The sequence below is a fragment of the Eptesicus fuscus genome, chromosome 1, assembly GCF_027574615.1.
Source record: "Eptesicus fuscus isolate TK198812 chromosome 1, DD_ASM_mEF_20220401, whole genome shotgun sequence".
NCBI lineage: Eukaryota > Metazoa > Chordata > Mammalia > Chiroptera > Vespertilionidae > Eptesicus > Eptesicus fuscus.
The window spans coordinates 132,848,533-132,992,711 of NC_072473.1; the positions used below are offsets into that span (position 1 = coordinate 132,848,533).

Here is a 144,179-nt window from a genome sequence, read left to right on the forward strand (position 1 = left end):
TAGACACAAGCTTCTCAAATGCATAGGCTTTATTTGCTCAAATTGTCCCTTATTTGTCTCAGTTGAGTAGGAAAAGAATTACATTAGAGACTTCTGAAACATCTAATTCAACTGGTACAGGATACTTTCATCTAGACCAGTGGTCGGCAAACCGAGGCTTGCGAGCCACATGCGGCACTTTGGTCCCTTGAGTGTGGCTCTTCCACAAAATACCACGGCCTGGGCTAATCTATTTTGAAGAATTGGCGTTAGGAGAAGTTTAAGTTTTAAAAATGTGGCTCTCCAAAGAAATTTCAATCATTGTACTGTTGATATTTGACTCTGTTGACTAATGAGTTTGCCGACCACTGATCTAGGCCACTGATTCTCAACAGAAGGTGATTTCCCCCCTAGAGAGCATTTAGCAATGTCTGCAGATATTTTTGTTTTGTTTGTCACAAAAAATGGGGGTTGGGGGAGAGGTGTATTACTGGTATCCAGTGGGGTAGAAGTCTGGTGTATTAGGGTCCTCCAGAGAAACAGTAGGATGGATTTACACTGAGTGGCCAGATTACTATGATCTCTGAAGGCATAATAATCTGGACACTCTGTGTGTGTGTGTGTTATATCTATATCTATATCTATATCTATATCTATATCTATATCTATATCTATATCTATAAATATATAGATATATATATATATATATATATATATATATATATATATATATATTTTAGAGGCCCAGTGCATGAATTCGTTCATGGGTGGGGTCCAGCCAGCCTGGCCAGAGGGAGGGGACATGGGCAGTTGGCTGGCCTGCCTGCTGGTTGAACTCCTGGTCGAGGGGACAATTTACATATTAGCCTTTTATTATATAGGATATACACTGAGTGGCCAGATTATTATGCGTTCAGAGATCATAATAATCTGGCCACTCAGTGTACAGTAATTGGCTCACATGACTATGGAAGCTGAGACGTTCAATAATCTGCCATCTACAAGATGGAGACCCAGAAAAGCCAGTGGTATAATTCAGTCCAAATCAGAAAATCCGAGAAGCAGGGGAGCCAATGGCTTAAATTTGAGTGTGAGGGCTGGAGAAGATGAGATGTGCCAAGTCAAGCAAGCAGGCAAGAAGTAAAAGGGACAAATTCCCCCTTCCTCCACCTTTTGCTCTATCAGGCCCTCAACAAGTTGGCTGATGTCCACCTACATTGGGGAGGGCAATCTGTTTTAGTAAGTGCACTAATTCAAATGCTAATCTCACAGACACATATATCCAGAAATATGGGCAGTCATGTTCACACATAAAATTGACCATCACACCGGGAGTGCTGCTAAACATCCTTCAATGCATAAAGCAGCCCCCATAACAAAGATGTTTCCTGTCCAAATGTCAATTGTGCAGAAGTTGAGAAAACCTGACCCAGCCCAAAGTAATTCTAAAATTCAATCTTATTCCTTCTTGGTGTCAGATGATTTTGAGTTTTAAAAAAAGCATTTAAGCCCTAGCTGGTTTGGCTCAGTGGAGAGAGCATCAGCCTGTGGACTGAAGAGTCCCGGGTTTGATTCCTGTCAAAGGCATATACCTCAGTTGCAGGCACCTCCCAGCCTGGGCCCTGGTCAGGGCTCATGCACTGATTGATGTATTCATTTATTTGTTCATTCATTACACATGAGACTTTACTGAACATCTTTACTACTATGCTAACAGCTGAAGAAACCTGCAAAGATAGAGTTCTTTGAATAGCTCATTGTTGGAGGAATTTTGACATATGTTAGCACTTCCCTTTACCTGAGCCTCACAATTTAGTATTTGATCATATCCTGCTACTTATTATTCTCAAACTGACTTCTTTGTGTTGATTTCTCCACCTGAACCAGAACAAAATATCTTTGGACTAAGATTGCCAGGTAAAGCATAGAACATTTGGTTAAATTTAAATTTAAGATAAACAATGAATAGTTTTTAGTATGAATATATTGAAAATGTTGCATGAAACACATTGATATTACAAAATATAATTCATTGAAATTCAAATGTAACTGAGCATCCTGAATTTTTATTAGCTAAATCTTGAAATATTGTTTAGGGCAAGGATTCTCTAATATTTCCCCTCCATTTTCAAGGATATATGAGAAAGGCCTGGCTGTGAAGTGAGTACTCAAGCACTCAAAAAAGCAGTTGTCTTATTCCTTTGAGGTAGACAGAAAGTTAAAATAGTCTTCCTCCAAAGTTAGGGAAAATGAACTACTTGTTCTAGTTCATAGTCACTTCCTTAGTTAAAACAGTTGTGATCTAAAGAAATGATGGAGCTTAAGATGTAACTTCTGAAATGTTAAAATGAAGAGGAGATAATTTAAGCCCTAGGAATTTTTTTTCCAGGAGGATACAGTGGGTGAGAGTCTGTCATTTAGTCCTGTACAATCCAAACCTGAGTTACCCAGAGGGACTTTGTATACTGATAATGTAGGGAAACAACTTGTTTCAGTGTCAATTATTTGAATAATTAATCATGGAAATTTAACACCAAAAGTATTTGTTCCACCTAACACTTTGCTATCAATGAACATAATGCCACTTCTATAATGAACATTGTGACTGAAAATACCCAAAGCTGCTCCTGAAATCTCAGCATTGATTGAATGACTTGACTTCAATGCCAGAAAACAAATAACCATTGCCAAATAAATCCTTTCTCAGCCCAGCAGGTCAGAGTTTCCATTTACAGCACCAACTACCAGTATTGCTTTTTGGAGGCTGAGCATACCTTGCTATCTGGAGTTTGTTGGTAAATGTCATACATACAGCAAAGTATCATAAAAATAGGCACTACAATTACACAGAATGTCATGACAACTTCACAACACTTAAGCTTTATTATACTTGTATTTCATAGCCAGGAGTCCTGTGTTCTAATCTTGACTGTAGAAATGGTTGCTGTTGTTTTCAGCAGTTAGGGGTATCAGAGATGAGATTACTCCCTGTTTCTATTTAGAAACGTCTGGCTGTTCCATGTCTCATTGTTAGGGCCTGCCTGATGCTGACCTTGCTCCTTGTTCCCAAAGCTTTAGGTGTGTTGCTATAGGGAGGTGACAGCAGAGATATAGACCAAATAACTCCAAAGGTCTATTCAGTTCTATGGATCACATTATCTGTCATCTTAAGGTTGTAAGGTATTAACTTTTCACCTGCCTTTAGAAAACAGAAAGGTGTTTGTTTGTTTTTTGTATTGTTCTAGGTAATTCCAGGTGGAGAACAAAGAAATGGAATGACTTACTAAAATAGGAAATAAGAAAGCTGGAAAAACTTTATTTCTTTTGAATACAACAAATTCTTTATCACCCAATATAGTTGTATAATATTTTTCAAATTAAAACAAATTTATGAACCAATTATTGTCAAACCATTTAAACATAAAATATGCTTAATAAAATGATAGTCAACAGATTTAAAAATCTGTAATTCTGAAATTTTTTATAAATGCACACAGGTAGTCAGCATAGCACAATCTATTTCTCATGCACCTATTGCCCAGCTTCAACATCTATCCTCTATTTTGCCAGTCTTGTTATGACTTATGGAAATATTCTTAGTCTTGACATCAGTCATTGTAATCAAAATCACCTTGGACAGTTTGTTTAGCACTTAGGTTTCACCTGCAGTTTGTTTTTCTTCATCATGCTCTATAACATATCTAGGTTTGACATCTACCTTTCTGAGGCTTTATAGCTTAGTGACTTTGCCTGACTCATATGTTGTGGGGCCCACTCCTCTGTGTTGTACCCCTTTGTCCCTGTCCTGCTCATGCTATGGCAATTAGGTCATAGAAGAGAAAGCTATGCTCTGGGTCTTTGGCCAGGAAGAGTCATTTCTCTTCCATCTCAACTTTGTGCTTATAAGTCAGCTCAGTGCATTTGCATAGCTGTCAGCCTGTTAAGCTTGTTTCCTGTCAACTCAACTTTCATCCAGTTTCTGGCCCTGGGGCAGGTCTTTCCTTTGGTATCTTAAACCAGCTTAGAAACTTTTGAGTTAAATGGCCAATCTTTAGTCTAATGTCCCATGACGGGCTTTAACTCGGATTGAAGTCAGGTCTGCCCAACTCTTGGGCTGTTTGAGGATGTGATTCTCTTCAAGCAAGTCCTTGAGGCAAAAGCAAGTCCATGGCCACTGAAAGCCCCCCAACTGTCTTCCTGAGTATTTGGACACTCTCATATTAGGATCCAGCTGATGATGGATACTTCACTGGGCAGAATCAAAAACCCTACAATTTAAAATTTACAATTGTTAAATGGTTAAAATTCTGATTTGACATTGTTAAAGAGCTGTCCTGGCTGAAATGGCTGACCCTTTCATCATTTGATCCCCCAGTGTATGTTTAAAAAAAAATAGCATAGAAGTTGGGAAAAAGAAACTGGTAAGCTCTAAAGAATATATTATATTTTTTCAAAATTCCATTCCCTGTCAAGTTTCCAATACTAAAATGAAAAGAAAAAAAAATAAAATGTAAAACTTAGATAATATCAGGTGAACTCTGTTCTACACAGCTTGCCTCTTTATTGAAACCTCCTGTGGCTTCATAAGAAACTCACTGAAATATCTGTTAATGAAAAGCTGGATAGCAAGAAAGAAATAATAACGAGATTTTTATCTTTTTGGCAGTCTTTTAATAAAATAAAATGAAAGGAAAGTGAGTTCATTTTAATTAATGAAAGAAACATGGATTTCATCAAGTTGGAAAGGCAAATAAACATTGTTTGGGGCAAAGAGCATTCCTCTGTGCTTCTTGGTAAGAGCTGTTGAGCATTGCTCCATTGGAACATGAATTAGGTTTATTATAGTTGTCTTTTCAATATTTGTTTTCTTAGGATTACCAAAATCTCTTATTTATAAGAGCTTATTTCCAATAATAACCACAGTGCTTGACACAGTATTGGTGCTCAATAAAATGTTCTTGAGTGGATGAATAAGGATTCATCCTGAAGGATTTCATTATCTACTTGGGAAGAAAAGACACAAACACGCACAAAAATAAATTATGCTTCTTATTATTTTATGCATTGTTAAATTTTCACTATTATTATTCTTTTATCACTATTAGTTTTGTGGTGTCTGTACTAAGTCCTAAAGGTGGGCAGTCTCCATCTTGTTCACCTCTTCCACAGGGCCCAGCATAGCAGGTGTTCCACAAATGCTTGCATAATGAACACATACCTTGCCATTAGGATCATCTTGAGATAGGTAAGAGGTTCTGGAGAATGGAGCTATCTCTGGAACTGATGGGGAGCAGAGGGACTGCAACAGAAGAGAATGTGCTCAAGGTGTGTGGTCCATGGATCAGCAGCACTAGCATGACCTGGGGCTTGTTAGAAATGCAGCTTCAGCCCGGCTAGCATGGCTCAGTGGTTGAACTTCAACCTATGAACCAGGAAGTCACAGTTCGATTCCAGGTCAGGGCACAGGCCTGAATTGCGGGCTTGAAACCCAGTGTGGGGCATGCAGGAGGCAGCCGATCCATGATTCTCTTTCATCATTGATGTTTCTATCTCTCCTTCCCTCTCCCTTCCTCTCTGAAATCAATAAAAAGAAGAAAGGAACGAAATGCAGATGAGTGGATTAGAAAACTGTGGTACATCTACACAATGGAACACTACACTGCTGTAAAAAAGAAGGAAATCTTACCATTTGCAACAGCATGGATGGAACTGGAGAGCATTATGCTAAGTGAAATAAGCCAGTCAGAGAAAGATAAATATCACATGATCTCACTCATTTGTGGAATATAATGAACAACATAAACTGATGAACAAAAATAGATCCAGAGACAAAGAAGCATCAATCAGACTGTCACACCTCAGAGGGAAGGCAGGGGAGGATGGGGGTAACGGGGAGAGAGCAACCAAAGGACTTGTATGCTTGCGTATAAGCTTAACCAGTAGTCATGGGCAACAGGGGGTGGGGGCATGAGTGGGAGGTGGGGGAGCAATAAGGACACATATGCAATACCTTAATCAATAAAGAAAAAAAAATTTTTTTAAAGAAATGCAGCTTCACAGACGCCCGGACTTGGGTGACGCACATTCAAGTTTGAGAAGCACTGCTTTTAGAGGCCTCATCTGACCACATGATGCTGTGGGAGAAGATGGATCTTGGGAGCTACTCCACGTAGGAAACGTAGAATCCTGAACAGGCCTGGACAACTGCCTGGATGTAGATGTACCGCCACTTCCTTATCCACTCACCTATTGATGGGCACTGGGGTTGCTTCCATAGCTTGGCTATTGTAAATAATGCTGCAATGAACATAGGGGTGCCCGTATTCTTTCCAATTAGTAAACACCTGTAATCTTGTGGAATCACCCCTATGTTTGGCAATGCCAAGGTCCCCAGACCCATATTCCAGGGCCATAAAGAGCTCCCCTTGCTGTCCAAGGGCAGGGCTCTAAGTTCCACCCCGCCCATCCAAGTCCTTGCCCCTGCCACCACCACTTTATCTGGGTTCCTGACACAAGTTACCAGAACTGACATACCGATTTGCTCAAGGAACAGTTTGCTATTAGATCATTGTAAAAGTGAGGCAATTTAAGATTGTCTTTAAGTTCTGCATTTGCATACTAGGGAGGAGCCTTCCTGAGTTATTTGTGGGCATAAGGGCGGGAGGATGGGGCGGGGGCGGGGGGGAGAGGAGGGAGGAGGGAGAGAAGTGTCTATTTGATAGGAAGATGGGAGGTATGAGAATCCCACTCAAGTACATACCAAGATAATGACAATACTGTGTGGTGGGCCAAAGTGGGTTTCATAATCTTGTTGGCTTTTTTTTCCTTCTAGCTTTTTATCTAGCCTTCACCCCTCACTCACTACTTGATTTCACTTTCCTCATCTGTAAAATGGGTTGTAAGGTTTAACTGGAATCCTGCAATGTAAAGCGCTTAGTAAGGTGCCTGGTACCTGGAAAGAGCTGGATTACTATTTGCTATTATCTCTGCTGCTCCATTCAGCAAGTAACTGGGGTGCTGGAGGAAGACACCTCAATCTCCCATCCTCCTAACCCCCAAGCCCTGTCGTGCACTAGGGAAGCTGATGGGAAAATGCTGTGCAGAAGGCAAAGGGATGGTAGCTGCAGGGAAGGACTTTTGTAGGCCCCAGGCAACCTCTTCGCCCAGGAGCACCGCCCCCCCCCGCCCCCCAGGTTTCAGCAGCAGAGCAGCGGGCGGTGTCAGCGGCCACGGGGCTCCTCCCGGCCAGCGCCAGCGCGGGCCGCGGGCGGGGCTCCGCTCCCGGGTGTCCTGGGCGGCAATATAAAGCTCCGCAGAGGCTGTAGCGGGGGCAGCGGCAGCACAGCGGGCGGGGACCAAGACCCAGAGACCAGAGCAGCAGGCACCGAGGGGCCAGCACCATGAGCAGCAAATGCGACGTGGTCGTGGTGGGGGGCGGCATTTCAGGTCAGTTGCGACTGAGCGCCTTTCCAATCCCTGTCCAGTGCGGGGCGGCCGTGGGCGGGGGCTGTGCCCAGGAGCCCCTAGATTCTCTGAGCTCTGGCGAGGATCTAGGGAGTCCAGAGCGCCGCGTATAGAACCCTCCCTGAGGGATAAGGTTTGGTGAGCCCCTGGATTGAAGCCTGGGGCTGGAAGTCTGTTGAAGGTCTGGGCCGAGGCTTTGAATTTCTCCCTTGGAAGGTTGCCAAGCCTGTGCATGCAGTAATATTTGAAGCAAGGGCAGAGGGGGAGGGCAGGGGAGAGAGTCCTACTTCGGGTTAGCACAAAGGTCTGTCACTTGCCCCAAGCAAAGGTAAGTCATTTGTTCCAACCGGACCTGGACACTCCACACCCACATTTGGAGCAGGCATGCACCACAACGGATTGTTATCTTGACCCCCAGGAAAACGACCTTGAGCAGCTCCCATTCAGAAAAAAAGGGGGTTGGACTCTGGGGCAATCTATTGCCAAAGACCTTCCTGACCCCGATTCCCTGTGGTTCCATGGTTGTCACAGGCCTACTGTGGGCTGCAGGGGTTTCTTGGCAAGTGTCTCTTCTCCCCTCATCTTGCCCTCCACCCCCTCTTGCCCTCCCCCCCTTCCCCCAGTAGCTCAGGCCGCTGGTGAGGAAAAACTTGGCTCTCTGGCCCAGCTTGGCAGGGATGGGGACAAAGACTACCCTCTTAGAAAAAGGGGGTGGGGTGGGGGGCACCGTTCTCACAGGAGGAAAGATGGAGTCAGGAAGGGAGCGTCCCTCTGAGGAGGGTCAGTCGGGTTATATGGGGTGGGATCCGTGGGAATAAGCAATGCTTCCAGAACAGCCTGCTTAGCAGGGCCTCTTGGTGCTTGAGGAATAATTAGGCCACCCAAGGATGTATTGGTTAAGACTCTGACCACATCTCAGGAGCAGGGATTGGCCTGCTCCCTGTGAGGCTGGCAGGGCAAAGGTGCTCCGACTGTGCTGTGCCTGGTGAGGAAATCAAGGCATTGGATGTTGGGTGCTGCTCCTGGTACTGGGTAGTTTCCTCCATTTCAGCCTTACTCGGCTTCAAGTCAGACCTCAGGCTACCACTGCTGTTTGCCAGGCCCTCCCGAGCTCACCCATGCCAGACTTTGTGCCCAGTGCTGCAGGTCCATAGATGTGTAAACACAACAGCATGCTGAGGTGAGCCAAGGCTATATAGATTTCGTTTTCTTTCAGCAGTTTTGATATCTTCTCTCCTGGAAGAACTTGGACTTCAAAGTACATCTATCTAGGTGTTTTAGACGTATTACTAAGTGCCTCTTGATGCTGCCTTATAAAGCACCCCATCTTATGGAAGCTGAAGGGTCTCTTTCCAGGCCCCCAAAGTCTTTTTCTTGCCCAAAGTATGTCTAAAGGGTTCAGATTCTTCTACCCCCTTATTTGTCCCTTTCTGATTTGTATTCCAAACCTTCAAGCTCACGGAAGTTATGCTAAAGTCATATGGGAAGGATAGATAAGGGTTTAGCTATTTTTTTTCAAGCAGTGGTGAATCTCTACACTCACCCCCAAACTCTCAAAACAAGGACCTTCTGAGCAGATCTTCCTTTTCTCAAGAACATTACATGGAATAAGCATTGTTCTAAAAACCAAGAAAGCAGGGTTCCAAGGCTTTACTCAATTGCTCGATCTGCTACATGAGGATTACACCTATTTCTCATGGCTAGATCAATTTGTCATGGCTAAGGTCATTGTGAAGATCAAGTGAGTATGAAGATAGCTTTGCAATTTTGACATATGACACAATGTCCTACAAGTGTTTTGCTCACTTATTTAAATAGACATTAGGGTAGGCTGTGGTAAGGGATGCAAAAAATGAATTACATTGTTATTGCCATGGAGATTTGTCAATCCAGGAAGGGACTTGAGATACCCAAACAAGGCAATATAAAGTAGAAAGCAGTATGTGCCGCAAGAAGAGTCCGTTCATTGATTCATTCATTATTAATTCATTCAATGAACATTTACTTCCTATCCCACATCTTATCCCCAAGAGAATGAAAGATGAATTACACAGGCCTGTTGCTCCTGGGGTGCTCACAAGCTGATGTGGCAGACAGAGTCATGGAAAATTAATACTAATGACCTATGATGATAGATGCTTTAGTAGCACATACAAAAGTTCTAGAGAAGGTGATTAGAGAGAATGTCAAACTCTATCTGAGAAAATCTGGGCAGACTTCACAGAGGAGGTGACAGTTGAAGTAGGTCTTAAAGAATGAATATGAATTTACCCGAGGACTAGATGAAAAAAGCATTGTAAGCTAAGGAACAGCTTCAAAGGGGATGGGAGTGGAGAGATATGCAAAAAAGGTGAATGGGCCATGGCTGGTTAGAGTCTCATCCTGATGATATGCCAAGGTTGCCGATTTGATCCCCAGTCAGGGCATATATAAGAATCAACCAATGAATGCATAGATAAGTGAGACAACAAATCAATGTCTCTCTCTCTCTTATCAATAAATAAAAAATTTTAAAGGTGAATGAGATTAGGAGGACACATTTCCAGGTATAAAATAAATAAATCATGGGGATGTAATGTGTAGCATAAGGAATATAATCAATAATGCCATAATAACTTTGTACAGTAGCAGATGGTTCCTAGACTTATCGTGGTAATCACTTTGGAAGGTATATAAATGTCAATCCCTATGTTATATACCTGAAACTAAGATAATATTGTATGTCAGCTTTGACTTTAAAAAAATTAATTAATTTACAAAATCACAAATATGTGAAAGAACATGGTAGCATGCTCAGGAAACCTTGAGAACTTCAGTGTGGAAAGTTGGAGAGTCTGGTAGGGGTCCAAACTACAAAGGTAGTTTGGCATGAATTGTGGGGAGTCTTGTATGTCATCCTCAAAAGGGTTAGTACTTTCTGTGGTCATTGAATGGACACTGAGGATTTTTCATTCACCAAGTGGCATCTGTCAATGGACAGAATTAGCAAAAAGAGGGACATGAGGAAGAGGAGAGCAGGTTTGGGGGAAAGATGAGACATCTGGAATTGGAGGTGCTGGAAGGACACGCAGGGAGAGATGTCTAGCAGGTAAAACTGCAGGGAAGAAGTTGGATTTGCAGAGAAGTTTTAGTTGAAGCCGTTGAAGTAAATGAAATGATCCAAACCGAGAGTGTAGAGAGAAGAGAGAAGGACCAGGACAGGACTGAAAGAGAGGGTGCTTATCTTCACCACATGAAGGAAGATATTTCAGTCATTCTCCATAGTTTGATGAGAGAGATGAGGAAACTGAGAAACTGGAAAATACTTTGTTAATCTTAGCTGAAATGTCATTTCCCAGGGTGGCCTTCTTAAATCCCCCCAGATGGAATTAGATGCCTCTGTTTAACTCTCCACTTCCACATTGTTCTTTTCCATGAGTTTTTAATTGTTCATATATTAGTGTAATTACAGGCATACTTTGTTTTATTGCATTTGGCTTTTTTGTGCTTTGCAGATAATGTGTTTTTTACAAATTGAAGGTTTATAGCAAGCCTATGTTAAGCAAGTCTATTGGAAACATATTTACCAACAGGTTCAGATGAAGATGAGCATTTTTTAGCAATAAGGTATTTTTAATTAAGGTATGTTTGTTTTTAAAGATATAAAGCTATTGCACACTTAATAGACTACTGTATAGCGCAAACAGAAATTTTATATGCAGTGGGAAACCAAAAAAATTTGCTTGATTTGCTTTCTTGTTATATTCACTTTATTGTGGTAGTCTGAAACTGAACCCACAATATATCTGAGGTTGTCTTTATATTCAATATCTTTATTTTCCACTAGACTATAAGCTTCTGGATCCTGGAAAGGTATCTTTTTTCCTTCCCAGAGATCCCCCAACCCTCAGCCCCAGAGCTCTGCCTGGTCCAGTTAGCACTCAATGAATGTGTTGAATTACAGAACTTTACACCAAACAAAGTAGCAATTGATTTGATCTGAAATTCACATCCATTTACTACCAAGCCTTTTGCATTTCCTGCCAAATCATGTTAAGAATAGGAAACATGGTAAAATCGGAATTTTAGAATTAGTTAGGTGACTGACTCAATGATTTACATTTAAAAGTGTCTGATTTTAGTTCTGATTTTTAAACTTTGTTAATTATTAAACTTGGTACATTCTGATAATTCTCTGATAGTTTTTTTAAGCTGTCAGCAAATTTTAGTCACTCCCATTGAGATAAATAGAAGAGCACTGGGGGGTATTGCTGGTTAATATATAACTTCTTTTTTTCCTGTTTGAAAAATTCCAAGGCAGTTGTGAAACAGCTTTGTAGAAATCTATGTAGTATCTAGATACATACCTACTGATATGTCTCTCATCTAAGAAGCAAGTCATCTCTGAGTCTTGGCAAAGTAGCAGCATTTTCCAGGAACTGGACCATAGCAGATGGTTTCTGTCTCAAGGCTCAGTTTCAGTGTTTGGGCTGGTGGAACCATGGAAACTATCTTTGGCAATTCTGGGCGGGCTCTTGCTCAGTCCTCAAAATAAAAGCTGCTAAAAAAAAAAAAAAAAAAAAAAAGGAAAGTTGAAATAGAAAGAAGGAAGTTTCTGCCAGGCCTGAGAGAAGAGATTCAACCATCTGAGGGTGGCAGGCCCTTGGCTAAGATCCTCCAAGAATTGGAGCTAGCCTTCAAAATTGTAAGCAACACCTGGCAGGTGATCTGTGCACCCAGGAGAACATGGCTGCTGCAGGCTTCCAGGACTGGTCCGGGCAGGGAGTGTCAGAGATGGTCGACGAGGGATCATAAGCTGAGTGAGGGACATGGTAGACAGATATGACCTGTGTGTTAATAGCAAAACCACCTCCTCATCTTGGATGAAGAAAGATGAAGAACATCCCTGGGTTTCTATAACCTATGCGAATGTTTTAAAAACAATAATTGTGTAGAAGGGCTTGGTAATTTGGATGTCCCATTCAAAGAGACGGTATAGAGAGGCCATATGGCAAAGTTAAAAGAGCATATACTTCGGTGTCAAACAGATGCGTTGTCAATTCCATTTCTTGTACTTACCTATTGTATTGCCTTGAAAGTTCCATAACCTTCTTGTTCTTCAGCTGTCTCACCTTTAAGATGAGATTTCGAATGCTTTTGTGGCAGAGGATTAGAAAGGATGCACGTGATGGACTGTCCACTATGCTAGCATTAGATGAAATGTACATGAAGGATTTTTTTTGGAGAGGTGGGAGTATTCTTTTAATAATGTGAATTACAGAAACAGTACTTATTTTGAAAATCTGTAAATTAAAGAAAAGCACAAAAAGAAAATGAAAATTAACCATAATTGATCTTACAAAAAACTAACTACTGTTACTATTGCCACATATATTTTCTTTTTGCAAACCATCTATCATATTTGCCACATCATTGGTAGCCCTTTTAAAATAAGTAATAACATTATGAATGTTTAGTTATATCTTAAATGCTTTTCTTTTTTAAAATGTCTTTATTGATTAAGGTATCACATATTTGGCCTCATCCCCCCATTCCCATCGCACACCCCTCCCCACACATGCCCCCACCCCCCTGTTGTCCTTAACCGCTGGTTAGGCTCATATGCTTGCACACAAGTCCTTTGGTTGATCTCTCCCCTTTACTCCCACCCTCCCCTACCCTTCCTCTGAGGCCCGACAGTCTGATCCATGCCTCCTTGTTTCTGGGTCTGTTCTTGTTCATCCGTCTATGTTGTTCATTATTTCCCCTAGATGAGTGAGATCATGTGCTATTAGAAATACTTATAAGAACCGAAAATGAGACAAGCAATATTAAATGCTTTCCTTTTATATGATCTTGATAACTTTATCTTACTTCATATGATTATATTTAATTTATTTAACCAATCACCTCTGGCTGGCTGAACATCTGTATTTTTAAATTTCTGCTATTTTAAAGCTATTAGGAATATCCTTATACCTAAACCATTGTGCATAACTCTGATTATTTCTTTAGGAAATTCCTAGAAATAAATATTGGTAATCCTTTGAAAGCATTTAATAACTGTTGCAAAATTGTTATCCCAGGAAAGTTTTACTAATTTACTTTATGGTGGAATTTTAAAAATGGGCTTCTTAATTACTTCCATAGAAAAACCACCATTCCCCCTCCACAACAATATAGAGAAAAACATGGTTATCCACCAGTTTGCAGTTGTAATGTAATGAAGTTATAGGTCTAAAAATTATGTCTTTAGTTTTATAAAATTTCACTGGCGGCAAGTAAATTTTGCCTTCTACAATATGTTGGCAAACTGATTTTTGCAAGTACTATTTTATCCCTACCTTATTTCACTAGAAACATCTTTTTCCATACTACTTTAAAAGTTTTTGGATACCATTCATCCTGTGCTTCTAGAGGTGTGACATCACTAATTAGATAATTCTGTTGTCTTTCAGCATAGTAAAGAAAATAGCTCTGTAAAAAATAATGATCTATGATTAATTATTTTTACCCATCTAGATAAGACATGAATATAGTCTTTGTTCAAAGTCTATTGTAACAGCTGATCAAACAGCTGTTTCCTGTTTAAATTTAAATTTCCTCTCTAGTTTGCATTCAAATCCTATGTTAGATTTTAATTTATTTAGGAGTCCTGTAGGATACAGTTGACTTTCAGAATAGCCCTTTTATGCTCTGCCAGTTAGTCAAAATCAAACAGTCCTTGTTCAGCACTGATGATAAGCACACACAAAGGCATATGCTCAAATGAGTTATACTAGTTCATCAAATGTGTTTTCCTATCTTTTTTCTTCAGGGGAGGAAAATAAATCATGTTTGCTGATTTGTTGATTGATTGATTGATTCATTCATTTATTCAATATATCCTTATCAAGTGCCATATTTACCAAACATTGGGCTAGGTGTGGGAGAGGCACATCAAGCAGAGGGAGACACATACAGCTACATACAAGCAGATGCTGAGGGGTGGTGGGAAAGAATCCCAATAAAGATCATTTGGTTCTGATGACACAAGGAGAGGAGGATGGTAGCTTTATCAAAGGACCTGAAGGAAGATTTGATGATAGAAATTATTGGAAAGATAATCAGCCAATTTAAATATTCCTCCTTAAAATATAGCTTAAGTGGTTGAGATTCAAATATGTGCTCTAATATACACAGGGCATTGACATTTCAGTTTCACTCTTTTTAATGTTGGCCCTAAAATGGCAGTGTAGTGGATGCTGTAGTGAGCTACCCAGCCCTCTTCAGGATAGTTAGTCCTCCACCTACGGAAAGTGTTGGATGCTGCTGGTTCACAGGTGAGTCCCTCTCTGGAAATTGCCCTTCACTGAGAGGAGCTGACTCACCCAAGGGCATTCCTTTACCCTGGGGGTACTCTGCAACAGATATGTAGGTATAGAGGCCTGGCACGCTCCTTGCAGGATTGACCAAGGCCTCCATTGTGACTGTATTCAGTTCAACTCCTCCCTCTGCACAATCCTGTTTTCCTTACTGCTTTACACGTGTTTACCCCTGATGAAATTTCAACACACAAATTTCTCTCAGAGGCTTCGTACCAAGGACCCTAATACAGACAGACAATAATTGAACAGCATTTTTGTTATGCATGTCAAAAGTGTTCTAACCATAAAGCTTCAGTCAGTTGGAGGTGGAGGCCATTAAAATACTTGTGTGTTGGTGTGTTTTTTTTGTTTGTTTTTTTTAGGATAACAAAAAAGCCAGAAGGGCCTGGGAATGTGCCGAGTCAGAACATTTTGAATTGGCATGTGGAGAGATATGATCCTCTGTGTAATTCAACAAATGATTTCAGGGCCAGAAAATCTTTTTCTTTTTCTTTTTCAGTAATCTACTACTGGTAAAACAGTTGGGAAGAGGAGACAATTGTCCATTTAATGTAAATTTAGGATTACTGAGAAAGGCAGGAATCCTGTGCTCTGGGTCCTGAAGATTCTAAGCAGCCATTTCTGTTCAAATTGTAAGCACATCAGTGGGAGGGATAACCAGCCCCTCAACTGCTGACTTGCGTGATTGATGTACATCAGAATGGGGAGGGTACTCGAAGCAAGGTGCTTAGGATCCAGCAGTGCAGAGCAGCTGGGAGACAAAGACAGACTTTCCCTACCGGCTCATTTTCTTGAAGATGATTACAGAGCATAGAAAAAGACTATATATAATTCAGAATTATATAAAGTCCAGTGGTGACAACACTTTGTTTCATTCCAGAAAGAGAGAGAGAGAAACCCTGGCCTTCTCAGGCCTGTCAAACCAAACCTGGTAGAGCTAGAACTACTAGCATTGTGATGGCATTAACACTTGAGGATTCTGTTCTCTAACTGTAAAAGACAAAGCACAAATTATAGAAATGCTTGTAAAAGAAAATTGGGGGCTAGTTTTTAATCCTGTGATTCAGCCTCTTACATTTACTACCTACCCAAAATCTTTGCTGGCAGCATACCAATCTATCTGTGTGTCTTCTGCTAGTCTTTCATTTAGAAAACATCATGTGAGGGCTTCCTATGAGCTAGGTGTTAGGAATAAGAAATCAGTTCCAGCTTAACACATGCACACACACACAAATAATGACGTTAAATTATATTTCCTGTGCCTATTAATTGTTGGCTCATTTACAAAAAAAGTGTACTTTTTGAATGGAAGAAACATTTGTGTTTCTTCACCTTTGGAGTAAGAATGGATGGTAAAATAATTTTGGTTTTGGTTTCCAAGTGTGTCCTCTGCTAGCTTGTTTAGTCTCAGTCATAAATGGTGTGATATTCGTGGCTTTCTGAGGGGTAAGTAGAATTTCATACATGCGTTTTATGTTATCAGAAATCAGGTTGCATGCAGGAGGGGTTAACTCTGAAAGGAAATCACCTGGTCCTAATTGATAAAAGGCAGAACATCCAAAATACACTGCCTGTGATCTTCTTTTCTCCCTTTATTCCGTTTCCTCTGACTTAAAGGAGAATGTGTCCAAAGGGAAATTGAATTTTCTGTAAATAAATCAGTCTGCCAGTCCACAATATTGAACTTCCAGTGGACAGATCTGAGAAATGGGAAAAAGTACAAAGAGGTTGAGATGACTGTAAGTTAAGGGAGGCAAAAAACATTTTGTGTGCGAAAGAAAAATGATTTGGGGTTTATGCTTGTTTTATTTCTGGGTTTTACTTTGTGAACAGAAAAGTATGAGAAGCTGATGAAAATGAGAAAGCATTTTTCTCCTATTGTGTTCTTTTAAAGGTATAGTTAAGTAAACCAATGTCTTTTAAATCTGGCTTCCTTCCCTATAGATGAATTCCTTTGAAAGGAGTTTGTAGGTTTAAAGATTGAGAGGGTTGGGGGCTGATAAGAAGGCTGAAGGGATTAAGGAAAGAAAGACTCAGGGGCACAGACAACAGTATGGTGATTGCTGGAGGGAAGGGGGGTGGGGGAGGTAGTAGAGGGTAAAAGGGGGATAAATGGTGATGAAAGGAGACTTGACTTGGGGTGGTGAACACACAATATAGTATACAGATTATGTATTGTAGAATTGTACACCTAAAAGTTATATAATTTTATTAACCACTAGTCACCCCAATAAATAAAATACATTTTAAAAAGATTACTTGAAAATAAGTTTTAAAACAATCTTTAAAATTAAAAGTATTAGTGAATTTTAAATTTCCAATTAATATACAGTGTGTGTGTGTGTCTGTGTGTGTGTGTGTGTGTGTGTGTGTGTGTGTTAAGATGTTTTAATACCTTTTCTTAGAAAATAGGGATTAAAAAATAGTAGCATTTAGAATTTAAACCAGTCTTCAAATCATGAATTCTATATATGAATTGTTGGCATCGTTTTTCAATATTTTCCAAATACAGTGGATGAAGACTTCAATGACAATGAAAAATTATGTTTGTGAGTAATTTGTAAACTGAGAATTTATTCAGTCTTGCTTCTAAAAGACTGTGTGAAGAACAAATAAAATTCTTATGCAAAATAGAGTAACAATAATATCTGCCTCATATTTCAAGATCTTGGTTACATATGATTCTTGTACACACAAAAAAGGCAATATTAGGTTTTTATTTCTCAACAAATACATCCTTCCTATAAGGTGGTATGTGCAGTGCCTTGATTTGTATAATTTTACATTAAGTGAAAGGTCAGAAAAAGATTAAGAATGGGAACACAGGTTGAGGGCTTATATTACTCTCACACTATTATTTGTCTAGTTAAATATTGTTTCCTACATGTTTGGCCTCTGAGCCTTATGGTATAGGAAGTTTGGACCCTATAGACAGTTATATAACTAATATTATTTTCCAAAATAGTTTCCATGACCTAAGAAAAGATTTTCCAGCTTTTCATGCCATGTATTAACCAGGCACTTTAAAACATCCCAGGATCCCACAGTTTCCTGCTTCCCTTCTACATCTTTGGCTGCTCCTCCAGCCTTCTTTGCCTACTAGCTGCGCCTCCACTGTCCCCTTTTTTGGGAAACAAAACTGTCTTCAGACCAGTTTTCAAGATGAGGTTCTTGACATTTGTAGTAGATACCGTAGGAGTCCTACCATCTGCCCTTGGCACTCACTCATTCACATACACAGGGTTTTATGGCTTCTGATTTCTGCAACTATTTGCCTGAGGGCCTTCTATGGCCAATGGAGCCCTTCTTGCCTCCCATCCGGGACACACAAGCAGTGTGGTGTGGTTAATGCCAGGAATAGCAATTACTTAGGACTGACAGGATAAATAACCCAGATTCCTCACCTCTTTGTTGGAATCACTGAGGCATGTTCCACACCGTTTCAGAGTCTACTTTTAAATATTAGATAGGAAATACTTTCCAATTTTTTGAGGAACCTCTATATTGTTTTCCATAGTGGCTGCACTAATTTACAATCCCACCAGCAGTGTACAAGGGTCCTCTCTTCTCCACATTCTCCAGGTTCAAAATAGAGTTCTGACCTGTCCACCCCACTGTCTCCTTGATCTGGGGGTACTCACGTGGTCCACTGTAGTTCTCAAAGCCTGCTTGTTTACATTCCATCATTCAGTCCAGCCCTTCTCCAGTCCACTCTTCTTTTACTATGATAAAATATATAATAAAAATGTACCATTTGAATCATGTAAAGTGCATAATTCAGCAGCATTAACTGCATTCACATTGTTGTGCAACCACTGCCCACCATCCATCTCCAGAATTTTGACATCATCCTAAAGTAAAACTATGTGCCCATTAAACACTAACTCCTCATTTTTTGTATTTCTCAGCCTCAGGCAACCCCCATTCTATTTCCTGGCTCTATGAATTTGAGAACTTTCAGAACTTCATATAGGTGGAATCATACAGGATTTGTCCTCTTATGTCTGGCTTATTTCATTTAGCATAATATCTTCAGGATTCATCCACCCAATCTACTCTTACAATGAAGAAAGAATAATTTGTTTTCAATGGGAAAAAATTCACCTTTGATATTTTTAAGCTATACAAAAGTATTTATTGCTGACATGAAGCCAATGAAGTTGTTCAAAGATAAAGTTGATTATCCATTGGCCTCACCCCATCCTAACCCTCCTGGGGTGACCAGTGTTAACAGCCTGAGATGTATCATTCTAGACTTTTTTCCTGGTAGGGCAATCTTTCAAAAATATAAATCTCACGAGGTCACTCCTTTGCTTTAATCCCTTCAGTGGTCTTCCTTAAACCCCAGGATAAAGTCCGAAGTGATGTCTGTGGCCCTGACACACTGCAGACTGAGCCTGGCCTACCTCGGAAGCTTCATCCCCCATCATTTTCTTCCACTCACACTGTAGCTACAAGGGCCCATTTTGATGTCATTGAATAATATACCACAATTTCTGGCCTTTGCACTTGCCCTTCTCCATGTGGAATCTCTTCTTAGCTCATTTACTGCCCACTTATCACTTTGGTAAATCTTGATCATCTTCCAGAATTTATTTTAAAACTCACTTTTTTTGGGGGGGGGGTCTCCTTCTCTGATAGCCTTCTGCAAACTATACTTTTCCTCCCAGTTATACCTTTCTGGCACCTGTTTTTATACCTTTTCTGCCTTCTCTAAGTTCCTGGTTCAGTGCCTGCACCTAGTAGGTTCACAGTAAATATTGTTTGGTTCATTAAATATTTCTTTGATAACTAAATTTAGAACTTCAGGTTCAAAATTGCATTTGGGCCCTTCTGTGTTGTCCCTGTTTTCTGGATGACTTTATAATGTAGTTGTTATGATGCATTCATAATTATTATAGTACCTTGTTGGCTAGGAAAATTATATTTTTAATGAACAAATGTCTTCATTTTCGCTGAGTTTTCTCATCCCATTTTTGACATCCATATCCTCAGCAGTTACTTGACTGCGGCTATGGCTCTAATCTACCATAATATAGTATTTAAGTTTGTTTCTGAACTGATAGGTAACTAATATTAGAAACAATTTAACCAAGATGTTTAAATGCTCTCTCTTGGAGAATGATTATGCACTTGCTATGCATGTCATTTTTTGTGAGCCTTTCAACCATTTTCAGTGTGCAGATTTCACACTCAGATGTATGGCCAATAGCCATAGGATGATTGTGATACTGCAATTAAAATGGCCTAATCCAAACACTGACTTCCTGGAACATGTTTTTCTTGTGGTATTAGTCTATGTAAAATCTTCCCTAGATGGTGTGGTTCAGTGGATAGACCATTGGCCTGCAGACTGAAGAGTCCCAGGTTCAATTAAGGGCACATGCCTGGGTTGTGGGCTCGATTCCCAGTAGGGGGCATGCAGGAGGCAGCCGATCCCTGATTCTCTCTCATCATGGATGTTTCTATCTCTCTCTCCCTTGCCCTTCCTCTCTGAAACCAATAAAAATATATTTAAAAATTTGTATTGTGATTCTACTACTTTTGCAAACCACCAGGAGAACTCAGTGGTTTCAAAATTCACCTGCACTAAGATGACTGACAAATCTCTGTATATTTTCAACCAGATTAACAAGTGGGAAAATAAATAAATAAATATGGGTTTTATATTTGGATCAGTTAAGAGAGACCAAAGGAATTAGGGGAGTCTGGTATACAAATAGACATAGTAAGACACAGAGCTAAGAATGTACATGATACCCCATTCCCACAAAGACACACAGAGTAGGGAAGCCCCAGAAATAAAAACTCATGGAATCAAATAGAGATCCAGAGAGACAAAGGGGAACAGGAGAACATAACATCACAGCATAATTTTCCAGATTTAGAATTTGCTATTAAAGGATTTTAAATGTATTTTTATAACAATGCGGGTAAGTGATGATATTGACATTTTCAGTTTCATTTGTTCCTTCATCTAGAAAGTATTTGTGAAGGGTCACAGGATCCTCACGTCTGAATTACACCTCCTTTCAACAATGTGGAATTGACCTCCATCATTATAGGTGGCTTCATCTTTCAATTTGGAATTCTGATTGATATTACAGTTTGGGGCTATGCCCAAAGCTTGGGAGTACAGAGAGCTTGTTTAAGGTACTTAAAAATAAACAAACACAAAGACATAATATTTCAGTTAGAGCATAATGTTAAAACACATTAAAAATATAAGAAATTTCTGTAAGTAACTAACACAACATAAACCAGGTATCTTTCTCTTCTGTAATCCAATACTTCAAGCACAGAATTTAAATGCTCTATAGGAATTAAAAATTAACTAAGCCCTTATAATATCTCTAAAATATCAGATGCTGAAATGACTTTCAGCAGAGGAAGCTATTAATTAAAAGGAAGTCTATAAACATTAGATGTGAGGCAGACATGTTGTGGAGCTGACATTGTACTGTCAATATTTGGAGATCTCTTTGAATCCTTGCTCAGGTGGAAGACTCCATTTGTATATTAAAACATTTTTCCCTTGCAAAATTTTTGTATTAAATTTATATGAGAGACAATATTTGGAGAAAATTTGTGGTTGAAAATTTAATAGGCATTTGTGATCAAATGGCCACATTGACATTAAAATGAGTTTTGAGATACATCAGATTTTGAGAACTGCATTCTGATAAGCCCATCAGAGTAAGTTGTTTTGCAAACCAAACCCCTCTTCATCTTCCACAGCTGAATTAATGGACTTGTCTGATTTATTTTATGCCAGCAATAAATATTTTATTGAAGGTGTTCACATGCCAGATAGTCTCCCAAGTGTTGTGCATAAAGTAGGAAACAAAACAAGTAGGATCTCTTCTCTCACAGAGTTTATAATCTAGTGAAGAGGGACACACAATAAATAACCAATGAGTTAACCAAATAAATACCAACATACATACATACATACATACATACATACATACATACGAAGTATTGCCAATGGTAAGTAATCCATAAAAGATGGGGAGATGGAGCAGTCAGTAAATGCCTCTTCATTAGAGATTAAGTATAAGCTGAGATCTGAGATGTTGGACATGTAGATACCAAGGGAAAGAGTATTACAAGAGATGGGAACACAGTGCAAAGCTGTTGTGGTGGTAACAACTTTGATATGTTCAAGAAACAGAAAGAAAATCAATATGGCTAGAGCAGACTGAACAAAGGATAGTAAGGCAAGCTATGTAGGCAAGATTTTGCACCAAACTCAGTCTACTTTAATGCATGTATACTTTAAAAAATAATAATAATAAATAGCAGATATAACACAAAAGGAAGTAAGGGATGGGAAAAGGAAAGGAGAGAAGAGGGGTGGGGGAAGGAAGGAATCAAACTTGCCCAAACTGTGGAAATCTCTCTTTAATTATTCCTAAAAATATTTATAAGAATGGGTACCAGTTTATTTACTTATAATATCGAGTCATTAAAATAATTGAGTCTTCTAAAAAAGATAGCCACAAAATCTGCTTTTACTTTCTATTTGGTATGAACTAATAAAGTATGTCAGCCAATAAGTCCAATGTAAAATTTAAAATAAATCTTGTATTTAATAAAAATAATTTGTTGTACATTGTAAGTACAATAAAAGTAATTTTTAATAATAAAATATTTTAAAAGAAGTCATATAGGGCCCTGTAATTTAAGTAAAGGGGTGGGATCACTTATTTTCAATGTAATTCATTAGAGGATTTGAAACAGGGAAGTGTCACGATTTTAATTTTATTTGAAAAGATATTCTGGGCTGTGTAAATTGAAAATTTAGAGAAGCAAGAGCGGAAGTAGTTGCAAGGCTATTGCAAAAGCCCAAAGGAGAGATATCATCTTTGGCCATGGTGGTAGTAGTAAGGGTGTTGAGAAATGGTTGTATGCAGCCCAGGCTGGTGTGGCTCAGTTGGTTGAGCATTGACCCATGCACCAGGAGGTCGCCAGTTTGATGCCCAGTCAGGGCACATGTCTGAGTTGCGTGCTTGATCCCCAGCAGGGGGTGTGCAGTACAGGAGGCAGCCGATGGATATTTTTATCTCTCTCTCCCTCTCCCTCTTCTCTCTGAAATCAATAAAAACATATGTTTTTAAAAAGTTGGGGGGAAAAAAGCTTGTATGCAGGTAGAGTTGACTTACTGATGGAGGACAGAGTAATCAAGGAAAAAAGGATAGTTCCTGGATTTTGCCTGTAAAACTGGGCAAATTGTGGCACCATTACTGAGATTAAAAAAACTGGAGAAGAATTGGCTTAAGGGAGGGTCTCAAGAGCTCTGTTTGGCATATGTTAAGTTTGAGGTTATTATTAAATAGCTGAAGGCACAATTAATAGGTAGGCAATTTATATATCAAGCTTGAAAATTCATGGCTATGGGAATGGGTGAGACAACCTCAGAATGATTTTAAAAAGAGGTGCAATAACTGAGTCCTAGGGATCTTCAATATTTAGAGGTTGAGAAAAGAAGTATCCAGCAAAGGAATCTGAGGAGCAATGCATAAGAGAAGAAGAAACCCATGAAAGTGTGTCGCCCAGAAATAAAGTGAAAACAGTGGGTCAAGAAGAACGACAAGACCAAAAACTGCTAAGAGAACAAGCAATTTTAGGACAAAGAGTTGATCATTGCATTTGGCAATATAAAAATCACTGGTGTCCTCAGCAAGAGCAGTTCAGGTGGAATGGTAGGGATGAAAGCCTGACTGGAGTGAAGTACAGAAATAGAGGCAATATGTGTAGATAATTTCTTTAAAAAAAACGTTTTTATTCATTTCAGAGAGGAAGGGAGAGAGAGGGAGATAGAAACGTCTTGATGAGAGAGAATCATTGATCGGCTGCCTCCTGCACGCCAAAACCCAGGCATGTCCCTGACCCAGAATGGAACCGTGACTTTCCTGGCTCATAGATGGATGCTCAACCACGGAGCCATGCCCGCCAGGCTAGATAACTTTGTAAAAGTACCATGAAGGGACACAAAAGGAAGGGGCTGTATCTAAAAGGAGATGTTGGACCACAGTTAGGTTTTTTGGTGTTTTGTGTTTTGTTTTTTGAAGTTGGGTGATAGTAGAGGTTTGTGTGCTGATGAAGTGATCCAGGAGAGAAGGAGAAATTGATGATGCAGCCCTGACCGGTGTGGCTCAGTGGATAGAGCGTGGGCCTGCGGACTGAAGGGTCCCAGGTTCGATTCTGGTCAAGGGCATGTACCTTGGTTGCGGGCACATCCCCAGTAGGGGTTGTGCAGGAGGCAGCTGATCGATGTTTCTCTCTCATCGATGTTTCTAACTCTCTATCCCTCTCCCTTCCTCTCTGTAAGAAATTAATAAAATATATTTTTAAAAAAGAAATTGATGATGCAGGAGAGAAAGTATATGATTAGAGCATCCAAGCTCTTGGGGGAATAGGATCCAAAGAGAGTTGGAGAGGTTTGGCTTTGTTCAAAAAGTCACTTTGTGTAAAATCAGAGGAGATACAGGTATAGGTGAGGGTATATAGGTGGATTTATTTTGGAAAGTCAAATGAGTTCTTTCATTTCTCAAAAAAATGAAAGGGTGCCCTGGCTGGTTTGGCTCAGTGGATATAGTGTCAGCTGCAGACTGAAGGGTCCCAGGTTCGATTCTGGTCAGGGGCACATGCCTGGGTTGCAGGCTCAATCCCCAGTTGGGGGTGTGTGCAGGAGGCAGCCAATCAATCATTTCTCTCATCATTGATCTTTCTATCTCTCTCTCTCTCTCCCTCTCATTTCCTCTCTGAAATCAATAAAAATATTTTAAAAATGAAAGGGAGTCATCAGCTCAAGAAGGCTGGGAGGTTGTCATGTAGAACGTTTTAGAAGAAAAGGTATGAAAGAGCCATTTGAACATTGGGAAATCACACAATAAGGTTCCAAAGAGATATTCATTTAATTGCATGAAGGTATCTGTCAAATACAATGGTCTTCATTGTAGAAAAGAAATGTTAAAGTATTCTTTCTGATGATGATTAATCAAAAGATACTGCTTTGATTGTTCCAAGTCCATAAAAATTGTCGACAGAGAAAACATTACCCTTCTCTGATATGGTTGGTGGGCATTTGTGCAGACCACGATACAGTTTATCCAATTATTTTGTTATAGATTAAGAAGAAGGTAGTTTAATACCCAGTCATTTTTCTGATGCATAGCTTGAAGAAATATTAAATCCCAGGAAATTATGCCACTAGAACAAGACATGATCTGTAGGTAAATCACCTATGCTGAATCAAAGGATGATGAGAGATCCTGTAAAAATCCTTACGTTGTTAATAAGTATTTGTAGGGAGATGGACGTGAAGGAGACGCAAAGGCCTGATTAATTTCCAAGTCCAGCCTGCCTATCACCAGATAGCAACAGTGGGCCCAATATATGCAAATAATTTTGCGCACATAATCTTTGCATCAACTCTGCCTGAAAGGTACCCTGTTTTACAAACTGAAATCAGGAGTTCAGAAGTTACTTGCCCAGGAACCCAAAGTGCCTAAGAGACAAAATGGGGTTGGAACCTAACTCTTCCAATTTCAAAGACAAATACTTCGTAAGGTATTGGACTCGTTCATGGGACAGATATTTGTGGGGTATTTACTTTATAATGGGCAATATGCTCAGTAGCTTATATTTTGCCTCAATTCTTTCACAACTATTTGAGGACAACTGAATCCAGAGTCTCTCACTAAGATTTAAAATGATCCTTTTTAGAAAGTATAATTTTCCCTAAAAAGAATTGAATCTAATAAATATATAAGTAATTTCATCTGAATTCAATTTGAGACCTTGTCTTCACAAACATTGCCAGCTTGTTTTGGCTTTCTGTTAAATCTTTTATCAAACTACAAGCAGGATTTTGGCTAGACATGGTGAATTTTCAACCTATCTCCAATTTGTTGGTATGAAATAACAGGAAAAACTTCTTTCCAAAAATAATTTTAGCTAAAAGCTTAAAATTATGGATCTCCCAAAGGATTCTTGTGGATTTAAATACAAACTCTACCTTGGTAAAGTCCACACTTTATCCTCTCCTTCTTGAATCTCTAATTTATCATTTCATTTTTGGTAAAAGAAGATGTTTAAACAAAGAAATATTCAAAGTGTTCTACAGCCAGCCTCTGACCCTCTTCAGGCCATTTGTAACATCGGCTCTTTCAGAGACTAGGATCTAGGAATTGGGTGAGCCAAAGAGAGTGTGGTATCTCTCTGATTTTATATTCTACTTTAAAAGTGTTTGTGAGTCTGAAAAATCACGGTGCTAATCCATAGGAGGGCTACTATCATGACAATGAGATATTTCATCCTCAGATCATAGTCAAGGAAATTACCATGACAACATATGCTTATCTTCTATGCTTAAACAACAGTATTCTTAGAAGAGTATGGTTTTATTTATTTACATACATTCCATCAAATTCCCCAAAGGATTTGGACCAGGTGAATTAAAAGTTTAGTTCTGTGTAACAGTTTTTATTATTTTTATATATTTTATTGATTTTTTTTTTTTACAGAGAGGAAGGGAGAGGGATAGAGAGTTAGAAACATCAATGAGAGAGAAACATCGATCAGCTGCCTCCTGCACACCTCCTACTGGGGATGTGGCTGCAACCAAGGTAAATGCTCTTGACTGAAATCTAACCTGGGACCCTTTAGTCCGCAGGCCGACGCTCTATCCACTAAGCCAAACCAGCTAGGACTTGTGTAACAGTTTTTAAAATGAAGAATATAACACACAAACATGAAAAAGACAAACTGTAATTGCTGGGTTTGCATCCTATTTTTATGGGAGACCATATTGAGGTAAAGCAAAATAAATTTTGTTTACCACAATTACAATACACAGAAAATATCCCACTCTTTTCAAACAACAAAGGGTAAAGACAAAAAGCTTGGATACTGAACAAGACTCACTATGATTGCTGACTTTTTTGGAAAAATGCAATGGTTTGCATATAGAGCATGATGAAGAAACATTTTTTTTTTTTTGGCTTTAGATATATTCTGAAAGGTGTTGGAAGGCAATCTCATTCTCCTATCTCAAAGTGGCAGCATCTGCAGAAAGGTTTCTATGGCAACTCATGAAAGCTTGATGTTTTTTATCCTTTTTAAGATCATGTCATCCCATGGCCTGAGGCTTTGTTCAGTAAAGGTCTTTATTTTAGAAGCTATTGCCATTTAGTGTTGTGTTACATATTTTGACCGTCTTAGGGAAAACAGAGCAGAGCAAAGGGCTTCCAAGAAAATGTGGCATCTTTTTCATATTTGGGGGCAAGATACGAATAACATAATTCTTGACTTTGCTTCTCAAGAATAAAAATGATGGTACACATTGGTATGTTTGATTTATGCTATGTGTTGTTTTTATTTTCCAAAAAGTTATGATTGGTATGTTCTCAGGAAAGAGGAGTCAGTCTGTACTTAAGGAGGAAGAAACTGTTCAGCCAAAGCACCTCATGATGAGTAGTTCCAAATGATTGAAGATCTTCCTGCAGTGATTTGGTCTCAGGACTTTGAGAGCTGACAGGCTCCAGGTGGTTTTTGTAGATATATTTGGTCAAGAATGTTAATAAGGAAACATTCTAATTTTAAAAGTTGGCATGATTTGAGACTATTTTTTAACAACATACACCTTTGTATGTTATAGAAAATAATGTGAGTCTTGAAAAACACATAGGACACAGAAACAGAAATGGGTTTTAGCACTAACGGTGCCATCGCTAGCTGTATAATGCTCAGCAAGCCCTTGAATCTCTCTGAGTTTCCATTTCCTAATATGAAAAATAGGAGTGACAATGCCAGCCACATAGAATTTTTGTTAAGGACTGAATGTGTGTAGGAATATTGGAAACTGCAGTGTTGTACATTTGTAGGGTGGTTATTATTGGTTGGCTGTCTTTCATCCTATCTTCTTCCCCTGGAAAAAATCAGGAGTATCCTTTATCATTTCTGGTGTGATTGGAGAAAATCAATTTCAGTGTATATAAATATTTTTGTTTCTTATACTATAGTAGAGGCTTGGTGCACAGATTTGTGTGGCGGTGGGGTCCCTTGGCCTGGCCTGTGGGGATAGGGCTGAAACCGGCTATCTGACATCCTCCGAGGAGTCCTGGATTGCAAGAGGGTACAGGCCAGGCTGAGGGACTCCACCGGTGCATGATCGGGCCAGGGAGGGACTGCAGGAGGGCTCCAGGGTGTGTTCAGCCCATCTAGCCAGTCCCCATCGGCCAGACCCTAGCAACAAGCTAACCTACCCATTGGAGCATCTGCCCCCTGGTGGTCAGTGTGCGTTATAGTGACTGGTCAAACGGCCAAATGGTGGGACACTTAGCATATTAGGCTTTGATATATACAGATTAAATATAATATGTTTATATAGACACTATTGCAGCCATTTATTTGTTGATTGATTAAGTAATTAAATGTTATCTTTGTTGTTAAATGAATCCATTTAATAAAAATGTAAGTAGCATTGAGGAGTCACTAAATAGATTATTAAGCTATCATCATTCAGGAAATAAGTTTCTGAGTTTCAAGGCCACAACATAAGCTGTTTAGGCAGTATCCTGCACAAGGGTGCTTGGCTGATGAAGTGAAAGAGGGCATGGAACCCAGCCCACATTTTGCCAGCTAAGCCATTTGAACCAAGGTGAGTGACATTTGTCTGAAAGAAGGAGAGGTTTTTTTTGTTTTTTTTTTTTTAATTTACCTGCCAGGAGCATGCACCTTCTATAATTTACACAAAGGTATGGAATGTTTTAGTTATGGTCCTGCTGCTTGTATGGTCCATGATATTCCATGGAAGGCATTCAGTGTTTCAATGTTTAGTATGAGCAAGTCTGCTGGACATGCTTGTTATCTGGAGTCAGACTGCCTGGATTCGAATACTGGCTCTGCCACTTGTTAGCTATGTGACCTTGGGCACATGACTTGCCTCTCTGTGCCTCACATTCTAAATCTGACCACTTCCTAGAGTTGTTGGGAGAAGAAATAAATTCTTATATGAAAAACACTTAGAATAGAAGCTGGCACACAGTCAGTGCTCAAAATGTTAGCTGTTTTTAGTGACATCTTCACCTGCCTCTCTATTCTGTGTTGAAAGTTCAACAATTACTATCTGAATTCCACCTACAAATACCACTTTCCTTTAATGAATCACACTTAATTTGAAAATAGTTTTCTTTTTACCCAAGGCTTCTTTTGCATGTATTTGTGTTAAATAACTAAAAAGAATTTTCTTTAGAGACATCTGAGAATCCCAGCTCTTTGATCAGAAGGTCACTTGGTTGTTTTTAGAGTTACCTCATAAAACCATTGCTTTATCAGAAGTGACCAGAAGGTGATGAGGGCTGTTTATATATTGTGGCTCTTTTCTTTCGTGGGGGAATGCCTATACTGTTTACCAAGATTATAAGCTAGAGATGCTTTGAGGTACAGTGAATTTCATTGTCAATGTTAACATGATTTTTTTTTAATAATTGGGATGAAATCATTTATATAGCAGCAAAGTACAGATGTTTCATAATGTTTTCAAGACAATTAATTTTGCATTTTAAAACATTTTATTAAATGTCAGATTTTGATATGAAGGACATTCCACAGATTAACAAAGCAAAGAATGAGGCAGATGGTAATTTTGATTTTTTTCACTTCCCTCTAAATCTTAATTTCTCTACTGCTCTAAAGACACCTTGAAGAGGCACCTTTGTTACCTGCACTGTGTACTTTTCAGTCTCTTATGGCATCTAATGCTTGGGTTGTTTTTCATGGCATAAAACTGGAAGCATAGAAGGCTAAGAATGCTGCACACCACTGATTTCCAATCTTTAAACTAATTTGTATGTTTAACCCAAATTTAAGTCTCCAAATAATTGAGATAGTTATTACTTGGATAAATTTTCCCAAGTAAACTACTCAGGAAGGGGTAGGCGTTAATCTGCCATTATTCCTGTGTGCCATGCTATGATAATTCACCTAAAGGAGTCTCCTTGAGTTGAAATCCTATAAAGTTTGCACCATTTGGAAACAACAAATGAAATAGATAATCTTGTCAGAAGCCTGTCATGGGCACATATGGGGCTGCTTCTGAAAGTAGCAAATGATAATTTGTGAAATATTAATTGATCCTGCCTGTTAAACTGAAGTTTAACTACTTTTTTAAAAGTACAAAGTCATGAAAAGCTTGATCCTACATTGGTTGCAAAAGTTAAATATCCATTTAAGAGAAAATTCTTATATTTAGTTGGAGAGCAGAATGTTTTAAGGCACTTTACATCCATCAGTGTATTGAGTTACTGTATTTTTTAAATTTGGCTCTTTTCATTCAAGGTCATATTGTGCTTCTCCCTTATTATTATTACCGATCACAGAAATGGCACATAGATAGATGCTTGTCTGAGACTGTCCTGTCCCTGATGCTGCCTCTCCCGATTAACAGCTGCCTCTCTCCATACTGGCTGCCTCTTCACTGTATTTATTTTTCTTTTTGGTACCAGGTGGTGACTAAGAGATCAGCTTTGGGGCTGAACTCTGACCTTGCCATTTACTAATTGTATACTCTATGTCAGATCAATGAACGCCTCCAGTCCTCCATTTTTCTTTTTTTAAAACAAGGCTAATGATACCTCTCAGCATTGTGGTGAACACAGAAGCACTTTGTGTGTAAAACACATCACACAGAGTAAAGCAAGTACTCAATGCTTTCTGACAATGGCTGTTATTATTGTAGATATTTTCTTTAAAAAAAAACTGTTATTGCATTGAATCAGGAAATGATTGCTTTGCTTAAGTGTTTAAACAGTGCCAATTACATTGATTAGTGTTTTAGGGTAAATATACTTCTGCTACTTTATGATTTTTTTCTCAGTAATATTGCATTTTACTGGGTCAAATGGGAGTTCCATTTTTAACCAACCATTTGCAACAGCATGGATGGAACTTGAGAGCATTATGCTAAGCGAAATAAGCCAGTCGGAGAAAGATAAATATCACATGATCTCACTCATAGGTGGGATATATTGATCAACATAATTTGATGAACAAGAACAGATCTAGAGACAAATGGTAGGGGAGGTGGGTTAGAGAGCAACCAAAGTACTTGTATGCATGCATATTAGCATAACCCATGGACACAGACACTGGGGCGGTGGGGGCTTGCCCAGAGTAGGAATGGCTGGGGGGTGGGAGGGTCAATTGGGGAAAAAGGAGACGTATGTAAAACTTTAGACAATAAAAAATAAAAATAAAAATAAATCAAAAATACCTTCACAGAGAAAAATAATAATATTGCTTTTTAAAATTCCCAGACTTCGCAGAGAATGCACCATCTCTCATATTTTTGTTCTACGGCACAATGTGTTAAAAGTTCCAAACAGCCAACGTAGAAATGAACTCGGAAACAACCTTGCTGTAAATCAGGGTGGCTTTGTATAGTTTATGTTTGCTTATTCTTCCATCAGTCAAAGCATTAGCCCTTTCACCAGTCATTACCAAGGAATCCCTTGAGAGCTACTTCTTAATGTTAATCATCTCCTGAGCAGACTCAACTCCTCAGGTTCTCAGGTGTTCTAAAATCCCCTCTTCCTAAACTGCAGTGACTAAGCCACTGATACTTGGGCCAATTATTTTTTCAATCAGCTTTTGTCTATTGATATCAAACAAGAATTTTGAATAGGCCCCTATGAACATTAGTGTGACAAATTGTGAGATATTTACAACTTATTCTCAAATTGCTGTATTTAAAGATATTTTTGTCATTTTCTATGTATGACATTTTAAGGCACATGAGCATATAGAACTCTATTCAACTCTTTGGTAAGACCCCAGCCTGTTCTAATAACGGTTTATGTTTACTATCAGATACTATTGGGTAACTGTATTTACTAAAAGACAGCACCTTTTGTGGACTATACAATGGTTGTATATATGAGTGATGTTGTATTTCATTCTGAACCCTTTTGTTTAAGCTGCAGCGTGCACAGCAGATCCCTCTGAATTCCCTGATAAGAGCTGTTACCATGGTTGCATCTTATTTCATATTTTATTTGTTGAGCTGATGCTTGATAAGAGAAATGGCACTGAATTATCTGCAAGGTTGAATCTAAATAGAAATGTTTTCTCTTTTTTCCCCCTTATGGAGGTGAAATTAGGAAACTGGAGTTAGAAATCCAAACCCTGTATTCCTAAATAAGGGTTGTGCAATGCTCGTGCACACTGCATAGGGCCTGTGGACTTTGTAACCCTTACCCCACCACCAACTGAAAAGCTCTGGGCCTGCCCCTAAGGAGGGAGAGAGAGAGAAAAGATGGATTCACTCAAATAATGAAGTGTCAAATCTGCCTCTTTAAAAAATAGGTTTCTTTTTTTAGGTTAACCAATAGACAATGAATGAAATCTTGGTTTTTTATTATGGCTTTTATGGTGGGCTCATATCTTACATTTCACAGATTTTTATCAAACAAGATACAAGTGTTTTAAAAGCACGTTGATCCAAATAAAGTGAAAAATATCTTTGAAATGTAATTTCTCCCTGAAGCAAAAATAGAGAAATGCAATCTACAGAGAATATGGCCTGACTTTGACTGCTGGCTCCTTAAGTGACGTTGGACACCTCTTTGTCCTTCAATTTCTTCAGCAATAAGATGAGAATATAAATAGTACCTTTAATTATTGGGTTCCTGTGAGAATCCATTGAATCAATATATTAAAGACTTTAGAACAGCTTTTCACATGTGATGAGCCCTACATGGCTATTTCTATAGGAAGCTTTCTTTCCTTTAGCATTAGTGGGGTATAAAAGTCCCAGAACTATTATTTCTGAAAGAAAAGATTGAAACTATTTCATTTATTGGTAAGGCACAGTGTCTTAATCTTTCCTTGATTTTATTTGTCCTCATAAAAGCAAATGAGTAAGGTAATTGGAACTGAGCAAATTCAATTCATTATTCTGAGCATCACAGTGCTGTTGTCTGAGATTTAAAAAATACTACATCCTGGATGGACTTGTACTTTGTCAAAACATATTTGGTATATATGCACCACATCTTCTTAATCCACTTGTCTATTGATGGGAACTTAGGTTGCTTCCATATTTGGTCCTGAGTCTGCTAGGGTGTATATATTTCTCTTAAGTGAGGTGTTGTGTTTTTTGTTGTTTTGTTTTTTAATCCTCACCTGAGGATATGTTTTTCATTGATTTGAGAGAAAAAAGAAGTGAGAGGGAGAGAGAGAAAAACATTGATGTGAGAGAAAAACATCGATTGGTTGCCTCCCCATCTGGGCCTGTGATCAAACCTGCAACCTGGGTATGTGCACTGACTAGGAGTCAAACCTGAGACATTTACCTAAAAAATAATATCCCCCCCCTTTTTTTTCACAAATAACAATTGGTTTTCTGACTTGGAATGTGGGTCTCTGTTGAGAAACCTTAGCCACCTATAAGTTAAATATGGTATTAGTCAGTGTGTGAGCCACATGGACTTTTCTTGTTGGCTGTTAGCATGAAGAGCTTATCTGGAATCCTTATAAGGTGTTTGATTCTGATTTCTTATTATATTTTCTCTCAGGTATGGCAGCAGCCAAACTTCTGCATGATTCTGGCCTGAATGTAGTTGTTCTGGAAGCCCGGGACCGTGTGGGAGGCAGGACTTACACCATTCGGGTAAGACATTAAGGATGGAATGAAAAAATATGGTATCAAAACTGATTTTTTTTTTCATTTTACTCTCTCTAAGAGGTGAAAATTACTCTAAACATTTCCCACAGTCTCACTCCCAATTTTTTTCTTTTTCAACTCTTCCATACCTTTTCTCTTCTTACCTCATGACACTTGGCACTTGCCCAGTAAAGTATTGCCCTAATAAATAGGTGTTTGAAATAATACATCAGTGATTAAAACAAAGAATCCTGCTCTTAAGAAATATACTAGAGGCCCAGTGCATGGATTTGTACAGAGGTAGGGTCCTTTGACTTGGCCTGTGGGGATTAGGCCGAAACTGGCTCTCTGACATCCCCTGAGGGGTCCCGGATTGCAAGAGGGTGCAGTCCAGGCTGAGGGACCCCACTGGAGCATGAATCCATGCACCAGGCCTTTAGTATACATATAAGATCTTTGTTTAATATCTTCCCACCCTCTTCCTCCCCCTTACCTCTGAGATTCATCAGTCTACTCCATGTTTCCATACCTGTGGTTTCTGCTCCTGCATTGAGCATCTGCTCCCTGGTGGTCAGCGCGTGTCATAGATACTGGTCAGCCGGTTAGCCGGTTGGCTAGTCCACCGGTTGCTTAGGCTTTTATATATGTAGATATTCTTTTGGGGGGAGGAGAAAGCCAAATAATAGAAAACAAACAAAAACAGAAAAAAGGGCCTTCTCTGGTGTCACTGACTAGGAGGTACCCAGTTATGATTGGACACGTTCAAACACAGAGAACTTTTCTATTCACTTCTTGTTCAGAGTTTGATCCTTAGTCATTGGATGTGAAGCTAATTCAAAACCATATAGAAAACTTGCTATTGAACATAAGAGCAATTTCAAAGATTCAAATTATGACCAAACATTCCCTGATGCTATCTTTCAAACCACACAAGAAATGATTATTTTCTTTCTTGTTTTTCCTCTAGCATTAGCTGCCTCAAAATTAGCCTTAAGTACTAAGTATTAAGAATTCACCAACAATTCAGAGATTATAAACTCAAGGCACTGAAAACCAAACCATGTTGTGGAACATTGTGAATGATGGAGTTCAGCAATTTGTTGCCTATACAAAGTTCAATCAATTTTGCTTAAATTAAAAAATGATTTAATAACTGTTAAATTATATGAATGGAGTTGAGAACAGAACCCAATTTTTCATGGATATACAAGATATGTCTATAACCTATGAAATGCTAATTTTCTTAATTCAGGGCTCTCTTTTTCGTCTTAGTAATAACATTTTCACAACTAATTTTTTTTTCATGGGAAAACAGAACCAAATGGTTAAATATGTGGACCTTGGAGGATCCTATGTTGGGCCAACCCAGAATCGTATCTTAAGATTAGCCAAGGAGCTAGGATTAGAGACCTACAAAGTGAATGAAGTGGAGTGTCTGATCCACCACACAAAGGTAAGCCTGGGCCAGCCTTTGAAGGATTTGGAAGCTACTCTATGGTTATTTCTTGATACAAATTTAAGAACATTCTTTCAGAGAGACTTTTGCAATCCTGGATGTATGCAAAGGTATGTAGTTTATGAATGTATTTCAACCACTCAGAATTTTTCACTGTTATCGAAGTGGGAGTAAGTGAGAATTCTCAGCCTATTCAGGAAGGTAATTGACCAAGTAGTATTGCCCATTTGGTAAAAAGTTTAACAAAACTAATAGAGAAAAAGCACTTGTGGTTAATCTATTAAATACCTTGGGGGGTTTAATTGCAGAAACACAAATAGCTTAGAATTGAATATTAGACACTCTAACTCTAATTAGCTCTTGGACTTATGCCCACATTTCTCTGTAGGTGCTAGTCACCTACCATGTTTCTGGTCTCCTCACATCTCCCTGATCCTTGTTTTCTAGCATCATTGCTTTGCTCCAAAAAGTCACTGATGTTCTCTGACAAGCTGAGATTCACTTACTCTGGCACCGTCCCCTGATATCCCATGGAAGAACTAGCAGAGGTTTTGAATTTCAATATTTCCTCTCTTCCTCACTTGCCTCCACAAATGGAAGTAAACAGTATAGGCATATTCCTCACCGGTAAAAGTCATCCCCTTAGGAGACAGAAGAAGCTAGCCAGTCAGTTTGATTCATATAACAATGTTGATATGTTGACACAGTTATATTATTTGTGAGTGCTAATATCAAGAAGGGCAAATAACAAACTGTACACTATGAATCATTTAATAAAACTGGAAAGAAAAGTCTATCTATTTTGGCATAATGTGGGTAAAGTATTTCCTTAATTCATACATAAATGTTTTGGTAGAACTCAGATTTTGTTTTATAAGCCTTTTCACTTTGTTTCTACTAGTATATGTGTCTAGTAGAAAAAGAGACACATCATTTAAAAATGAAAATGTAGCTTGGTGACAGTGCAATTTTTGAACATCAATCAGCAGCACTTAGTAAACATCCTTCACTGGGTTCCTTGCTTTTAAATATAGATCACATTGACTGATTTCTTCTGTCTTCCTTGTCCTAACATGTAAGACTTACAGAGATATTTCTCAGAACACTGGGATCTCTTTTCATTTTCTCCAGACAACGTAGATGACTAGAGAGTATATTCACTCTTCTCTCTTTGTTTGTGCAGGGTTTCTTGGCAATCAGGAGCTATGCTCAGGATGTTTGGTGTTTTTTTGTTTTGTTTTGTTTTTTCTTTTTTGGTAATCTTATGGCTGATATTACCTTCCTTGTTTGAAAGAGATCGCTTACAGTCGTTAATTGTGGAAATACTCTTACACAATACTTTTACAGAGTGATGGCCATATGGGCTGCTTTCTTAGACTATATCAAATAATGTAGGTGCAGCTACAAAAACACAAGCAAGTGAGCAGTATCTCTGACTTGAAGCAAGGTAAATATATATGCTAACAGTGCTCTTTATAAATTTTAAAATAAATGTTATTTCTTTTTAATTATAATGAAAGTAAAGCATATTTATTGTAAAAATGTAATTAGAAAATGTGGGTAAAGGAAAACTAAAATGAAACCCTCTATAGTCCTACCTAGGGAAAATCACTCTAAAATATTCTCATGGTTCAGAGATGTCTCATATTCCTGTGTTGCTATTTTCTGACCTCTGCTGGAGGAAAGGAGGAATATCAATGCACTTTAAAATGTCCATAACCCATAGACACAGGCAATAATGTGGTGATGACCAGAGGGAAGGGGGGACAGGAGTTTGGTGGAGGTGGACAAAGGGGGAGAATGGGAACATATGCAATAGTATTAACAATAAAAATAAAGTTAAAATATTGTATACAGCCCTAGCTGGTTTGGTTCAGTGGATAGAGCATGGGCCTGTGGACTGAAGGGTCCTGGGTTCGATTCCGGTCAAGGGCACATGCCCAGGTTGTGGGCTCCATCCCCAGTTTGATTCCGGTCAAGGGCACATGCCCAGGTTGTGGGCTCCATCCTTGTTAGGAGGATGGAGCCCAGGTTGTGGGCTTCATCCTCCTAACAAGCTTTGCAGGAGGCAACCGATCAATGATTCTCTCTCATCATTGATGTTTCTATCTCTCTCTCCTTTCCCTTCAATAAAATATTTAAAAATATTGTATAAATATGCACATGCATATGTATACATGTTTGATATAGTAACTTATTGTAATGAATTCTTACTAATGAGATCATTGAAACATTAATGAGGATATGAAACAAATATTTCTTTTTCAATCTTGCTGGAGGTGCTAATTTGATCTCCTTATGGTCATATCCAGTGAAGAGTTACATGATAATAAGTACTGATAAAGTCCCTATAGCTAAGAAGTCCTCCTCAGACTAAATACTTATTCTCCACTATCACCGCCTCCATGTCTTTCTTTGCTCACTTATCATTGTTCTCTTTTTCAAAAAATATATTTTTTAATGATTTCAGAGAGGAAGGGAGAGGGAGATAGAAACATCAATGATGAGAGAATCATTGATCGGCTGCCTCCTGCCCGCCCCAAAACCGGGCCATGTGCCCTGACCTGGGATCAAATCATGACCTCCTGGTTCATAGGTCGACACTCAACCACTGAGCCACACCAGCTGGGCTCATTGTTCTCATTTTTAGCCTGTAAAAAGCATCTCAGATGGCCACATCCATTTATGGAATTTCTGACCAGAACTATGACATTCTATCTCCTACTACCTGGCAAAGAATGTAGTTCAGAAAGTTGTCTCCTCTGTCATGTAGGCAGTACTTTTGACATTTTGACATCGCTATAACAAGCTTTAATAACTACTGTGGTATATGCAAATATGTATTATATTTGTGCCTTATTTTTTCAACAGACCATCATGTATTTCTTAACCCAGAGCCTGAGAATATTTTAGATTTTTAAATGGAAGACAGAATTTTATGTGCAGCCTTAATAAAATTAGGATAAGGAACTTGGGTATGCTGGTAAGAATTGAAAGTAATGAAATGAAGTTACCCATAAAATGAAGAGGGTACAGCAAGGAGCTCACAGTATAGCTACACAAAGAAAGGGTGTCTATCTCAAGAAATGATGACTCTGGAATTTCCGGTTCCCTGGTATTTGTGTTCATGCCAGCGTCATAACAGGAACCTCCTGGTGCACTGTTATATGCAGTCTTTACTGTTTATTTCTTATTTGTTAAAAATGTTTATATCTACTGAGTGTCATTCATTTTCAGTGCTGCTGTAGCTCTATCTTATGTTCCTAAAATGTGGTTTTCCAAAGCCTTGTTGGTGAATAAAAGATGTGATACCAAGCTATATTGGGATTTAATTACCAGTGGGAAAAATTATAAGTTCAACTCAAATCTGCATAATTTAGAAGGTTTTTTTTTCCACTTCTAAAATAGTGGTGCAGCCATTTGTGCTTAATAGTTATTGTTAAGCATCTATTGAAGTTTTAAATCTGTTTTACAAATAGTTATGATAATTTCTGCTAGTATAGTTTAGAAGGCAGCTGTTTAAATGCCTTGCAAGTGACTTGTAAAACACTGTTCCTGTTTAGACACTCTATCATAATTAAAAGAAAAGGACAAAAACTAAAAAATTCTTATGAAACATTGTTATATGTGGACTTACACCTCTTCCTCTTTCATCTACTGTGTGTGTGTATGTGTGTGTTTGTGTATGTGCATATATGTGGTTGTTTTGTTGTTTGTTTTTTGCACTTTTGGGCTTTTACTTTAAAGAAGTTGGAGAAAATTCTGAAGTTTGGTGCAGTTTGGACTATCGGCAAATAAAGTTTCTGTGTCTCAGAAGCTTTTATCAGTCTGAAATTTGGAACTAAAGTCTAATCAAAGTTCGCACGAAACTGCTTTAGGCATGAAGGCTAAACTGTTAAGAGCCTGGTAATGTAAAGATGTATCATGACTTAATATTAAGAGTTAAACTTCATACTGATAATAATTTCTAAACTTCGGCTCTCTGGAGAAACTGAGAAAAAGATGCTCTGGTTTTAGTGTGCTTCCCAGTGGACTGAAGCCAAGCTTATTGTCAAAGACCCTTCCGTGTTGTACGCAGTCAGCCTCAATGAGTGAAGGAGGAGACATCTCTCAAATATATTGCCCACTTGTTGCTGCTATGACTGCTATTGCTCAGTTAATCAGAGGGAGGAGGCAGCATTTGACATATCTTCTCAGTTTTTTGAGAACTCTGAAATCCCATTGAAAATGCAAGTACACAAAAAACACATAAATTTAGAGAATGGTGGGAACTAGCTCTCTGTTGACAAGACTACTTCAGTGAATTTCCTGAAACTGTTTCTTGGTACTGAGGAACAGCAACAAAATTGGAGCCAAATATTGAGAAATAAAATATTCAGATTAGCATTACATTTGGCAAATGAAAAGTGTCTTGTCATACACGACCTTACTATGTCTCAGAAATCAGGAGGCCAGAACGTCCAGTATTTTTCAGGCTCTTAATATCTCCTTCTCCAATCCCATTAATCCAGTGAAGCCTGGATCAAAAAGTACAGGGTGCACTTGCTTCTCTCATGATGAGAGCGTCTCCAGGAACAGGTCAGACAAACGCTTGTATTTCACCCAGGAACAGCTGCCCATTTTACATGAACTTCCCACATGCCACACAGAGCTAACTGGCTCCAAGAGTCTGCCCTAGCTGAGATGAACTTCATGAACCTTCTCTTGAACTCCCACCCATTTCATTTCTTATTTGTTGGAAAAATATCTCTTATTATCTTGGGGGATTTTCCCCAAAAAAATGAGGAGAACAATAATTTCCTCTTTAGCAAGTGAAATCCCCTTGTCTAGTGAATATTCTGAAGCTTATGTCAAGTTATTCTGGAAACCAAAGTGCTCATTGTATTCTTTAGAAAATATAGGCAGATTTTTGGCATCTAATAAGTTCTGAAAATTATGCCTTCAATGGCTGGATATGGAGAAATATTTTGGAACATAAGATGAATTTATTCTAGGTCTCCAGAGTTTCCATTTGGAACTTAAAATATGATAAAATCAGTAAACATATTCTCTATACACACACACACACACACACACACACACACACACACACATCTGGATAAACTTAAAAGTGAACAAATTGGGTAACAGACATAATTTTAAATTATGCTGGAGGTGGAAGGTATAGAATTCAGTTACAAGAGTGAAATTCAGTAAAGGAACAGTCCTGGAGCTTGAAACTTGTGCAACTATTACAGTGTCTACACTGTGATCATGGGGTATGGCCAAGTAGTCCAAAGGAGATATGATGACAGGGGCCCAGGTCACCAAATAAGAGTGACTATTAAGGGAAAGAGCTTCAGCAGCTTGGAGTAGCAAGGGATTGGCAGGAAGTACAAAGTGGCCTAAAATGTATTAGCCTATCTTGCCACTCCCTAAGCAGCAGGAGCCCGTGGACAGGCTTAGACATGATTCTGTGTCTGTTGATCACAGAGCCACAGGCCTTTCTCTTGACTTCTGGTGCAAACAGAAAATAATAACAATGGTAACTATATTTTGGTATAGACATCTAGAACCTTCCAAGAGCTTTCACACACGTGGGGTAAGAGCATGAACTGAGATCTTTGGGTGCCTAGAATATACCAGAAAGAGCTCACTGTGCCTGGATGGGAGGCTTTCTGTGATTTCCTTCTGAGTACCAGCCTTCCTTCCTCCCTGCCAAATGTACACTCTTACATCTTGGAAAAGCCCAGTTCAAGATGCTCCTATCCTTAAAATGTTCTTCAAATGACTAGTTATACCACTGGCCCATGTATCCACATCACTTTCCTGATTACATTTTGTAAAAACCTGCTTAGAAGTAGGATGAATAATCTTCTGTTATTTGTACTTCAAGATTATACACATAGAAACATACATACATACATAGCTTATTTTCTTTATATTTAAAATTCTTGGATTCCTATTTTTATACTTTTGCATAAAGAAAGTTATTATGTCTGCTTTATACTTACGCAAAATATTTTCCAGTGTCATTAAAATTCTTTATTGATACCATTTTTAAATAGATACATAACATTATATTATAAGAAATCTGTAATATAGTGGATATTTTTCCAACCAGATACTATTAGTTAAACACCTATACCCTATTTAAATCATCCAACATTTATTGAGCATCTAATATAAGTTACTATATGCAAAGCACTGGGCTAGATCATTGAATTTGAGGCAATTTGGGGTATATTTGGTATTGGACTGTGGGATCAAAGATTTTCTTCTCAGTATAAAAGAAAATGAACAAAAATAGGGAAAATTATTGAATAAAATTAAATTTAAAAAGTAAAGATTCCCATGCCACAGTTAAACCAGAAAAACACAGCAGCTTTAGATAATAAAACTTAAAAATTGATGGCAAAGAAAACTTAAGGTTTCTAATCCTGGCTGCTCAATCCCAGAGTTATACCATTTTTGAAAGCAAACATAGTACAAGTAAAAGCCCACAGTCACTAACATTCCAACAATTTGTCTTAGAGCTTCAAGGTTGGTAAGTACTTGGTCTGCCAGGCAACAGTTTTGCCAGTGCTTTACCAATTTCTCTACCTTTTAATCATGTGACATCTCTTTTCTGGCCACCTGCATACTGTCCACTAAACTAATGGCACGCAGTTTAAAATTTTGTCATAGCAGTACTCCACATGAAGGCATTATCAAATGATGAGTCAAAATAACTAAAAAATAGATATGCTTTGGTGAAATTGATGTTAAACATTAAATGCATTTAAATAAAGATTTAACCATAAAGAACTCAAAGAATTATTATAATACATAATGTACTGCAGAATGTATTTTTTTTAATTTATATGTTGAAAAATTATATAATCTATAAAATCAGAATGCATGGAAGGTGAGAAGGGAAGAAGTATAAGAAAGGTAAGTGCTACTGAAATATTCCATTATGGCATGGGATCAGTCCATACCAAAGTTAAACTTGTAGCTAATTAAAAAACAAAGACTCAAATATATTAGTGTTTTTTATGATCTTTTGACTTTATGCTACAGGGCTCTTACAGGAACAAATATTTCTCTTTTTTTATTTTAAGTTTATCACTTCTTCACTTCAGCTTGTCTCTTCCATTAAATTAAGACATTCCTGGGTCATTGAAAATAACAAATATAATATGATTTGATTCTCATATATTTGTTTTCTCCTTCTTCCTTCCCTTCCTTCCTTCCTTCCTTCCTTCCTTCCTTCCTTCCTTCCTTCCTTCCTTCCTTCCTTCCTTCCTTCCTTCCTTCCTTCCTTCCTTCCTCCCTCCCTCCCTCCATCCCTCCCTCCCTCCCTCCCTCCCTCCCTCCCTCCCTTCCTTCTTTCGTTCCTGTTTCCTTTCTCTCTCTTTTAATCATCCATTTGTTCAATTGTCCATCCATATCAACCATCCATCCATCCATCTTTCTATCTTGTAGATGCATATAAAGAGGTCTGGAATGCCTGGCCGGAGTGGCTCAGAAGGTCACGGTTTGATTCCCAGTCAGGGCACATGCCTGGGTTGCGGGCTCAATCTGCAGTGTGGGGCGTGCAGGAGGCAGCTGATCCATAATTCTCTCTTGTCGTTGATGTTTCTATCTCTCTCTCCCTCTCTGAAATAAATAAAAATCTATTTTTTTAAAAAGAAGTCTGGAATGTCATGCACTAAATGTTACAGCTTTTTTTTTTTTAACTTGGACGGTGAAATAGGAGGCAATTTGTTGCCTTCTTTGTAGTTTTCAGTACTGCTCCAATTTTTTATAGAAAGCTTCTCTCATTTTTATTTTAAAAAATATAATTAGATACAGACTTCACTTTTGAGACCTTATGACGTATGCAAAGAAATTAGGCCTAGTGTTTCCAGCAGATCTGTGTGATTCTCACCTGTCTGAGCAGCAGGCTCCTGATTACAGATCTATTAAGGATAACCAAACTGCTTCCAGCCAGGCTTAGTGACTGAGCTTTGACCCTTTGAGTTTAGACAGCCTAGATCCCAAAGCAGCTGTTCAAATGCAGAACCTCAAAGGCTCTTATCCTGGCATCTCTGAGCTGCAAAAAATTTCCCGTCTGGCACACGCGCGTGCGCTTCATCCTTGACTTTTTGTACGACCTTGGCCATATCATTTATGCTTTTGTGCCTTGATTTCTTGCAAAAGAAGGATATTTGTACCTCTTCTGTTTGGTGCTTTGAATTTTTAAAGAGAAAAGTGATAATGGAAGACATTGATTAACATTATTCTTACCAACAAGGCTGCTATGATACATTGAAGATACTAAGAATTTTTTTATAGGAAGCTTAGTCTGTTTTCTTTGGGGGAAAAAACTATTTAATAGGCTCTGGGGATTCTTACTACCAAGTAAGAATTTAAATTGCAGGACATCAGATAAGATAAAGCTTTACAAATTCTTATCAAAGAGAACCAGGTTGATAAACTCACCCTAAAAATGTTTTCATAGGCTTCTTATACATTGAACTGTAACTCCTCCTGGTTCACAGGTGGATGCTCAACCCATCCAGTCTTTTCCTTTATTTTTTTCCTATATTATTAGTAGGTTAAGATACCAGGTTTTGGCTACAACTAAACTCACATGCCCAGACAAACAGGCTAAACAGATAATAGAAAAGAGAAAAGAAAAATAGCCGTTCTGGTTGTGTTACCTTCTAAGTTTCCTTCCACTCTACTCTGATGCCTTCAGCTCTTGCATATGGGACAGTGGTTATTATTTAGCTTTGTTGAGACCATTTCTTCCCTCTTACTAAATGGCAGTGCTGGCTCTCTAGTAGAGTTGTCAGGAGATAGTGGTTGTGTCAGAGTTTACTAATCTCAAAATGACCTAAGTTCAGAGAATCAAAATGCATTCATTTCCTCCCTTTTGACATATACATGAAATCTGGGAATACCCATTAAAATCTAAAACAGCACTGTCCAACAGAAATATAACATGTGCCACATTTGTAATTTAATTTTTCTAGTAACCGTATTGAAAAATAAAAAAGAAACAGGTGATTAATTTTAACAATATATTTTATGTAATCCAGAATATCTAAAATGTTATCATCTGAACATGTGGTCAATATAAAACATTATTAATGAGTTATTTATATACCTAAGATAGAATTGAAATTGACTGTATTTGATTTTATATTGCTTTCCACTTGTAGTAACAGACACAATCAAGAAATATGATAAAATGCAAAACAAAAAATGGGATAGAATATGTATTTTCTTAAAATTAAGTTAATTCAGATGTAGCAAGCATTCATATATTACTTTGCTTAAAATTTAAAAATTTTAATTTACACTCTCAACTCTAATGGATATATGAGTTGATTTTCAAATATATTTTGGAATTATTCCACTAACTACCACGTTACTGAAGTATGCAAAAAGTTTTGGCTGTCAAAATCTGTTAAAGTTCCCATGTCTACAAAGGGTTTGAACCAGATCTATTTAATCTCCCATATACATGAAAGCAATGTGTAATAAAACATATTTTCAGCCATATTTGAAAAAATAAACAATTACCAGAAAGTCCTTACTGCTATAGAAAATTGGGTGTGGGGGGGTGAAGGTATGAGAGAGTGGGATCCAAATTCAAATCGAGTAGTCAGGTAGGGCCTCACTAAATAGGTGTCATTTCACCAAAAAACTCTCATCTGCAGGATTTGCATGGTATAAATACTTCACCATGGTTCATGTCAACCTATCAACTTATCATTAATGAATACAGAGTTGAGAAGACAATTAATTGGTCTTGTATGCGTAATTCCCAGCACAACACTGGAAGGTCAGAGAGGGAACATCCAGTACTAGATGGCAGAGAGTCCTATAGACTTTTTGCTGGGTGTTATGGGAACCCATTGGAAGGTTTTAATAGAGAAGTAACATGATCTGACTTTTGTTTTAAAAGTAATATTCTACAGAAGTTTGCTCATGAGTAAATAAATACTTGTGTACATGTGCACACATGAATGCATGAGTATGTATATATTTCTTCTTTTTCATAGATGTCAATTCTCCACACACACCACTCTGTTCTTTCTTTTGGGCAGATACAGAAGAATACACATCTTTTTGTATTAAGGGCCAATCATTTTTCTTCATTCCTGCATTTAATCAAGAACCTGCTGAAATAAAAATGCCATATGTTATTATTTTTAAGAATATATAGTTCATTGAACCCTAGAGCTTCTCAGAAAAGTGAAATGTTGCACATGTTGTGAAGCCTTAAGTTGTTATCACAATTAGTTATATAACTTCATTTTATTAATTGTTGATAGCAGTATTCTTGCTACCCTTCTCTGTTCTCCAGCTCTGAAGTTCATAGCATTTTATGTACACTGATATATGTACATTTGGGAATTTAAAGCAATCATATGAAATAATATCGTTGACTGTAATTTTAAAATTGAAGCCATGCATAAGAATGGTGTTGGAGGTATATTAGGAACCTTCTAAGTTAATAGATTAATTTTAAATTAGTTTAAATGAAACAGATCAAAGAAAAAGAAAACACTTGTATAGTAACAGACTTCCTGGACATAAAATATAGACTTGAGGATGGCAAAGGTGAGACAGTTGAATATAATGCCAAGAAGGAAAAAGAGGTAAATGCTTATAAATTGAAGAGAAGCCATGACTTATTATACAATACATCTTAAAGACTGTCTCCCCTCACTATGAAAGAAATAGCCTTCGTCCCAATGGTATTTTGGTAATATCTTTCAGCAGCTGGAAAACTTGTTGCCATTATCATATTAAAGCTCCTCATACCTTTGAAAAATATGTTATCAAATGTATGTACAGGGGAAAGTCAAAAGATGAAACAACCGGTCCATCTTTAATAATATAGAGATTGGGATTATAGACTGAGAACCCAGAGGGCCTAGATTTGAATTTCCAACAACTTACGACTTACTAGCTGTGTTATTCAAAGCACAATTCTTAACCAAGGAGTGCCTTTATTTCTGAATATTAAAAATGAACATAATAGTAAAGCTTTCTCATACAGTTGTTGAGGAGGATGAATGAATTAAATCTGTAAAATCTTTGAAAAAGTCCCTGGTACAGAGCAAATGTTCAGAAAGTGTTAGCTATGATGAAGATGATGATATTGATGGTGATGGGGGAGGTGGTAGTGGTAATGTTGATGATGGTTAAATATGATGCTTGCCTATCACAATCTTTATTTCTCCTTTGAAATGGTGTCCTTAAAAAATTATAAGCAAAAGGGTATCAATCCAAAGTACCCCTTAAGTGAATTTTTTTGAAAACTCTTTCTTTCTAAAAATAGTTTCAAGTAAGCAGATGCCTCTGGGGTGTCCCTTTCATCTTAGTCCAGTTGGTAATATTTGAATTCTCTTAAAGTATCTCCAGGATATCTTACATGTAAAATTCACAAGTTGCTTCTTTGCCAGATTTGCCTTTTCCTTTATCTGGATCTCAATTCTGCTATGTCATTTATCTACTAGACCACAAAATGTCCTTCTAAATGGGATCTGCCCAGCACCGTTCTCACCACCTCAACAAGTTACTTTTCTTTAAATCAATACAATTTTACCACAAGGGATCAATGTTCATAATAGCAAAGCTTCCTTTGGGGCCAAGGAAACCTTTCTATTTATGCCTAAAGTCTCCTTTGATTTCTTTCAAAGTGAAGTTTTTATTTCAAAGCATTGAATTTCTTTGGGAGGCATTATCCAGCTCATCTAAGTGAATCATCATTTTTGTACCATTAGAGAAAGTAAACATTTTCTCCAAACAATTTTTGCAGCGAAAAGTTAGTATCTGTACCAGTACTAATCAGAGGCCAACTATGGAACTGGTTGAGTTATTTAATGAAGAGTAGAATACACGTTGTGTTGGATAAATTCAAGGATATAAATTGCCATTTCATGAGAGTCTCTCTGTAGAGAATGGCAGACTAACTCTGGAATCACAGGCCTCTGTTAACACTTTGGGCATTCAGTAAATTCACTATGGGACCTGGGCATGTCATTTGCTACTTTGTAGAAGCGTATGAACCCAGAGAGGCTATGGTTGGGCTAGAAAAACAGGGCAGTTGTTTGGGATTAGTTGAGTTGCTCTCTGAGGCTGGAGTTTAGGGTGCAGGTCTGCAGGCTCAGAGAGGGCTTGATAGAGAAGGTGGCTGGATGAGCACCTTCCCTGACAAGGAGATGCTGGGGTGAACAGTTGGAGAATACTTTTTCTGTTGGTAACTTCCAGCATGCTGAGTGATGTTGTGAGGGCAGAAAGCTTTGCACCTCTGCTTCCTTTAGAGGGCCCAGAGAGCCTCTTTTCATGGGGGGCTCCAGATGTGTTTGTAAAGGGGCATTGTGGTATTTATTAAAATAATAATAACATTCTTATAAGCATTCTCTCTCTATTATCTCACTTAATCCTCATCTCAGCCCTGTGCCTTTCCCCACATTTAACATGATGAAAGTGTCAGGGATGTAAAGTAATTTACCTAAGATCAAACATTAGTCTGTGTCTTGAGCCAATGCTCTCAACCTCTAGATTATGGTTGGCAATGCCTTTTGTGAAAAGAACAGTATATGTACAGTAATGATAATATTAGTGAGTATTTATATGTTTACTGTGTACACCACACTTCAGGCACATTGGTTCTTGTTCACCAACCTGGAAGCTCTCTGAACTCCCTTGTTTAGGGGTTTTTATGAAGGTTTCATTATGTAGGCATAATTGATGAAAATCCTTCTCCATTTGGTGATTAAATGAATCTCCAGCCCTCTCACCATTCCCTGTAGGTCCAGGGATGGGTTAGAAGTGCCAACCTTCTAATCACATAATTGGTTCCTCTGGCAATCCTGAAGCTATTTGGGGGTCCACAAAAAGTCGCCTCATTAGCATAAGCTCAGGAAGGGTTGAAAGAGGTTTGTTATAAGAAATAAAAGACACTCCTCTCAACCCTATCACTCAGGAATTCCAAATGTTTTGAAATTCCTGTGCCAGGAACTGGGACAAAAACCAATTATATATTATCACAATATTGTGCTTCTGTAGTAAATTTTTTAAACCATAGCATATCTATACAAGCATGCAATTTTGCATCCCTTTAATGGTGGGTATTTTAATAAGCATTTTATACTTGTGTGTATTTAAAACCACATTAGATATATTAATTAAACTGAATATTAGAGCTGGGAAAACTGTCTTTTGTGTAAATTATTTATGGAGAATTTTAATCTCTTTTAGTGAGATAAAGTGTTCTTTTCTCTAAATTAAGATTATATGTAAGCTAATTCAGCTGACAGAGCATGTTAAAATGATGGAAGAGAAGACTTCAATATTTAGACATATACAATTCATTGGAATTTGGAGATAATGTGGATTCTAAATCCAAGGTCCTTTCCTAAATAACTCAAAAAATATAATAAGAGATGTTTTGTTGTTGTTTTTAAGGTCCTTGGAGACATTTTAAAGATGGAAAATTCAGTCTTGCTCCTGGCACAAACTTTCATATGAACATTAATGGGATTTTAAAATTAACATCTATAATGTAAAAATGAGCTTTGCCTTGTGTGCTTTGCATTTGATTACAAAGTTTCTCCTCTTAATTGTCTCTTTTCAGTCTGAGTATGTTTGTAGCCATACAACTTTTGCTGTATTTTTCATTTTCACTAACAAGTCATTGGTGAGGTTCATGGAGGAAAAGATTGGGAATTCCTTGCTAATCCTCCCAAAAGAAAACATTCCTATCCTCATATGAGGTCCTATCCCCATCTTCCCCATTTTTGCCAACATGGACAATTCCGGGCCTTTCATGTACTTCAGTGCTGCTTGCAGGTTCCAAAAACATCGCCATGTTGTCTGCTCCTCCCTCCAGCTTCACCCATGTGATGGTACAACCAGAAGACAGTGTCAGTGCCAGTTCCAGGTGCTTTGAAATGTGAACACACGAACAGAATAAAGCCATTTGCCTAAGTAGAGCTTTCAGCACTCCCCATTCACCTCCTTCATGGGGAAGATTAAATTTCTTTTCTCCTAAATTAGAAATACAGATAAAAAGTAAAACTTCATGGCCCAAATGTAGTCTTTGCCAATAGTTGTAAAAATCATTGAGTTCTGGAGGGCTGCACAGCCTACTCCAGCTTCCCACAGTGAGAGAGGCAAGATTTCCAGGAACAGCAGAGGAAAAACTCCTTGGTAGGGAAAGGTTACTTACTACCAAGGAGCCAGATTTAAGAAGGGCCAGGCCATCTCTTTCTACTGGCAGAGACAGGGTCAGCTTCAAGAATAAGATGGCGAAGTGGCTACCCATAAGGGACAGAAATCGGGTGTAGGTTCTTTGCCTCCAGGGGAAAAGGGTCAAGAGAAAAGCAGGACATCTGGAGCATTGAAGTTGATATTAGTGAGATGCATGTCACCAAGCAAGGTTGTTTCTGAGAACTGTTCCCCCACTTTTGAGGTGGGGAATGCAGAAGGCAGATTCCAGATGTTTTTACTGAGCCCACCGAAGCTCACAGGCTACAAAATAAGACCATGTGATGATCAAGTTGATTGCTGTTTTCAGCAAGTCTGCTTTAAAAAGTCAAACATAAATCTTCATGGTAGGAATTCTGATTCTAGGAATGTATCCAAATGAAATTAATAAAAAATGTGGCCATGGATTTATGCATAAGTCGTGGCTCTATAAATGACAGGACACTCATCATGATCATAGAACCGTCAGCAACATCCATTTAGTTAGTGCATCCTGTTTGCCCTGTATAATCTCAGTTAATTTCTACAATATCCCTGTGAGATGGGTATCATTATTCAAAATCTAAAGATAAGGGACCAACAGATGTTGAGCAACTTGCCTATAGTCATACAACTATTAAGTTTCAGAGCCCATTTGAATCAGTTCTGTTGGCCTCTTGAAAGTCATCCTGCACTTCTTCTGTAGTTCTATTCCAGCACTTCTCAAACTTTTACATCCTTGAAAATTATTGAAAACCTCAAGTAGTTTTTCTTCATGTGACTCTATTTATATTTCCCACATTAGGAATTGAAACAGAATTTTTAACAATACCTATTAATTCTACTAAAATAATAACTCTATTACACGTTTAAATATTTTTATGAAAAAAGTTTCTTAAAAAAATCAAGTGAGTGGCATTGATTTACATTTTTATCTATCTCTTTCACATATGGCTCAAATTTATTTAGTGAACAGAATTTTATTTGAAATCTCTTTGATAAAATGTTAAGTAGAGTTCCAAGACCACAAGGAGTGTGTATCACATATTGATAACATGATTTTGCTTGCAGACATTCTACTTGGCAGATTTAAATACTTTTATATTGTAGTAAATGTTTCCTTTAAAAATATTTTATATCTCACAGGGAAAATCATACAAATTCAAGGGCCCATTCCCACCTGTGTGGAATCCAATTACCTACCTAGATCATAACAACCTTTGGCGGACAATTGATGACATGGGACAAGAGGTAAAGCTTTTCAAAGCTTCTGTGATTACATTTGTATTTTTCATAAGTTTAGTCCTTAAAAGAAAGGAGATGCAACATATCATCAATGCCTAGCACATTGTGTAGGTCATAGTCACTCTCAGTAAAGATTTTTGAAATCAATAACATGAACTTGTTTCTAACCTCTAAAAGAATGAGATACCCAACAGATTGCTATTTGTATATTACTTGTGAAAGGGGAGAAGATCATATATTACTCTCCCTTTCTGAGATGATGTTTCTAATCTAGAAAATCCTCAGGACATAACAAAACAAGACTTCCAGGTATTTGAGACACCACCCTGTTCAAACCAGTAACCCATAAGAAAATACACACAGATCTTGACCTGAAAGTCCAGTTTAGATGTGATTTGGTATGGCTGTCTAAGCCTTACTAAGGAGATGAACTTGTAAATGTTCTCCCTACATAAGTAACTTCCTAATTGCTATTTGGAAATAACCTGATTACAACATAGCCTTCATTTACTGTGCAGAAAGTATTATCATAAATTAAATATGGATCATGTGGTATATATCAATAATAGAAAAGCTACACAGGCAGGATTGAATTTGTAGCAAAAGTCACGATTGGGGGATTTGAAAAACTTATATTTTCCTTCTTTAAGTTAGAGTTTTTAATACTATTGAAATAATTAAAGTATAAAATTAAATCTCCCCCCCCCCCGAATCCTCATCTGAATGTAGATTCCCAGTGATGCCCCATGGAAGGCACCCCTTGCAGAAGAATGGGACCACATGACAATGAAGGAGCTGCTAGACAAACTCTGCTGGACTGAGTAAGACTTTCTGTTAGACACAGGAATTTATTGTGACCATCATTCAGGTTAATTTAGAATACTATTAAACAGGAATGGGACAAGTACTTAGTGTCTAAAACCATGCCATTTGGCCAGGAGGAATGCTGAGAAATATTGAAAATGGGTTCTGCCCTAAAGGTGTCAGAGTTTTGCACCACCAACCTGGTATTATCCCATAAAATACCCAGATCAGACCAGAATGTGCCACCTCCTTTGCTTAGAACAGCTTAAAGACCATTAGCTTAAATATTTATCAAGTTGTTGATGGTAGGAATACTTTTGTGCTTCTCACTTGTTGTCAAGTATAGAGATGTAGCATCTCTAATGACCATCTCTACACTTGTGTTTGAAACACCGTATGGGTGCAATTCTTCAAGGATTTGAAAAGAACTTCTAGAGAATGTCTGTATAGTTTACAACTGTAGAGGAAACATGTATTACTGGATTGACTGCTTTTATTAAATGAAAAGCATGTAGTGTTGAAAGCAACTATTCATGAGCCAAGCATTAAATTCTAGTTGGAAGTGCTGGGGACTATACCATATGAACTATGAAGTCTATCTATATAGACACCACTCACTGCTCTTGAACAGCAAGGAAAATGGAAAGGGTTGTGAGTTCCTGGGCCTGGTGAATTTGTGGCAAATAAAGTAGGAAAAATGGAAGCTAAGTTCAAGGAGACTGTCCTCCCATGCTTCTTGGAATTTAGCTTCAAGAAAGAGAGAGAAAAGAAGACAAAGAGAAAGGCATACAGGGAGGGATGAAGGGAGAGAAAGAGGGATTCAAATAATTATTTTTAAAAGATAAAATGTAAATGCCTAATAAAAGAAGATTGCTTAAATTAATTACGGACATCTAAAAATGTAATACTCTACAGTCTTTTTAAATTCTGTTGTAAAATAATATTTAATGGCTTGAAAAATATCATAATATTAAACATAGACAATCAGGCTGTCATTGAGTATGTACAATCCTAGTATATAAAAACCCAGGGTCCATAAGTTCCAAAATAAACCAAAGGCTCGACCGACCGGAATTATCTATTATCACCCTGTTGGGCATTTTGGTTACTTCTAGTTTTTAGTTATTATTATTATTAACATATAATTACCTGTGAAAAAAATCTCTGTGCTTCTCCTATGTCTTTAACCTTTGAAAGCAACCAATTCTGGAATAGTAAAAGCCTTTTATTGTCATGAAGTCAATGCCTATTATTAATTATAATCTTTGAAACACTTAGCTAATGTTATTTACCACCTTTTTGAGATTTTAATTTGTAATATAATTTATTTTGATTGTAATGAAATTGCAGAATTTATTTTCAATTATATACACTAGATTTTCAAAATATTAATATTAAACATAGAAAATCCGGTATTTAATTACCTGCATTCATTTTATAACTTATGTTATGAAAAGCTTTTAATAAATTCATTTAAGTCTTTTCTCCCCACAGAGCTTCAAAACTTTCTGAAGATCAGATTAATTATGTACCTTTGGGATCATAGAGATCTGACTTTTTCTTTTTTTTTTTTTTAATATATTTTATTGATTTTTTACAGAGAGGAAGAGAGAGGGATAGAGAGTCAGAAACGACGATGAGAGAGAATCATCGATCAGCTGCCTCCTGCACACCCCCCACTGGGGATATGCCCGCAACCAAGGTACATGCCCTTGACCGGAATCGAAACCGGGACCCTTGAGTCCGAAGGCCGACACTCTATCCACTGAGCCAAACCGGTTTCGGCATGAGATCTGACTTTTTCTATCATAGTCCTTGGCCTAGTCCTTCCCTTAGTGAAACTCTAGGTTGTTGGCTGGCTGACAAAATAAAGCAGGCCTAGATATTAGGGATATATGAACACAAGGTAATTTTCTAACTTTTCCTAAGCAAGATATAAAAGATAAATATTTTCTAGTTTTAAAAGCACAATCATATATTCAAAGACAAATGTTCATTATTAGAGTTACTATTTGTAAAATGATTTTTGGAAACTCATACTAAATTTGCAATATGGTCATCTATGTACATATCCTTTTCAAAACCTATAACTAAAAAAATGCATCAGACTGAGACTAGTGATTGTCTTTACGAAAGCAGAAATGTGGGAGATACTCATTCTCTTATTTTTTATTTTGTAAATTTTCCAAATTTTATATGTGCATACATTTTTCATGCAAAAAATATAATAACATTTATCTTTTAAAAAGTCAACAGGGCAAAGAATAAAAAATTATTGCACTAACTTCCTTGACCTTCTATCCCTCAAATATTGTTCTTCTCATTTCTTTTCTCACTAAAGCTTCCAGTGTAAATCAAATAAAGTATTAAAAATGGCCTGACCCTCCAGAAAGAATTGCTTTTAGATCTCTCTCCATTTCAAACCAGGACTATTTTTTCTTACCAAATTGTCAGCAATAACAACTGCAATCATAGCAATGTTTTTATGTTTAATATTGACTGTATAGGTAGGCCAATATTGTTTTAGTTATTTATTATTCCCTTTATCTTATGCCACCTCAATTCACCTATAAAACAAGGAATACAAGAAACATGACATCAGGAAACAGCAAAGGATGTTTTCACTTTAAACATTTTAAACCAATATTTGGATATTTGCTTTAGATTGATGCCACGAATTGCCTCTGCAAAGAAAGCACAAGTCAGCAATTTCCATGCCTCCAGTTATCATGGGGAATCTTACAAAACTAACTCTAAGTTACTTCAACATATGTATTATACTATTTGCTGACTAAATGATGGGGACTTCACAAAAGTTCTGTCAGATTATTATGGCTGCAAACATTGTCAGTAACTAGTATATGTGCCAGGTGTGATTCTACAAACCTCCAAAGTAAAGGTACACTAGAATAGAGCGGTGCCTCTTGGTGAGTCAACTTGACAGTTGACTAATTATAAAGCATTCTGAGGTATTAAAATAATGAGGTTTGAATCAGGTATGATGTGGTTTGATGTACCATTTTGTGAGTTGTGTACTACATATTACTAACCTCTCTGAGACTGTTTTGAACTTAGGAACTGGGGGGAAATAGTAAAAATTATTTTAAAATAACTATGTTATAGTATTACTAGAGGCCCGGTGCATGAAAATTCATGCACTGGAGCGGGGGTCCCTCAGCCCGGCCTGCCCCCTCTCACAGTCCGGGAACCCTCAGGGGCGGGAGGCGACCCAACAATCAGGGGAAGGTGACACCCCCATCACACCTCTGCTGCTGCCACTGTTGGCAGCGCAAGCCTCAGCTGGCCCTGGTTACCTGAGCCTCGGGCAGCCCTGGGGGGCTGGGCAGCTGCTATTCGAGGCTTGCCTGCAACTTGGGCTGGCCCTGGGCGGCTGGGGGACTGAGGGGACTGGGGGATTCTGGAGGCAGGTGCGCAGTGCGGCTGGACCTGCCTAGGGGTGGGCCTGGCTGTGCTGTGCACCTGCTGCCCCAGCGGGGCTGAGGGGACTGGGCACTGCCATCTTGTGGCTGTGGGCGCTGCCTTCTTTGTGAGGGCATGATGGTCAATTAGCATATTCCCTCTTTACTAGATAGGATGACAATATAATAAGACAATGAGTTTAAAAACCAAGGAGTGAAAGAGTTCAATAAATGGAACACAGTATTATTTATTCCACCCATAGTCAGCAGCACTATCAGGTGGCAAATTCTGAGTCAGACATAACCAGATTAGTAATACACAAAATTTATGTAAAAGTCAAAAGGATGACTGGTCCTTATTAAAGATCTCAAAATACACATAACTGGTGAATTTTCAAGTGCGTTAGATATAACTGAGTCATTAGAATCATATGAAACCATTCACTTTCTGGTATGCCTGCAGATAGGATATAACCTCTTGCCATTTACCTGACAATTACAAGCAAAAGTTCACCTATCTACATGCTATTCATTGATTTTCCCCTCATTAATTCTTTGAGCTTGTCTTCCATTAGGCAATATAATGAATGAATAGATAACTATGACTAATTCTGTGTTTGGTACATCAACTAATATATTCTTTGTGCATTATAGATAATTTAAAAATAAAGTTTAGTTGATATTTCTCATCAACCATTCATTCAGCCACCCAACAAGTAATTATTGAGAAGTTACTATGTTCCAGGTACTTTTATTAAAGGGGATACTATGGTGAACAAGAAAGTTAAGATCTATATTATCATTGGTAATATTCTAGAGGGGGAGATAGTAATAAAAATAATAAAATAACAATTAAGATAATTTAAGACAATGAAAAGAGTTCTAAAGATAACTAACTATACTATAGTAAAATGATAGAGGAGAGGATGCCAGAGTGCTGGGAATATGGAAGTTAATGCTCATTTTCATAGACACATAAGAGTTCTTCTTTCTGAGGAGACATTAGAATAAGTAGAGAGGCCACAGGAAAAGATATAGAAGGTAGGCATGGGCTATATCACTTAGGACTTTGGAAGCCACAGTAAAAGATCTGAATCTTATTCTGGTTTTGGTCAAATGCAACTAGAGGGTTATAATCAAGGTAATGTCATGACTTGACTTACACTTCAGAAAGAGCACTATGGATGGTAGGGAGGCATAAAGTGTCTGGCTTCAAGTGTAATGAGTAGATTGAGTGTAGATAATTGCAATTCTCCTGGCAAGAAATTATGCTAAATTGATTGTGAGGAAGGTGGAGTAATGTGGCGAAAGACAATAAGAATTTCAGATGGATTAGATGAGAGGATGCCGGGGTTCTTGTCCCAGCATTACAAAGGGCTCAGCATTCTGGAGATAGGGGCTGCGCGTAGATGATTAAGAAGGAGTCCAAGAACGAAGGATAGTTTTGAAAGGCATTGGGGGTCAGAGGAGCTTCCAGCTGAAGGAGCTAGAAGACTCTCCTTGTCTCAGGACCCTGTGCTTTTATTAAACACATTTCTCCCAAGGCAAGGTGGAAATATACATTTCAAAGGGTAAGGTGTCAAAGGGTAGAGTACAGAAGCATTGTCAGTTTGGGGAATATCCTACAGCTGTTCAGGTGTTTGGCCAACAGTAGGCAATAAAATCCTCTGAGCTGTCTAGCAGTTAACAATCCTATTCAGGTTTGGGGGAAGTGCCCTTTAGCCGTTTCCAACAGGTAAACTACATGTGACTCAACCCTGTTGAGCCCACAAGCTTCACCAACCTTTTGGTAAAACTCTTGTAATTATTACATGCTGGAATTGGTTCTCGGCAAGGGGAGAGTGATGGAAAGAGAGAAATTACGGTTGATTTCTAGAGTGTTGGATTTAGCAATTGGGTAAAAGGTGATGCCTTTTACTGAGATCGGGATCACTGGAAGCTTAGCAACTGTGTGAGGAGAAATCATGACAGCACAGAATATGGAATACAAGCTGATTCTGTATAAGGTATTTTGGTTAAGGGGAAAATAAATCTCATATTTCCCAAATGTCCAATGTTATATATATGTAACCATATATATGGTTAATATACAAATCGACCTGATGGAGGAACAACCAGTCGCTATGATGTGAACTGACCACCAGGGGGCAGACGCTCAATACAAGAGCTGTCCCCAGCCCTCAGGCCCCAATTGCCTGATTGGGGCCTGTTGGCCAACCTCTTGGTCCCTCCCCCACACCAGCAGGCTCCAATCACCTGATGGGGAATGGGGAACCTGGGGTGGGTGGCAGCAGATGTGGGCAGCACCAGGCCAAGGTGGGTGCAAGTGAGCAGGGCCCTAATATAAGGTGATCAGATTGTCCCACTTTTGGATTTTTTTTGAAAGAATCTTTCCAAAAATAGGGACTTTTTAAAACGCCGTGGGACGCGGGACAAATTGTTGAAAATTGGTTTTGTCCCACCAAAAGCAGGACAATCTGGTCACCTTACTCTAATAGCCCCACCAGTCACCCAACACACAGATGGTGACTGACAGTGGGGAGGCAGGGCCAGCAAGTGGGCGGGAACAGCCAACCTCTCCATCCCTCCCCCCAGCTGGCAGGCTCCAATTGCCCAATGGGGACTGGGGAACAGGGGGTGGGTAGTGGCAGACATGAGAGGCACCAGGCCAAGGCGGGTGCAAGCAAGCAGGGCCCCGATCACCCCACTGGTAACCCCACACATAGAGAGCCACCAGTGGCATTGATGGTGGGGGTTGGGACCAGCTACCAACAGCTGGAGAAGATTGTCTCTGATTGCAGGCCAGGCCTAGAGACCCTACCCATGCATGAATTCCATGCACTGGGCCTCTAGTATTTAATAATACAGGATTCTAGTGACAATTTTCTGTGACTTGCTAAGTTTTGCCAAACTTACCTAAATAAATTTATTGCTTGAATAATTTCCAGAGAATTAAGTTGATGCTCTTGCATTTGCTAATTTTTCTCTTATTTCTTCCTGAGTAGATCTGCAAAGAAGCTCGCTACTCTCTTTGTGAACCTGTGTGTCACTGCGGAGACGCATGAGGTCTCTGCTCTGTGGTTCCTATGGTATGTGAAGCAATGTGGAGGCACAACAAGGATAATCTCAACAACCAATGGAGGGCAGGTACCTATCCATACCTCCACCATTCCAGCAGAAAATCACCACTGCCAAAAATGAAAGATTGACATCATCCTTCATTCATGAATGGATGGGATGAATCAAGAGGCAGTCTTGTGGCTCTCAGAACTATATCATAGCAGCTCAAGGTGACTTTTGTGAGGGACAGTCTGTTTCGTAGGTACCCAATGTAAGAACCAAGCAGCCAATGTAATTTTAAGATTAGGCTTCTTAGCCTGGCTGGCATGGCTCAGTGGTTGAGCATCACCTATGAGCCAGGAGGTCACAGTTCAATTCCTGATCAGGGCACATTCCCAGGTTGCAGGCTCCATCTCCCATGTGGGGCATGCAGGAGGCAGCTGATTAATGATTCTCTCTCATCAATGATATTCCTATCTCTCTCTATTCCTCTCCCTTCTTCTCTGAAATCAATAAAATACATTTTTAAAAAGATTAAGCTTATCTCTTTTATATACTTACTAGAGGCCCAGTGCATGAAAATTCATGCACTGGAGGGGGTGTCCCTCAACCCGGCCTGTCCCCTCTCATAATCCAGGAGCTCTCAGGGGTGGGAGGTAACCCAGGCAATCAGGGAAAGGCGATGCCCCCATCACAGCTCTGCTGCTGCTACTGCCAGCAGCACAAGCTTCAGCCAGCCCTGGTTACCCGAGCCTTGGGTGGCCTTGGGTGGTGGCTGGGTAACTGCCATTCAATGCTTGCCTGTGCCTCGGGCAGCCCTGGGTAGCTGAGGAGCTGAGGGGACTGGGAGACTCTGGAGGCAGGCACAAGGAGCAGCCAGACCCACCTGGGGGCGAGCCCGAACATGCCGCATGCCTGCCACCCCAGTGGGGCTGAGGGGACTGAGCACTGCCATCTTGTGGCTGTGGGCGCTGCCATATTTGAGAGGGTGGCAGTCAATTAGCATATTCCCTTCTTATTGGCTGTGGGCACCACAATCTTTGTGAGGGTGTGATGGTCAATTAGCATATTCCCTTTTTATTAGATAGGCTAGGAGAACATCTGATGAACATGATTAGCACTTCTTGGTAAATTCAACAAGGAAAGTCAGAAATGCATTTAAACCTAAAACACACACATGTGGAATTCATTAATTCATTCATTGCCTATTTCTTGAGCCCCAGCATTGTATAAGGCACTGTGTTAGGTATAGTAAGAAGTGGTTTAGAGTTCTTATATAATCTGCTTGGTAGTCATTTTTCTTTTCTCTCCTTCTTTGTCCTCACCCTCTTCCTCTTCATTCCCCACTTCTTTCTCCTTTCCTCATTCTTTTCTTCCTAAGCTTATTTGAAACAGTCTTTTAAAAAATTAACTGAGTCCAGCTGATATGGCTCAGTGGTTGAGCATCAACCCATGAACCAGGAGGTCATGGTTCAATTCCCAGTCAGGTCACATGTCCGGATTGTGGGCTCGATCCCCAGTAGGGGGGTGTGCATGAGGCGCCTGGTCAATGATTCTCTCTCATTGATGTTTCTATCTCTCTCTCCCTCTCCCTTCCTCTATCTGAAGTCAACAAAAACAAATTAAAAGTTAATTGAACTGAAAATTTGGGAGGAGGCAGTCAGTTCAACTCTGTAGAACATTTGCAAGCTTTAGCAGGGCTCAGAAAAGATGGTGCAGTGGCCACAGAAGCAGCAGGCACCTGACCCAGAATGAGATGGGCAGCTTGAAACAGGGAGTAGGTTGGTCTGGGGATGAGTGGGCCAGGGAGGTTCTGAGCCTGAGTAATATGAATGGGAAAAAACAGGCTCATTCAAGTCATGGCCCAGCTGTAGGTATAGCTTCACCAGACCCAGCAACTCAATAAAAGGATGCAGATGATACACAGAGCAGGGATTGTGACCAGGCAGATAGGGCATAGGGTCAGGGTGAGATTGTCCAGCTGAGGTTGGAGCCTGGAAATCTGCAAAAGCATAGTCTGGAAGTTGACTGTTAGAAAAACCTGTGATTTTGTCAAAATCCAGCTATCACTAGTTAGACAGCAATGGTAAAAGACACTTCACAACAGCAAAATGAAAATTTACATATATATATAAACAAAAAGATATGTGAGAAAAAACTATCAATTTAATAATTTATACCCATTACTATATTTCCTGCCTATCTTTTTAATCTTTGTTTTCTTTCCAGGAGAGGAAATTTGTGGGTGGATCTGGTCAAGTGTGTGAGCGGATAATGAATCTCCTTGGGGATCAAGTGAAGCTGGAGAGGGCTGTGACTCACATTGACCAGACAGGAGAAAATATCCTTGTGGAGACCCTAAATCATGAGGTGTATGAGGTAACCAAGAGCCTTAAACTAAGGAAAAGAGGCCAGAATCCCATACATAACCAAAGCTTAAATAAAATCAAGAATGTTCCAGACTTTATAGACCATCCCTTTGCCAAAAGTGGAAAAACTAAGTCTATATGAAAGAAAGGAAGAGAGAACCAGAATATTTGGGAGGGGGGATATAAAAGCCTACTGGTATATTATCAACCCTCTGTATTGGGCTCCTACATAATTATAAAAACAAATAAAATATATATTTGATAAATATCAAGTGCCTTCTATGTGCCTGGCCATATTCTAGGAGTTGGGAGAAGAACATTGAACAAAACAGATAAAATTATTTGCCTTCATGTGGCTTACATTCTCATGAAGGAGAAAGTCCTTAGTTAAAATATACAAGCACTGTGGAAAAATCAAGCAGGGAAGCCGGGGAGAGTCTGCCATAAGGTGGGGGTGGGACAAATGGTCATGCAATTTTAAATAAGTCATCAAGGAAAGACTCATTCAGAAGTGATATTTGAGCAGAAAACCAAAAGAGATGATAGATTAAGTCATATAACTTTCTGAGGGAAGAGCATTCTAGGTAGACAGTACAGCCAGAGCAAAAGTCCTGAGGTAGAAACAAGCCTTGCATGATGAAGGAACTGCAAGGTGGTCAAAATGGCAGAATTGAGAATTGAGGGGAAGAATAACAGGAGGTGAGATCAGAGATGACTTGTATGGTCTTGGAAGTCTTGGAAGTGACTGTGAGGAACTTGGTTTTGACTCTAAGTGTGATGGGAAGTCATTGGAGATTTTGAACTAGGAAACAATAAAGGCTCATTTTGATTTTAACAAGATCCTTTTAGTTCTTCTGTTAAGAAGAGAATGAAGCCCTAGCCGGCATGGCTCGGTGGATAGAGCATCGGCCTGTGGACTGAAGGGTCCCAGGTTCAGTTCCGGTCAAGGGCATGTACCTTGGTTGCGGGCACATCCCAGTGAGGGGTGTGCAGGAGGCAGCTGATAGATGTTTCTCTCTCATCAATGTTTCTAACTCTCTCTCTCTCCCTTCCTCTCTGTAAAAAAAAAATCAATAAAATATATTTTTTTTAAAAGAGAATGAAGTGGGGAGAAGAGTTAATTGAGGGAGAAACATTAGGACAAAAGCACAACCCACCAACAATGTTTAACCACTTCCCCCTCCCTCTTCCAGGCTAAGTATGTGATTAGTGCTATTCCTCCTATTCTGGGCATGAAGATTCATTTCAATCCTCCTCTGCCAATGATGAGAAACCAGCTAATCACTCGTGTGCCTTTGGGTTCAGTCATCAAGTGTATCGTTTATTATAAAGAGCCCTTTTGGAGGAAAAAGAGTAAGTATTTTCCTTAAATAAAGACCTTGGGGAGAAGGTCAAAGAAACTTGGTGCAAAGACACACATTTGCGTGTACCTTTTTATTAGAATGCTGGGCATAAAACATTAGGTTTTAAGTACAATTAATTAATCCAGGTTCTAAGTACAATTCTATCAGATAAAATATATTGGCACAAACTCAAAATTATCTTCCATTAGAATATGACCAACTCTTTTTCTAATTCTATATAAAATGTATTTAATCCTCTCACAAGATCTTGTGAACATAGGTTATTATTATTTTCTAAAACAGATTTTTAAAGTAAGAGTTTCATGTACGGTGCCAGATGGGTACTTGAAATATTGGGAAGACCACTTTATAAAGTCTAACCACTATTCTGTATGCCTGAAATTAATACAAAATAATATTGAATGTAAACTGTAATTGAAATTTTAAAAAAGAATGAGTTTATAGAGGTATTCACAAAAGTGGGGATTCCGAACATTTCCAGGCAAGTTCTCATTTGTGTCAAGATTCTACTATATTAAATTAAATCAAATTTACTCATTCAGATATAGTCAGCAAGTGTGCTATGATACTGGGAAAAACATTACAGGGATGCTCACTAAAAGTGCTAGATTCTGGAATGATGGAAATGCGCTAGAACTGCTCTGTTCAATATGACAGCCACCTGCCATATGTAGATGTTGAACACTTGAAATGTAACTAATGAAACTAAGGAACCATATTTTTCTTTTTCTTTTAAAAAAAATATATTTTTATTGATTTCAGAGAGGAAGGGAGAGGGAGTGAGAGAGATAGAAACATCAATGATGAGAGAGAATCATTGATTGGCTGCCTCTTGCATGCCCTGCACAGAATGGAGCCCACAACTTGGGCATGTGCTCTGACCAGGAATCAAACCATAACCTCCTGGCTCATGGGTCAACGCTCAACCACTAAGCCACACTGGTTGGGCACATTTTTCTATTTTATTTTATTTTAATTGCTTTAAATTAAAATGTAACATGCCACATGCAGTTAGTAGCTACTATATTGGATAATAACAATGCTAGAATCTTATCACATTTACTCTTATCACATCTATTTTTCTTCTGAGAGAAGGCCATGTATGAACAGTCAGTACCTGGGACTGAGGGCAAAGAGAAGGATGAACTTAAATGAGGAACTAAACTGCAGAAAAGGTAGAGATTATGCTGGAGGCAAAGAAGTTTCAGTTTTACCTTAGGGTGGTTCTTCCTGTATATATCCTTTTCTAGCCACATTGTAGCCTCCTAATTCCCCCCCCCCCCACCACCAGGAGATCCTGTGTAGGGCTACTGTTAAATTAGTGCATTAGTTGAGCAAATAATCTACCCTTTGCAAAGGACAGTGTGTAGTGACCCACCGTGAAGAACATGCTGCTAAACCGATTCCTCTTGTGATTCAGGTCCCCTATTTTTTCCCTAAGAGTTCATTCCTGTTTGTGTGATTGTAGCTTGTTACTGCTTTTGTCATTGTTACTCTTGATAAAGAACCTCATTAAACTTTTCCGTTTTTCTCGGTGTTTTTCCTGCCTCAGCACACCTGAGTGGAATACAAACACCCCTCATCCCAGAGGCTGACGAGGACATTGATTCTCAGGAATGCACAGTGGGGAGGGGTGTGAGAGGAGAGAGAGAGAAAGAGAAGCAAGTGCAGGTTAAAGGTTTTACAGGTGTGTCTGCTCATATGCAGGTCAAGGCGGTGCACACCCTCAGAGTTCTTTCTCTCTCATTTTGAAACCCTCTCATTGGGTTTTCTATACATTTGTTCCAGAGTCTTCCACTATAATTTTGTTCAAAGAAACTCAATTTGCAAGTAAATGATGGGCCAGGAGGTAGGGTGCACTGTAGTAGGTTATTGTTATAACATTTTAGATTCTGTTTTGATGTTGTCACCATTTCATAGTCTTTTGTTGAAATTGCATATATTTTGTTCAGGAGGGGAATGAGCAAGCCCTTTGTGCAGAATGAGCTGAAATTGTTTCTCAAGTTGTTCTGGAGATCATGTTTGAAATGGTTTGGAGCTCTGTGTGCTCATTGTAACTGCTATGGGTATCCTGAGAGAGTGATGAATGTCTTCTTCCATTTTGCTGTCCTTCCAAGATTATTGTGGAACCATGATTATTGAAGGAGAGGAAGCTCCAATTGCCTACACGTTGGATGATACCAAACCTGATGGCAACTATGCTGCCATAATGGGGTAAGGCACAGTTATGGTGGTATGAATGCTATTTGATGTCGACAATGTATTACCATACTATTGATAATGTGTCCCAAACTTTTAAAAATAAATTTGTACCCAATAGCACTCTTCTCCCAATCCAGCATCAGAAAAATTCTTTTATAAATAATGTCTTCCAATGAATATTTAGAAAGAAATTATAACACCAGTAACATTTTAAAATTTGCTATATTAATTTTCTGCTTCATATTTAATGCCGTGACTTGATATATTTCCATAAGCTATCTTTTGTGAAAGCATGCTATGAAGACCTGATTTAGGGTTTTTATCAAGAGGGCTTCTTATGGAGACTTATGCGAACATCAATGTTATTTATGTGGAATGATGAGGTTTGCCAAGTCCCACTAGAGAAGAGCCCAGTCCTCATCTTGGCAGGGAACAGTCAAAATTAATATGAGCCCTAGAATATGTATGAGTTTATTTCAGAGAGAGTGTAGGGTCAGAGGAGGGAGATCAAAGACAGTTGCGAGGTGGAAAGCAATCATACAGCTACAAATGGAGGTAGATTCTACTAGTAGAAGGGTGGCCACTAGAGAGACACCATTGTGTAGATAGAACCAAAGGACAATGGGGTGGATGAAATTGGAAAGGCTTAGACATGACTTAGTTGGACATTTCTGTTAGCCACCAGCTACGTAGAGAGAAGTAGGTCAGTCATAGTATTACCCTAGGCAGAAATTATAGCTAGTCATCTATCTTTAGCATCTTGAATCCCCAAAACTGGAAGGTGCATTTCAGTGTCTGGAATGTAACATGTAAATAGTAAAACATTAAATAACTACTGTATAATTTGTTTCTTTGGCTTTACTTTTAACTTGTGCACTAGGCACATGTGTAGCTATAGAAATGAGGCCAAGATGAAAGCAGCAATTAATTTCCCCCTTTTTTTTGCTTGTTTGTATGTTTTAGATTTATCCTTTCCCACAAAACCCTAAAACTGGCACGTCTTACCAAAGAAGAAAGGTAAGAAAAAAAAAGTGCTTCTTTTTTCCCTCTTTTCCTTCCTTCCTTCCTTCCTTCCTTCCTTCCTTCCTTCCTTCCTTCCTTCCTTCCTTCCTTCCTTCCTCTGCCTCTCTCTTCCTTCCTCCCCCTCCCCTCCCTTTCACCTCCCTCCCTTCTTTTCTGTCTACTTGACTGCCTTTCAATTTTACTTAACTTTTTAACTTAAATACTGCCTAAAAATATGTGTTTCCAATGTTACATGTCTGTTGTGTTAATTATAAGGGTCTTGTATAAGGGCACAGTACTTATAACTTAAGAATCAAGTATTCAAATCAATATTTATTGAGCTGATTGTACATAAGAAACCATGAAAGAAGTTACAGAGAAGACATAATACACATATCACCTGAGAATACAAAAATGAATATAGCCCAGGAGCTAAAAATTTACATGGGGAGAATGCATTTCTAACAAGTTCCTGGGTGATGCCGCTGATGGGATCACACTGTTTTACATTATTAATGAAAAGATCATGTGAGTTTGTTGATAAAACTTAAATTCTGAGACCTTAAGTAACCTGCTGAAGACCTTACAGTTCATAAGAGACAGAAACAAAATGTAAAGCTTTTCTTGCTCCCTTCTCTTTCCGCTATGCCTATTGCTTTGCAGTGGAGTAGGAAAGGGGTGAGTAAGGATCATGTCTGCATCCTCCCAGAATGTCCAGTGCTTGGCAGATTGACACTTAAGAGGAACACAACATTTTTTTTAATGAAGGAACAAATTCCTGTATGCCCCCAGCGATTCAGGCCATGCCTCACTTTATTTTCTGCTTGTGACCTCTTTGATTTAAGACATTTGAAATAGAACCAAGTGCCTTGTTTTGAAAAATTCAAACGAAATATCAAGTGGAAGCAATGGCTCACAGCGTCTTTTTGAATGAGGGGATAGGTGCCTCTTTCATATTTTGTTCCACTTCCTTCGTTTTCACTTTTGTCCCCACTCCTCCTCTCATAGGTTGAACAAACTTTGTGAGCTCTATGCCAAAGTTCTGGGATCCCAAGAAGCTTTGCAGGTAAGGCTGCTTCTCAATCCTTTCCGTAAGAGAGAGAGATATCTTGCTTTGTCCTCAAGGGACTAGCAGGGATAGGCTCATCAGTAGGGCCCTAGAGCTCATGTTTTCCCTAATGCATTCTCAAAGGGGTCTGCACAGGGCTGATCAACACATAAGTTGTCCCAAAGAATATGGGCCCTGGCTGTGTTGGTGGCAGCTCAGGAAACTTGCAACACTACTGGAACGTTCGGGGTGCAGGGAAAGACAGACAAGCCCATTCAGCTGGGTTCCCTAGATATCTTTGGAAGTAGCCTGAGAAAACTGATCTTTAAGTTAAACTAGTAGTACTCTGCAGGTGGTCAAAGGAGGAATACGGTGGGGTAGGGAGGCCTTGTGGAAGGGTGTTTGTTGACAGTCAAAGGGTCCCATGTACTCATAACCAGTAGCCATAACCGCCTCCCACATCACTATTTAAAGAATGGATCGGTCTTCTCATTACATTTACCAGACTGCTGGCTTCTTTATGTTTTTACATGGATTAAATAATTTTTTGTAAGTGATTATTAAATCCAGTTATCCATGAAGCATTTGAAGGCAATGGAAACCAATGTACAAATGAGCAGTTAAAGTGTGAGGAATATCTAATGAAGGGGTTAAGAATGTTTAACTTGTTAAGCCTATTAAGTACAAATTTCTTCAATGCATGCCATGACCTGGTTGAGCAGCTACATGGCTTGTTATTATTATTCTAGCACTTATTTTATTCAACTTTGCAGTAACTTGCTTTCTCCTAGTCCAGTTGTTGTAGCTTTTGAGTTTGTCATTTTTGTTCATTCTTGTAAAGCAAGTTTTTTTTTTCCTGTACTTCATGTAGGTAAAATGTGTACTCTTAAGGATTTTTGGAGTTCTTTCTCAGCAAATGAACAAGAATAATTAATTGATGGTTTTAGATAGAAACATAATAATGGGGAGTGTGTTTTGTTTCATTTTCTGCTTTCATATACAATTTAGCAAGTTTAAATATAAGCATCAACTCTAGGCACAAAGGTAGTATGAGTAAAGTAGCAAAACCAAATATATATATATATATATATATATATATATATATATATATATATGTATATATATATATATATATATATATATATATATATATATGTTAAAATTACTGTTTTTTTCTATTTAAAAATACTGTTCGAGATTTTATCCTGATGGATATCCCAACTTTTTTGAAATTACATTCTGAGATTCTCTTAGGATGACACAATTTTAATTGAAATTATTCCACCAACCTGTAAGGTAGTTGTTTGTTGAATCTCAGTTGGAGAGGAAAGCAATTATTCTCAAATTCCCAAAAAAGTTGATCATTTTTAAGCTGGAAAAGTCTTTTTTCCTATTAAGAATGTGAATGATTAGTTGCTGCTGATAAAAATGGGGTGGTCTTGTCCTTGATTGCTCTTGGCATAGAGGGGGGCACTTGCTTTATGCTTGCTTTGTGGTCTATTGTGTGGAAGGAAGCAAGTCCTGGGAGCAAGGAAAGGTGAAAGATGAAGTCCACCCTTCCTTCTGATTGGCAGGAAACAGTCAGAGAAGAGTGCTGATGTGGTGCTTGTCACCCTCAGATGCAGAGAGGGCAGAGGGCTGGCCATCAGACATTTTTTAGACCAATATTTGTTTACAAGTACCACCAACAGAATTGCCTATATCCCATGAAAACATTAATTTGTCTGTCTAGTTTCCTTCAACAAAACTCAATAACACTACAGGTCTGGAGCAACTTATACCCCTCAGTCAGGGTCTAGTGCTTTGTAAATAGGATGCATTACAAATGACTACCCAAAGTTCTCTAAGTGACTGCAATTTATTTTTATTTCTGGAATTTTCCATTTTACCTTTTTTAATTTTTTTCTATTATGGTCTACATTCAATATTAGTTTGTATTTGGTTCAGATGCATAGCACAGTGGCCAGACAGCCATATACTTCACAAAGTACTCCACTTGACACCCAACTGGCACCATGCATAGTTATTACAACATTGTTGACAGGACTGCAATATTTTAAATAAAACATTTTACCAAAATTTATTTTAAAGGAACATTTTTCCTCTTAATACTTGCCATGTTGATTTTATCTTTTCAAAATCATGCTTAATAATAATGTGAATGTTTAGTTATTTTAATAAAGAGCTTGAGCTTTGTGAAATGTCATCTAATGTTTTGCCTGTTCATGGCAAAAACATATTTTTAGATGAATAGTTGTTTACAAGTATCATCAACAGAATTGCCTATATCCCATGAAAATATTAATTTGTCTATCTAGTTTCCTTCAACAAAGCTCAAAACATGAATCTAATCATCTTTTTTCCTTGACAGACATGTTTTTCTGTGTGTTTTTTTCTATTCCAACCACTCCAGAAGCAAAAATCCTTTTTAAAACTTGTCTTGAAACCATTAGGCACTAAAATTTATTAATAGTTAAGACCAATTTTTAAATGGAACTAAACAGTTGCAGCTTGTGAGCAGTACCTGAGACATGAATGAACCAACTGAGAAAACTTTCTGAAGTCAAAATTGCTTATTTTATTACCAAGGATATTTACCTGCCGAAAGACATATCTCTAAAAAACATCAGGATAATAAGGCTCTACTTCAAACATATGATGGTTCTTCAATATGAAGCTTGTTAGAATGTGTTTGTTTTATTCTGGAGTGGATTCCCTTGAGTCTTCTTTGAGCTTTTGTCACTCTGCCATGCAGCCGGTGCACTATGAAGAGAAGAACTGGTGTGAGGATCAGTACTCAGGAGGCTGCTACACAACCTACTTCCCCCCGGGGATCATGACTCAATATGGAAGGTAGAGTAAAAGCGTGCTAATTTTAATCCAAATTCTAAACAGGTTCATGTAGCTCTTCTGTTTCTTAGGAATGTTAAAAATCCATAATCTTGTTTGTGTATTGTAAATTTCATGAAAGAAGTCATCATTCTGCAGCATGGGGGTGCCTTTCACTCTAAGTCCTTTGAAGAAACAATCCCAATCAATATAACCAAAGAAGTTTGCAGCATCATAATAGGAACTTAGATAATCAGAAGGTTCACTTACATTGTAAGAAGAAGTACCTTTATACTGAGTTTACAGCTCAGTAAAATTTCCTCAAATGGAACTGTATAAGTGCCAACATGAGTACATTATAAAAGCAAAATGAGTTCAAGACTGAAAGTGAAGGGACTTGGGCTCCACTCCCAATTCTACCAGTAACTGACTTTTTCATCCTGGATAGGTCACCTCACCTCTTTGAACCTCACTTTTCTTATTGGGTGTATGAGAAAATACAAATAGCATATAATATACAATAATCAGTATATTGATAATCAGTTTTATTTTTAGCATCTTTATTGTGATATAATTCATATACCACACAATTTACCCAAACAAAATGCATAATTCAATGATTTTTAGCATTCATAGTGCTTTGTATCCAAGTATGACTCATTGGTGTTTAGTTCATTGTATTTGATGATAACAAGGTGTGAATTAATGATATAGCAGTAATTATTATGAATATGAGAGTAATATTAAACCAAGCAGTAATTTAATGCCGAGCTCATGCTAAACAAAATAGGAAATGTAGAGTAGTGAGTAAAAGGGTGTTGAAAGTGTATAATTAAAAGAGGGTGTGAATAAATGTAAATGACTAATCGATCTGTTCATTTAAACCAGTCAAAGAAATATTAAAATCTCTACCTGTGAGAAGGTATATAATGATTTTGGTTAGCACTTTCATCATCTTTCTGAAGATAACAAATATCATCTATGAGAATACCTGATTGGTTACTGGCTCAACAAGTTAATTTTTTGATATGGTGAGTGTAGAATGTGTCAATAGCAATAGCTCAATTCAGCATTTAGTGGCTAAGTGCCAACCATTTGCCAAGCCTTGTGCTAAAAACTTTGATACCAAGAAAAGCCCTCTCTGCTGTGAAGGAGCTGATGGTGTTGGGGGCTGGGGTGGGGCTGGGGATCTAAGAGAACATCAAACATTGCTCTAATGCTATGGTAATGACACTAATTACTATGGTAAGTACTCTAGTAGAGGGGTATACAAATACCATGGGTGCCTAGGGAGTGATAGTCTAGCCTTACCTAGAGAAATAAAAAAAGGCTTCAAAATACCCATCTCATTTGAGGATTATAGAAGGCAGAGAAAGGCTATTGGGAAATGCACTCTAGGCAGAAGGAACTGTATGAGCAAATGCTTGAAATCCTACAAGTTCATGGAATGTCTGGGGTGAGGGTGGGTTCTGCATGGCTGGGCTCTGGGTGATATTGCATTCCTGAATGTATTATATAAAGCCAGACTGTTTAGTTTTCTGATAAAAGGCCTGGTAGTATACAGTGTGTTATAATATGCACAATATATGAGTATATGTGTGTTAGCTTTGGACATACTAAGCAAAACATAGGGGATAAAAACAGAGACCTTGTCCAGCCGGGATGGCTCAGTGGTTGAGCATTGACCTATGAACCAAGAGGTCACAGTTCAATTCCCGGTCAGGGCACATGCCTGTGTTGTGGGCTTGATCCCCCCCAGTGTGGGGCATGCAGGAGGCAACCAATCAATGATTCTCTCTCATCATTGATGTTTCTATCTCTCTCTCCCTCTCCCTTACTTTCTGGAATCAATAAAAATATATATTTTTAAAAACAGCAAAGACAGACCTTGGTATCTATTAGGCTTAGTTAAAAGTATAGCTCTGCTATTTGCTAACAGTGTGACTCTTGACAAGTCATTACACATTTCTCCAATATTCAGTTTATTCATGTGTAAATGGGATAATGATAATAGTCACTATGTCATAGAGTTGACTGAAATGATTAAAGAAATAATTCAGTAAGGGAGGGAAGATAAACAAGTGGTTAAGATTGTGTGCTCTAGAGTCAGTTACCACCTCTCCCACTTACTAGCTGTGACCTAGAAAAAATTACTTTGTCTTTGTTGCTGGTTAGGAAGCAGACTCTGAAACAAAGAGCATACAGGATATGTGCTAGGGTCAGCATTTGGTATCAACACCTGTGACAGAGGAAGGAAACAGGAGTGGTCAGAGGGAGACCTTGGGCTGTGATACAGTTCCATTGAAGGCCTCAGCTGTCCCCACGGGGAGCTCTGGAGCTAGGGATGCCCCTTAAGAGTTGTTCCAAGAGTCTTTATAGCCCCATAATGATCAGTCATTGGATGCAACTGCTGCTGGAAGGAGGCATGACCTTGAGCAAGACAATTTTCTTCAGCTGAGGCAATCTCCAAAGAGGACTGCTATCAAAAGGTCATCTTCTGGCAATACTTCCAGCAGCTAAAAATAAGCCTTTCATTCTTGATAGGGGGTCTGGGCAGTGCATCACAATGCCCACCACAGTCTCTGTACCTCTACATTCTCATCTGCAAAATGGGGATGAAAATAGGACCAACCTCATAGGGTTGTGATAAGGACTAATGCACTTAGAAGAACATCCAAATTTGTTAACCTTTGTAATGTAAAGCGATAAAACTCAGTACTGGTAGAGGTAAGTGCTCATGAACGGTAGTTTTGGACTCACAGATTTGTTACATGTTACTGATGGAAAAGGTCTTAGAAATCATTGTAGTGTGTCCTTGAAGAGATGGGGAAGCCAGAGTGGTGATTTCCCAAGTTCATTGGTGAAATAGCCAGGTAAGGAACTGGCGCATGTGTCAGCTTATAAAGAGTTAGTGAGCCATAGAAGGAGCTACTCATGACTTCATGTAGGTGAAGCAAATGCATGCTCCATTGATGTTAGTCCCTTTACTTGTAAGCTCTTGGTACAGGAGTGGACTTGTCTGTGACAATAATCATTCAAGAGCTGGAGGAACCTGTGAGCATTTTGCCAAAATTCACAATGTAATACTTACTGATGTTTAGAATCTGAGGATACTAACTAGCCTTGGTCATTGTGAGAAGGTTCTTTGGTTCTCTGATACTGACCACGTTTACCTCTTTGCTTTTGTTTCAAGGGTACTCCGCCAGCCGGTGGGCAGGATTTATTTTGCAGGCACAGAGACTGCTACACACTGGAGTGGTTACATGGAGGGGGCAGTGGAGGCTGGAGAGAGAGCAGCCCGAGAGGTAGGGCCTGGAGTCATGGGCTGTGGGGAAGGAGGTAACTCATGGGCCTGATAAGTAGGTCAAAGATGTCTGAGATCTTGGAGGTCAACTTTCCAGTAGACATATGAAACACAATTTGAACAGTAGTCTCAGTTGAAGTGAACACTTTAACCCAAAAGTAACAATGGAAATATCTATCATGTCAGCCAAGATAAAAGGAATCCATTGGACAAAAGATCACTATGGCTCTCTTTGAGAAATAACCTAGGACTAATATTATAGCACCAAACGTGTTTCTATTAGGACTCAGAATTCATTTTTATATTTCCTAATAATTCCTGTGATCTCATGCCTCTTAAGTCATGTTCACAAATACAATTTATGATGAGCCTATTGATTGGAGCCTCTTATGCCATCAATGAAAGACTTTTTGGGACCTTTTAAAGGTTCAGTGGACTATGTTAGCTGTTACTCTGGTATTTTTTATAGATATCTCGAGACTCAGTCCTTTATTTAAACAGCAGATTTGAAGAAAGGTGGTGTTACTTTTGTTATTCACAAGGATATTCTTTCTTTCAGATCCTGCATGCCATGAGGAAGATTCCAGAGGATGAAATCTGGCAGTCTGAACCAGAGTCTGTGGTAGGTTATATTTTATTTAATGAATTCAAATCTTTGTCCTTTAAAACAATTATTTTAGCCCTAGCCTGTTTGGCTTAGTGGATAGAGCGTCAGCCTGTGGACTGAAGGGTCCCAGGTTTGATTCTGGTCAAGAGCACATGCCAGGGTGGTGGGCTCAGTCCCCAGTAGAGGGCATGCAGGAGGCAGCTGATCAATGATTCTCATCATTGATGTTTCTATCTCTCTCTCCCTCTTCCTTCCTCTCTGAAATCAATAAAAATAAATGTTTTAAAAATAAAAAAAATTATTTTCAAAAAGAATACACTTGTATATATATTCACATACCTTTCCCTAAGTGTTTCAACACATGAATGTTTAATGGCCTGGGCTAGGTCAAAGGTGATAGATTTAGAACTTTTGTAAATTTGTAGCTGTCACATTCATTACAGATTACTAGAAAAAATATTTTTTTGATCTGAGAGTTCTAGACATTAAGAACTGAACATATGCCTGTTGAATAAATCTCTAATCTGGTGATTCTCAACAGGAGGTAGAAAATGAAAGGAAGATATAGCAGCATCCCCTTGTCCAGGGGCAAAGGGATGAATGAAATGGAGCAGATTTAGATTGAAAAATGATTTTTTCTTATATACATTACTAGCGACCCGTTGCAGGAATATTCCTGCAAGACTTCCGGCGGGCTTCCCTCCCGCCACGGCCACCTGTCCCACCCCACCACCTCTCCTGCTGTGGCGGAGTGGATGGAACGCCCCCCGCCCGTCCCACCCACCCAACCCAGCTCATGGCCACCAAGGCCTCCGAGGCCGCGCGTGCTGCTCCCACCACAGGGTGACCCGCCGCACCCGCCTCCCCCGCTGCCTCCCGTCGCCGCCTCCACGGCCACGCGTGCTGCTGCTGTGCACCTTGCCCCGCCCACCGACCCGCTGCCTCCTGCTGCTGCCTCCGTGGCCACCACTGCGCACCTCGCCCCGCCCAGCAAGCACTGCTAGTGCTTTCCCTCCAGCAGCTGCAGCCGCCTTGCTTTACACTTTCCCTCTCTCTTCCTCTGTGTATGCAAATTAACTGCCATCTTTGTTGGGTTAATTTGCATACTCACTCTGATTGGCTGGTGGGCGTGGTTTTGTGGGTGTGGCTTGTGTAGTGGAGTGATGGTTAATTTGCATATTACTCTTTTATTAGATAGGGTTATTTTCATAATAAAACCCCAGGAAGTCTTCATGTTTGGAAGGAAGGACATATACAAGATAGAATGAAATGCATTGTAGAGGACAAGGGTCAGAAAGGTCAAAGGTATTCCTCTATTAAGTATGAAGTAAAAAAAGAATAGCCCTACCAGTCCAAGTTATTCGCTTAGTGCCTGTCACATATGGGATTGAGGGCTGAGTGGACCATAGATTTATTCAATTCAACAAATATTTATTGTGCGCCAACTCTGCACCAGCTGTTGTGAAAAGGATCAGCAGTGTTTTCATGAGCTCAACGTGTGGTTGAGAGAACAGATGATAACCAGAAAGTGCAATTGTTGATGAAGATGACATGCTGAGAATGTTGAAAGAGGGACCATCTTAGCCTGGGGGCACAGGAAGGGCTCCTTGGGGAAGTGAGGTATAAACTGAGACTTGGAGGATAAGTCAGAATTAGTTAAGGAAAGGGCCAAGTGGGGGATGGAGACGAGTGTTATGATCAGAGGGAATGTTATGTTCAACAGTCTAGAGGTTGGTAAGAGTGAAGTTATGTTCAGAGAACTGGAGGAAATGCAGACTTTCTGCAGTGAAGTGCACAAGCCTTGTACTAACACCAAATGTTCTCGGAACCCAGGATGTTCCTGTGCAGCCCATTAACACGACCTTCTTGGAGAGACATTTGCCCTCCGTGCCAGGCCTGCTGAGGCTGATTGGATTGACTACCATCTTTTCAGCAACTGCTGTTGGCTTCCTGGCCCACAAAAGGGGGCTACTTGTGCGGCTCTAAAGAGAAGGCATCTGTAACCATACCTTCTTCCTACTTTATTTGGTGTGTGTGTTTGGGGATGGGGTTGCAATAAAGTTTCATGAAGACATTCAGACTCTAGTGTGAGACAGGGAGCAAGAGAAGTCAGACTACTGACCATAGGAAACAGTATCTCTTTCTCTATTTGGTCCCTGCTTATTGTCCCCTGCTAGGCTTAGCACTCTGTCTTGCCCTTTTACAAATTTATTGCCCCCAGAAACGTCACAGTAGTTAACCAGTCTTGTTTAAGGTCCTTGCTGTCACACAACACACCTTGCCCATGCACAAAAAAAATATTAGCTTTTCCCTACCTCTATGGCTTTGTGCTTCTCCTTCCTCTTAAACTATAACATTCCTATCTTTCAAGTTCTCTGCATTTGTCCTTAGAATCCTGTATTGTTATAGGTGGTAGACCTAAGAGAACATCTATCCTCACTTTCTATTTTAGAGTTGAGCCAACTAAAGCTGAGGGAGGAATATAATTATACAAGGTCTGAAATAAGACCCTGATGTTTTCGAGACTAGAACACACCTTCTCCCTCTCCCTCTCCCTCTCCCTCTTCATTGTTTTTCCCACCTCCTTGGATGTATGCCTCAATAACCCTCCTCTACTCCCTGCCATGGTTGCTGATGACACCTTCTTGAATGGGTTTACTTTGTACTAACTTGTTATGTACCACTACTACTATACTACTCCTACTATTGTTATGCAATAAAGTTGATTCACCAGATATCTGTTGTTTTTTCTTCTTGAGTAATGACTTTTTTGCGGTTTTGACAGATTGAATCATAATATAATATTCAACATATAAGTGTGGCTTTAATGTATTTAGCCAAAATTTTCTTGAAGCCCAAATAATGAGATGCATTTTGATTGTGTGATCCATCATGGGTAGTATGTGTGTGAACACTTGGTTAATGATTTATAATGATATGACATGAATGCTAAACAACAGAGTTCCTTGCTTTCACCCTTGAAAAAAATAACTGTCAAAATAAATGACATATTAATAAGCAAGATGACTTAACTATTAAGGTAATTAGAATATTTCATTTGACCTTTCATATTACTTACCAGTGCAAAGCTTTTTACCAGGTACACTCATTAATTTAAAACTATAGTTTCACAGTCCATTAGATTCTATTTGAACTACTCTTCAAATGATATTATTTCAAAGGACTCATATCTCTTGATTCCCAAAGTCAGCTTTTATCAGGATGTATTTTAAATCCATAAGTGACCATTCTTTCACTATCCCTTAGAAAATGAAGCTTAGTAATCCTAGCATAAATGGAATTTAAGAAATGTCCTAGAATTAATCAATCATAGTATAGAGTTTCTGATTTTACAGTGACATTTACATTCAAGAATTTATAGGAACTTTAGAGACAAAAATGAGGAAATTAAAGAACCCACTAAGACTTTCTTTGTAAACTTAGTGTTTTGAATCTGTCTAAAAATATAATTAACGTGCCCTGACTCAGTGGTTGAGTGTTGCCCTATGAATCAGGAGGCCATGGTTCCATTCCCCATCAGAGCACATGCCCAGGTTGTGGGCTTAATCCCCAATAAGGGGCATTCAGGAGGTAGTCAATCAATCAATCTCTCTCTCTCTCTCTCTTTTCATTCCTCTCTGAAATCAATAAAAAATATTTTTAAATGTAATGAACTTGACATAAGGATGTCTTCTTGAGTATGCTACCCTCCAAAATAATTTCCTAAAGTAGTCACATTACTAACTCTAACACATTCATTAAATGAAAACCACAATGAGGTATCAAACCTTCAAGCTTAGGCAAGAAGGCCCCCCAGATAAGGAGCAGAGACTGGGCCTCTTCTGGAATTCCCAGTAGAATGCTGATGGCTACGGGGCACTGAGCCTTAGTCCTATCCCCCTCAAGCAGACCCATCTTTGTGAGAGGATGAGGTCTGAGATGCAGTCCATGGCTATTATTCTGCACTGGGCCCCTTAAATAACCTGTTCTCACTACATTTCCCTATATGGTAGGGATATAGTTGGAACCCAGGTGCTGTCAATCTCTTACCCTTTGCCCCCACAGCAACTAAATATGACTTTTCATACACCTGCCAAGGTCTAGGCCCCTGAATCTACTAGACTAGTCTCCATAGAACCTAGACTGAATCACCTGCCAACCTAACCTGGGATCCTGATGGTTTGGTTCACTCACCTATCTGGGTTACCCTACCAAGCCATGTATACTGTATGATTGGCACTGTGAGAATGGGTAGTATCCAAAAGATGGGAGAAAACAAATGCTGAAGAGGATATGGAGAAAAGGGAACATTTGTGCACTGTTGGGGGAAGGGGAAATGTAATTGGTGCAATCACTATGAAAAATGGTATGGAAGTTCCTCAAAAAATTAAAAATAGAACCACCATATAATTAAGCAATTCTCCTGAAAATATATCCAAAAGAAACAAAAGCACCATGTTGAAGAGATATCTGCACCCTCATGTTCAAGGCAGCATCTATATATAAAAGGCTAAAATGTAAAGTGTCCCCTCTGGAGTTCTACTGGGACACTGGGAGTTCGATTGCTCACTATGACGTGTACTGACCACCAGGGGGCAGCGTGGAACAAAGGAAGGCCCAGCTGGCAGCAGGCAGCCGGGGAAGGGAGGCCCCAGACAGCAGTCAGAAGGCCACAATCAGCCCTGATCACTGACCAGGCCTAGCAACACTACCCGTGCATGAATTTCGTGCACCAGGCCTCTAGTTATTTATAATAGCCAAGACCTGGGAACAATGTAAGTTTTCAAGGGGTTAATGGATAAAAGTTGTGGTGCGCGCGCACACACACACACATACACACACACACACACACACACACACACATACACACACACACACACACACACACACACACACATACACACACAGTAGAATATTCTAGAATGCTCTGGAGTCTAGGGGACTGTGTAGACAACTTTGTGTAATGTGGTCGTGGATTTGTTGTTGTGGTTTATTTCCTGTAAGTTTGATTTTTAGGTACTGAAGAAGACTCATCTAAGTTGAAAATTCTCCTGGAGAGTGATCTTACTGACATTTTATTCTGTGGATGCTAGAAGCTAAGCTCCTGTATTAGAAATAATTGATCTAATTAGACCCTAAACTTACCCTTGGCTGCTACTTTCTGATGTAATTGTTCTTGTCATTTCTGCTGAGACTACACAATGAGCAACTGACAAGTCATATACCATGACATTTTAGACTCTGGCCTCTACTTATGATCTCTTTGACTTCTTCTTTCAGCTTTCTTTACATATCAAGCATGAATCATTTCTTCCATAGGCATTCTGATTCAGTTTATTCTCCTTGAAAATCCATTTCCCTGGAAGGCAAAATGCTGAGTGGTACTGAACTTTTTGCTCTTTAGTTTGACATATCTGTCTCACCTCTAGGCCATTTTATTGTAATAAAATTTCTTTTTCCTAACCTGCTGTCAAAAGCTTTTCAATAGAAGAATCTTACCTAGGTTATAGAAAACCAAGGATGAAATTCTGCAGTTTTGTGGGAGCAGTTAGAAGAAGACCACCAGCTGTTTCAGGAGAGTTGGTACTGGCATGAGCCATAAACCCCTCATCCCCACGACCCGTACCTCTTCTCTGGTCCTTTGTTGTTCTCTACCTGCTCTTCTCTTCTCCTGCTCTACCTCCATTGTTACCAAATGCTCAGACACCCAGTCTATAGGTCAAGCATAGATATTGGCTTAATATAGCTCATTTTTAAGCCCAAGGTGGACTGTGGCCTGCTAACCTTCCTTTGGGATTTGTACCTGCAGGCAGTACTATTTCCTTGGCCTTGGGCATACTCTCCTGTTGCCAGCCTGGAGACTTCGTGCATTTGGTCATTAGCAACTCAGCCACAGAATTTCCTTCTTCAGGAAGCCAAGGAATGGAGAGTCAGCTGGGTCCAGTGAGGCTGTTCCCCCACCACAATCCATCTAGGCTCACAGTGCCAATCATACAGTATACATGGCTTGGTAGGGTAACCCAGATAGGTGAGTGAGCCAAACCATCAGGATCCCAGGTTAGGTTGGCAGGTGATTCAGTCAAGGTTCTATGGAGACTAGTCTAGTGGATTCAGGGACCTAGACCTTGGCAGGTGTATGAAAAGTCATATTTAGTTGCTGTGGGGGCAAAGGGTAAGAGATTGACAGCACCTGGGTTCCAACTATATCCCTACCATATAGGGAGATGTAGTGAGAACAGGTTAGTTAAGGGGCCCGGTGCAGAATAATAGCCATGGACTGCATCTCAGACCTCATCCTCTCACAAAGATGGGTCTGCTTGAGGGGGATAGGACTAAGGCTCAGTGCCCCGTAGCCATCAGCATTCTCCTGGGAATTCCAGAAGAGGCCCAGTCTCTGCTCCTTGTCTGGAGGGCCTTCTTGCCTAAGCTTGAAAGTGCCCTGGATCCATATGACCTGCTGTCACCCTTTGACATATTTTGAAAACACCCTGAAAACCCAGAATGAGGATGGCTGGACTCTTGCATGGCTAACCCAACTCTCCCCCTGAACACTCCCTGACCACCTAGGCTGTAGTTACCCTTTTCTCACCCTGGCTACCCCACTACATTGTGTTGCCTGTGCCTTAGGAGACAGAATTGGGCCAAGCATTGGCTCCTACTTTCTGTCTCAGAGGGACTGACCACACAGATCCAGTTTTCCTAGACATTGATTCATGAAGGATGTTATCTGCCAAGTGCTTGAAATCACCCATCTAATGCTAAACAACCTTCGTATTTTCCTAATACTGTCTTCTCTTTACATAACCTGCAATGTCTACTATGGACAGATTTATATGTGTGGCTGAGTGGGAGGGGTGCAGGGGATGGAGGAGAAAGTTGGCCCAACTTTGAGAAGCCAGGGGTGTCCTTCCTGGGTGTGCCCAGTGTCAGTCCTAGCCTTTCGAGTGAGCCAGGGTGAGACGGGATTTATTCCTTTCTGTGCTTGTTAATATTAATTTGTTAATTTTGTATTTCACCCTGATCTCCAGCTTCCCCTGGAGACTGGGCATGTCATAAATGATCGAGTGAAATAAATAATGAATAAATGCTTCTCCCTTGCATTCCAATTTAAATCCAAGGAGCCCTGGTGAGATCTGAGGACTGGTCCTGTCAATTACTTCTTCCAGACTGACCTCTGGTTACTAATTGGCTCATTTAAATTCCTTCTTTTGAGGACATGTTACAATGGAAGTAAAATAATTAAAGAGTAGCAAACCGGAATTTGTGGTTGGATACCTTTGAAGCTATGTCATTACCATTATGATACTGGGCACTGTATGAAATTGCTGTTCAGGGAAATGACAGTGGATTTTAATTTGTCTCCTACAAGTGATGTTTTATAGTAAGAGCGGAATATTAATAATGACCCTTGATCCTTGTTTGCTAATATTTCCATGTGTACTAAAAATACTGGCTTAAGGCAGTGATTCCCAAAAATTTTCACATCATATCACACAGGAAAAAAAGACATGATTTCATTTGTATGGCATAGAGGGTAAATGGATAAAGTTACTCCATGCCTGGAAGTGAGCAGCTTGGGGGATCCAGGCACCAAGGACTCTGTACCTTTATCCAGAGAGCTGATGGCCCCCAAATTTCCACACACATATAACCCATTTGTGGTGGGGCCTATCATTGAGGGAGAAAATAATAATGAAATATTATTTAAACACATATATATGGTATTAGTAGAGGAGAGAAGAAATTCAAGGAGTATTTTAGAAGTAGGAGTCATAGTAGACCACACACTGGTCTTGAATCTTTTTTAAGGCCAACATTTATTGTTACTAACAGCTTTGCCTACATTATCCTACTGACTGCTGAGAACAACTGCAGAGCTCCACTTAACAGTTGAGAAATCTTATGTTTAATACCAAGATTCAAACCCAGGTCTAACTGACTTCAGAAACCCGAGCTCTTAATATGTATGCTCTTTTAGAAAGGGAGTATGACAACAAAGAATCATCTGTTTCTAAAGAAAATTCTTAGAACTAATGTAAATGTGGATATAGCAATAATAAGTATTTTTAGTTCTGTGCTAAGCCTAAGAACGGAAACCATCATATATTTTCCTATCCCTGAGCTGAACAATAGGGGAACCAGTCAAAATAACTTGGCTACATGGTACCAGGAAATACTTGCTCCTGGAATATAAAACTCTGAACTGACAAAACATCATTATTTATCAAGACTAACTGCTTGCCCAAGATTCACTTCAAGACCCCGAGCTATTTATTATGTCATAGATTTTGCCAATCTCAACCAGTTTCTGCCTTGCAAAACTGACCTTAAAAACCACCCAGCCCAGTTTCATCCATGCTGTTGCAAATGGTAAGACCTCCTTTTTTACCGCAGCGTAGTATTGGAGAGCATTATGCTAAGTGAAATAAGCCAGTCAGAGAAAGATAAATATCACATGATCTCATTAATTTGTGGAATATAATGAACAACATAAACTGATGAACAAAAACAGATCCAGGGACAGAGTAGCATCGATCAAACTGTCAAACCTCAGAGGGAAGGTAGGGGAAGGTGGGGATAAGGGGGAGAGATCAACCAAAGGACTTGTATGCACGCATATAAGCCTAACCAGTGGACACAGACAACAGGAGGGTGAGGGTGAGGGCATGAGTGGAGGGGGTGGGGGGAAATGTGGGGATAAGGACACATATGTAATACCTTAATCAATAAATAAATTTTAAAAAAACACCTAGCCCAAGTTGAAACCTCATAAACCTATAAATCCTGTGCTAATTTCTCCTAATGTTTGAGACACTGTTAAGACTTTGTCCATGTGATGTTCCCTTTATTGCAGCAAGTCTATCATACTTAGCTTTCCTGGATCTTGTTTCCTGGTAGTCTTTTGGGAGGTCAGTGATTAAGCAGTGTGTGATAGAATACTTTGGGCGCTAAGAAGGCTCATATAAGAGCACAACATGCATGTACAGAGTGTCAAGGAATTTGGATTAGAGAATAGAAATTTCTGTTCTCTAGATGCAAATTTAGAGTCTCCCTTTTTGCTTATGCAAGACAAATACATTTGCTTCTGAGGATCAGATTTCAATCTTTTCGTATCTAGAAGACAAAACTTCAAAAGGCTCTATTAAGGCATGTGGTGGTAGAGAAGATGGGATTTATTGGTGGGAGCAGGGGAGAGCCCATAAGGTTTTAAATAATTAAACATTATACTTATTGCTCCAAATTTAGGTGCCTGGAATCACAGGAATTTGAGAACAGGCCGATACTGGCATTTAATTCTTGGTTTTCAAGAACATCAAGGCCTGTGTGATAAGCTGAATAATGGTCCTAACAAAGGCGCTCATGCCTTAACCCCTGAACCTATGAACATATTACTTTACATGACAAACAAGACTTTGCAGGATGATTAAGTTAAGGAATATAAAATAGGTAGATTATCCAGGATTATCCAAATGGTCCAACATAATCTCAAGTGTCATCATAAGAGTGAGGCAGAAGGGTCAAAGTGGTAGCAAGAGATTGGAATGATGTAGCTACACAAGCCAACAAATGCCAGAACTTCTAGAAGCTGGAAGAGGCAAGAAATGGATTCTCCCCTGGAGCCTCCAGAAGGAACTGGCTTTGTTGCCACCTTGATTTTTAGCGCTGTAAGGCTCATTTCAGACCTCCAGAAATAAAATATCAAAGTTTGAGTTGTTTTAAGCCCCTACGTTTGTGATCATCTGTTACAAGGAGCAATAGGAAGCTAATGGAGCCCATACATTAAAATGGCTTACATAGCAAAAGTGGTTGGGCTGCTTGTGAAAGAAACTGATCTGCCCTCACTCCCTGTGGCCTGTCTGAATGGTTTCCACCTGCCAGGAAACTTGCCTTTAGGACGCACATGCCAGCTCTGTACAGTCTAAATACAAGGCCCATCTAACACTGGCAGCCTCATTGGGCCCATCTAAGGGCCCTGCATTTGCATCTCCCATGTTCACCGGCTGATGCTGATAAAATGCTACCTTGCTGAAGACACATACTGGACAAGCAGACCTCCTTTGCTTATTTTCTGAAAATGAATCAATTCACTATCAGCCCTACTTAGTGTCTATCTGGTTTGGGGAGCATGGTTTCCCAGATTAGATGCTGGTCTTTTCAGGGCAGAGTTGCAGAGGTCTTTTCTGCTTCGGTCCACTGAGATCCCTCAACTAATTTTACAGGACTCTTAGGCAGCACTGAAGATGCCAGGAGCTATTAGCTATATATTTTCAGAATTTATACAGCCCAGGATAACCTAGGCTGTTTGGGGAACAGCTAGGGTGGTCCCAGTACAATATAGTGTCTAAAAGAAATACAATTTTGACGCCCAAAGCCTAGAGAGTAGTGTGGACCTTTATTGCACCACATGCTTCCTAGCCAAACTTCCCTAAAATCCTCCTAACTTGGTCTCCCTAGGGGCCTAGGCCAGTGGTCGGCAAACCGCGGCTCGGGAGCCACATGCGGCTCTTTGGCCCCTGGAGTGTGGGTCTTCCACAAAATACCACGACCTGGGTGAGTCTATTTTGAAGAAGTGGCGTTAGAAGAAGTTTAAAAAATTTGGCTCTCAAAAGAAATTTCAATCGTTGTACTGTTGATATTTGGCTCTGTTAACTAATGAGTTTGCCGACCACTGCCCTAGGCTGTCAAGACAGCTTTTGAAAAACCCCCTTCTTCCCTCCAGCTGCACTTCATAACTCCAAGTTGATTTTCTGAAAAATTATCCTCTTCTCCCCACCCTTTTTTTTTTTGCTTTTCCCAGATTAGTTCCCTGCCCTACAAAGCAATTCCACCTTTCTCCGTTCCCACAAATTTCCCCCCTCACCCATTACCCAGCTGGATGCAACAGAAGCTGAGGAACCAAGCAGTTCTAAGAACAACAAAAATCTTCCTGGGAGATTAGGGTAGAGGAAAAGCTGTGGATATGAGATATTAATGTTTTTATTTATGTTGCAACTGGAAAGTAGGAAGGACAGGCAAATGTGTTTGGAGGAAATTCTGGGTGGAGGTGATACCTCTTAGTTCCCTTTCCTCAAAAGGGACTTGAATGCTTTAGGATTTCCGTCAATAAGGAAACAACAGTGTTTGACCAGCAGATGGCGCTCTTTTACAACAAATTTAGGCGGCTCCTTGGCACAAGAGGCTGGGAGATAGTGCGTCTCAGTTGAGAAATCTCAGATTGCAGAGAAGGGCTAAATAGGAACAATAGAAGACTAAAGGGGTGAACAAAGGTCAATGGAGCAAATGGCATTTGACATTCAGAACTTACTGATGATGCTTGTGATTTTCGTTATCGTTTAGCCATGCCATCTGATATGATCTGAATGTTTGTGTCCCCCGCCACAATTGTATGTTGAAATTCTAACCCCAAAGTTGACGGTATTAAGAGGTGGGGCCTTTGAGGGGTGATTAGGGGATGAGGGTGGAGCCTTTGTGAATGGGATCCGTGCCCTTATAAAACAGACCCCACGGAGATCCCCCGCCCCTTCCATCCTGCGAGGATCAGCTAGAAGTCTCTGAACCAGAAAGTGGGCCCTTACTAGACACCAAATCTGCTGGAGTTTGTGGCATTTTGTTCATAGCAGCCCAAAGGGACCCAGACACCACCTCACTTTTTATTTCCTACCTCTGCCCTATGCAGTGTCCTTACCAACTTGCTACACAGTGACTTACAGAGGTCTGAGGACAGAGCCTAGAAACCGCCTCTTAAATCTCATGTCCTTCTAGAAACTTCCGCTGCATTCATAGTATTTTATACGTATGATAGCACTGGCCAGAGCCTAAACAAATTTCTTGCTTGGTATCTACAGTAGGTTATGTGCTCCATGAGGTAAATTCTGTCTTTTCATGGCTGAAGCTTAGTGGTACCTGCCAGTACATAGTAGGTGCTTAGTATTTGCTGAATGATTGTAAAAATACAGGGCAATAACTGCTCACAAAAATTTAAAAGTACCTTCTTTCTGCTTCTATTCTAAAAGGTCAATGAATAACAGCTAATGCTTGTTGTTCACTACAACCCAAATTACTTAATTTTCCCATCAACTATATAAGGGCAAGTTCAGGTGTGTCCTATTTATTTTGGTGATAGCAACCCATCAAATGTCTCATCATGTTGCTCTGAGGACATTTAAGCAACCCTCCTCCCCATCCATTCCCCTTCTCTTTTTTTGCTCCCAACTCACCACCCAAGCATACACCCACCACTACCCTGTGCCACAGTTTCCCCTATGGATCTTGGTGGTTCTTAGAAAATATCTGAGGCCCATTAAATAGACAAACATGGTTCCCATTGAGGTGTGGCTATAAAGGAGTATAAATAAATCTTGTATGAGTCATGTATGCATGGAGTGGAGTCTTGCTTGAGTGACCTGCTATATACCTTGAAGGAATTCCAAGTTCCCTCAAGCCAATTTTTTCACATGAGGCCCTTAAACTGCCTTTCCAAACCTGGATCCAGGCAAAGACAACTAGTTTACAGCAGCTGTTACTGAGACCTGCATTGTAATTCTGAAGAGCATGGCCTTGGTCAAGGAAGGAAACCAAGCCCTGGGCTCTGATAAAGGAAAGGGGGATTGTTACTATTACCCAATACCTTCATTTGTTTCCTTCCAGTTCCTCCAATGACTCTATGCTAAGGCACATGCTTTGCATTTTATCACCACCTCAGAGTAGTGGTCAGTATAGTTTTGAAAAATTTATTCATTCCATGTTGATGTCCTGCTTATTGGAATTATATTATAGTCAACAGAGATTCAACACTGACAAGAGAGTTGTGATTTCTACCTCACAGTGAGGGTGCAGTTTTTCCAACAAATTCTTGGCACTGCTCATCAATTCTGACATTGACATAGTAGGAGATAAGCATTGCCTTGGGATGGACTGGGCGACAGGTTATTTCTTGTGGGAGATTTCTGATCTAAGAGGGCTTTTTTCCTGTCTCTCCCCCACTTCTCTTTTTGTCCTTTACTGTGGGGAGCCGGCACGGCCATGGCATCCTCAGCCCCAGGGCGCCTTATGTGCCACGCCAGCTCAGCCAGGTTCAGTGACCCTGAGAGGGGGCGGTGAAGGATTAGAAAAGACAGACAAGAGAATGAAAGATGGGTCTCTGTGGGATGCTGCCTCTCTGATGGAGAGCTAGTGACATCGCCACAGCCGTATCTTTATTTCATAGCAGATGCCACGAGGCAAAGTAAGGGCGTGTCAAGATGTTTACAACATTCTCGTGGGTTTCCATCCTACTCAATTACATGCACCTGATCAAGCTTTGTTTTCTTGCAGCCTCTATCACTCAGGCACGTGGGGCCACGTGTTCGGACCATAGGTTCAAGCTCACAACTACAGCTGTTGGCTATCATTGTGCTGGGAGGGCTCTGCCCTCCAGGCTGGGACTTGCACGTGGCCACGAGAGGACTGTGCCCTCTCATCAGTCCGAGGCTTGAACCTGTCCAAACACTGTAGCTGCGCCCCACACTTTACCAGGCCTTTCTTACCTGCTCCAGGAAGTTTTACAAAATGATTGCTGGTCTTGCTGCTTGTTTCTCAGGAAATCGAAGACACCCGAAAAGACTTTATCATTCACGTGATGTAAAAACAAGCCTTGCATTTATTTATGAGACTTGAGAACAATTTGGACATGTGAGCAAAATCTCCAAATATATCTTGATTGGTTAGCAATCTTTGAAAGGAATTTGAATATAAATGATTTTCTGAGGGACAGACACTCTCCAGGTCAACCACAGTCCCCACTACTTCTTCATGCATCATGCCTGCTGCTCATTTTTGGCTGCCTAACTCCTGAAGATGTTAGGGGTTGGACTCCTGCTTATAAATGCATATTCTCCCCCCACCGCCCACTTTGATCTTTCTACTGATACATTGTAGAGGAGGGCTCCTTTATTGAGACAGAGTTTGAAATATTTCCCGAGTTCCTTTCAATTCGGAATTATTTTTTCTTTCACAGAAAGAATAGTGCAGAAATACAACCTTTTATTTATTTTTTTGCCATCCATTTATTTATTTAAATATTTATCTACACTCATTGAAGCCTCACAGTGAGGCAGAGGCCATGCTTTGCACATAGTACATGCTAAATACAGATCGGTGGCATGAACAGCTGAAGGTAGTGATTTCTCCATGGAGCAAGTTGCTTGTTCCCCTTCTAGTCCTCTGTCTCTCCAAACCTTCATCATCACTGGTTTGAGGGCCAGAGAAGAGGTTCAGGTTGGGCTGAAGACCACCAATTCATTGATGTGAGAAATCTGGGATTTTGGTGTGCTAAAGAATGCTAATTATACACCAATTGAAGCACTCTAGTCTGTTTTGACCCCCAAATGCCCTCAAAATGGGTCAGTGAGCAAGGGAGGCCTGAGGAAGGAGCATCTGCCCTTCCTCCTTGCCCAGAAGAGAATGTGAATTTGCTTCTGAGCAGGGCTGGAAGCTGCCGGTCCTTGCCATCAGCAGCTTGAAGGTTTGTGGGGCAATGGGGAAGGATTAGGAGGTGAGGGACAGACGACCAAATGATTGAAAAAGCAGGCTGTGTGGGGCAACCAGGCTGGCGGGGGGCCATGAGGGGTGACCAGGCCGGCAGAGGGGGGCAGTTGGGGGCAACCAGGCTGGCAGGGGGAGCAGTAAGGGGTGACCAGGTCAGCGGGGGGGGGCAGTTAGGAGCGACCAGGCCGGTAGGGAGGGGGCAGTTGGGGGCGACCTAGTCAGCAGCAGGGGGCAGTTAGGGGCGACCAGGCAAGCAGGCAGGTGAGCGATTAGGAGCCAGTGGTCCAGGATTGTGAGAGGGATGTCCGACTGCCGGTTTAGGCCCGATCCCAGGGCTCCCCCAAGTGAGGGAGAAACCACAACAGCAAACTGAACAAAGAGGCCAAGGCCTCAAGGAGAACCTGAAGGCAGAAGCTGCTTCCAGCGTCAGGCTCCAGGAGGCAGCTGCAGCTGTGGGCTCTGCTGACATTCTGCGTCCTGAGAAGTGAACTGGGTTCCTCCTTCCCAGCCAGGCCAGGTAGGAGCAAGGGAAGGGAGCAGCTCTGGGCAGCCGTCTGCACCTGCTCCACCAAGGCCTGGAGTGAGCCACTGCCCTAATTTGCTGAGCAGATGTTGATGGCGGTGGGTCCGGCTAGTCAGGGCTGTTCCTGGCATCACTGACTTCACCTCCCTGCACCAAGGTGAGTTCCTGCAGACCCTCAACCTGTGAGAGCAATGGCCTTGGGGCAACTGCAATTCCACCCCCATGGGCTGGGGCAGGCCTGGAGGTGAGGAAGGATTTTCTGCTCTCCACAGGCTCTTCTTGATTTGTATCCACTCAAAAGTTTGTAGTCTCAATAGGTCCCAGGAGGGGCATGAACTCGGCCATAGAGCTGAGGAGGGCGCCCCAGGGAAGTAGGAGTCAGGTGCAACCTTCCCCAAAGTGGAGGCTGAAGCAGCCATCTGGAGAGGGAACATGCAAGCGTCCAGGGCAAGGGGTCAGGCTGTCAGCCCTGGGACTGCCAGGGGACTGAGTGGGCACTAAGGAGGGAGTGTCCAGCGGGGCCTGCCCTGCTGGGGAACTGGAAGAAAAGGGCCCTGGGTCCTTGATGACATTTCTCACTTCCTTCAGTTTGTGTTGTCCGGGGTGTGTCCCAGCCCACAACATTCCCTCCCCCTTCTGGTGCGCACTCAGGGCTGGGATAAGGCGGGAGGGGGGAGGGGTGTCTGGCGAAGAGACCCCAGTAGACCCGTGCCACCACTCCCTCCTTCCTCTGCCCAGAGCCCCAGAAATACAACCTTTTAAAAACAATTACCTTACTGTAAAAAAGAAAGAACTCTTACTATTTGCAACAGTATGGATGGAGCTGGAGAGCATTATGCTAAGCGAAATGAGCCAGTCAGGGAAAGATAAATATCACATGATCTCACTCATTTGTGGAATATAATGAACAACATAAACTGATGAACAAAAACAGATCCAGAGACAGGAAAGCATCAAACAGTCAAACTTCAGAGGGAAGGCAGGGGATTGTGTGTGGGGGTGGGGGGGTGGGTCAGAGAAGAGATCAACCAAAGGACTCGTATGCTTGCATATAAGCATAACCAATGGACACAGACACTAGGGGGGGCGAGGGCCTGTGCTGGGGGGTGGGAACGGCAGGGTAGAGGTCAGTGGGGGGGGGAGGAGACATATGTAATACTTTCAACAATAAAGAATTTAAAGTTTAAAAAAATAAAAGCAATCACCTTATCTAACAGGGGCAATTCCACAGCGATAGCTCTATTCTATCTATAAAACCCAAAGCTTAAGTCCACAACATCCTTTACATGACAAAGGGCAACATACATTTTCGCAGCAAGTAAAGTGGATGCTGTGGGTGCCGCTCCCTGGATCCCCCAGCTGCTGGGAATACAAGCTGATGGCAGTTCACAGCTGCAGTTCCTCACCCAAAGAAGCACTTCCTCCCAGAGGATGGCTAATGAAGGGATGCAGAAGCCAGACCCCCTTGCCTCAGTGGGGGATAATTCTGAAGGGCCTTCCCAGGTCTTCCTTAGGATCTGCTGAGGCCTCAGTTGCAACTGTTTTGAAGGTCAACTCCTGTCTAATTCCGCCTTTCTCATCCCTGTACTTGGGAGTTATCCTCAATAAACTTTCTGCCCTGACTCTGCATCTCAGAGTCTATTTCCAGGAAACCTAACCTAAGGCAAAGGAGTGAACCAAGATACAGAAAGGCAGAGTGACTTGCACATAGTCTACTGTAGATACTGATAAGCAACAAATACATAAATCCCATAATGCTGCCATTAAAAGAATCCTTAGAAGCCATCAAGTACAACTCACCGTTTTCCAGATGGGGAAAGTTAGGCAGAGAACTAAAGTGAATTGTTGTAAGTTAATTAGGTGAGAAAGCTTCTACCAGACTACACTGACTGATTATAGCCCAGGCAGACAATATTCTAAAATTTAATCAGCCCCCAGGAAACCTTGATAATACATGAGAGAAAGCCAAACTATGCGAAGTTGGAATCAATACAAAGTGGCTTGTTAAACCCATCATCCACAAACAATGCCTCACTGGAACCTCCTGCCATAAGGAGCCATTTAATCTTGGGACTGTCCACTAAATAGGGAAGCCAGGTCTGAGTCAGGTGGCAGTGCACTTTATTAAGAAATGAAACAGTACCATACAGGCAAAAGCATATTTCAATTGCAAACAAGAACAAAAACACACATATGCATAGTCCCACAGGTAGCAATGGGGCACATTTCAGACAGAACATTAGGCATCAAGTTCACAATCAAACAAAATGTAGTTCATGACCTTACAATTTTTTTCTTCAGTGTTGTACAAATACTTAACGGTTATGACCAAAAAAAGGATAACTTTTACAATGGAATTCTTGATCTTACAATGGAGTAAGGCCAACTCAGTCTTCAGAACTGTGAAACAAGACGCCTTAACAGGGCAACCCACTATCAGCTGCTTGAACTAACTCGTTTCTCTGGATTGAAGAAAAGACCTATGGTATCTTGGTGTTGAACAATCTCTTATAAGGTGGGAGCTCTCAGCTCTGATTTCAAGTTTATGCACATTTGGACTGACATCCATTTTGATATTCTATCTGTAGCTTAATAGGACTTTTCTAAAAAGCTTGAGAAGAGGGTAATTGCATACTAAGGGGTTTTTTAACATTCAAGACTTGCATATCCTATCAACCTAATTACTTGTTAAATTTGCCAGTTAATTTTTCCCCATAAGGTGTGTCACGACTGAGTTAACCATTAACTGAACAAACAACTGAAATAGGTCAGGGATGTGACCTCTAAGCGGTTTGGTATACGTGGCACCTCCTTATGTAATAGAACATATGCAAGACATTGCCAAAACTCAATTAGCTAAAACACTTTTCAAATGCAAGGCAAAGAGCAGCATAAAAACCCTGCTCTTTGCTCTTAGGATAGGCAAAACAAATACCTTAAGTCCTCACACCAGGGCCATTACTTAATTTTGGACTTATGATAAGGTTAATTATGTAATAAACCTGGGTTGGTTTCCTATGGCAGTCTTTAATTCCCATTCGATAAAAAACAGATTAGGTTAAGGAGTGTAAGGAGATAACGAAGATATGGGGGGAAAACGCTGAATACAGGAGAAGACAGAAGAAGCAGTGGACAACAGCTATAAAACAAACGTGATACTTTGTGGAGGGGCAAACACAATGGTATCTATCACTCTATGATAAAACAACTGAGGCATATAACTGACCTGAGAGAAAAAATATTTTGAACCTAGCTTATTTAATGTGTGGATGTTCTTCGATATTTGTATTTAAATTTTTTGGCACATAAAAGAGTAAGTTTCAGCTATCATTCATTGATGATGCAGGATAGGGTGTGACTATATATCCACCACTTGTATACCTGAGTCCACTGAACCTTCTCAACTGCTTTATTTGATCACATGTGTGTTGATATTTCCCCCCAGATATTGATACTAAGAAAATATGTGTTTTGTGGCTAACACCTTTGGAAGAAGCTTTCAAATTCTGACAGTTTTTAAAATGGGAAAGACAAGAGGTAGGCACTGTTCTTGGCCCACATTACTCCTTAGAGAACTTAGTGTTCATATGTGAAATCACTCAATTTCATGTCTTTTAGAAAATTTAATAACTAAGGCAAGTGAATTTATAATACAGAGACCTAATTTCCTTTCTGTATCTGAGTCTCAACAAATAACAATAAGAAATGTTTAATGTCTACTTCCGTTATTTGAGAGAAATTATCATGCTAACATTTACTCTAAAGCTAACTATGTTAAAGACATATTTAAATTAACAGATCTGTAATCCTATTATGGTCATATGAAAAAAGAAAAAATATATGCCACTAGGGGCTTTCAGACAGCCAGGATCTACCTGAAATAATAATAAAAAAAAAGGAATATACTGCTTTCTTGAAATTGGCAGAGAATGTTATCAATGATGAGTGAAGTGATGTCTAGCCATCTCCCAGGAAGAAAAGATGCTTCATGGAGAGCTAGTCAGCGAGGCCTCATGGGGACAACCCTGTCACTAGTTCACTCTGCTCACCTGGAGAGCTGCACAAAAGCCACAGAAAGTCAATTTAATCATTATGCCTTGGTAAACACTCTCCTCTTTAAGAAGAAAAACAGGAAACTATACAGGCAAGCTAACCCTGGGCATTCACCTATTCAACCTCTACAGAAAGTTAAATGTTTCATTTCTGCAATCACCAGGCATTTTATGTTAAAGGAAAGAAGAACAGGTCACAGAACTTGTTTCTGATGAGCACTTAAACTTGAAAGTAAGAAACTGATCACAAGATTTTACTCTACCAATCAACATGAATTAGTCTACACAGACAAATAAGATGGAGCATGCTCTTTACCGGTTATTTTAAGGTGGGATTCTGTAAGTTGTTTTTACTTTAACACAGACTAAACTAAGGTGTTACATCCAGTGCACTTAACAATAGTCTAATGAGACACAGCCATTAATTTGTCAACATTTTCCTTCTGATGGTACTGGAGAAGAGTAAGCACAGAGTGTACTTCAGGATCGTTCTAGCAGCCTGCACTTGCACACCAGAAAATACAGGGCAGATACTGATGTGGAAAATCCAATGATCTTGAGCAGGCCTGGCACAGAGGGGAGGTTTCTTTCCCAGAAGGTGTGTGTGATTTCAATAGCTGGGACATCCTAGATGAAAAAACATAGATCATTAGCAGAAGTCTTCTGCGGTAACAGAGGGGCAAAACATAGCTGTAAAATAGTGCACGAATATGCTTTGGAGAGTGGCACCTACAATTACACCAGAGGCTAGAAGATGAAAGATATGCATGTTTCATGTAGTTACTAGTCTATGGTGATGAAGCTGACAAACTTACCTCTGACTCAGGCTCTTCGATGTCTTGCTTTGTCTCTTTTCCCAGAGCATTCAAGATCTGAAAGAAAGTGGCAATGGTATTGTGAAATGAGGTTTTGTAATTTTGACAGATCCAAGGCCCTCCTGGCCACCAATGAGCCCCCTAAGTAGAGTAAGGGGCAGAGAAGTAGACATACAGATTTATCAATGTCAAGATCTAGAAAGGCCAGATACCAAAAACACTGCTAGACTCAGGAGGGAGGGTGACTTGGCTTCCTCCCTTACCGATCTAGCTGCTCGCTCTCCAGCTTCAACAGCTCCTTCCATGTACCCGCTCCAATGTGTGGCTGTCTCCGTTCCAGCAAAATGAATCCTGTCTACTGGTTCTCGAATTATCCTTCAAGGGAACAGAGAGGTCACACAGTTACCTGAGAAGGCACTGAGGATTAATGAGTCAATTGCTGCCCTCATTTATCCCAGAGAAGACAGGGTAACTCAAATTGTTTCAAAAAGTTCCATGTGACTCAGCCAAAGGTGAAAGGCTCTTCCTTATTTCCTGGGCCTGCACCCAAGGGTCTACTTTCAAGCCAGAGAGAATCAGGCTGTCAGATCATCAATCACTACAGGTGATGTTGACCTTTTCCTAGCCATCCAGAATTGGAATATAAGAACATCCATTAAATCCAGTCAGATTTATTTGCTGTATGTTTTATGTCTGTAGTCCATTCTGTTCTCTACACTGTCTTTGCAAAGGGGTGAATTCTGCAAGGGATCACATCTGATGGCACACCCCAGCCATGCAGGCACTCCCAAGTTGTCAGGAATAACTATACTGGCGAGTAGGAAGACAGGAAGATTAAATGATTTCTGGCAAAGAAAAGACCTGAGGGGAGCCCAGCCAGCATGGGTCAGGGGTCGAGCATCGACCTATTAACCAGGAGGTCATGGTTCGATTCCTGGTCAGGGCACAGGCCCGGGTTGCAGGCTTGATCCCCAGTGTGGGGTGTACAGGAGGCAGCTGATCAATGATTCTCTCTCTCTCTCTCTCTCCCCCACTCTCCCTTCCTCTCTGAAATCAATAAAAACACATTTTTTTAAAAAAGGACCTGAGGGATTATATGTATGTCTCCTTAAAAAATACTCTGTACAGTTAGTGTCTATGAATTTATCTGTAAATGGCTGAGGGCAGGGTATTGGACCTTCTCTACAAAGAGTTCTTGCCAAAGAGAACCACGGAAGGGCTGGGTTGAATGGGCAACTGTCCTCTCCGACATTGTTGGCTTTGACTCCTACCATGCCTGCAGCCACTTTCAGAAAATCTCCCAAGCTGCACATTTCTATCCCGAAGGCCTTCACCTCAACCTACTGCCATACCTTTTTCCAACTTAGGAACCTTTTTACTTCATCTATTGCTGATCCTAGTCCCATCTTATAGACTTCAGAACTACTCCAGTTACTCAATCCTACTATCGCTAACGAGAATTTGATTCAATTAATAAAAAAAAAATCTCATGTAAGGAAAGGGTTAATAAATTCTTCTTCCTCATGACAAATGTGACCTTCAGTTAACTTTCTAGCTCTGTACCTTTAAAAACCTGATGGAGGTATAATGCCATCTATGTTATCAGGCAATACTGCCCCACAATGATAAATTGCATCTGGGCTGGGAAGACTGGCATGAATTGTAAATACCTAGCAGGGGGCTATCATTTTGAGCTTCATTGAGTGTGGTGCCCCTTGCAGGGACACTGAACACCATGCCTATGAGGTTGTTACAAGAGACAATGGCTCCTATGGGGCTTCTAAGCCAAGATGGAATCCTCCACCTTGGCTGGCTATCACCTCGTCACACCTTAGCTGTATACAATGGAGGTGCCTCCCCCTGAAGATGAATATGTCTGCTGGCAAGACATGTTTAGCCCATGTCCTTCTATATAGACTGGTGCCCAGGAGCCTAGAGTGGTAGTGTGTGACTACTTGTCTAATTGAACTCAAGAAGGCCTCTTGGAAGACACTGCAACTTGCAGAATTCTCATATGTACCGCTGACATCTGAAATCCTCACCAGTACTCTGCTATTGATCTCTGTGCTGACAGCTATTGTTCTATGTACCAATATACTTGTTTTTCTATGGACATCTAGAGATATACAAACTGACTGCTTATGACATTAGAAATAGGAATGCTGACTACTATTTCTAAAATTCCTGTTGAACTTCGCTTATATTGTAAGTTTAGTGTATGTCTTGTATTAATCGATATAGTGTCTGGGTAGTACCTTCCATATTGAGTCATAATGCCAGGAGGAAAGTAGGCGGTGTAGCAGCCTCCAGAATACTGTTCTTCGCACCAATTCTTTTCTTCATAATGTACTGGCTGAAGTTCAATGGGAAGAAAATTCCAAAGGAAAGAGAAAGCTGAAATTCTATCAGTCAACAATGAAGGCTCTTGTGTATTTAACAAAAAGTTTACATTTTTTAAAAAGGTGGACCTGTTTTTCTAGCACAATAAGGGAAACATAACAGAACCAAGTAATGGTCTTTTGTGAGGTACCATGTATACTTTGACTTTCTCAACCTCTTGACTAGGGGAGACGTGAAGCATTCCAATATCTGGGCACAGAACACCTCCAGGCAGATTCTGAAGTCTACTAGTAGACCTAAGTCTACAGGAAATCCCATTAATAATCAGGCCCTGGAAAAGTCTGCTCAAATCTCTGGATTCTCTAAATAGAATAGATGGATTCCTCCCCAACCACCTAGCATTATGGCTGAAAAAAAAAAAGGTGGATGGAGGAGGTCTAAGAATTAATAAGCAGTGTCTAAGAATTACTTTTTCAGAACCACTTATCTAAGCTAGAAAAGTGAATGAGAGAAATTCTGATAAAAAGGGGAGAATTAAAGATGAAGATGTTTCTCAAGGGACGTAAGCGGACCTCCTATGATTTTCCTAACACATTCTGCAAATTTATTATTTGAACAGTCCAGAGATAATCTCCTAAAAGAGCCCTAAGCTACCTGGTAGGATCTTCAGAAAGAATTTCATGCTCATGATTGCTTTCAGTGGTGGGTTGAAAGCACTGAAATTCCTAAATGAGCTGTGAATTGAGTCTACAAATGGGAAAACAAATTAGCATGACTTTGACCTGGGCAGAGAGTCTACATTCAGTTACCTTGTCAAGCATATACTGCTGTGCCATCACCACCAAATAATAAAGTATCTGGGATTTTATTTCACAGCAGTCAGTTGACGTTGACAGGAGAGGACAGGCCCTCACTTCTGGGAACTGATCTTATCTACCCTGGAGATAATCCCTGCAGCTCCAGGCTCTGACTACAATTGGTTGCCAATTATTCAGTGAACATTTAAATAGTCCAAGGGATGACTACATCAGAAACTGCTTGCACCTGACAGCAGCTTTTAATGACCTGTACTTGCTGAAGTTACACCTCCAGTAAGCATATCCCTTTATACTCTCTTCATAAGACTGTCAGAAAACATGAACCTGCTTTGTTTATTCATTTGGAGCAAATTCAGAACAACCTGCTAGGTATTAAAGCTGGGTGTTCTTACTTGTAAAGCTTCCTCGCTTCCCAGCACTTTGGAGTACAACTCACAGATTATTTTCTTTCTATAAAAAATGAACCAAAATGTTAAGAAAGTAATAGCTTATGAGTATAGAATAAACACTGTTAGCTCCAGGGCTCTTGCCAACATTTTACCATGGAACGTTTTCAGGGAGAGACAAATGCTAGTCCTGAGGTGATGTCACACAACATTAGGTGGCTATTTAAGTTCCAGTACAGACAGGAAAAGTTTGTTTTCCCTTCAAGGAGCTGTTTGTACTAATCATAAAGGAAAGGCAGAACTGGAAGTACTCTCAAAACTACTATCATCTTGCCTGGTGTGGTTCAGTGGTTGAGCTTCCACCCAGGAATCAAGAGATCACAGTCAGGGCATATGGCCGAGTTGTAGGCTTGATCCCCAGTAGGGGGTGTATAGGAGGCAGCCGATTAGTGATTCTCTCTTATCATTGTTGTTTCTATCTCTCTCTCCTTCTCCCGTCCTCTCTGAAATCAATAAAAATGTATTTTTAAAAAACCTATGCTCTGTCTCTCTCTGTCTAATCCAAGCCCCTCATTTTAGAGATGAGAAGGTTGGGGCTCAGTGCACTGAAGAGAATTGTTCCACATCACTCAGCTAATTAATGACAGGGCTGAGGTTCAACTCTTCTGAGTATCCCACCTGTTGTAAGTGCTCAATAAAAAATTTATTAAAAGAAAATCCATCCTCAGCCTAGAATGGTACCCTCTATGATGTAGATATAGATGACTGATACTTACGTACTTCACATGAGGTTACAAGGAATAATGCCAACATTCTGAGTCGATTAGAAAGCAAAATATTGATCATCATTCTGAAAAACTTAATGAGGTTTAACTTATTTTTACAATAAAATCTTTATTAAAACAGCCCTATCTGGTTTGGCTCAGTGGATAGAGCATCAGCCTGCAGACAGAAGGATCCCGGGTTTGATTCTGGTCAAGGGAAACATACTTAATCCCATTGCGAACTCAATCCTCAGTGGGGAGGCGTGCAGGAGGCAGCCAATGATTCTCTCTCATCATTGATCTCTCTCTTCCTTCCTCTCTGAAATCAATAAAAATCTTTAAAAAAATATTTATTAAAACAGAGTGAAACCTAAAATCTAATCAACCTACATTGCAGCTAATTTTTCATTCATGAGTGATAAATCAGTTATAATAGAAATATGTCATTGTTTACTGTATTTCATATTATTAGTTGAGTCAAACATAAGTTCATACAAATATATCAGGAAATTCTCTTCCCCATTCTTTCCTCCCATTAAAATTAAAAATTTTTGGAAAAGTCTGTAATACAAGGATGTTGGAGCAATACACTGACTGTTTAGTTGAGTTCTAAAAATGAGAGAACATATTTTAATGATGGCCAAAGAGGTCACTGTGTAAATCACTTTGTAGTTGAATTTACCCACTGGTTTCTAAATCTGGCTGCTCATCACAATCACTTGAAAAACTTGTTAAAAAATACTCAGGCCCCACTTCTAACCTACCGAATCATAATCTATCATCCTCAGAAAAATACATTTTCCAAACATTTTTAAAAATTTAAGTATAGTTGTTACACAATCTTATATTGGTTCTATTAATTTCAGGTATACAATGTAGTGTGATCACCCACTAATTCTAGTAATCATCTGTCATCATGTAAACTTATCACAATATTAGTGACTATATTCTCCTTCCCCTTTTTACCCATCCCACTGCAACCCTTCCCTCTGGCAACCATCCCTTTGGCCTCTGTTCCTATGGGTTTGTTTGGTTTTGTTTGTTTCAGATTTCACATATAAGTGAAACCACACGGTATTTGTCTTTCTCTGTGTGACTTATTCCACTTAGCATAATAGTCTTTAGGTCCATCCATGCTGGCAAGATTTCATTCTTTTTTATTGCTGTGTAATATTCATGTGTGTGTGTGTGTGGGCATACACACAACATCAAACATTCTATGGAAGATTTTGATACAGTGGGTTCTTGAACTGTTGCTCTAGTCAATGACATATTCAGACTTCTAAAGGTTTTGTCGTATAAAATCTTTTGAGAAGTTCAGATACCATTTGGAATCATAACCAATGTCTACACTCAGGCTGATATTTATTTTACTATTAGTAAAGAGGGGAAGCAGGAAATCCAAAAGAAAATGTCAAGCTTAGTATGGCATAATGAAAGAAAGTATGCATTAGATGCCATTCCTGGCTTTGTGATAAGCTAGATGTGCCTTCGCCAAATCATTCCCTATCACTGGACCCACAATTCTTTCTCTATTGAGTGAGTTGAAACAGGTTGAAACACATATGTATGGATTTTGCTTTTCAGAAAAAGTGCATATCAGAGAACCTTAGTTAAAGGGATAATGGTCTTGCAAGGTGATTGGGACTGAGCCTCTAAAACTTTCTTCACAGCTAACATCTTTATAATTTTTCTCCATCCATCTTACAGGAAAACCCTGACTTCTCAACCACTATAAAAGTCAAGACAAATATGCAAACTAAATTAATATAAGCTTATGGATAAGGACTTTGTCAAGGGGCTGTAGCAAAATACAAAAGGTTGATTTATTAGGATTTTGAGAATTAGTGAATTATTGTTTTTCATAATACTATTATATTGTTAGCGCAAAAAACACAATATAAAGCTAACCTACTGCATATATTTGAGAAGTAAAATCTTACCTTTGGTCTTTCTGAAGTTTAGCAAGGTGGATAGCTTTTCGAGCAAGAATGAAGCTGGAAAGACAGGTTACATTTGAACGATTAGGTGAAAATGGTTTATCTTAAGAGATGTCTCTTGTTTTTGAAGTGTTCTTGCCTCCATATACTCAGAATTAACGAAACCGCCCACATCCTCCTAATATTTATCTCTACTAGAACAAATGCCATGCTGTCTTCAGTCTGCCTCTGTATCCAAAACCTCAGCTAAGCTGTGGGCTTCTAAATGACAGGTGGCGTCCTATCAATATTTACCCTGAAAGTTTTGCCGTTTTTGGCATACAGTAGGAAATCAAATGACAGAAAAATTAATGTTGCATTAAATTATTATCCTGATAATGACTACTGCCTTCTGTTAAATACTTTATAAAAGCTGGAAAAAATAAATAAGTTTTTGTACTGGTGAGTCACCCAGATTCCTCTTCAGGACCAAGCACCCATGGCCTGCAGCTCACAGCTGATTCCACTCTGCAGCAGAAAACTACCTGCCTCTCCCCAGAATGACTAGCTTGGGAGTGCAGTGGGTCCAAGGCCCATCCCCTTGCCTCAATGCAGGACACCTCTGAAGGGTCATCCAGCTCCAGAGCTCACTGTGGGATGGCTTAGGCCTCCACCGGATCAACATTGGAAACCAATCTCTCCCTCTGCCAGATCCAGATTCCTTCCCTTCCCCACAGATAGAAAGCCCCAGAGCACTTCCCAACAAACCTCCTGCACCCAAATCTCCTTCTCTGAGTTGGCTTCCTGGGAAACTCACCTAGCACATTCTCCAAATTTAATAACTTAGTAAAATTCAGTTATAATCTGTTCCCCTTTAATCAAACAGATTCTATTTATTATACTGATATCACTAATAGCATGTATATTTTAAAAAATTGAATTGTCACAAGAAATCCTTAGTTATACTTTTCTTAGAAAATAATTTTTTAAAAATCCAAATGAGTTAAGGGACAATGATATTGTATCTCCATTTTAAAAGGTTTAAAAATTGTATTTTCTAGCCAAAAAGATCAGGACTGAAAATGCAAGGGCTAAAAACCAGTATTTTGTCCTCTCCCTCACCTCCTAATTAAATTGTTTCTCAATTTGATTGGCAAATCACTTAGAGCTATTATTTGAGATCATTCTGGGAAGCAAAAATACAAAACATATTTGTGTTAATCCAGAGAACAGTATTTTAGATGAAGTTGTAGAGTGTTTAAGAAATTTGAACTATTGTACTTTATGGGATATAATCATAACGTTATGTTCTGTCTTGCTAGTAATGATTTTAGTTAAATTTTAAGTCTATGTAAGAATCTATAATTTTAGACTTATGTAATTATTTCAGTGAAATCACCAATATCTGATGAAAGATTAAATCATTTAGCTGAAAAAAAAAACCTGTTTAGATCTTGGGTGCTTTATATAGTTTCTTTTTTAAAGGGCAGTTGGTGGTTATTTCTGTTGAATCTCAAATTGAGAATGAAATAACCTCTTTGATTTACTTCTATATGGACAACTATCCTTTACATTTCTTTGGTGTTTTATTGAGGAAATCAAACACATTGGCTTTGGGTTGGGAACATGACACAGTTCTAAAGTACAAGTTCCTTTCTAGTTTCCAAAAAGCGCTAATAATCACAAACACAATACTGGGCAATGAATACTCCTATCTTCAAGGCTTTCCTTGCCCAGAGCAAAGAGCAGGGTGGAGGCAATATAGTTTCAAGGCAAGAACAGGGTGGAGGCAATAGTCCAGATAAAACGTTTTAGAAACTGCCTAAATAACCCATTGCCATCTGGGAATTGTCAGCTTCTGCTATACGTGTCCTTGTTAATATAGCTGAAGAAAGCCCAGCAGGGCAGATGCTACAATGTCTAACTCCCAGGGCAAGAAGAAGACCACTGTTCTTCCATCCCCAAGTGGGCTAATCTTGATTGAGTCTCCTAAATTCTCTACGTCTGCCGGCTGCTTTCCTTTGGCATAGAGAAGGGGATGCCGAGCTGCACAAACAATCTGGAGATGTGTTGTGACTGTGGTTATTACGTTGTGAGCACCTGCCATTCCAAGAGAGGCTGGTGCTGTTTCTTCTCTTTTCCGGCCAGAGAACTACAGAATGTTCTGTTGGCAGCCTGGTAGCCCAGCCTGTTCTCTAAGTCCCTTGGATCATGGGTCTGGCTCCTTTTGTTTTGGTAATTTCCCTTCAAAGATGCCATATGCATGAGCTCAACTCTCGCAGTGGAAAAGGAGAAAATCACTGGTCCCTAAGTCACTTGACCGCTAGATGAGCTGTTTTCTTTTGCTGTCATGTGGTAGAATAAATAGCCTTCTTCTTTGGATAGCTTTGAAGAGGGCTAAAAGACATGACAACTGGGAGACTGTGGCACAACTTAGCAGTCTATGGCAATCCCCTTCCCTCTCTGGACCCCTAGTCCTCAAAGGGCAGAGCAGTTGTGTATGGGATTGGGAGGAGAGGAGGAGAGCTCTCCTCTTCCAGACACAGAGCTTCTCGCTGCACCATCCTTGGTCAAGGACAGCCCTGGAGTGACCTACCAGGAAAACTGCCATCTACTTGAGGCCTGGCTCTGCTTCAAACTGCACTTCCCAATGAGACACCCATTTTATATCCCAGGGCAACAATGAACACGGTAACAGTTTCTATGTAGCAATGCTTGCAATGGAGAAATCCCAGAAAGCCTAACTTCAGAAGATTTTATAGGATAAAACGGTTCTCATTCCAGAATGGTTGTGGATATTCTATCTCTAGGCAGGGCTGTTTACCATACCACCTATTTTGTTGTGTCTTTCATTGCCACCAATATGTAAGTTTTATGGAGGAAAAATATATGGGCACAAATTCAAATGGTGTCAATTTGGGTACAGCTTCCCAGTGTTCTTTGTGCTAAGTACAAAATATTACTCGAACATTTTAATACACAGAAACATTATGTACTAGCGTTCCCATTGCAGGAAGAATCCTGCAATAGGGTTTCCTGCTGCACTCTACCCCGCCCCGCCTGCTCTCCTCCTTTCTCCCCCGCCCCGCCTTCTCCGCCAGCCCACCTGCTTTTCTCCCTTCTCCACCAGCCCGCCCGCTCTCCTTCCTTCTCCCCCAACCCCGCCTCCACTCTTCCCTTCTCCTCCCCCCAGCTTGCTTGCTTCTTTGCAGCTTTGCTCCCTCCTGCAGCTCTTGGCTTCTTTCTATGCTGTCTTGATATGCAAATTAACCTCCATCTTGGTTGGGGTAATTTGCATACACATCCTGATTGGTTGGTGGGCGTGGCTTGGACATAGCGAAGGTGCGGTCAATTTGCATATTTGTCTATTATTAGGTAGGATTTCTGTAGGCTTATTTATCATTGCTTGAGCTCAATTCGAAAACATTATGCTCTGCCAGTGTCCACAACAATACACCAACACCATTTGGAAAATGCAGAACACCCAGCTCTAACTTACCCCATGATAGCAGGGAATGATCCATCTGGCTTGGTGTCATCCAGGGTTATTGAAATTGGAGCCTCCTCATCTTCAATGATCATACAACCACAGTAGTCTTAACCAGAAGAAAATCAATAGGCTATTGAGACTCACCTCATCAGAGATTCAAGGGGAAATGTATACATATAAACTATTTTGCTAAGGGAAAGGCAAAGCTTAAACTATTGGTCTTTGCCCTAACCCTATAATCTATTTCCTGTCAAATACACACACTTGATTATACAAGATGTCTGTTCACCAGACACATAGAAAATGACGTATCTTGATGGCCTTTACATAAATGCATGACTAAAACTGTAAGATGATCTTGGAACCCTGGAATACATAGGGAAAGACAGGGGTGTGTTAGAGTGAATCACCCCAATGTACTCATAGAAGAAGTGGCAGGAAGGAATCCTCTGAGTATGAGCAGAAGGCTTATCAACAATAGCTACCATATCTGCCCAGAACCTGCCTCATTTAACCTTCACAATAATCTGAGAGTAGGTCTCATTGTTACCATTTGACACAAAGAGACTGATGCTAAGAGAGGTGAAGTGTCACACCACAGGCCACACAGCTAGTAAGCAAGGGAAACCCAGGAAAGTGAGATTTCAAAGCAGTGCTTTTTCCATGATGGCCCTTTGTCTCACTCTGCTCATGAAGAATAAGTGGGAGGACATATGCCAGGAGCCAGGGTAATGGTGGCCATGCAACTAGAGGGATCTCTTCCTTTTCTTTCACTGCCAGCAAGTTTTCTTGGGGTCATTTTGTGTTATGAGGAAATGAACAAACTGGGATTTCTGCTCCTTTCTCTATCAGTTTGAAACCACTTAGTTTTTTTCTATTCAGTGTTTAGTATAATGCTCCTTAAAAAAATACAGTTTCTTCACTTAGTACAATGTAAACATGAATAAATGCAGCCTACCCTTCTTCTTCCAAAAGGCTTCCTTGTAATACATCATACACTTAATAATAGCTCCCATTGGAAGACGTTGCACTAACTGGTTTCTCTCAGATGGCAGCTCTGGAATAAAGTGAATCTTGGTCGTCAGAGCGGGTGGAATGGCACTAATTACATATTTGCACTAAAAGACACAAACACAAAATACCACCTCAAATATAAGTCAGAATATTTGCAGAGAGTGTGAAACATATTTATCATTTTGAATGATACTGAGCAGAAACAGCATACAAAATGAGGTCACTATAAGAGAAAAAACAACAAGACAGGTCAACCAAGGCTGGTCATTGGAAAGAGACTAAGTGGGAAACATGGCAGCTTTAACCCTTTGCACTCGCTTGCTTTTTTCTCGATTCCTTTATTCTACTCGGGATTTAATTTTTTAAATACCCCAGATTTTACAAAGCGTGGCAGTAAAATAAAAAACTGGAGTTTCTTTTCATACAACCTTATTTATTTGGATTTTTTAATATTTCAAATTATTGATACATTCAAAGAGTAATTTTAATCTCAATGCTAACCGTGTCGAGTCACACTTGACACCCGAGTGCAAAAGGTTAATTATCCCACTGCTGGGATTATATTTGGTCAGAAGTTACGGAAGACATAAGGCCTATTTAATATATGCTCCTTTTGACTAGACTGCATTACCTGATAAACTTCACGATTCAACGTCTGTATGATGATGTTGTCACCTGACTGGTCAACACAGGTGACAGGATGACTTAGCTTCACTCTGTCCCCGAGATGCTCCATTATCAGTTCGCTCACTTGACCAGAGCCACCTACAAACTTCCGTTCCTACAGGAGCAGGCAGGCAGGAAACGTTATAAAAGCCCAAGGAAGGAATATCCTGTTTGCCACTGATTAGAAAATGTCCAGTAAGCCAGAAGCCATACCTTCACCCTCCGTACACTTAAACCAGTGGTTCTCAACCTTTTTAATGCCGCCACCCTTTATACAGTTCCTCATGTTGTGGTGACCCCCAACCATAAAATTATTTTCGTTGCTACTTCATAACTCTAATTTTGTTACTGTTATGAATTGTAATGTAAATATCTGTATTTTCCAATGGTCTTAGGCCTGTGGATCGCGAGAACCTCTGCTGTAGAGCCTAAGACCATCGGAAAATACAGATATTTACATTACGATTCATTAACAGTAGCAAAATTACTGTTATGAAGTAGCAACGAAAATAATTTTATGGTTGGGGGTCACCACAACATGAGGAACTGTATTAAAGGGTCGCGGCATTAGAAAGGTTGAGAACCACTGACTTAAATGTTGGAAGAATTCATTAGGTCAGAGGCAAAGTCTAGCAAGAGACCTCTATTAACATGCTCTGCAGTTTCTGGCAATGAAAAGCAGATCCTAGTTTATAAAGTGACAGAATCAAAAGAAATGTCCCCTTATACCAGTGGTCCCTTGACTGAATGCAAATATCAGCAAGTCTGTGGGCTTCCAGTGCCCAGGAGTGCAGTGCATGGAGGAAACCTTGGGAGGTGCTGTGCTTCCCCCAAGGGATATGGTTTCTTTTATTTAAAAAATCAGTATTTTTTCTAGGTTTATTGAAATGGGGATACAGTTTCTAACTCCCTTTGGTTTCTCAAAGCTCTAGCCAAGGGTTGTCCAGGCAGATTAAAGTGTTCTCCAAGAGAACAGGCTCAGAGAGCCCTTGTAAATCATCTGGTCATCACCCAATGACGTTCTAAGCATCTAAATCTCAGATATTAGCTTTTTACAAAAAATGTCTGGAAGTTTCAATGCAGGGCCAGCAAGGTGAAAGCTAAGCACCTGTCTGTTCCTCCAAACACTGGGATTAAGAAATTCCCTTGAGCAGCCCTCTAAGTGCTCTGCCTCATTGCGATCTGCTATACTCACCATGGAAATGGTGCCAGCTTAATCCAAGAAGGTAGGTCCTTAATACAATGCATTTTGTAAGAAGCAGGGGACTTTACTTAGAAGATTCTCTAAGTGTACATGTAGGTAGAAATACATGTAGGTAGACCGAGGTGCGGCCCATTTGACAATTAGATACCTCAATCATGCTCCTCTACAAAACTTTGCATGAGCAGCCACACAGTGATTTTTATGTTTTTATAACTAGCTATTGTTTTAATTACACCACCAAAGTTCTTTATAAAAATATGCCCATAGTAGTTCAGACCTAAATTCATGATTTGTCTTTCCTCAAGAAACTGGGACCATTTAATTTATAATTTGACCTGTTTTCCAAGACTTACTTTGAATTTTAGTATTGTGAAAATGAAAAGACCATAGACTATTTTCAGCTTGTTCATTGCCTACCTCTCCATGTCTAGTATTGGTTGAATTGTTAAATAATAAATCTAAGTTCTTTACATCGTAAACATATTATGATAATTGTTTGAGAATCATAATATGAACTGTGCTTTTCAAAACATTGTATAGCATTTGGCTAGAAGTTTCTTGGCTCCTCTGAGTGAATTAAGATAGCCCAGAAAGTAAAATATAGGTTTACAGGAGCAATGCGTTATTTCTGCCCATGAGTAAAGACACATACAAAAATGCAACTGTCTTGCATTTGCTGAAGCTAAGGGTCAAATGGACAATAACTCTTGGGGCCACAAGAACAACTGGGGGCTTCTGGATATTTCCTAAGGAGAAGAATAATGCACTTAGCAGAGACTCTAACCCTTGCACTATGGACCAGAGCAAAGTTAGAAGTAAACTGTTCTTAATTCAAACTTATCCCATTGAGGCATAACATTCCTAGGAAGGAGAGACCCATTTTATTTGGATAAGGGAGAACCTTGAAACAATCTCAGAGGCTGAAAAATTGGGGAATTAGGATTCTGGCCTCACTACTAGTTTGCTGTGAGTCCAGCCAATCAGCTAGAGGAGTCCATAATGGAAATGGTATGGAGCCAGGCAAATTCTAGTTGGCAGTAAAATTTTAGAATCTAAAATGTAGAATTTACTATTGAAAGAGTGGCCATAAATCTGTATGAAAACTAGAAGAAAGAACAATCACTTCCTTCTATAAGAGTTAACATAAAAGAATAAGATACAGAATGGGACAAAAAAAAAAAGCTTTATGTCTGGAGCAGAGATGACTTTAAGTACAATAATTTTACAAGTACAGTAATCCCTCCTTGTCTATGTGGGGTATGTTCTAAGACCCACAGATACCTGAAACCTTAGATAGAACCAAACCATATATATATACTATGTTTTTCATACACACACACACACACACACACACACACACACACACACACACTTTGTGACTTCTCTTTGGCATATATGAATTGGAGCCATTACTAAGTAAAATGAGGTTATTTGAACAAAAACATTGTGATACCACAGCAATTGAGGTGGCTACTAAGTGATCAACAGGTAGGGAGCAGCTATAGTTGGAGACCCTAGACAAAGGGACAGTTCAAGTCCCAGGCGGGATACAGTAGGAGGATGTGAAATTGCACCTTGCTTCTTAAAACAATGCACAATTTAAATTTATTAGTTGGTTATTTCTGGAATTTTCCATATAATATTTTCAGACTGCAATTAACTGCAGCTAACTAAAATCACTAAGAGAAAAACCGTGGATGGGGGGGAACAGCTGTACTATAAATTTTTGGAAATTAGTTATTACAGTAATTTAGTCCCCCCTTACATAAATAGCCTAATTTTACCTACCTCCAAAAGGAAAGAAGTTAATTCCCAAGACCTAATTAATTCAAAATGAAAATTCTTAAGCTATAAATTTATTTTCAGGAATAAGAAAAAGAAGTGAGAAATTTTGTTTTCAGAAAATATTTTTGGGATCATTTCAAGCTGCTAATTATTTGTATTCACAATGTAGAAGCAATTTTTAAGATACTAGAGGCCCGATGCAGGAAACTTGTGCAAGAGAAGGCCTTCCTTGCCCTGGCTGCCGACACCGGCTTCCCTCCAGCAACTAGGACCCGGGCTTCCCTCGCAGCCCCAACTTCGTCTGGAAGGTCATCAGGAAGGACATCCAGTCTAATTAGCATATTATGCTTTTATTATTATACATTGATCTGGGTGAGGGCAAAACTCTCAAATTAAGTTATATTTGCAAAAGGACACTCCATACCTGGCCCCCATTGGTAACCGAGAATATCCGAGTAGTGCCACCACACTGCTTCACATACCACAGGAACCACAAGGCAGACACCTCGTGAGGCTCAGAGGTCACATTGATGTTCACAAAGAGAGATGCAAACCGCCTAGCTGTCCTGGTCACAGAACAAGAGGTTAATACAGATATACTTCACAGGATATCATGGTTTTAAAACACAATTTAGTATGGTTACAAAAAATTTCTATGGCTATAAAAAAACACTCATGAATTCAGTATATGAAGGAATGCATATTTTAACTCTTTGGAAAAATAAACTTTCCCCTTGTTTTTAGGGATTGTGGGTTAACTCTAAATATGCTAATCCCAGTGTAGTCTAAAGGATCAATATGCTTCTCAAGGATAATTAAGGATATCTGTTCTCACATATTGAATAACCATCCTCTACTCTCCACCTCCACAGCCCCCACCTTGGTCCAGGCTGCCAATGACTATCACCTAAGTTACAATGGTGGCTGCTCTTGGTTATCCCTAAATGGTTCTCTTATATTCCCTCTTGATGCCTCTCTAAATTATAGCCAATGAATTTTTTTTTAGAGGGAGAGAGAGGGGATGTGAGAGGGAGGGAGAGAGGAACACTGATGTGAGAGTGGACCATCAATCAGCTGCTTCCCGAAACCCAGGCATGTGCCCTGGTCAGTGTGGCTCAGTTGGTTGGGCATTGTCCTATGCACCAAAGGGTTGCACAGCCTTTAGAAAAGCTGTTTGCTATTCTCTTCACCTGGAAAATAACTTCTCCAAACCATCTAACCTTCATAACTCCCACCATTCACTGTGGCTCATTCCTGGAATATACCATGCATCCTTTCAGGTCTGTACCCATACACAGTATATAATTCTTGGAGGATACCATCCCCTTACACCATCCATGTATCCCCCACCATACCCCAACTACTGTGGTTCATTCCTGAAAGACACCATCAACAAGCACCATCCATCTTTTATGTCTCCCCTTAGTCCACTGACTCATTCTTGGAAGATATCACCCCTCTACACCATGCTTTCATGCCTCCCTCATGCACTGTGGCTCATTCCTGGAAGATACCATCCCCCACAGAATCCCACCTTCTTGTATACCCCATAAAATGTGGTTTATAGCTGGAAGGTACCATCCTTCTACATCATATATCCTTCCTGTCTCCCTGCACAGTAACTGCAATCTTGAAACAGAATACCACCTTTATTCTCTGACATTTCAAGTTCACTGTTTCACTCTCCTAGCACTATGTAACTTTTCCATGCTGCCAGTATCCTGCTAAAAGAGGGTAGGAGCCTTGTTTGACAAATTCACCACCCTTCCTCAATGCTTGGTACAGTGCCCTCACATAGCAGCCCCACACAGTGACTGAATAATCTGTAACTTGGGTAACAACACAGATTTTCATTGAAAAAATTATATAGTTTATATTTTTGTTAAATATACTAGTGTCCCTCTAGTTTCATATTTTTATATCTACATGGAATTACTTTATCTTTCCAAATTGCTTCTGTAGCTGACTGCTATATAATCTGAAAACATTAGTACTTGTTTTATTGCAAATCACAGAACCTTGTTATTTAAAAAAGTTCTACTTCATTCACCTACTTCCTACTTATGTTTTAGGTTCATTTTATGTTCAAACCTGCTCTGAAATCTCTAAGTGCCCTCAATGTTGCTACTGACTGAAGAATCATTAGGTTTCCTCTTAACTCTTTCCCAGTAACTTTTAAAGAAAAATGCTGCAGTTCAAGATAATATAGAATCAGAATGGAATATAAAAGTAAATTTTAAATAATCAAGATTACTGTGTCCAGCAGATTTTATCAATGAGTTCTTTCATGGTAATTCTGTCCCATTCTTCGGCATGTGGGGCATTCCATGGTGCATCAGCTGGAATCTACAGAGAAAGAAGGGCTCATATGCAGGTGTGATGGTTACTGCCCACTGCTCTGCCAAGATGTCCTAAGAAAAACCTCTGAAAACTGGTAAGTTTGGGATGGATACCCCTTTGGACTCTATGTCCTAATGCTGTTGCAATAATAATAATAATAATAATAACAACAACAACAATAGCAGCATATACATGCATGTATAATATGTAATATATATATAAAATTAATAAATTTTGATGATAATTATTATTTAAAGTTAACACCCATTTTTAAGTCCCCAATTTAAGTTTGACAGAGTGATGTTACAAAGCCTGAGACTAAGACAAAAAACTTAAGGGAAACAAATATTTCTCTCCTTTACTACTGAAGTCGCATCACATATGGGTAAGACAACTATAAGTAGGATACCTGGTGAACATAAATCACTAGGTTCTCAGTGACAGAGCGGAAAGCACACAGGCATTAGTATTAGATGGATGTGGATTTGAATACTGGTTCCCTTGCTGTGTGGTCTTGGGGAAATTACATAACCCCTTGGAACTAATTTCCCTCGTTTATAAAGTGGAAATACTACCAACTTTGCAGAGCTGTTGGGTGTATTGGAAATGATATGTATCATTATCCAGAGCAATGTTCCCTGTGCTGTGGAAGGATACTAGAGAGCTGCTAGTTATTTCAGAAACAGGTCATGTGCTAGATGAACACACAGTTTACCTCCTTTCCCATGTTATCCATTGTCCGCCACAGATTGTTGTAATCCAGATATGCAATGGGGTTCCAGACTGGAGGGAAGGCACCGCGAAATGGGTAAGTTTTCCCCTGTAACATAAAAACAAAAGAATAATGCGTTAAGTGAGGTCAGCGTTTTAAAAACTCAAAACCAGCCAACCTAAGAGCCATTTTCAAAGTAACAGGATCCTCAAAAATAACAGGTCTAGGTAGTTTTTAAGGCCTTATTTCTTAATTCTTTTTTTCTTTAAAAATAAACATCTTGTAAATCTTCATAAGGTCGCAATATCTTATAAAATTTTATATGAGATATTGATTTTTTATCAAATAAAACATTAGATATTTGTAGAAGGCCTACTGTGTGCGCTTTACAACATTAATAGCTGTGTTGGATTTTTTAGAAAGGGCTAAAGCAAAACTCTTGACCATCAAGGCAGGGACATAAAACATAACAGCATTTGCATTCATGTGTGCACACTTGCAAGTGTATGCACACACACTCCAACTGAGTAAAAATATATGCAGCCAGTAAGCGACAAAGAAATAATTTTCTCCTCCACAGTAACAAATTCAAATAACCTTGGCAGATTACATGATCTGATTTCTTATCTAAAAATACTATGTTGTTCTGCTGTAATACTTTTTAAGCCTCCAAATTCTTTATCATCATTACTAACATTTATTAAGATCTTTCTCCATGCCTGGCACTGGCCTAAGCTCTTCATATGCATTATCTTTTGTAATGCTTACCCCAACCCTGAAGAGGCAAGCACTATTAATATTCCAATATTATAAATGAGGAAATTAAATCCTGGGGATATTAGCTAGGAACTAGTAGAAAGGAAATTCTCTGTTCCCAAAGCATTTGCTCATAAACATTGTTTTCCGGCTTCCCATATGGTTGATGAAATGTTGAGATAGGCTTGTTCTAGAGACATCTTAAACTTCCCAAGAGAGAACTTTGAAATGTGAAACTTATAAACCTTCCCCTCATGTTTTTTATAATTCTAAAGAGTAAAAATGGAGACTAAAAAGCTCTGGGGTATAAGACGGTGTTGAGGAAACAAGGTCATCTTTGGAAAATGCCGAACTATATTCTGAGAGAAATGGGCAGAGACATTTTACCCAGAACACAGAAACAGCTATGGAAAGGGGAGAGAATGAGATTAGGTAAGCTCACCAGCAGTCTTCACAACAGCTGGTTCTTGTTATAATTCTTCCCTTAATTAAAATTGGGAAAATTTACATTTTCCTCTATAAGATGAATTTATATTCAAGCTGATAGCCTCACAAAAACTTATCTTTGCTTTGTAACATTATTTTAAAAAAATTAAATATGCTCAATCGTCTGAGAACATTAAGAAAAATATTATAGCCCTAACCGGTTTGGCTCAGTGGATAGAGCATTGGCCTGAGGACTGAAGGGTCCCAGGTTCGATTCTGGTCAAGGGCATGTACCTTGGTTGCGGGCACATCCCCAGTGGGGGGTGTGCAGGAGGCAACTAATCAATGTTTCTCTCTCATTGATGTTTCTAACTCTCTATCCCTCTCCCTTCCTCTCTGTAAAAAATCAATAAAATATATTTTAAAAAAGAAAAGTATTATAAATATAGTTCAACAAAACATGCCCCACATTCCTAATGAAGTTTTTCTCAGGGCAATGCCAAACATGGTATGATTTCATGCAAGGTCCTAAAGACCCCATGAGCTTAGCCTTGTTGAACAGAAGTGGCAGAAATGAAGAGTTCAGTGAGAGAGAAGAGCCTAGCCTGGCAATCTTTTTTTTAGGAATGGGTGCCACGGAATATTCTAAGAAGATCATAAAGACCCACCATTACATTAATTATTATCCTGCTGACAGAGGCACCAAGTTGATAAAGGGATTTTATTAATTTCACTCAGCATTTTCTAGCTCCTCTGCTCTTATTCCACAGAAAACCAAAATCTACTAAAGAAATGCATATATGTAGAAACAGTCATCCTCATGTCACCTCTGACTTTCTCACAAGCCCCTGGAAGACTCATTTCCTCTATGGCCTGCTTCTACACTAGAAAACCCTTGAGACTACTTTTGGCATGTTTGAATCTCCAAAGTCGTGCAGTGGGAGGGCCCAGAGATGTCTGTGAGCTGAGAACTGCCTGCTAATCAGATTTTCTCAGCCTCTTAAATGTAATTCGTAGTTTTCTCACAAAGGAATCAGTAGTTTCGTAATCCAAAATCACAGAATCTTAAATCCTAAATCTTATCAGCAGAAATGCCTTTACAACCTAAAAGAGTGAGGCAGGAACTTCAGGAATACTTCCATATATCTACTGCTCTTTAAAAATAAAAGGAAAAAGTCTTGAACAAAGGTCAAGTTCATTTTGTGCCTGTACTGTACTCTGAAATGTTCAGACCCTTCCAAAGTGGCCTTTAATCTTTAAAGGATAATATCTTTGATACGGCAGAAATTGTTGATGTCCAGTAGAACAGAGTGTCCTGGAAATTTTGCCCAAAATACTTAAGTCCCTTTGAGAAACCACAACCTCAATCTACCAATGTTCATAATAACAGGAGACTATTGCCAGATGACAGCAGTTTATGGCTCCCACGTTATTTTTTATTGTTGTACATATAAGATAAGCCAAGTTTATAGTAAGTAAGTAACATTTAGTGATTGGCATGTTAGAGTTTCATCTCTCTTTATTTTTATATTTTAGTTAAACAAAAGGAAGTGAGTGTTATTAAAAAGTATCATAGGCCACTGAGGAAAGCTGCCAACTATTTTTCTTTAATCATTTTGAAAACAAACAGATATATTCTGGATTGGTTTAGGAACATGTCTGTCCAACCCATTTGAATTACTTGGCTCCCTTCTAGTCCCATTGTTTTGTGACAACACTGTAAGAGAAATCTTTTAGTGGTTTCTTTTCTATAGTTCACAATAATGCTTTAAATAAAGAAAGAATCTAAAAAGAGATGCATTAAATAGGATGACAGTACTGTGTTGTATTAATAATTAATGCAGGTAGCCAAGCTCTCTTCAAACATACATAGTTCTACTCTACCTTGAAAAAAAGCCATCATAATAGATAAGGAAGAAATCTATCCCATTGGAATGTGCTGGTTCTCCCAAGTCTTCACCTAGTTCCCATTCTTTGCAATACCCTGACTGACTCCCATCTACTGACTCCCCCAGGGCCCAATCCCCAGCCTTTTCCTTTTCCTCTGCCCAGCTGTTTCCCCAGGAACTCACCCACCATCTGGGTTTGTTATTATTATATTTGCACAACTGTTATGGTTTGCATTTTTCATGCCTCTGCTCCCTCTATGTTTATGAGTACTACCAAATTGTTATCTACAACCTTATACATACTTAAGGGCTGGGAGCATGTTCCTGGATGTTTGTTCATGCCCTGGTATTTCATCTTATTCTCAGCCCCTCTTCTCAAGACTTGCACAGCTATCAGCTAACACAGTGGGCACTTGAGTTGTGCAGTCCCATCTTTGGGAAAAGATAACCATTAAGCTCAGGTATAAATGATGATTCATCATCAAGAATGAAAGGTTTCAACTAAATAGTTATGCCATCTTTCCCAAAACCCTTTCTCTAGTTATATACAGAAATTACAAACAAAGCAATTACAATGTAAATAATATGAGTTCTTCTGGAGGCTGTTAAGTAGGTAAAAATAATTGACCGAGCATTTTAACAGCTTTAAGATATCATTCACATGCTCTATAAGATCATCCATTTAAACTGCACAATGCAATGGTTTTGGGTATATTCAGAGTTGTGTAACCATCACATTTAATTTTACAGCATTTGTCACAGGAAGAAATCCTTACTCATTAATAGTCACTCTCCATTCTCCCCCACCACATTTGAAGAACTGTCACACTATTTTCCAAAGCAGCTGCACCATTTTACATTACCACCAGCAGTGCGTGAGGGTTCTAATTTCTCCGAATCCTTACAACACTAGTTAAGGCCTATCTTTTTTATTATAGTCATCCTGGTGGGTGCAAAGCAGTATCTTATAGTTTTGACTTGCATTTCCCTAATGACTAATGATGGCCAAACTTAAATCAGGCTTGATGAGTGGAACGTCAGGTTGTTGAGTCCATCCTTGTTGCCATGACACTTTGTGTGGGCCCACTGAGAAAGTGAGAGTGGAAAGCGATGGTGTGATGGCTTTATACTGTGTCAACTTGTTCAGGCTAAACTGGATTTCCCAGAATTTTATTTCCTATATATTTATGGTTAGGGTAGGTCACAAGATAGATGCTTATCAGAGATTTAGAGAGCAAAAGTGAAGCAGCATTCATTTTGTAGTTCACACCCATTATTGCTTATCTCATCTCATCGCACAAGGTACCTATGGCACCTCGCCATTTTATACACTGTATTAAACTGATTTATGTACATGTCTTACTTTCCTGACTAGTCTCAATGTGCCGAGAAGGACTATGCCTCACACATGTTTATCTCCTACAGTGTCTGGTAAATAGCAAGGTTCCAATAAATGCACCTTAAATGAAGAAATAAAATGGAGTATGGAATTCTTGCTTTTATAACCCATACCAAATTGTTACCTACAACCTTTTACATATTTCAAGGGCTTGGAGCACATTCCTGGATGTGTGCACGTTCCTGGATGTTATTCTCAGCCCCTCTTCTCAAGACTTGCACCGCTATCAGCTAACAAAGTGGGCACTTGAGTTGTGCAGTCTAATCCTATTTTTTTCTACACAAATGACTTTCTCTTTTCCCAACTCACACAAGACCTTCTAATGAATGCCAATTTAACACTAATTTTTATATCAGTTCCACACACATACCTTTTCTACAACAGCCATAATCAATATTACCTTAAAATGTAGTAGAATTCACTATGTGCAAAATGCTGAAGGGAAAAAGAAAAAGATGGAAGACTCAGTTCCCTAGGGAACCTAAACTCTGAAAACATTTCCTATGTTAGCATTTCTGACTCTGATCTTTATGGAGATTATATGAAAATGGGTTCCATGGTCATAAATTTGGAAATCCTGGCTTATAGTTAAATAGCTTAAACAAAATTTTTAACTGCCAATCCTCATAGGACTCCTAATTTGCTAATGAATATCTTGGCCCTCAAAGATAGAATATGGACCACTTCCAAAATTTATGTGACCAACAAAACCCTTCTTTGGCAAAGAACTTTTGGGATTCCTGTTGCTAAGAAAATATTCCCTTAAGCATTTCTTCCTATTCTGGCTGGCACTGGCTGCAGCCTGGGAGAACATGGGAAAACATGGGCTAGAAAGAGGAGCTGCTATAACCAGAAGACTTATTTTCCAAATGCCATAAATGGAAATGTATTCTAATGTATATCTCTCCTGGACAAGAGTGCGCATCATCCCACAACAAGGAGCTGAATAAGAGGCATGCAATGAAATCACTTGTACATTTGCCTCAAACTGCAAGTGCTCTGTGCTGAGTCTCTGGCTTGGACTTCTGCCCCTTGGAACTAGAACTGGGCAGGAGAGAGTAAGTGCGTCAGAGCAGGTCAAGATGGTCAAGGGGTGTTAACTGAGTGCCTTCGCCTTGTGCATCCTGGTGACAGGGCAGATGCAGCCCTGACTCTCTACTGGATGGAGTTATCTCAGACATGGCTCCTGTGATCATGATGGTGAAGACAAGATGAGGATTTTCAGTGAGAGGGAGGGTGGACCAGGAGCCATCAGATTCCTAGCACAGTCTTTCCAACATTCATACCATCAGAAAAATATTTATTTTTAAATCTATAGATTGGGAAAAGTCACAGATACTCATGACTTCTTTGGTGGGTGCCCAAATAATTATGTAGATTAGCAACTTCACCCAAGTCTGTGCTATATTTATCAACTGCTGATGGACAGCAAGTGTGAGCCAATAGTGATTTTTTCCCATCGTCTCTGAAGCCTGATGCTTTTTCAGAGACATTTATCTGCTGAATACAGCAGTGGAAAGTAGGCCATGGGGTACTTTGGCAAACACACAAAATTAAATCTCAGCCTGACGTTTACTATGTATAATTTGAGCCTGACAAATTACATGAGAGCTATGGGAATGAAATGAAATGTACTAGTAGTTCAGTAATTGTTCTGTTTGTTTGAAAAATCTAACATAGGCGGCCTTTTAAATGAAAAGGACTCAGTTCCACAGCTTTCAGGATCAAAGTGTTCATTACATTTAAGTATAATTTACACTAACATTTTCTGTGATCCCATCTAGAATTATTTTCTTCTGGTTGCATTAAACTCAAACACAAAGCAAAAAAACAAAATGACTGCACCAGTCTGCATTCCCACCAGCAGTGCACAAGAGTTCCTTTTTCTCCGCATCCTCGCCAGCACTTGCCGTTTGTTGATTTGTTGATGATAGCCATTCTGACAGGTGTGAGATGGTACCTCATTGTCATTTTGATTTGCATCTCTTGGATGATTAGTGACTTTGAGCATGTTTTCATATGTCTCTTGGCCTTCCTTATGTCCTCTTTCAAAAAGTATCTATTTAGATCCGTTACCCATTTATTGATTGGGTTGTTTATCTTCCTTTTGTTAAGTTGTATGAGTTCCCTGTAAATGTTGGAGATTGAACCCTTATTGGTGATAACATTAGCAAATACACTGAGTGGCCAGATGATGATGATCTCTGAATGCATAATAATCTAGCCACTCAGTGTATATCCTATATAATAAAAGGCTAATATGCAAATTGTCCCCTCGACCAGGAGTTCGACCAGCAGGAAGGCTGGCCAACCGCCCATGTCCCCTCCCCTGGCCAGACTGGCTGGACCCCACCCATGCACGAATTCATGCACCAGGCCTCTAATATATATATATATATACACACACACACACACTGAGTGGCCAGATTATTATACGTTCAGTGATCATAATAATCTGGCCACTCAGTCTATGTTCTCCCATACAGTGGGCTTTCTTGTTGTTTTGTTGATGGTTTCTTTTGCTAAACAGAAGCTTTTTATTTTGATGTAGTCCCATTTGTTTACTTTCTCTTTAGTTTCCATTGCCCTAGGAGCTGTATCAGTGAAGATATTGCTTTGGCATATGGCTGAGATTTTGCTGCCTGTGGATTTCTCTAATATTTTTTATGGTTTTCTGTCATATATTTAAGTCCTTTATCCATTTTGAGTTTATTTTTGTGTATGGTGTAAGTTGGTGGTCTAGTTTCATTTTTTTGCATGTATCTGTCCAATTTTCCCAACACCATTTATTGAAGAGACTATCTTGACTCCATTGTGCACTGCTGGTGGGAATGCAGACTGGTGCAGCCACTGTGGAGAACAGTATGAAGTTTCCTCAAAAATCTAAAAATGGAACTCCCATTTGACCCAGTGATCCCACTTCTAGGAATATATCCCAAAAAACTAGAAACACCAATCAGAAAGGAAATATGCACCCCTATGTTCATAGCAGCACAATTTACCATAGCTAAGATTTGGAAACAGCCTAAGTGCCCATCAGCAGATGAGTGAATTAAAAAACTCTGGTACATCTACACAATGGAATACTACTCTGCGGTAAAAAAGAAGGAAATTTTACCATTTGCAACAGCATGGATGGAACTGGAGAACATTATGTTAAACGAAATAAGCCAGTCAGAGAAAGATATAAATACCACATGATCTCACTCATTTGTGGAATATAATGAACAACATAAACTGATGAACAAAAACAGATCTAGAGACGGAGAAGCATCGATCAGACTGTCAACCTCAGAGGGAAGGTAGGGGAGGGTGTGGGTAAGGGGGAGAGATCAACCAAAGGACCTGTATGCATGCATATAAGCCTAAACAATGGACACAGGCACCAGGGGGGTGAGGGCATGAGTGGGAGTGGGGGGCAATGAGGGGGGGGGTAAGGACACATATGTAATACCTTAATCAATAAAGAAAAAAATGAAATGCTATGAAAAAGTACTGGACTGTTCAAATACAAGGTATCAACATTATTATCATTATTTGTCTCTTCAGTTTTAAGTTCTGTGTTTGCTAAGGTTAGTTATCAACTAAATTATCTATCTGTCTCTGTCTCTCTTACATATATTTCTGTAGGACCTTAAACCAAATACTTGTACTCTAATAACTTTCTCCCATCTCTAAAATAAGGATAACTGTCACTTACTGAAACTCTGAGGTCCACTAGGTTTTCAAGTTATTTGTTCATTGAGTTTGACACAGTAGTGAAAACCCTTGGAGTCCACACCTGAGAGAGAAGGCTATATAGCAGCATCAATCCTGTTAAGTGGCAGGACAGGACAATGACAAAAAATATGTTCTGGTTGTATCAGAGCGAGCTCATAGGACAATGGAACTTCCCTTCTTCTGGAAGTGCCCAGCATGGAGCAGGTATGGAATTCATGGGACATGATAAGTTATTTTAAGGTTTCAACAGTTAGAAGGCTATTCTGCAAGTTTGAAAATTCTGGACCAATGATTAAGCCTTTTGGTTGGGTGCATATTCTGGTAGGGGTAGTGGCTTCAGAGTAGGGAGGAAGTAGAAAGCAAGAAGTGGGGAGGAAGGAGGAGATATTAACTTCAAACTGACAACTACATTCAAAACCTCCATTAGTTGGGTTATCATGGAAACTAGAGCAATTTCTCTTGAGGAACCTGCTTATGTAATGTTTTATTCTGTCATAAGGTTCTTTTTGCCATTAGCCAAAATGTTGAAGCCCCAGTTGAGGGGTTGATTGCAAAGATCCACAACCTAGTGAGAGAAATCCTTTGTCTGACTTAAAACAAGGCAGGAGGGGGAACTCTAAACTACTATTCAATTTCTGTAGTAATTAACTCCCTATTAAAAATGAATGGGAGAATAAAAGAGTTCTGTGGATTGATTATGGTAGTATAACAGTGTGAATGTACTTAATGTCACTGAAATATACACCTAAACATGGTTCAGATGGTAACTTTTATGTGTATTATGTGCCACAATTTAAACATTAATGGAAGGAAAATATTTAATAATTAAGCTGAGTTTGCTACATATTGGGCTGGCACTTCAATTGAATAGGAACTTTATTCTCTTGGAAACTAAAGTAGAGGCTTATCCCTAAAAGTTTATAGGGGAATAAAAGGAGCCTTTGAGAGAAAATGGCTAATGCTGACCTAGCTTTCCAAACAAGGCTTTAAGAGTAATTTCTGTCACTAAGCTTTCCTATGACTACAAGAAGTAAATGAAGTCTTTTAAAAATGGATGTGAAAAACAAAGGAAGTTACTAAAAACTATTTTTTACCAGCTACATCAATATACCTTTATACTGAATACATGATACATCAAAATGAAAATATGTGAACATTTTTAGTCTCTCTGCTTTTAAAAACCTACATATAATTGTAATTTAGAGAGAAAACAAATAATCCTGGCATTACCTCATGTCTGCAATCAAAACAAAATTTCTTATCACGAGCACAGGCCCATTATTATTTGCCTAGCCTTACCTAATTGTCTTTTTTTCCATCTTTAACCCTGATTTATAAAAATTACTTTAAATCATTTTTCTTTCTTTCCTTTTTGAAAACAAGGCAGAATATACTGGCATACAATAAAGTACTATTATCTTGAATATAATTTCACTAGTAAGTTTACATAAATCATTTATCACAAAGTATAACCAGTAATTCCAAACCAGGCGCTAGACCTCTGGACTTAGTATTTAGTACAATAATGAAAGCCATCTGTAGTCCTCAGCCTGCTCAGTGTAACTGCTCCCTGAAGGCCAGTGGGGCTCCAGATGTGGGACACAGGGACTTCCCACGAAAAGAGAGGAAGCCTCTCTGGTGCATGGAACCACATAAGGCTCCCAGGCACACATCTCATGCCTCAGGAGGCCCTGCCGCCCAAATGGCAGGTCCTTTTTGTCATGTCTTGGGACAGCTTATTAGAGGAGTTCCCAAGTTGACTTTCTGCCCATTGAATAAGGGAAAAAGTGGTGTAGCCCACAGAACCCTGAGCTTGAGAGCTGGAAAGCCTCATTTTGGCTCCTAAATTCTCTGAGCCTCTGTTTTCTCATCTTTAATATGGAGGTGGGGGTGAGGATAATGCTTATTACTTGGGAAGCTCAAATGAGATAACTCAGAAGAGATGAATTTAGGGGATGAATAAAAAGGAGATAAAGACGTGGTAAGTAGCATCTCTACAAGTACCTAAACACCTTTAAATTCTTGTGTTTACTACAGAGAGTGATTGAAAGTAAATGTATAACTTTCTTTAAAGACAAAACGAACACCTTCTGTGAACTGGTATGGAAAGGTGTTAAAAGCACCTTTAATATAAATGTCCCTAGCCCTGGTCATGTGGCTCAATTGGGTAGAGTGTTGTCCCATACACCAAAAGGTTGTGGATTTGATTCCTCGTCAGGGCTCATACCTAGGTTGCAGGTTTGATCCTGATCAGGGTATGTATGGGAGGCAACCAATGGGTGTTCTCTCTCACATTTCTCTCTCTCTCTCTCTCTCTCTCTCTCTCTCTCTCTCTCTCTCTCTCTTTCTCTCTCTCTCTCTCTCAATCTCTCTGGTCTCAGGTGAGGATTAAAAAATAAATAAATAAATAGATAAATAACTAAATGTCCCTAATCCAAAAGAAACACTATTGTAAGCAAGGGGTCCAACACATACGTGGCAGACATTGAACCAAAAAAACAACAACAACAACAACAACAAAAATACATCTTCTGCTTTCAACACAGCCTACTGGCTATCCCAAAGTTCACTTCTTAGCAATAACTACAAGAAATTACTTAGCCTTCCACATTCTTGAAAGGCTTTGATTACAGTCGTTGGCATAGAAACCTGGAGTAAATAGCTATGGGAAGAATAGAATAAGTGCAAGGAAAAAATGCTTGCTGAGCTGTTACTATCAGGAAAGCATACGTTGTTTCAAATGAATCTTCATCACACCATTCTCTTAAAAAGACTGTGTGGTATATATTTATAGTCTCTAATTTTACTTTGAGAGGATGTGAAAAGGAGAGAGAAAGTCAGAATGCATGAATATGCCAATTTATCCTTCAAAGCAGCTCCTGAACAAAACGTGTTGCTCCTTCTCTGGTAGTGTTCTTGAGCTCCACCCCCTGCCTGCATTATAATGATCTGAAGGAAATGATGGGGAAAACATCAAGCATTTCCTCCTTTCTCCCCAAGACCTGGCAGTGCAAAATTTAACAAAAAGGTTCCACAACCCAATGAAACTCACTTGTAAAACAATCACAATAATGTGCATTTTATTTACTAATGCAAATAAATGAATGAATCAATGCAAGAGGTATTCAAGTCCATCTGCTTCCCTTACAACATCCAAAGAAAAAGAATCGTTACAGAGGACATTTTAAACCTATCTAGCTGATGCCACTTCAAATCCACATTTTAGGTTAAACATACATGATTAATTTATAATAATTTTACAAATCAGATCTAATCTCCCAAATAAAGCCATATCCAATTCACAATATTCATAAAAACTGTTCACTGTCAATACCAGTCAAGAACCTTTTATATAATAACTAGAGGCCTGGTGCACAAATTCATGCACCACTGGGTCCCTTGGCCTGGCCTGCGGGATCAGGCCGAAACTGGCTCTCCGACATCCCCCGAGGGGTCCTGAATTGCAAGAGGGTGCAGGCCAGGCCGAGGGACCCCACCAGTGCACGATTGGGGCCAGGGAGGGATGTGGGAGGTTGGCCAGCCAGGGAGGGACCGCGGATGGGCCCCAGGCTGTGTCCGACCCCTCTCGCTCAGTCCTGATCAGTCAGACCCCAGCAGCAAGCTAACCTACCAGTCGAAGCATCTGCACTCTGGTGGTCAGTGCATGTCATAGCGAGTGGTTGAGTGGTCTTAGCATATCATTAGCATATTATGTTTTGATTGGTTGAACGGCCAACTGGATGACCAGACACTTAGCCTATTAGGCTTTTATATATAATTTTTTTAACCCTCACCTGGGGATATGTTTTTACTGACTTTAAATGGCCAGCTCCATGTGAGCAGCAACTTAGATCATGTGCCCACCACTGTGGTTCCAGCCTGGAAGGATATCTGGTCCAGAGTAGACTGCTTCAGGAAACGAGATGGTGAGATACCTTCCAATGGACTTGTGTTCAGCCAAAAATTATTGGAGGGCCAGTACACTTCATTAAGGACCCTAAGTGTCATTTCCTAAGCCACATACACTGAGTGTCCAGATTATTATGATCTCTGAATGCATAATAATCTGGCCTCTCAGTGTATATCCTATATAATAAAAGGCTAATATGCAAAATGTCCCCTTGACCAGGAGTTCGACCAGCAGGCAGGCCAGCCAACCACCCATGTCCCCCTGGCCAGGCTGGCTGGATCCCACTCATGCACGAATTCATGCACTGGGCCTCTAATATATATATACTGAGTGGCCAGATTATTATGTGTTCAGAGATCATAATCATCTGGCCACTCGGTGTATTGGAATCACAAAGAGCATGCAGTCAGGCGGTAGGCAGACTGTTACTAGTTATATGACCTGTCAAGTCACTTTACCTGTCTGAGCCTCTGTATTATAAGGGGATAACCATGCCTGCCCAACAGGGTGGATGCAAGTGTTTAATGAGTTGATGTATAAAAAACACTTAAGTGTTTATTGTGAGGTTCCCGGGGGAAAAAAAAATCTCTCAGCACCTGAAAGTTAAGTGCAAAGGATTTGGTCTCTCTTCCTATATTAAATGTACTAATACACATAAAAGTACTCGATATGTTAGCTGCTCTTATTCTTACCATTGTTATTACTTACCAGTCCAGAGAAAAGCCAGGCCCTGCAGAAAAGAGGAAGTGGGAAAGCAACAGAATTTTTTCCTTCTTGACTGGCCTATTGAAGCCAGTATTCCTAAACCCTTTTTGTACTTTTTTTCATTCCTTTGTTGACCTCTGAATCCACAGTTTTTCTAAAAGCTACTGGTTTGTTTTTTCTCTTATGTCTCTGCCAAGACTCTCCCAAGCCATGTAGCTATCAGTTTCCCAAGATTCCTGACCTACCTGATTGGGCTGTGGTGTGCATACATCACAAGCATCCTGAACTCCTAGCTCCAAAAGGCCTGGGAGACACCAGACTCACCTAATTGCCTGGAGTTTAGTGGGGGATAGCTGTATATTTTGAGAAGTGATGCGGATAATGGCATGGGAATCCTGATTTTAGAATGAGTAAGCGATGCTAGTTCCAGGATGTGGGCTGCAATGTCAGATTGGAAACCTGCCTTCTTAAGACACAGTTCCAGACTCCAGCTGCTCTCTTTGGCTTCACTGAGACACTAACACTGGCAACAGCTGCTGCTTCTTGAGTGGATATCAGCATTTAGAGTTTAAACAATCATTTGTTTAAACAGTAGGAGACTGCACAACCAAGCTAGACTTTGCCAGAGTCAAGGTTAGGTACAGAGAAAATCACCAAGGCGTGTAAAGAAATGCCAGATAAGAAGAAAAATGAAGCCCTAGCCTAGCTGGTGTGGCGCAGTGGATAGAGCATTGGCCTGCGGACCAAAGGGTCCTAGGTTCAATTCCGGTCAAGGGCACATGCCTGGGTTGCAGCCTAAAAGGCCCCCAGATCGTGCAGGAGGCAGCCAATCAATGATTCTCTCTCATCATTGATGTTTTTATCTCTCCCTTTCTCTTCCTGTCTGAAATCAATAAAAAATATGTTTCAAAAAAGAAGAAATAACCTAGTCAGAGTCTTAAAAAGTTGCCTCTGCCAGGCCAGTGTGGCTCAGTGGATTGAGCATCACCCCATGCACCAAGAGGTCACTGGTTCAATTCCCAGTTAGGGCACATGCCAGGGTTGCGAGCTCAAACCCCAATGGGTAGGGGCATGCAAGAGGCAGCCGATTGACGTTTCTCTCTCATCAATGTTTCTCTCTCTCCATCTCCCTTTCCCTCTCTCTAAAAAAACTATTAAAAACATATTTTTTAAAAAGTGGCCCCCAAACTATTATGTTCTTTGGGGCCTTAGAACTGCATCATAGATGCCTCAAGGGCTTCCAGGGGCTGTATGTGTGTGTGTGTGTGTATCACAGGCACCCCCATACTCCAGAGAGGGGAGGAAAGGAAACTGAGAGCCTCCCACCCTACTCTGGTTGGACTGGGGTGGGGGGTGAAGCCTTCCAGGGCCACATTGGGTGATGTGGAAGAGAGCCAAGCTGAGACAGGACCTCTTACAGTAAGTAACTCCAGGAGTTCACAGACACTTTTTTAAGGTAAAGAAAAAAGAAAAGAAAGGCAGAATACTACTTGAAAGCCAAGAACCTATCTTTATGATTGCTGAGGGAAAAAAAAGTAAAAAAACCAAACCAAACATTTTCCCAAATACAATACTCCCCCATTGGTCCCTTGAGTAAAGTATCAGGCTTACCTTGACATACTGAACAACACGTTCGTTTACGTTCACTTTGTAAGTTTTTAAGCCCAGCTCCTTAGATAACCTTAGGATCCTGTTCTGGGTGGGTCCCACATAAGCCCCGCCAACATCTACGTAACCAACATGTTTGTTCTGCAAAGAGAAAAAAGTGTTCAGAAGACTTTAGTTAAAACTTGAAAAAAAAGTTTGTCTTATAATAATAAAGCATTTATTTTTTATAACTTAAATGGGCCTTAAATTGCAACTCAAAAACAGCAATCCTTTCTCTTCCACTCATAAATCCTGTAAGATATTTATCACCAATCAACCCCATTTGCATAGCTATTGGTGAGGCCAATTCAACAATGACATACATAAAGAACAAAGAACACTGTAGTACATCCTGCTAATCTGGAACCTTTTTAAAGTGTTCATGTTATTTTATATGCTTTTCTTTGGGGTATGTTGCTGGAGGGAGTCACCCAAGGATTTATTAGGCCTAATTCTCTGATTTCCAAAGATGAAATTTTAAATCAGCCTACACCGATGGTTTCTTTAGCTGATTTTAAAACACTTGCAGGGAAGAATGCATCATAAGAAAAAGAGTACAAAAAAGGTATTAAAGAGATTCATATACCTAACAAATTAGTTTATAAATAGGCAAGCATTCTTTCTTATACTGAATTTTACTTTACTCCTCTTAAATGCAGTTCTACATTTTTCCAGCCTCTTTTTTTTTAACACATTCCCCAATGATTTAATCAGTAGATTAAATATTGGCGAGTTATAAGTCCTTCATGTGTTTGTCATAACTCCATATGTGTCTTACTACTTTGTTGTTTATCCCAGTTATTATTCATGTTGCCTCTTCTCCTGGTTTGCCTAATTATATTTTATTGCATGCCACTCATTGAATTTGAAAAACATGGAAATAATTTTAATCCTAGGAGGATGATACCTTTCTTAGAAATGATTCATGTCTTCTTCTGCCCAACACCTAGGTTCGCTAACAATACCAGATAACTTTATTGCATTTTCTGTGCATGAATGATTTGAAGCTGGGCTGCAATGCACACATGGACTAATCCTTTTGCAATTTGCCCTTAGTCCTAGGACACAGTCCAGCTCAAAGCCCAAGGAGTTTACCAATACCTCCCTACACACACATACTTTTCTGAACTCTGGACTTGACCTTCAGTTGCCCTAGCTTTGTTAGACTTTTGAAAGTACTACTCAGCCTCTCACTTGCTCAGCAAACTCCTCCCTCCCCACCACACTGGTAGGGGGATAAGTAAGTCAGTCTTTTTCTTCTGGATGTAGAAGGGTTTGGACAATTTACCTAATCTCTTATTTCCATAATATTGTCAAGTATTATTCAACCTTGATTTCCTAGAGTAACCCAACCTCATATTATCTTATTTCAGGAAATACTTTGCTACCTTATTTTCAAGCTTTTTGTTTATGTTCACAAATGAGATTGAGATCATCCCATATTCTACTTTCTTCTACAGCCCTTATCTATTTTGTACATTAGAGTATAGCTAATCTCATGAATTAATCATACTTTCATAGTCATAATATACAAAATTAATTAAATGATCTCTTTGAACATTAGGTAAGACACATCTATAGAGCTATCTGGGCTTAGTGTTTTCATTATGGGAAAATAAACTAAAAATTCAATTTATTTTGAGGCAAAAGCACTACTCATACTTTCTATGTGTCTTCTTTTTTTTTTTTAATATATTTTATTGATTTTTTACAGAGAGGAAGGGAGAGGGATAGAGAGCCAGAAACATCGATGAGAGAGAAACATCGATCAGCTGCTTCCTGCACACCCCCTACCGGGGATGTGCCCGCAACCCAGGTACATGCCCTTGACCAGAATCGAACCTGGGACCTTTCAGTCCGCAGGCCGACGCTCTATCCACTGAGCCAAACCGGTTAGGGCATCTATGTGTCTTCTTAACTCAGTGTTAATTTTGATAAATTATATTTTTCTTGTGGTATATGCATTTTGTGTATGCTTCAAAACTATTGGTTTAAAGTTCATGACATCTTCTTTTCATTTATTCATTATTTTTTGGATGTCTCTTTTTTTCTTTAAAAATATTATGACAGTTTTCTATTTTCCATAAATCTCTTCAAAGAATCAACCTTTGTTTCACTGATCCTCTTTAATAGGTATTTATTTTCTTATCATTGATTTATGCTATTTTTTCCCTCTTTAGGATTTATTAGACTTAATTTTCTAACTACTTGCATGCTTAGCTTATTCATACTGAGTTTTCCCATTTCTACTTAGGCTATAAATTTTCCTCTAAGTACTGTTTCAGTTATATCCACAAATTTATTCTATTATTTCCCTTATTGTGCAATTCTAAGTATTTTCAAATTTACATTACACTTTCTTCCTAAATCCATGTTTCTAAAAGTCTGTATTTTAATTTCCATTGAAGGAGCGGTTTTTAGTTAAGTTTCTGTCATAACTGTATTGTGGTCAAAGAATGTGGTTTATATGATAACAATCCTTGAGGCTCACTTTATATCACATGGTCAATTTTCAGATGTTTTCTCACTTGTAAACAACATACAGTCTATAAGCTTTATGCATATTCTATACATATCCATTAGAATAAGATTTAATTGTGCTCAGCCTTTTTTTGTCTGCTTACTTTATTATTTAGAAATGTATGCTTAAAATCTCTTCTATAGGGCATTTATAATTTACTTTATTTTGCTTAATCCCTTCACATATTTCACCCAACCCCGAAACCTCCTCCCCCGCCCTGCCCCTCTGGCAGCTATAGTCTGTTCTCTATCTTTACGTCTGTATCTCTATTTTGTTTGTTAGTTTATTTTGTTCATTAGCTTCCAAATGTAAGCAAAATCATATGGTATTTGTCTTTTTCTGACTGGCTTATTTCACTTAGCAGGGGGTTGTAAGGACACTGGCTTTTACTCTTGAGTGAGGAGAGCTATTGAAAGGTTTGTACCAGAAAAGTAACAAGGTCTGATTTAGATTAGGAAGGCTCATTCTAAATGATGCAATAAGACTTGATTATAAGACATTGTGAAAACAGGGAAATCAGTTAGAAGGCTATTGCAGTAATTTGCCCTAGAGATGGATTCTGGATGTATTCTGGATCTATTCTGAAGGCAGAGCTAAAAGAATTTCCTGACAGGATGAATGTTGAGCATGACTCCATATTTTTTAAAAAGTTGTCATCCTCTGATATGAGGAAGGCTGCTAGAATAGCGATGTTGATGAAGAAGATGAAAAGTTCAATTTAGATATGTTAAATTTGAGATATCTATTCAACGTCTAGGAGATCAGCAAATTTCTAACTTCCTTGACAGAGCAGCATGTATATAATTTATTCAGCATTTTATTTACTTAAATGGGGAGAGTTAATCGGGGTTTCCATTCTGCCATAATACTAGAAATGAAGTGTTCCTTTGACCTTTTATTCTGTCCCTCATATAACTCTTACGTCCCCTTTACTAACTATTGGTGCTTTCCTCCAAACTCTCTCTAGTCTCCAACATCTTTTTTAAGATATGAAGAAGGAAACTGGCATCAGTGCTCCAATAAATTTCTGGGCTTCAACAAAGACTGTAAGAGAACTTTGAAACATGATGGCTTTAAAACACTGATACTATCCTTAAAGTAAATAACCCTAAATGAAGCAGTAAAAAAAAAAAAAATGAAACACTAACAGAATGTTTCTTTATAAAGTTGAAACATTCTAAAGGAGTTGCCCCAGATTCAGTCTGAAGATACTAATATTATAATACCACATTCTGCCATGTTGTACTTCAGTCTTTAGGGTTTTGATTTCAATCTCATTACTCAGTCTTTGAAGAGGACACAAACATGTAACCCTATTAGAAAACAAATGCACCATGCTTGTGGTAGCCCTATAGGCATTTCAACTTCATTAATTTTGTTCTGAAGAATTATACACGTGTCACACCAGAAAAAAATTGGGAAGTTCTGAATGAATAGAAAATCTATCTTAACCCAGCTGCCAAGTGACAATGTAAAATTTGACATTTCAGTACCTAAAGATCCAGAGTAATTTTTATGACACCTCCTCGCCAAGTAATCCTAATGATTATGCTATTAGAAACAATTATAATAATATTCAAATCAGTTTCTTATTAAATGCCATTTCTGTCCCTGTTTCCTAAAACCCTTTTTTTCTCCTATTCATTTGAAATATTATAAATGTTAAATACTAGTTTCCAAGCATTTCAGAGTTACCTTCCCATATACCTAAAGGGAGTTATAATATCATGATCAATACACAATAGTTCCTGTACAGTATTGACATATATAAATTATGCAGCATGAAAAAGCAGCCTGGGGCAATAACATGTTAGAATTCTCATTTCCCTCATACAAATAAATTTGTTCTTAACTGAAAATCTCCAGCATGACTGATGCTCCTATTTAATAACCAAAAGGTTTTAGAGATAAGAAAAGTAGGGCTAAGGGACAACTTAATAACCAGCTCCAAAATGAAGGAATAGTCTCCAGAAAATGACACTGGAATCATATCTAATAACATCATACAGGCAGAATATGCAAATCTTCTTTTGAACTACAAACACTTGCCTTCAATTAAAATTTGAGTTGGAAGGGAACTCCATATAAATTATATCTCAGTGCTCAGATGAGAAAACTTAGGTGTAAAGTGCTAACAGGACTTACCCAGGGTAAGACAGTGTATCAAGCCAGTACAGGGGCCAGAACCCCAGGCTCCTAACTCCAAGACCAATAGCCTCCCAGTGGGCTACATCTGAGGAAGTACTCAGAAATCCTCCAGATACAATGAATCTGGATTTATAGTAACTTAAAGCAAGCAAGCAGGCATGTATCACAGAGCAGCACTTCTGTAGTATTTCTTGGCAAAAGGCAGATTCAGCTTCAGCAGGTCTGGGGCAGGGCCTGAGATTCTGCATTTCTATCAAGCTCTCAGGTGCTTCTGAAACTGCTGGTCTACAGGACACTTTGAGTAGCAAGGCTATAGAGCACTCTTAGAGCTGAGCAAAGTGGAAATGGGCCCATGATACAGCCCTGTACATCCAAAAATGTAGGAAGTGAATGACTGAGGGGAGCACAGCATGGTGTGGCAGACAGCTGGTGTAATATCCTAGTTTAGATGTTCTTGGTTGGCTATTCCATATCCATTCATATTCCCTTTCCCATGCCTGCTTTTAGTATGCATCCTGAAAAAGTTAAATACTTTCCCAGACTCCCTAGCAGCCTAGGATAGCTATGTGCCCAACTTTGGCTGATGGGACTCAGGCAAATGTCTGCGGGGGTCTTCTGATAAAGGAAAAACTTAGTTGCAGGTAAGACTTGGGCCACCTCTTCATGCTCTTTCCTGCCTTAAAAGAGAATTTGATGCTTAGAGAGGCAGCACCCATCGGGTTACCACGAGGCAATAATAAGCCAACATATAAAGAATGGCTGAGTTGAAAGACTGAAAGAGCATAGTCTTGATGACAAAGCTGAACCCCTGCCCTAGCCTGGACTACCTACCACCAGACTTCTTCTTATGTAAAATAACTGAATGTTTGTATTGCTTAAGCCATTCTTATTATCACTACATAGATATTCTTTTATAAGTCAGATACATATTCTAATTAGAAGGATGCTTCCTCTCTCCTTCCAGTCATTTCAACAGTTCAGTTTTGTCCTTACAGCCAACCCTCAGCCTTTAACACTCTGTGTGCTCTAACAAAGAGTGTCATAAATGCTCTTCTAAGTGACAAACACCAGGGTCTTTTCAGTCTTCATTGTATATCAAATGCTCATGGTATTTGACTCTTTAAATCATCCCTTCCTCTTTACTCTACTGATTTGCATGGCACTGCTCTAGTCTGGTCCTCTTCCTCTGCCTCTACTACTTTCCTCTAACCTCCTCTGCCTCTGCCCGACCCCCCTTAAATCTGCATGCTCCCCAAACTTCCATGTTTGGCCCTATTTCCTTCCCACCCTATGTCCTCCCACTGTGTACTTTCATCAGCTCCCACAGATTCAACCACCTGCAACCATTTCACTGAATTAGTAGCAAACAATAGTTAGTGTTCATTTTTCCAGAATGGTGCTATAAGCCCGAGTACAGACATACCTTGGAAAGATTGTGCATTTGGCTCCAGACCAAAGAAATAAAGCAAATATCCAATAAAAGGAGTCACACGATTTTTTTGGTATCTCAGTGCATATAAAAGTTATGTTTATACTATACTGCAGTCTATTTAGTGTATAACAGCATTATGTCTAAAAAAACAACGTATACACCTTAATTTTTTAAAAAATATATTGCTAAAAAATTGCTAACCATCATCTGAGCCTTCAGCAAGTCATAATCCTTTTGCTGGTAGAGAGTTCTACCTTCAATTTGTAAAATATGCAATGTCTGCAAAGGGCCATAAATCAATGTGCTATAAAACACAGTGTGCCTGTATGAAAAGCAGTGATGTAATGAAAACTGGGTTTCTTCTCAAGTCTAGCTGACCCCACCTGACCAAAAAGTGTCTCTGGCAGCAGCACACCTCTAAGGGAACAAGGACCAAGAAAAAAGTTGTGCAAAAATATGTTGCATTTGTTTCTCCTTCCTGTAGCTACACTTCTTTTAAGTTGTGAATCCTTGGATAAATAAATAAGGAACCTATACTAAGTGCGTGTGTGTGTGCGCGTGCACACGGGCATGTGTGTTGCGTATGTATAGTTACTTTGAGTCCAGTCAAACTATTACCCGCCCCTAAGACACTACAGACTCTATTTAGATCTGTAGTATGGAAATTATGACACTGTACTAAAGTTATTTGTCCTTGTTTGTGTTCTTCATTAGGATGTAAGCTCCTGAAGGTCAGAGGCTGTTACTCTCTTGGTGAGTGCTTGTTGAAAAGAAGGGACACTGATTTGATGGAGTACTTTAGGGCTATGGAGGACAAATGGCTTCACTGCATGGACTCTTGAGATCTCTTCTAGTTCTGTGTAGTCCAATGACCCCACTTCTAGTTTGTGTGAGATATCTACACTAATAAAAGAGAAACATGCTAATTGACCATACCTTCAGGACACCCACCAGCCGATCAGGAGTATGCAAATTAACCCAACAAAGATGGCAGGTTAATTTGCATATACAGGCGCTTGGGGCCTCTGGGCAGCGTGGGAAGGTGGAAAGGCGGCTCCGGCCTGGAGCGAAGGCAGTGCCGGCAGCCAAAAGAAGGAAGGCCCATTCTTTCACGAATCTTCGTGCATCGGGCCTCTAGTTACATAGAAGTATTTAAGTCACTTACTCTTATAGTGTACGTTCTACCTCCAACTCTGTCCCGAGCTTCTAAAACCAAAACATTAACTTCATGTTCAGCTAAGAGTTTAGCAGCAGATAATCCTAAAAGGGGAAACAAAAGAAAAAAATCAAAGAACATATTAACATATAAACATGAAACATACAAAATTTAACCAGGTCTACACATAAAATTAATGCAGGGCATAATACACAACCCATTGATTTTGCTTTCTAATAAATTCTGAGCACAGTGATTAATTGGACCACCAATTTTATAATCTGTCATATATATTATATTATCTATCATACTTTTATTATCTAGCATAAGTTTGGTTGAAAAAGTATAATAATTTTTAAAGTATATATTTTTTGGTTTTTGATGATAATCAAATCACATTTAAGAGGATTTTAGTTCAAGGTGGGTACAAATATTGGGATGAAAAGGAATCACTTTGATTTTCTAACCACTATGCTGTATACCTGAAACCAATATAATATTGAATAAAAATTGTAATTGAAAAATAAAATAAAATAAAAAAGTGGGGAGTTATGTCCTACTTCCTTGAGGGTGAAATATGGACATGAATTATTTAGAATTCTTCGGCTCAAGAGACATTTATTTATTTATTTATTTATTTATTTATTTATATCAGTATGGACTCATAAATGGCTGTTTTATACTTTGGGTTATAATCCAACTAGAGGCCTGGTACATGACATTCATGTACTGGGGGGCAGGGTCCCTCAGCCCAGCCTGCGCCCTCTTGCAGGCCTGCGCCCTCTTGCAGTCTGGGACCCCTCGGGGGATATCTGCCTGCTGGCTTACATCTGTAATTAAACTTTCAAGGAAAAGGTTCTTTGCTTCCTGGTATATAAATCTCAATTATCTTGAAACCTAGTTTGATGCTTACTTATGCCTTCTTTACCTCACCAAGGTTTTTCCTATATCTTGCATCTTTAAGCATATTCACAATGCTCTCTTTCAGAAAAAAAAGAAATTGGCCCATTTCAGTCATGCCACCCTTTCAGTTAAGTTTCTGGATTTCCTTCCACAACAGATGATCTAGTGCCTCCACCTCCTCATCAGAACAAACGTTGAAAAGTAGCATATTCCTCACAAAAAAAAAAAAATGTCCAGTGACCCTACTATTAATATAGATATAATCATCGGTCACACCATTCCTGTTATTCTGTTTTATTTTTCTTCTTAGCATACATTGCCACCTGGCACATTATAAATATTAGAAGTCAGCAGACTCTAAATGCTACTAGTACATTTTCTGATCTTTGGACCAGTATTGAATTTTTTAGCAAAATACAAGAGAATATCACGTGCATACACATTTATTTGGTACATACAACCTTTCCTATCTATCTATCTATCTATCTATCTATCCATCCTCTATCTATCTATCTATCTATCTATCTATCTATCTATCTATCTATCCATCCACCCATCCATACATTCACCCATCCATTCACACATACATACATACATACATCTATATCAATCTATATTTTCTACTTCCTTTCAGAAATAGTCGCTGCTTTTGAAAACACCAAATCTTCTAATCCCTTTGATAAGTTCAAAGACAGTGTTGTCTCAAATGATAAATAGATAAAAACTAACAATTAACTTCAATCTGTACTGAATTGGACAGACTGTCTAGACAGCCCTAATCTATTTAATTATTGTTCAGCATTCGTCCTCACTTTAGATAAATGGATCTCACCCAAGTTAGGGAATGCAATTACCCTTTAATTCATTATTTGCTCTATTCTTTCATTGAAACTTAAAATACACCAAGGGCGCTCCACACTGCTCTCCTTAGAATCTGCACACTAAGATGCACTGGGCTTTAAAGCAGTCGATTCCAAAATGTTTTATGGAACACTAGTCCTCAAGATGCTCAAGGGAAAGTATCAATATTCATGGAAGGTGGAATATCACATGCTGTCTCTCCTTCTGGGAAATGTGTGGTGTGCAATGGCATATTAAAGGCCCTGTTAAGTCCTACAGTGAAGACACCTGTTTAACTTAGCATTTTTCTACCTTCTGCCTTTAAAAAAAAAAAAAAAACAAAAAACTATATCTCAAAACACACTTTTCAAAAGCTGATTTCATATTGTAAAACGTTGTTCACATATTTACAGTAATAAAGTCCCCTGAGCAGGTTTTCAGATGAACAATGCCTAGAGCATAAGCTAAGAGTATTGAAGCAGTTTTAATGTAGCTCTGGCTTATTCTCTGCTGACTCTCCTAGTTCTTTCTATTTATTCTTAAAAGTGACATGTTTCTTTAACTTTGACATTTGTTACCACTCTGGAATGTGTATAATATGCATCATATTAAATTTTTAAGTTAATGTTCTATTATTCAGTGAAATGGTCTCCGGTCAACAGAATTCTTACATAACTACATATTTGGATTCTTGGGCCGAATACTCTGAGGACAATAAAAAATATACTCAAACATCAGCTCGTACTGAAGTTTTAGAAGCAATATTCCTTAAGCGGGAAACTAGAGAGTAAAAACCATGAATTTTGTTTAAGACACATAGTGACCACTCAATCAAGAAATATTTATCAAGTGAATAAACAAATGAATGAATGAATGAACAGATACATGCATGAAAAGGGGGCTTTAATTTAAGCCACATGTCCCAGTGAATTCACTTAATCGGAAATGGTTATATTAAAGATCATTTTCATTACATTTCAGAATACCCAAAATCCATACGACTTCTGCCAAGCATTGTTTCCTCCATGAAATCCTTCCCTTGTCACTCATTTACTGCTCCCCTCTGTATCACCACTGAACCCCTGAACGAACCTCAAACACCTGTTTCACATGGTCCCTGGAGAGACAAATGCACTGACAGATAAACTAGAGAAAACTCTGCCATTTGGGTCCGAATTTTGTCAAATGCTTCAATGACCAGTGATCTTTATAAGTTATTACAAATGCATATTAAATCAGGAATGTATCTAGTCCTTCACAGTATAATGACATTTAAAGGTCAATGACAGGCAGCATATACAATGGTGGTATACCATACAGTCTAGGTGTGTAGTGGGCTCTACCATCCAGGTTTGTATAAGTATACTCCACAGTATTTGCACAATGACATAATCACCTAAGAATGCATTTCTCAGAACATATCCCCATCCTTAAGCAGCACATGACTGTATTTAATATCAATGACTTCACTTCAATATGTAAGATCTGCAAATACCAGTCTTAGAAAACTACTAAAAAAAAATCACATCAATCACCAAAGCCTTCCATTTGTTCACCAGATTATTTTATTTCAAATCATGTCAGGTTCACTGTTCTATTTATTATGGTCTTAATGTAGGAAATGCAGATGCCTTATATTTCAACCAGTATGTCTTGACTTTTTGTCACTGTCTATTTATAAATTCATTCCTAGTAACTGTCTAATGACCTAATCAATCCTTTGAATTCTTATTTTTCACAGCTTCTGTGAAGTCTCGGTATGAACCCCAAATATTTACACTACAGGGACAGTGACACTGAAGAGATTTCTATAACATCAGATGTTGGCCTGGTATAGAAAAAAAAGTCTTTGCATAAAAATATGCATATTTTTTGGTGAAAAGGTCTAATAGCTTTCATCAGATATCCAAGGGGACATTTGCTCCCAAAGGTTAAGAACCACTTAACTATAGTATTCAATCATTATGCATCGTCATACACATACTAGGAATGACCTTTAAAAAAGTAAATTCTTTATATAAAGGCCATTTGACTGAATAGGATGCCCCATATTTTAATTTAAATGTCCATGAATCAGTAACATTGGATACAATGTATTCTAAAGTATAAGTTATTGTGTGACAACAGTCACTACCAGGTTTTAGACCATCAAGCCTCAAAGTAAAGCAGTAATAAGGTTTACTACAGCTCTATGAATGAGCTATAGAGAAAGCCCAGGGAGGCAGGGTACAGAAGGAGCACTGTCCCGACAGTCAATATTTTGGTGTCCAAAGTGAAGTTATACCACTCAGAATTTTGTGGCATGTGGTACTTGACCCTCTGAATCTCAGTTTTGGTACTTTAGAGCTTTTATAGGCTGCAATTGTGTGACCCTTGAACACGGTTAATATGTAAGTGATCTCTGAAAGCTTATTATCTGGTTTTCAAGTTCTTACTGACACTCTTACCTAATCAATTGATTAAATATTGATACAAAATGGGGTTTTAATTACTCTGGCCTAGCAACAACTAGAAATAGGGCTTTTAACTAAGGCTCAAAGGAACCATGGGGGAAGTGTGAATGAGCGCCTATAAGAAAGACCCAGATACTGATTTAAGTTAGTGTAGGATGTCGATATGAGACATGATTCAAACCATTTCCAGAATACAACATGGAGAAAAAAATGTTGAGAAGGAGCCTGAAAGAGAAAGCTGAATACTCAGACCTTTAAGAAGCTGCTAATTACTAAAACAATACTGGCAGATATATCACATATAACGTAATCCAATGATTAATTTTACAAAATGGCAAAACCATGGTTCAAAGATTTTAAGCGGCCCTAATTCATAATGATAGACAACAACATAATTAGGAATATACGTCTAAGGAAAATCCAAATTAATATTATCCAAGGAAAATACAAATTAGTGGTAAAATTGTGAAACATTTTTCAAAATAAACAAACAGTCCTAATAACCAACTTGTCTCAAACCTTACAATATTTAAAAAATGTAACTGAACTTCTTTTGATTCATTTTGTGCAGTTCTTAATAACTCAAAGTTAAAATGAAAAGTAACTGCATTATGAAATCAATCCATTTTATATATATATAAAAGTGTAGCCTTCAAACAAGTGCTGGCTAGAGGTCTACACTCTTGCAAACCCCTGTATGTGATATAAAACTTATAACTTCACGCTTTCTGGTACACCCAAATCCAAACCCTGGCAAGATTTGTCATATGTAAAATATGTTTGTCACACCTGCACAAAGATTGTATGACCCAATATTTGCCAATAGCAGACTTCTACATTTTTTCTCAATAATTTGTCTCTGTGATCCAATTATACTATAGTTATACTATACTTATACAATTATACTATTGTTAAATGTATTTTTCATATTAGCTGAGGACTATGTATAGATTAAAATCAATTAGCATTGGCAAAATGCTAAAAGTGTCTATTAAATGTCAGATAAACCCCAAAGCTCATTCAATCATGAAGATATCAAAATATCAGAACCCAAATAAATGTATTTCTTGTATTCAATGACATAAAAAAGTTTATAGAGTACAAGTATCTTAGTTTTATTTTTTAGAAAAACTACAAAATAGGGGCAACAAAGTATCCTAAAAGGCAGAAAGTTAATGCTCAGCCTGCATGGAACCTCCGAGTATCTAAGTAACTAAAGCACCAAAAAGAAGCTGCATTTTAAAAATGTAAGTTTTTCTTAAACACTCCAAAACCACAGGTATGTGCCTAAAATGCTCTTAGCAGAAATGATTCATCAGACTGAAATATTTCAGCAAAAAGGGAAATTGTGGTATGTTGTTGACTCAATTGTTAAAATTCAAAACATTATCAGTCCATCTTCTTGCAAAACGGCTTTTCTGTCTCATGAAAGAAAGATTCAATCCCTGCTGATTTTATGTAGCACCAAGTTCAGGGTGACTAGTGCTCTCAAATCTTTTAGTTGAGCTGCTAGGCTCATAGGTAAAAATCTAGGTGAGTTCTCTATCGCTTAGACACTATTTGAAAATACTTTCTATATGACACTTGGACTTTCCTTTCCAAATATATGAAAACACACCACTTTTTAACCAGCCAGGAGTTTCCAACCTTAGGACTACCGTGTTTTGACTCTGCATTCACTAACCATTCACAACTCACCCAGGCAAAAAAAAAAAAAAAAAAAACACGGGCAGATGTGGCGCACAGGGGTGGGCTCAATGGCCACCAGGATCACATTCCTAGAGACACAGTAGGCAACTCCTTTCCATCCCTGAAACTCCTGCCATGGGCTTAAAATTAAACACTGCTCATGTATGGGTCACAATCTCATGACTCAGTATCTGAGCTCCTCTGGTTTCTCCTTTTTGGTATATCTTTTTTTCATCCTCCTATCTCTACCTGTTAAAGTCCTACTTACTGTTCCAGGTCCCAGCACTTTGTTCATATTCATAACATTAATATTTCTCTCACTGAATGAATGTTGATTATTTTCCCACCTGATTACTTCCTGCAAGAGGATGGGGCAGGACACTACTTCCCCATTTTATACACCTCTTTTCTTGTGATCTAGCATATGGTAGAAGCTTCCAAAATGCTTGGCCTAGTTTAGGCACCAGAGCCAACTTTACTCATAATGAGCTGCTTTGAGGGATAGACAGGAACCCCCTTTCCTAGATGTATTCAAAGCTACAGACAGAGGATTAAAATTTTAGGTGACTGGACGGAATAGACTGCCATTTAAAAACCTCTTTGGCCCAAAGATCCTAAAGTATGCATTGTCCCCTAGCAGTGAGCTTTTTTACTCTCTCTCTTAAAGAGAACCAATTCAGAAATTCTCAGTTAATGGCAGATTTTTAAATCTTATGTCACTGGCTTTCTGTTATGTGTTATCACATTCGCATTAACTTATGAGTAAGAACTAGTATCTAAAGTCAGTGACTGACCCATTACACTTAAAATAACATCAAGAAATACAGATAGAGCCCTAACTGGTTTGGCTTAGTGGATAGAGTGTCGGCCTGCGGACTGAAGGGTCCCGGGTTCAATTCCGGTCAAGGGCATGTACCTTGGTTGCGGGCACATCCCCAGTGGGGGGTGTGTAGGAGGCAGCTGATCGATGTTTCTCTCTCATAGATGTTTCTAGCTCTCTATCCCTCTCCTTCCTCTCTGTAAAAATCAATAAAATATATTTAAAAAGAGAAATAGAGATAGAAAATAAGTGTGAATTGTTAGATACAGATTATAAGCTCTACAAAAGGAGAGAAAAATCAAGGGGGAGCCAGAATTATCAAGGAAATGATTCTTAATCAGGTACTGAATAGACAGAATGTAAGTGGTCAGAGAGAATCATTTCCATGTTAAGAAAAACAAAAACAAGCAAGAAATGAAGGGGCAGAATAAACCTGGTGTAGCACTGAGGACAAAAGAACAATGTGATTAAAGCTCAAGTCAGTGTTGGGGATAGTAGGAAATGCTACTTGTCCAACAATGTGGGGCCAGATAATTGGAGGTGTGGAGGAGAGTTGGAGGCCATTTCAGAACTAGGAGTTCACAAGAATGTGGGCACAATGGGAGAAGTGGAAAGGAGCAATCGGTGTGGGAAAACAACTCAGGGTCCAATAGTGTCACAGAAAACAAGAAAGGAGTTTCAAAAAGGACTTGATGATGGATGATGGATAAGGGCCAGAGCATGTAAAAGATACCATCATACTGCTTACAAATGAGCAGGGGTGTTCCCCTCTTAACTACTAACATACTATATACTAGTAATATTGTTCAATTGGTGAGTGGACAGAAAAAAGAAATTTTGTGGCTGTGAGCTACACTGTTTTATGTATCTTAATGACAAAAGAGACATTAATATGCTGCTATTCTTTGTGCAATCAAAGATATACAGAATGGAAGATAATTCTGCAAATATGGAGTTGATTTTGAGAAATGTCATTGAGAAATTCTACTCTTCTGGGAGCGATTTTGTTATATAATAGGAGTAATACTGCAGATGAGAAGTACTGGCCATATATTATAAGTATGTGAGTAACGTATTAAAATATAAGGCCTGTCCTGGCCAGTTGCTCAGTGGTTAGAGCATCGGCCCGCAGGCCAAAGGGTTGAGGGTTCAATTCTGGGTCAAGGGCACATACCTTAGTTCCAGGCTCAACCCCTGGGTCCCGTTGGGGCACATGTGGGAGGCAACCAATTGATGTGTCTCTCTCTTATCAATGTTTCTCTATCTCTCTCTGTCTCTCTCTCCCTCCTCCCTCCTCCTTCCTCTTCACTCTCTCTAAAAAAATAATTCAATGGAAAAAAATATCCTCGGGTGAGGATAAAATAAATGTTCAAGTCTTGACAAAAGTTACAAGAAATATCCAAAAGCATTTACAACTGATATAGAGACTATTAAGTCACTCATGAAATACTGCTAACCACACACAAAGATGTGTTTGACTTCTCAGGAACCCTTGGGCAGTAATGCCTCTCTCCCATTTGCTTATGAAACACCCATTCTGTGTGCCAAGTTTATCCAGAGCCAGACTTGCAGCTATGAACTATCTGGGAAGAGACAACAGCCCCAAGGCAATGTTTCTAGTCAGTTTTGCATAAAAAAATCACTCCAATCTGACTGATAGAGCTAATATGAGAGGAAGCCCAGTGCCTTTTCCATTGTCCCTGGTGGACTGAAACTTGGCTTCTAGAATAGGGCTCCTGTGCAAGAAATGCCCTTTACTTCCCCCAAATGGAAACCAACACATTAATCACAGCAACCATGGACAGATCCAGGTTTCAAAGGGCCTGAAGCTTATAGAATGTGGGTGCCCTCCTTAAGAAGAAAGAATGCAAAGTTAAAAATATAAGATTCAGTATGAAGCTGGTTATTTCATTAGAATGGGAACCAAAGGGGACCTGCAGTTGTAAGGCCATAAAGCACCAGGGTCATGAGCTGCGTGGTAAAAGAGAAAGAGCAGGTAATCAGACAGAGGGAAAATAAAAGGTAAAACATTCCTGAAGAAATACTGGGGCACAGAACAAAGAAAAGGCAAGGACAAGATCTCAGAAAGAACCCTGAATTATGGAATATTGATGGTATGGAGATAGGAGAGGAGACAGAACAAATCAGTTTACATTACACATTCTCATATTGGTTTTCCAGTGATCAACAATCATATTGCTTTAAGATTTTGGGAAAGCAGTCCATTGCAGGCACTCAACAAGTGTTTGTTGTGTGAGTGAATGAATGAGTGAATGACAGCAAGGGAACTACTCCTCTTTAAATTTTTGTTTATTGATTTGAGAGAGATCGATGTGTTGTTCCATGAATAGATGCATTCATTGGTTGGTTCTTCTTGTATGTACCCTGACCAGGGATCAAACCTGCAACCTTGATTTATCTATCGGGACGACATTCTAACCAACTGAGCTACCTGGCCAAGACTGGGAAATGTTTCTTTTTCTTACCGTCCACCAGGATCTGCTTTCCTGTGATGCTCCAACATACATGCATGTTTTTGCTGGCACTGGCTGGAGTTGTCAAAGCAACAGCTTATGTCAATCTCTTTTCCGGTGACTGAGACTCTTTATCCTCGACAGGCCAAGTAAAAAGCTATCTTCACCCAAAATTAATTTGTAAGCATGTTGAGAGTCTCCTCAAAAGGAGTATACATAAAAATGGCTTCTGTGGGTCCACCCTACTCACTCCCTTCCCGCCTTTCTCCCTCTTTCTAAATCAGACCCTGCAGGTATACTCCAGAAATTACTAACACCCTTCTGAGTTGTGGACAGATTAGCGTGGGATTCTCGCTAGGGCTGAAACATAATTTGTAAATTTCAAACATTTATATGAATTATGACAACCTAAGTGACCATTCAATATATCAGTCATGATTGGGGGGGGGGGGAGGCTCTTATTAAAAGACACAGTAGGGCATACCCTGACTTGACCTTGATCCCAGCTTCACAAAGGGATTGATTCTCTTTGGGCACTAAATGCCCTACATCTTCCTGCAAGTTCTAAAAAAAATACAGTGGGAGTAGGTTAAAACTAAGAGCCTGCCCCTCTTTTTCTTGATCTTTCTCATTGAGGTAACATAGGTTAATAATATTATGTACGTTTCAGGTATGCAGCATTCATATTTGATATCTGTATACACTATATTGTGCTCACCACCAAAATCCTAGTTTTCATCTGTCAGCATATGTTTGAACCTTTTCCTTTAGCAATTCTTCCTCCTTCCTGTTCACTTACCAAATTTTCTAAGGAAAGGCACTTTAAAAAAGAGCAGGGCTGGAATAACACGATTACTACATCAATACTACAAAAAATCCGGATTCTGATGTCCTTTGCCTGTTTAGGGCAAAAGACATGAAATCAGTGAGGCAAAGCAGCCACCTCAGGAATTAGAAGTGAGAACCTTAAATGGGAGAATATCCTTTAGCCACTTCCCGGCTAGGTGATTTGTCTGGAAACACCTCAGTTTTGTAAAATGGAGGCGACTGTATCAACCCCCTGTCAGGACTGCGGAGGACTGAGAAAATCCACCTAAAGTGCCTAATATAACTGCCCAGCAAGAGCTGCTGGTCAGTATTTAATAGCAGCAACAAATGATGGTTCCAGCTTCTCCCAATTCACACCACCGCCAAACCGGGCACAGCCCCCCGTTCTGCTCTGCAGGGGCTGGGGCAGCCACTGTTGCCCTCTCCAATGCATGCAAGAGACACCCCGCTCCCCCCCAACCGCCAGGGCGCTGCGGAAAACCCCCTCCTCCCCGGGCAACCAGGGACCCTCAGGCTGCCTCTGAGGTTCACACTGACCTGAGATGCCACCTCCTATCACGACCACGTCGAACATGTGGCCGGAGACACTCGCCTTCTCCCGACTCGCCATGCTCCGGTTGACAGTCTCCCAGGGAGAGAGGCTGGCCCAGGGTGGGGAGGGCTCTTCTACCCACTCTCGGCCGGGGCCCAGGGGCGGAGCCAGCTCATCCACGGAGAGCCAGTCGGGGTCCCGCCCATAGGGCGGAGCGCACACTTGTACGGACACCCCGCGGCAGTCCCGGGACGGGCCCGAGGCCTCCACGGGCATTCGACTGGTACCCGCCAGGGCGCACTGGGTGGCCATTCTGGCCAGCACCTGGGAGGAGTCCACGGGCGGAGGCTGTGGTCCAGAATGCCGAAAGGGGCGGGACTCTGGGGACTGGCGGGACTCGGGCGCCAACCCTCGGGAAGAGCTGTAGACCGTGACAGTTTCTTGGGACCAACTGCGGGGGGTGCTGAGCTGGGAGGCCGGGTGGGACCCCTGGTTGGCCACCATCGAGGAGTTCATGGACATGAGCCGTTCTTGCGCTGAACTCCGGGCGGTGCTGAGCATGGAGGCCGCGGGGGACCCCTGCTGGGCATCTAGCGAGGACTGGGAGGAAGCGTCCTCTTCTTGGACCGAACTCCTCTCAGTGCTAGCTGCTGAGTGCAGGGGGGACCCCTGAATCGAAGCTAGGGAAGGGCCCAGGAACTGGATCGGTCTCTGGACAACTATTGGGGCGACGCGGGCTGCTAAGGACGGCAGGGATTCCTGCGACGACGACCCCTGGGGGGTGTTATTGGGCGCCGGGGGGATTAGCACCGAATCCTGGACGAAGGGGAAGGAGGCGCGATGGGGGTACCCGCGGATCGAGATCTCCGAGGTGCTACTGGGCTCGGGAGACGTGGACAGTTCTGATTCCCTGAAGACGCTGCCCGTGGAGGGCTGGGTGGGTTCCAGGACGGACACCGTCTTAGGGGTGCTACTGGGCTTAGGAGGTTCAGTGGCTGTTACCGGGAGGCTGTCGGGGGCCACCCCCTCAGAGGGGTTGGAGTCAGTGTCTGAACTGGAGGTCCAGATCCTCTGGTCGTAGGCTTGAACGCCCCGGAGGCCGGGGTGAGGGTCGGCGTCGGGTCTTTCGCCAGAAGCGGTAGTGACCTGGGGAGGCCCGCGCGAGCTCCACGAGTCGTCGGCATCAGGTGTGGACAAGTGTGAGAGGGTGCTGGAAGGCAAATAAGACACAGTCCGCCACTCGGACACGGTGCTGGAGCCCGTCGTGGAGGCCGAGGCGGGGGTCTGCGCTGAGGCGGCCATGAGGCCTGGCGCGCGGCCCGCCTCCGGCCCGCTGCCGGGGCCGCCGCCGGGCCCGCCGGGCCCGCCTCCGCCGCCTCGGCCCCCGCCCCCGCCGCCTCGGCCCCCGCCCCGGGAGGCGTCGGAGTGCTGTGAGCTCATCTTTCAGGATCAGGCGGGCGGGTGACGTCCTCCTCGCCTTCGCTCCGCCCCTAAGGCTGCCGGCCCCCTCAGCCGTTAGCGCTCCACGCCCTCGGAGGCGCGTCCCGGAAGTGAGGCGCGCGAGTTCCGGTGGGCGAGCTGTTGGGCGAAACCACCGAGGGGGTGGAGGGGGGTTAGCGAGATGGCGCCGACGGCCGGGTGAGGAGACGGGTGTGGCCGCCTGGGAGGGGGTCCCGACCGGGTGCTTTTTTTATCCTTCCACGTGAACTCAAAGGAGACTGGGCCAAGGTAGACTTAAGAAAGCGGGTGCTGTGAGGAGGGGGCCGGAGTGGCAGTGTCGCCGGCCCACCCCTCCACTTGGTTTGGCCCGTGTCTGACTTCCCTGCGGCCTGGTGCGGGCCGCGCGGCTTGGCGCCCTCCCAAAGAGGGGGCGGGGCGAAGCGGCACCTGTCACTCGAGGGTGACGTCAGTGATGGGTTTTCTCTGAGGTTTTCCAAACCCAGGTGCTTGACCAACATTGAAGCAAGTAGTGGAGAAAATTAATAACTCGGCCATCACAGATTAAGTGGGATCTGCAGGTTAAAGTCGAAGCCCAGGGGATGGCTAGGGTGCAGAGACGAAACAAAGCAAAAATAACACGTGTACCACCCCCCCCCCACACACACACACACACCCCTTACTGAGAGGAGGACTGTCTACTGCGCATATTTTACTATGCTGCCAGGCTCTTGTCTTGCTTCTTTTATCCCTTAAAT

At 39.8% G+C, this 144,179-nt stretch overlaps 2 protein-coding genes across 3 annotated transcripts; one reads left to right on the plus strand and one right to left on the minus strand.

The window, feature by feature from the left end:
• The first annotated feature begins 7,325 nt into the window (after positions 1-7,325).
• MAOB (monoamine oxidase B) lies at positions 7,326-74,938 on the plus strand. 2 transcript variants are annotated; one of them, XM_008153023.3, is made up of 15 exons: positions 7,326-7,425; positions 33,371-33,465; positions 34,775-34,912; positions 50,276-50,380; positions 51,104-51,195; positions 57,603-57,744; positions 59,887-60,036; positions 61,220-61,379; positions 63,508-63,604; positions 64,556-64,609; positions 65,603-65,660; positions 68,398-68,495; positions 71,665-71,776; positions 72,335-72,397; positions 74,216-74,938. In XM_008153023.3, the coding sequence occupies exons 1-15, from the start codon at positions 7,380-7,382 to the stop codon at positions 74,366-74,368; spliced, it is 1,563 nt and encodes a 520-aa protein (XP_008151245.3). In that variant the 5' UTR covers positions 7,326-7,379; the 3' UTR covers positions 74,369-74,938. The 2 variants fall into 2 exon arrangements, with proteins under 2 accessions (XP_008151245.3, XP_054570309.1); XM_054714334.1 differs by lacking the exon at positions 34,775-34,912.
• Positions 74,939-89,535: 14,597 nt separating this feature from the next.
• On the minus strand, positions 89,536-142,905 carry MAOA (monoamine oxidase A). Its single transcript, XM_008153024.3, has 15 exons — positions 141,990-142,905; positions 131,455-131,549; positions 124,153-124,290; positions 109,740-109,844; positions 108,939-109,030; positions 107,109-107,250; positions 103,661-103,810; positions 102,974-103,133; positions 102,025-102,121; positions 98,550-98,603; positions 95,849-95,906; positions 94,554-94,651; positions 92,562-92,673; positions 92,299-92,355; positions 89,536-92,110 (listed from the first exon to the last, which is right to left on the minus strand). The coding sequence occupies exons 1-15, from the start codon at positions 142,543-142,545 to the stop codon at positions 91,964-91,966; spliced, it is 2,061 nt and encodes a 686-aa protein (XP_008151246.3). The 5' UTR covers positions 142,546-142,905; the 3' UTR covers positions 89,536-91,963.
• Positions 142,906-144,179: the final 1,274 nt, after the last annotated feature.

Excerpts from the sequence above, each read along its gene's own strand:
- MAOB (XM_008153023.3), top strand. The coding sequence starts at position 7,380 with ATGAGCAGCAAATGCGACGTGGTCGTGGTGGGGGGCGGCATTTCAG. Across the intron at positions 50,381-51,103 it reads TTGATGACATGGGACAAGAG|ATTCCCAGTGATGCCCCATG; the intron begins GTAAAGCTTTTC and ends ATCTGAATGTAG. Across the intron at positions 61,380-63,507 it reads GCCCTTTTGGAGGAAAAAGA|ATTATTGTGGAACCATGATT; the intron begins GTAAGTATTTTC and ends TGTCCTTCCAAG.
- MAOA (XM_008153024.3), bottom strand. The coding sequence starts at position 142,545 with ATGCTCAGCACCGCCCGGAGTTCAGCGCAAGAACGGCTCATGTCCATG. Across the intron at positions 131,550-141,989 it reads GATAGGAGGTGGCATCTCAG|GATTATCTGCTGCTAAACTC; the intron begins GTCAGTGTGAAC and ends TTCCCCTTTTAG. Across the intron at positions 107,251-108,938 it reads GATAAAATCTGCTGGACACA|GACAGCTAGGCGGTTTGCAT; the intron begins GTAATCTTGATT and ends TTCTGTGACCAG.